Source organism: Cervus canadensis, chromosome 23, assembly GCF_019320065.1.
Source record: "Cervus canadensis isolate Bull #8, Minnesota chromosome 23, ASM1932006v1, whole genome shotgun sequence".
Lineage (NCBI taxonomy): Eukaryota > Metazoa > Chordata > Mammalia > Artiodactyla > Cervidae > Cervus > Cervus canadensis.
Genome location: NC_057408.1, coordinates 17,301,200 through 17,445,378, shown reverse-complemented (window position 1 = coordinate 17,445,378; position 144,179 = coordinate 17,301,200). Strand labels below are relative to the sequence as shown.

Below are 144,179 nucleotides of genomic sequence, written 5' to 3'. Positions count from 1 at the left end.
GAACCACAAGCCAGGAGCCCTCCACTCAACTCACCTTCTGAATTCCTCCAGAGAGACTGCTGGATCTTATGGTGGTTCTGTTTTCAATTTTAGAAAGAATTTCCATATAGGCTGCACCAATTTACATTCTGACCAGCAGTCCATGAGAGTTCCCTGTTCTTCACATCCTCACCAACAGTTGTTACTGTCTTTTTGACAGTAGCCGAAATCTGACAGGTACGGAGGTGACATCTCAGTTTAGTTTGCATTTCTCTCGTGACTAGTGACACTGAGCATCTTCTCAGGTGCCTGTTGGTTACGTGTGTGTCTTCTCTGGAAAAATGTCTGTTGGGGTCCTTTGCTGATTTTTAAGCTGGGTTGCTTGTTATTTTAATGGGGGAGACCAGGGAGGGGCCCTGGTGGGCGTCTGTCTGGGCTTGGAGGGAGGGGCAGGAAAACCAGGGACTGCTGTTGACAGTGGCTATGACTCCTGGGACCACGGAGACCCCTCTGAAAGCTGGAGGTCAGTATTATCAGAACATCAAAACAGGGCTCAGTTGGTAGCTGATCCTCACCTCCTGCAGCTATCATAGGGGGTGCAGCTGTACCCCAGGATGGCCAAGAGTTAGTGCAAACCTAGACCATCCACTGGGCAGACAGTACTGGTTCCCATTTATGATTTCTGAGCATTAGCAGTGTAGCAGGGCAAGGCCAGACAGAAATTTTACTTCTGACTTTACAATTTGAGTTAGATAAAGGACAGTAAAACCCAAAAGAGAAGGACAGGAAGAAACCAATAAGGAAGCAAAAAGAAATGAATAGAGAGCACATGTAAACATACTGCACTGTGCAGACAAGCTTGTGTGTGATGCACTTAATGTTGGAGATAGATATGAGGAAATTGCTTTTATCTTAAAGGCTAAGTTTTAAGCCTCGAGCCTATTAGAAGAATGATGAGCATTCTGCCTTTACAGGAAAAGAGTGAAATTTATTAAGATGACAATTTTGATAAAGGAGAAATTCTGAGTTAGGTATTATACTGTTTTGTTTTCCATATAGAATATATAGTTTGAATTTTTGTAAATGTCTGCTTTCAAAGCTTCCTTAACTGCCTGCTATTTCATTTGCACCCGCAGAGTGCTTGAGAACCTGAGTATGTCCCCTGGAGAGCCATCCGCTTTGTTGGGGTTCAGAGTGAGTTCTCAAAGTGAGCTTCACTGAGGTTTTATTTTATAATGCAAACATAAACTTTTCCTCTAAACAATTTGGAAATCATTTTTTCCCATGGCTCTTTAAAAGAAACTCAGAGCATGTTCTGATATGTAAATGAACAAAAATCACCTCCATTTTCAGCCGTTTGGAACCAGCACTTCATGAAAGAAAAGACAGCGACAAAGGCAGGAGTAGAGAGGCATGTCCAGCCGTAAAAGCTGTTTCAGTCACAGTGGGGAGAACACAGAGAAATGGCTTGGTAGATGAAGTCCCAGTGTCGTCTGTTGATGGCTCTGAACTTGTGCAAAACTCGGAAAGTGAAGCTAAATTAGATATGGAGGAAAAAGATGACCAGAAAAGAGGTTTAGAAGCCTTTAATGCAAATTTGCTGGCTCAGGTGGGAGGTGGGTGAGGCTATGCAGTGCTTTTCTTGCGGGTTCAGATGTTCATGGGTGGTTATCGATACCTGTGGTCACTCGTGCAGAAAAATGGGAAGACCAAGAATGAAGAGTTGGAAGGCCTGTCTCTGTACGCAGTTGGGAGTGTGAGTTCAGATACCTACTTAATCTCTCTGAGTTGCTGTTTCCTCATCTATCTCTATGCTTTTTGAAAATTATATATTAATTCTTCTTCCCCTTCACTACCTTTTATGATGATTTATTTTTCAGTTTGGGAATAAGTATGTGTAAACCAATTTTTAAATGATGACTTTTCCCCCCTAAAAATACTTATATCTCTCTTCTAATAAAAAACTTAAAAATACCACTGGGAGATCAGAAATTCCCAATGTTTTGCTATTTCTCCATTAAGGCAGGATTAATTTGATTAAAACAGCTTGTGAGACATAATTCTGGGGAACCTGAGAAGCAGAAAGAAACGGTTGGAGGACAGACTGGAAGTACAGTGAAGGGAAGGACTTCGCAGGGCTGTTCCCACTGCCTGCAATCATCTCCCCTCACCACCACTTGCTGCCTTGACCCACTTGTGCTGACTTGTCCTTCTGACTTCAGGTTGCCACTCTGTCAAGAATGCACCTCCAGATCAGGTCTCTGGGATGTGGATGCTTGGAGAGTCTACCTTTTTCAGGAGCGTTTGGTCAGGTTATAATTAAACTTTCACTGTGTTCTTATTTCACTAATGATGATCTCCCTCACTGTTCTCTAAGCTCTATGAAAGCAGGGATTGAGTTTCTTCTGTTTTCTGCTCATTACTGTCTCTTTGGTGTCTAGCAGACACAAATAAATGTAGATCAAAGGTGAGAAAGGCAAGATCACATCTAAGGTGTTCACAAAGAATATCTTTCCATACAAATGTCAGTGGATTTGGATGAACCTTAGAGATGTATTTTATTTAGATGGGCATGTGTACAGTTGTCTCTTTGTGCATTGCCAGGTATAGTTGCCTATGTGACTTGGAAATCCAGCCCACTCTGCTTGCAAAGGTGTGTCCCCTGATGTGGGGCTGGGTCTGCCCTGAGGAAAATGCTTATATATATATATATATATATATATATATATATATATATATATATGATGTGTCACTTTTATCTGGAAGCTGGGACCCTCAAGGCAGCACCCTCCCAAAGGGCTCCCCCTGTGGGCTGACATGTCAGGCTCTGGGGCTCTGTGGTCACCCAGATTGCTCTTTTTGTGGTGGACAATTATTTTTACAAAAGCTGATGCTGATTATAGAAGGAACCAGATGAGAGTGTAGAAAAAGTCCAGCACAGGCTATTTTGATCCAACTGAACAACTAAAAGCAAAGCATCTGGTACTTGTACTGACACCAAGTAGATTGAGAAGCAGAACAAACTTGCTTGTGCTGTGACATATCCAGCATATACGCCCTCAGGTCTAACTTCTGATTTTGAATGCTTTGATGACTGATTCCTTCTGGGTCATGTTGCTCATTCCTCTGTCATGGGGAGGGGCAGTCCTTTCAACATCAAAGCTGTTGACTGTAGTTTTAAATGTCATTGGTAACATATCCATGTGTGCTGAAGTGTTTGGGGACACAGTAGACTGATATCTGCAATTTCTTTTGAGTGCATTAAAAAAGATGGTAGAAGAGATGAAAAGTTGATTCACAATAGTATGGAAACAACATAAATGTCCATCACCTGATGAATGGATAAAGATGATGTGGTACATATATGAAATGGAAAACTACTTAGTCATAAAAAAGAATGACATAATGCCACTTGCAGCAACATGGATGCAACTAGAGGTTATATTAAGCGAAGTAAGTCAGAAAGAGACAAATACCATGTGTTATCATGTATATGTAGAATCTAAAATATAGCACAAATGAACTTATCTACAAAACAGAAACAAATTCACAGATAGAGAACAGAATTGTGGCCATCCAGGGGATAGGGGTTGGGGAGGGAGGGACTGGGAGTTTGGAACTAGCAAATATAAACTATTATATACAGGATGGATAAAAAACAAGGTCCTACTGTCTAGCACAGAGAACTATATTCAATACCCTATGATAAATCATAATGGAAAAGTATGTAAAAAAGAATGTCTATATGTGTTTAACACTTTGCTGTAAAGCAGTGATTCCTTGTAATTTTTGTAACATTGTAAATTGTAAATCAACTTTGCTTTACAAACATTGTAAATCAACTATGCTTCAATAAAAAATTGAAAAAGATGAATAGCTGGATAGCTGGGTAATATAGCAAATACAGCAAAATTGTTAATTGTAAGATCTAGGTGATGATGTTCACTGTACATTTATTTCAACTATTCAGTATGTTTAAAAACTAGTATAAGGTGTTGGGAGAAAAATGAATTCATTCAACATTTATTAAAGGTTTATTATGTTTATCAAAATATTATTACAAATTGTATTAAAGTAACCTAGGCATCAGGGATACAGTGATGACCAGGTGACATGGCCCCTGTTGGTACAGCACTCCCTGAGAGAGACAGATACATTGCAAATGAGGATCACACAGTTAGTGCAGTGTTAGATACACACCAACTGTTCTGTGAATATCTAGAGGAACCCATAACATCTTGCCACATGTACGTGTGTGGTGCTGGTGGTCAGGGAGATCTTGGAAGAGAAGCCAGCAGAACTCAGCCTTGAATGGCAATGGGAGAGAAATCAGTTCAGGTTGTAGAAAAGGAAGGAATCCCATGAACAAATACTGTGCAGTGTTTGTGTGAGCCGGAGATGGGCTGGGGATGGTCAGCTCCGGACAGCTTGTGTTCAAGCTGAGCAACTGTCGGAATGGCTGAAGGGAAGAAGGGAAGCAACAGGGTCAGACTTGCTTTCACTAGATCTCTAGGATGGCTGACTGGAAGGTTTCCCAGAGACACCTGAGCTGAAGATCAGGGATGTGCCTGACCTGTGCAGGTGTTCCCACCAGGAGAGGCACACGTGGTAGGAGGGCTACAGGAGAGAAGTGTTAGGACATAAAGTTAGAGAACTGGAGACGGGAAAAATGAAGGCTAGGTAAACACACTGATTACTGTTGGAGGGACTGTGGAGGAGGGGTAATGGCTTGGCCTTGAGCACCTGGACTCTATGGTGTGGGTGGGACACCCAAGTGGAGCTGCCCAGTTGGCAGCCCGAACTCAGGAGAGAGGTGGATACACTGGAATCAAAATAATGAAGTTTGAATCTGCCATTGAGATTAACAAGGGAGAGAATGGAGAGTGATGGCTGAAAGGGATGGGGGTTCCAGTACCTGGAACAACGCCTGCACACAGGACGTGGTGATGAACATGGACGAAAATGGCAGGAATCATGGGGCAAATGTTCAAGGATGTGCTGAGAAGGGGAAGCTAGTAAAGGTGTGAGGACTAATCAGCTAGGTTGGAGAAGATTAGAGGTCATGTTGTGAGGGAAGGGCTTCAGGAAAGGGAAGATGAGGACTAAAGTCTGTTCTTGGCTTTAACAGTTAGGAAGTCATTGGTGACCAAGTAAAGTCTCTCAGTCATGTCTGACTCTTTGTGACCCCATGGACTATACAGTCCATGGAATTCTCCAGACCAGAATACTGGAGTGGGTAGCCTTTCCCTTCTCCAGAGGATGTTCCCAACCCAGGGATTGAACCTAGGTCTCCCACTTTGCAGGCGAATTCTTTACCAGCTAAACCACCAGGGAAGCCCTGGTGGTCAAGGGATACCTGTAATTTCCCGCTCTTAGATGCGGGTGAGGGTGGCGCAGGAGAGCACAAGGTGAGGAGTGAAAGCAGTAAGACATTTGGAGAAATGTGATACAATCCTCCTACTGGAGCCCCGTGGTCTGGGTCAAGGGTAACCGGAAGGCTGTAACTTTTCATCCCACCCATTTCTTCAAGAAAGATGTATAGGGACATCATACCCATTTACTGCTGTGATTTATTATCAAATTAAGTCATAATTCATAAATAACTATAAAGAGCAAATTCTCCTTCAATTATGGCTAGGATTCTTGTAGAGAAAAAAACAAATTGTGGTTGAGTAATATCAACCCAGCACTCAAGAACATTTTAAAATTAATTCATACATTTACTTAGTGCCACTTATGTTTTTAGTCATTGGGTTAAACTGAGCAGAAGTTACCCATAGAAAGAGAGAAGCTGAAATTAGGGGAGAGGAATGCCAACAAAGGTCTGTCTAGTTAAGGCTATGGTTTTTCCAGTAGTCATGCATGGATGTGAGAGTTGGACTATAAAGAAAGCTGAGCGCTGAAGAATTGATGCTTTTGAACTGTGGTGTTGGAGAAGATTCTTGAGAGTCCCTTGGACTGCAAGGAGATCCAACCAGTCAATCCTAAAGGATGCAATCAGTCCTGAATACTCATTGGAAGGACTGTTGAAGCTGAAACTCCAATACTTTGGTCACCTGATGCGAAGAACTGACTCATTTCAAAAGATCCTGATGCTGGGAAAGATTGAAGGTGGGGGGAAAAGGGGACGACAGGAGATGAGATGGTTGGATGGCATCACTGACTCAATGGACATGAGTTTGAGTAGGCTCCAGGAGTTGGTGATGGACAGGAGGCCTGGCATGCTCCAGTCCATGGGGTCGCAAAGAGTCGGACACGACTGAGCGACTGAACTGAACTGAATGGCTGGGCAATGAGGTGCCCAGTAGGGCAAACAAGGCCCAGGAATGAAGGAACCGGCCCTGAGCATGAACAGACACGTACTCTGATCAGGATGGTGCTGAAGAAAAGATGTGCACGTGGGGCCGGAAGAGATAGATGGAGACCATGTCTGATGGTCTTGGTGTTCTGGAAGAAGTAGACTTGGTCTTGTGCTGAAAAGTAAGTTGAGGCGGGGCAGATATTGCCTCGGCAGCTTCAATGAAGGGAGAAAGGGCTGGAGTAGTCACTGAGGAGCTATAAATTAAAATAGTTGTTTGCCTACACAGCAGGCCTCCCCGTTAAACTGCAAGTTCCCTGAGGGCAATGTGGTTCTATTCTTACCCCTTGGGCGCTTTACTCAACAGTTGAAGACCCATAGGCATTTTGAAAGCTCCTTTCACGCGATGGTACATTCATTTTGAGAAATATATTATCCCTTCACATTTTTTTTACAAAGCTGGGCAAAAGTGAACTTATAAGCCATTTAAGAATTTTTATAAATGTATGCAATTAACTTTCTTTCTACACAGCACGTAGTAGCTCTAACTTAAAAATAAAAATTCTCAAGAAAAAGTGTGAAATTAATTTTCTTAGGATATAATTACGAAGTCAGGAGACCCTATCCAGTCAGTTCACCAAGATGCATCAAGGGCATCCTTGTCAAAGTTCTGATAGTTCAATTTCTATCCTCCAATGATAGGGCAGGATTCACCTCACAGCTGGTTTCCCATTGGCTCTGAGATGTGGGCGGGGCCACCTATTCCTGCTACTGCCAATAGCTCCACCCCACCTCATGCAAATGAAGCCAAAGCTCTAGGGACCCACGTGATTGGTCACGTGACGAACGACGTATAGCCCCACCCCTCTAGTGACGTCATCACATCACACTCTCACGAGAGTTTGTGGCTATGGGGAGAGGCTAGCAGGCCAGTTCACTGTGGCAAGAGTGGGGTCAGGGTAGGGGGCTTCAATACAAAACCCCATTCCCACTGCTGACCTTCCAGTTCAGCTTAAGGCAGGGGCCCAAAGGGGCCTGTGGGACAGTGCCCAGAGGCGGGTGGGGGGGGGGTCCCAAGCATGCTCTTCTCCCATTGGTTGACTGCATCGGCATGCAAATAAGGGTTCGCGTCACTTCCGGAGGCCAATCGAGCGCCATTTTCTCTTTCTGGCCGAGCTGGGAGGAGGGGACGGGGTCGCGCGGGGTGGCGCGCGCCGAGCGGGGGTCCCGCCGCGCGGGGCGGAGGCGGGCGGGCGCGGGGCCCCAGCAGGCGCGGCCAGACGTGCGAGGGACGCGGCGGCGCTGCGGGCGCCCAGCGGTAGGTAACCCCGGCCCGGCCCGCGGCGACGCCCCTGGCCCGGCCCGCGAAGTCCCGGCTGCGGCCCCGCCCCACCCCGCCCACACCCGGTGGCCCGTGGCCGCCTCTCTAATCCCGCGACGTTCTGCCAGCGCGGGGCTCGCGGCCCGAAGGGCGCCCGTCGTCCCTCCGCGTCACGTGGGGCCGGGGTCGAGGGGGGCGGTGATGGGGCCTGGGGGCGGGGCGGGGAACGGCATCAGGGCGAGGGGGACGCGGGGACAGGGCGGCGGCCGGGGAGGGCCGGGGAGGCGGGCGGGCTGGAAGCCGGAGGGCCGCCCGGAGCAAGCGCGGACGCGGGCCGGGCAGAGGCGCGCTCAGCCGCCTGCCCTGTGGCGGGTTTTTTCTGGAGGAGCGCACAGCTGAGAGGAGCCCCAGTTCCTTCACCCCGGAGTTCTCGGTGTGAATACTGATGACGTGCAGATGTTGACATTACAGTTGAACTTTTCACATGCCGCCGGTCCCCGCACTGACGTAGAGAGCGCAGAATTTCTCCTGACTCTTGGCTTGGGAACGTCGAAAATAGTAGCCGCCAGTTTTAACTGAACAGTTGTTAAATAATTAAATGTTTAAAGTATTTTCTTTGAATTTGAATGGGAGGCTTGGCGGAATGCTCTTAAAACACTTTATAATTGAATGGAATGGGTAATGGCAGCCTCTTGAGATCTGTAGGACTCTTGTGTGTGGTGATTTATGATGCAGATGGGCAAGTGCCTCAGGGCACGGGCGAACTCCACAGGGCTCGGGAGGAGCCTGGGAGTCGGGAGGAGCGTTCTGGGAGAGTGGACCACGTAAAAATTGCGAGTTGAGGAAAGCGCGTGTTTAGCTTTGGTTGGAAGTCAAGTAATGTATGTTTAACTTGTTTAAACATACATGTTTACAAACATGTAGCTTGTTACTGGGGAGGTAGCCATGTTATGAACGAACTTTGGTATTCTAGTTGTCATTGGGAGTTTGTTGAGGCAGTGGTCTTTAGACATGGAAGTGACCGATCTGTGTGTCGAAAGGGTACTGGTGCTAGGTTGGAGGGGGACTGGAGTTGGGAGGAGATAGGCTCACTCGTCTGACTGAGCAGTGGTAAGGATGTGAGAGCTGGTTTTAGGGTTAGGAATTGAAGATTGGTGTCTGGAGAGGATGGGGAAGGAAATGGCAATTTACTCCCGTGTTGCCGGAAGAATTCCATGGACAGAGAAGCCTGGTGGGCTGTAGTCCATGGGGTCGCAAAGAGTCAGGCACGACTGAGCAACTCACACACACACACAATTCTTGTAAACACTCTACCTTCCTCTCCCGTAGTGAGTGAGAGAAAGTCGTGCCGACTCTGTGACGCCATGGACTGTAGCCTGTCAGGCTCCTCTGTCCCCGGAATTCTCCAGGCAAGAATACTGGAGTGGGTTCCCTTCTCCAGGGGATCTTCCTGACCCGGAGATGGAACCCAGATTATTTACCGTGCGAGCTACCAGGGAGTCTATCTGACGATATCTGGGACACCTTTTTAATTTGATCCAAGTTTGCAATATATTTTGGTGAATTTATGGTTGTAGTCACTTTGAGTGGTCACACCCCAATATTCTGCTGTGGCTGCCACTCTGGTTATCACATGGTTGTCACACATGTTGGCAAGGTGTTACAAGGAGAAGACTGAAAGGTGAGGACTTGCTGAAGGCAACGTGTCTGAGAAGGGATCTTCTTGTATTTGAACCCAGACCTTTGATTCTTGCTTTCATCTATTGTATAAATATCATGTGTTTTTAGTTACTTTAAAACAAAACAACAACCCCTGTATTCCAGTAGTTTCAACATTTCACTTAGATTTTTGGGAGCTTGTTGTTCAGTCATTAAGTCATGTCTGACTCTGCCAACACCAACGTCCGTGTCTGTCCCCCGTGTCCCCCCCCCCCCCACCCATGGACTGCAGGATTCCAGTCTCCTCTGTCCTCCACTATCTCCCAGAGATTACTCAGATTCAGTCCATTGAGTCGTGATGCTATCTATAACCATCTCATTCTCTGCCGCTCTCATCTTTTGCATTCAGTCTTTCTGTAGCATCAGTGTCTTTTCCAGTGAGTCAGCTCTTAACATCAGGTGGCCAAAGTATTGGAGCTTCAGCATCAGTCCTTCTGGTGCATATTCAGGGTTGATTTCCTTTAGAATGGACTGGTTTGATCTCTCAGCCCAAGGGACTCTCAAGAGTCTTCTCCAGCACCACAATTCAAAAGCATCAATTCTTGGGTGTTCGGCTTTCTTTATGGTCCAGCTCTCACATCTGTATATGACTACTGGAAAAACAATAGCTTTGACTATACAGACCTTTGTCGGCAAAGTGATGTCTTTACTTTTTAATGCTGTCTAGGTTTGTCATAGCTTTCCTTCCAAGGAGCAAGCGTCTTTTAATTTCATGGCTGCAGTCACTGTCAGCAGTGATTTTGGAGCTGAAGAAAACAAAATCTGTGACTGCTTCCACTTTTTTTCCTTCTATTTGCCATGAAGTGATGGGACTGGATGCCATGATGCTAGTTTTTTGAATGTTGCATTTTAAGTTTTTGGAGTTAGATAATAGCAAACTCACAGTCTTATGTTCTAAGTGCTTTTCTTGTGTTAAATGAATTTTCTTCCTCAAAACTACTTCTCAGAGTCGGTTGTGCAGTCCCTGTTTTACAGAAGAAACAGGCCCTGGGATTAAGTAACTTGCTAAAGATCACACAACTAGTAGTAAACTGTGGTAAACTTGAACTCAGGCAGTGTAGCTCCAGAGTCTTGCTTGTGAGATCATTGTTCTGGATTGTTTTGCAAGTGAAATCGTTTCAGAACTTAGATTTCACAGGAACTTAGAAGAAAGTTCTGTGCCTTAAAAAAGTACTGTTTATTACCAGAATGACTTTTTTTACAGTGTATTTTTTGATAATGGAGTATTCTTAAATGATCGTGATACTAAAAAGCAGCAAAAACCCTTTAAGTGCCTCTTTGGAAAATAATATTTTCTTTTGCACTTTAATGCAATTTTTGGTAAATTCATGTCTACCACACACTGTGAAATTAAAGGTAATTTACTGTGGGACTTTCCTGATGATAGAGTAGATAAGAATCTGCCTGCCAGTGCAGGGGACACAGGTTCTATCCCTTATCCAGGAAGATTCCAGAAGCTACTGTGCAGCTAATATGCCCGTGAGCCACAACTGCTGAACCTGCATGGTGCAGCTGTTGAGCCCGCATGCTGCAACTACTGAAGCCTGTGCTTTTAGAGCCCATGCTCTCCAACTAGAGAAGCCCCACTCCCTGCAACTAGAGAAAGCATGTGTGCAGCAACGAGCAGCGAGCACAGCTGAAAATAATAATAAAATACAAAAGAAAAGAATAATTTACTGTGAACTGAACTTGGTAGATAGTACAGCTGCATTAGCCTGCTGTTTCCTAATGGTGAAAATACAGATTTAATTGAGTACTAAGAATATATTGAGAATAGCATCAATAAAGGATTTATAGATATGGAAGCATTCAGCAACTTCTTTTCCAGCTAATTAGTCCACTTGGCCTTTTGTGTAGAATCTTGCATCTCTTAGAGAATGGATAAATTATGGTAAAAGTCAGCTTTTTTCCCGCAAAGTGATTGGCAACAGTAGACCAAGGATCTTGACAGAACTTCTGTGATTTACCTGTGTTTTATTTTATTATGTTTACTTGGTTTCCCTAAAACAGTAAGTGCTATAAACAGGAAACTTTTTCTTTAAATTGAATGGACCTGTGTACTTGTTTTGAGGGAGGGAACCACAGTAAACATGATGAGAGAAGGGGAGCGTGTACAGTTGAAAATGAAATGCTCCTATTCTGCAGGTTCAAGAAGACTTCTTTGGCCCTTCTCCCAAGCCTTGAACAAGTACTTGCAGACCCCTTTAAAACTTGCCTGATCACTGGAAGCCTCTTTTCATTGCCTTCCTCCTGAGAGTTGGCCTGTCGGGAACAGCTTGGGAACCATCCTGTACTACTGTTTCTCAACTGTGATAAGATCAGCACTTCCTATGTGAAGCCAGATTTCTTTGCAAGCAATACATTTAACTTCTTTGTTTTAGATATAGGTGGATGATGGTCTTAACCTTGGGCAGTCCTATTTATCAGCCAGCTTTTGGGAAAGAAGTGCTCCAGGAACTCTAAGGAGGACAGACCAGCACGTCTGGTGGAGTGAGTGGAGAACTTGAAGGGAAGTTTCTGTTGAGGCTGCTTTGGCCAGAGAAGCCAGTCTGGGCTTGAAAGTGATGCTGTGCTTAACTTTAAAGAATGCTCCCACAAGGTTCTTGACAACTTGCCTTTTAAATTATGCTTTTGAAGCCTAGACCCAGTTCAATGCAGTTTGTTGTTAATAATTTTATTGTTATAAAACTATTTGCTATGATTTTTGTATCTTCTGGTTCTAAAATGCTAAATGATCTTTCAAACTCACTTTTTACTGAACCTGAAGTATAATTTTTACATAGGTAACTTGTCTGAAAAATGTACCCATTTCAAATTGGCTTCTCGATACTTCACATTTTCTTATTACTCATGAAAAGTTCCTCCCACTGTTAGCTCTAATGCCCCTTTCGTGTCTTGTTTTATTCCGGTTCATGTTTTCAGTTTTACTTACCTTTTGCCAAATACATTCAGATACTCATTTACCTCAGTGATTTTTTGATGCTGATCTATTTACTTAGAATGTCTTTATCTCCAACTCACCAACCCTCTATAGCCATATCCATTTTGAACCTCTGTGATAGGCCCAGATGTGCAGAGAAACATGATTCCTGCCCTGAAGATGTTTAGTTCAAAAGGGAAAATGGGTATATAAGGAAATAATTACAATGTAGTGAGGTGAGTGCAATGAAATAAGTATAAACTGGCCATTTTGGGAGTTCTTAGAAGGGGTTCCAAGCTTATCCTTGAAGGAGGAGGGGTTGTAAAAGGGTTTAGAATGGAATTTCCAACTCAGAGAAACTGTTGTTTAAAAATCTTGGGAGATACTGCCAGTTGACGTGTAAATATGGAGAAATTAACGTTTTTCTACTTACTGTCAGTACCAGTCGGTTCATTTCAGTTCAGTTCAGTCGCTCAGTCATGTCTGACACTTTGTGACCCCATGGACTGTAGCACACCAAGCTTCCCTGTCCATGACCAACTCTTGGAGCTTGCTCAAACTCATGTCCATCGAATCGGTGATGCCACTACCAGTAGATGTTATCAATCTTCAAGTTATTGTTTTGATAATTTGAAATTTGGCATTATTTTATCTGATATTTCTTTAACTCAGATTTAACTGATTTTGTTTGTAGCTTTTATAGTTTGTGCATTAAAACCTTTTTTGAAATAGTTTCAGATTTTTAGAAAGTTGCAGGTGTAGTACAAAGGATTTCCCCTGAATCATTTGAAACTAAGTTACCAGAAAAGATGCCAGATTACCCAATATTGTCCATTTCCTACAATAAGGACATTCTACATACCCAGAACAAAACCATCAAAATCAGAAAATCAATGCATTGTTACTCCTCAGCCCACATTGAAGTTTTGCCAGTTGTTCCAGAAACATCATTTATAGTAAAGAATCTAGTTAGAATTACACATTGTATTTAGTTTTCTTTAGTCTCACAATCTGAAACAGTTCCTTAGTTTTTCCTTGCATGATCTTTTTCTAAGTATTATTGTTGTTCAGTTACTAAGTAGTGTCCGCCTCTTTGCGACCTCATGGTCTGTAGCACACCAGGCTTCCCTGTCCTACACTATGTCCCAGAGTTTGCTCAAACTCCTGTCCATTGAGTCAGTGATGCCATCCAGCCATCTTATCCTCTGTCGTCCCTTTCTCCTCCTGCCTTCAGTCTTTCCCAGCATCAGGGTCGTTTCCAGTGAATCAACTCTTCACATCAGGTGGCCAAAGTAATGGAGTTTCAGCTTCAGCATGAGTCCTTCCAATGAATATTCAGTGTTGATTTCTTTTAAGATTAACTGGTTTGATCTCCTTGCTGTCCAAGGGACTCTCAACAGTCTTTTCCTATAGTTCAAAAGCATCAATTGTTCAGTGCTCAGCTGTTTTTATGGTCCAACTCTCACATCCATATATGACTACTGGAAAAACCATAGCTTTGACTATGGACCTTTGTTGGCAAGTGATGTCTCTGCTTTTTAATGTGCTGTCTAGGTTTGTCATAGCTTTCCTTCCAAGAAGCAAGTGTCTTAATTTCGTGGCTGCAGTCACTGTCCATGGTGATTTTGGAGCCCAAGAAAATAAAATCTGCCGCTGTTTCCACTTTTCCCCCATCTGTCTACTGTGAAGTGATGGGACTGGATGCCATGGTCTTAGTTTTTTGAACGTTGAGTTTTAAGCCAGCTTTTTCACTCTTCCGCTTTCATTCTCATCAAGAGGCTCTTTAGTTGCTCTTACCCTTCTGTCATTAGAGTGGTATCATCTGCATATCTGAAGTTGTGATATTTCTCCCAGAAATCTGGATTCCGGCTTGTGAGTCATCAAGCCTGGCATTTCCCATGATGTACTCTGTTCGTTGGAAGGATTGCTGCTGAAAGTTGAAGCTCCAATACTTTGGTCTCCTGATTGGAAGAGCTGACTCATTGGGACCAACCCTGATCCTGGGTTGTTTGATTGAAATTGAGGGCAAAAGGAGAAGGGGATGACAGAGGATGAGGTAGTTGGATGGCATCACTGACTCAATGGACGTGAGTTTGAATAAACTCTGTGAGATAGTGAAGGACAGGGAAGTATGGTGTGCTGCAAACCATGGGGTCGCAAAGAATCAGACATGACTTAGGGACTGAAAAACAACAACTCTGCATATAAGTTAAATAAGCAGGGTGACAATACACGGCCTTGTTTTACTCCTTTCCCAAGAATCAGTACATTTTTCCATGTCCGGTTCTAACTGTTGCTTCTTGTCCTGCATATAGACTTCTCAGTAGACAAATAAAGTAGTCTGGTATTCCCATCTCTTTAAGAAGCATAATTAGTTGATTTTTAGTAAATTTATAGAATTGTGCAACCAACAACACAGTCTAGTATTAGAACATTTCCTGCACTTTCCCCAAAAACCTATTCATGTGCAGTTATTTCCACCCACTGCTGACCACTAATCTGCCTTCTATCTCTGTAGATTTCTCCTGAATGTTTCATATAAATTGTGTCAGACAATATGAGGACTTTGCATCTGTGTTCTTTCACTTAGCATCATGTTTTTGAGATACTGATTCATGCTGTCATGTGCATCAGTGCCTACTTACATTTACTGTTGTAGTGTTTTGTGGGATGAGTATGATATGTTTTGCTCATCTATTCACCATTTGATGGACACTTGGATTGTTTACACAGTTTGGCTGTTACGAATAGTGGTCTTGTGTCATCTGGATATTTCTGAAGTTTACAGGGAATTTTGTCTCTTAATCGGATGTCTTCCAGACTTCTGTGAATTACTCTTTTCCCCTTGGTTATTAATGAGTATTTTGTGGGGAGGTGCTTGGAAATGATGTAAAATACTCCATTCTTGACTAAACTTTAAATTTAATTATTTTTGTTATCATGAACTTGAGTTTATGTTCTAGTGGGTTATATTTTGATTACTATTTCTGAATACCAAACCACCCTAAAACTTGGTGGAGTGAAACATTTTATATAAAAATTCAGTAATTCAGGTGGGAGCAGGGGGAGATGGCTCGTTTATGCTCCACAATGTTTGGGGCCTCACCTGAGAAAACTCAAAGACTCGGGGTGAGTGGACAGCTGCAGGCTGTAAGAGTATCTTCACTCTCATGTCCAGTGGTTGACGTGGAACCTTTCCATGTGGGCTAGTTGAGCTTCTTGCAATAAGGAGTCTAGATTCCAAGAGTTATGGTACCCAGAGGGCAAGGAAAGTATGTGGCATTTTGTGGTCTAGCCTGGGCATTCCCATGGCCTTGCTTTATTGGTCGAGGGCGCTGCTGAGTTCTGCCCAGGTTCGAGGAGTGGGCGTGTAGATGCCGCTTCTGGTTGGGAGGAGTGTCACGGACATGTTCTGAGGAAAGCATGTGGGATGGGAGATACGGTGACATTATCTTTGGAAACTTCGGGGCCGCAGGTTATAATCTGTTACTGTCATTTGTTTGGTACCCACATTGTCCCATATTTGGCTTGTGGAAACTTCTTCAAGCTGACTTCTTTTGAGTACTTTTGACATGTCTCTCCATTTTCTGAGCAACTCCTTTATTTTCTGGCAGAAGACATTCTAGGATCATTTTGTCTCTTCTGTGCTCCAGCCCTGAAATCAGCCATTTTTCCAAGGAGCCCTGCTTCCTTTTAAGGGAAAGTGATATTTAGAAAGGAAGATTTGAGCCCAAGGCGTGGTCTGCTACTGGTGTGTAACTACTTCCAGGCTCTTGCAGTGGCCTGAGCTGTACAATATACACACACACATTAACAAATATATATATTTTTAAATCTGTATTAATCCGTATTTATTACAGATAATAAGGTCACAGCTGTACCTTTTATCCTAGTCAACTACCACAGGATTTATTTTAATTTTATGCCTTTTCAGATATTTTAAAAGCAGCATTGGTGGTGGTTTAGTTGCTAAGATGTGTCCAACTGTTGTGACCCTATGGATTGTAGCCCGCCAGGCTCCTCTGTCCATGGGATTCTCCAGGCAAGAATACTGGAGTGGGGTGCCATTTCCTTCTCCAGGGGATCTTCCCAACTCAGGAATCAAACCTGGGTCTCCTGCATTGTAGGCAAGTTTTTTATCAACTGATCTACTAGAAAAGCCCAAAAGCAGCGTTACTGAGATGTAATTTACACTCCATACAGTTCACCTGCTTAAAGTGTACAGTCAGTGGTTTTTAGTTCATTCACACAGTTGTGCATAACATCACCATAGTCGATTTTAGAATATTGTCACTGTTCCAGAAAGAAACCTTGTCCCCTTAGCCATCACCTTCCATTCTCCTCAGCCCTAAGCGACCAATGTTCTCCTTTTTGTCTCTGTAAATTTTGTCTATTATGGACATTTCCTGTAAATCGAATCATATAATATGTGGTCCTTTGTGTCTGACACCTTTCACTTAGAATAATATCCCCCAAGGGTTATCATGCATTGATTAACATGCATTGATACTTCACTTTTTATGGCCAAATAATATTCCATTCTTCGGATACACCACATTTTATTTATGTATCTTTTGATGGACATTTGTGCTTTTTTATTTTTTGAGTGTTATGAGTAATGGTGCTGTGAACATTCTTGTGCAGGGTTTTGTTTGGATGCAGGTTTTTAATTTCTCTCAAGTGGTATTGCTGGTTCATATGGTACTTACATGTTTAATCCTTTGAGGACCTGCTGGACTTTCCCAAACCAGCCGCATTATTTTACTGCCATTACTACCAGCAGTGTATGGGGGGGATCCATTTTCTTCACATCTGTGCCAGCACTATTACTGCTACTTCTTTTAAAATTGACAGCCATTCTAGTTGGTGTGAAGAGTTATCTCATGATAGTTTCTATTTGCTTTTCTCCATAGCTAATGTTGTTTAGCACATTCATAAGTGCTTAATGGCCATTTGTATATTGTCTTTGTAGAAGTAACCAGATCCTTTTCCTGTTTTTAAGTTGGCATATTTGTCCTTTAATTATTGTCGTTGGGGTTTTTTTAATATATTCTGGATATAAGTTCCTTATCAGGAATAAGATTTATAAAAGTTTTCTCCCATGTTGTAGATTCTCTTTTCATTTTTTTGATGGTTTCCTTTGAAGCATATAGGTTTTTCATTTTGATGAAGTCCAACTTAACTACTTTTTCTCTTGTTCCTAGCGCTTTATGGTATCATATCTGAGAACCTGTTGCCAAATCCAATGTCATAAAAATTTATGCCTGTGTTTTCTTCTGAGCGTTTTAAAGTTTTCACTTGTGCATGGAGGTATAGGACTAATTTTGAGTTAATTTTTGTGTATACTAATAGGAAAGAATCCAACTTATTCTTTGATTGTGGAAATCTAATTGTTCCAGAATAATTTGTTGAAAATTACTCTGCTTTCTTTACCTACCCTGTTTGTAATATTTTATGCACATACATGTGTATGTGTGTATATATGGATGCATGCTAAGTTGCTTCAGTTGTGTTTGACTCTTTTCGACCCTATTGACAATAGCCTGCCAGGCTCCTCTGTCCATGGGATTCTCTAGGCAAGAATACTGGAGTGGGCTGCCATGCCCTCCTTCAGGGGATCTTCCTGACCCAGGGGACGAACCCATGTCTCTTACGTTTCCTGTCTCTTATGTCTCCTGTATTGGCAGGCGGGTTCTTTACCACTAGCGCCGTGTGTGTGTGTGTGTGTGTGTGTTCTTTACCACTAGCGCCGTGTGTGTGTGTGTGTGTGTGTGTGTGTACACTTATTATAGTTTTGTTTTCTTCCCTTTAAGGAAAATCTCAAAAATGTTTCAAATTCCTGTGGAGAATCTTGACAACATCAGGAAGGTACGGAAAAAGGTGAAAAGCATTCTTGTGGACATTGGGCTTGACAGCTGCAAGGAGCTGCTGAAGGTAAGAGGACACGGGTAATGGATGAAGAGAAGACGGTAACCGTGGAGGCCCTGGGCTGAGGGGTACTCTTTGAACGGGACTCTTTTGGAGAGTGGGTCAGATGCCTCAAGGTGGAAAGTGCTGCCTCTTAAAATGAGGCCTGGGAACAGCATTTGTTCTTATTTATGTCTTTATGGTTTAAAGTGGCTGCTTTAGGCTCCAGTTTTTAGTTACTTTGAGGAGAGACTTTATAGTCATTCGGTTCAGTTGCTCAGTCGTGTCTGACTCTTTGCGACCCCATGAACTGCAGCACGCCAGGCCTCCCTGTCCATCACCAACTCCTGGAGTCCACCCGAACTCATGTCCATCTAGTCAGTGATGCCATCCAACCATCTCATCCTCTGTCGTCCCCTTCTCCTCCTGCCCTCAATCTTTCCCAGCACCAGGGTCTTTTCCAGTGAGTCAGCTCTTCGCATCAGGTGGCCAAAGTATTGGAGTTTCAGCTTCAACATCAGTCCTTCCAATGAACACCCAGGACTGATCTCCTTTACAATGGACTGGTTGGATCTCCTTGCAGTCCAAGGGACTCTCAAGAGTCTTCTCCAACACCACAGTTGAAAAGCATCAATTCTTCTGCGCTCAGCTTTCTTTATAGTCCAACTCTCACATCCGTACGTGACCACTGGAAAAACCATAGCTTGACCAGACCGACCTTTATTGACAAAGTAATGTCTGCTTTTTAATATGCTGTCTAGGTTGGTCATAACTTTCCTTCCAAGGAGTAGTTTTATTTTATGGCTGCTTTCACCATCTGCAGTGATTTTGGAGCCCAAAAAAATAAAGTCAGCCACTGTTTCCACTGTTTCCCCATCTATTTGCCATGGAGTGATGGGATAAGATGCCATGATTTTAGTTTTCTGAATGTTGAGCTTTAAGCCAACTTTTTCACTCTCCTCTTTCACTTTCATCAAGAGGCTCTTTAGTTCTTCTTCACTTTCTGCCATAAGGGTGGTGTCATCTGCATATCTGAGGTTACTGATATTTTCTCCCGGCAATCTTGATTCCATCTTGTGCTTCCTCCAGCCCAGTGTTTCTCATGATGTACTCTGCATATAAGTTAAATAAGCAGGGTGACAATATACAGCCATTAGTTGCAGTGTATATTTGTTTTTGATCTTTGAATTTTTTAACAGAAAAAGACTAAATCGGTTTTCTAGTATTAGAGTAATCCCCAGTGGTGATGCATACTTGTATGGTAGGGTTGTTTGTTTTCTTTTGTCTTTTCCGATTTGTGAATTTAATACATGCAGTCTTATAAAAGTTTAAAAATTAAGGTCACAGTCACATTTTCTATGATCAATTCTGTTCTCATATAATTTTATCTTATAACTTGAGAATATATGGCCAGCATAAAGAAATAAAAATTATTAAATAAAGCTTGCTATGTAGCTTTATAGCCATTCTGTGCATGTTTAGTCCATATTGAAGATACGGACTGCGTCTGCTTTGAATTTTTCAGAGTTGTGAATAATTTGATTCAAGGTATTATTGGCCCAGGAAGAGTTCAGTTTCTTAATTTTTAAATCTCAGACTTTGAACCAGATTGACTTTATTTATAAAAAGGTGCTGAAGGACCAGTAATTACCAGGATTCTCATTAGTGGTCAGAATTGGTTTTTGCTGGAGTTTGTGGTGGACGGAGGCCTGGCGTGCTGCGATTCATGGGGTCGCGAAGAGTCGGACACGACTGAGCGACTGAACTGAACTGAAACTTTCTAAAGAAAAGACCTCTTTTCAAATGTTGCTGCCCAAGAAAAATCTTCCCCCTAAAATTCTGCCCTTTCCACTTCATTATCTTACCTGCTCTGTTTTTCTCCAAACCTCTCGTAATACCTGATGCTGTTTGTTTATCTCTGTCCCTCAAGTCAAGTATTGCCTTTGGTTGTCATCTCTCTTTAGTCTCCTTTAATGTGAATTCACTTTTAAGATGGAATTCTGTTACAAACTGAAGTGTTTTTTTTTTTTTATGATAAAATGTCAGTAGCAACTAAAATTTTTCATCCTGGAGTCCTTCGATTTTGATATTGCATAAAACTGGACATTCCTCACTAACTTCTCCCTTAGTCTGGCTAAGATTATTTACTCATCTCAATTTGTTCAAGACTGTTAACTTTTTCTTTCCAAGACTGTGCTGACACAGATACATGTATACTTCACAAAAGAAAAAGTAAGACATTTGAATGGCATACCAGTATTAATTAACTACTTGGTTAAATTTTACTAATTCTTTTGGGGAGAAATTTTGTTTTTTTTAATTTGTAGTTGGTCTTATATTCCGCAAACTTTCTGAAAATTCAAGCAATATAAAAGTTCATTATAAAAAAAGTTCATTATAGAAAAATTAGAAAATATACATAGAAACATAGAGAAAAAAATGACTGACTTGTATGCTGTTACCCCAGAATCTCCATGGTAAACATTGTTATATTAATATCTTTTCAGATTTTTAGAAAAAAAGGACATGCTCTAACCATATGCTAGCTTTGTGTTTTCTTTTCACTGAATCCCACATTAAGAACTTTTTAATGTCAAATGTACTTACTCTTAATCCATTGTAGTATTTAGGGTTCTTGGTTAAAAGTGATGAAAACCAACACTGACCAAATGAAACGGGAGGGCATTTGTCTGACACCTGTCAGGGTCCTTTCTGTTTCCTTATCCAGCATTTCAGACTTCATAGTGAGAATGCACTTTGCCTTCTTGGCGTTCCAAAGTGTATATGACTCCACTCATCCTAAGAGTTAGGACCTCAAATCGTAGGCTGTATAGTTCTTGTCAGAAGCCTGGCTGAGGAAAGGAAACCTGAGGGAAAATAGGCTCTTCCACGAACCTTGTCTCCTTTTCTAAAAGTAGATCTAAACCTTAGAGTATCTTGAAGAGTTTCTTAAAAAGTTAACAATATTTGATCAGTTATATTAAAGGCTAGCTACATACTTTGAAGGGTACTGTGCAGAATGAAAATGTGGGGCTCTGAGCAGGCCCTACAAGTGTGCTGTCCCAGGCAGATGATGGCTCCCACATGATTTCAGCTTCTGAGTCAGGATGCTTCTGGTACCTGGATCCAGAGTGGGCTCTAGGCACCAAGTTATCTGCCAAACACCATGGTGCTGCCAGCCCAGGTGAGTCTGGTAACCTTGCCTCTTCCTCTCCCCAAGTCTGTACCTGGCTCTTAGCAGGGCAGCTGTGGAATGTGGACCCCCTGGCAGCCCGGCTGTTGCCCCAGGTGGTGGGCGAGAGTCCTAGAGTGGTTGTGGGAGAGGGGAGCTTGGAGGGTATGGGGACGGAGAGCAGGGACAGGCTGTGTCCCAGAAACGGTGGCGGTGGGACCGTGTGTGAGCTGAAGCTTCAGGCCCCTGGCATGCTCTTTGTTGTCCTGTCAGACTTCACGTCATAAAACAAATGCAGAGTTAAAATTATCAACACTTAAAAAATGGTGACAGCAGGGATTCAATCCTGCACTGACCTTTCTGAACACAGGACCCTGTACACCTGCATTGGTTGTAGTGTTGCATTGGTTGGTCTTTTCAAAGACTTTTCCAGTTCTTTAATTTAATAATTTAGTTTATTTAGCCTCATATGTTACAAATATTCAATATGTAATCAGTATAAAATAAGTAATGAACTATTTTAATCTCTTTTTTTCCCTTAAATCTTCTAAGTATACTTAGAAATTTTTTATAAAGGTAAGATATAACATGAAATTGCCTTTGCTGTGTGACTCGTGGGATCTTATTTCTCTGACCAGGGACTGAACCCAGGCTGTAGTGTTGAAATCTCCGAGTCCTAATCACTGGACCACCAGGGAATTGCCCATTTAGCCATTTTTAAGTGTACAATTCAGTACCATTAATTACATTCACACTGTTTTCCAACTAGGTTATCATCATCTCAAACAGAAACTCTTAATACTATTAAGTAATAATTCCCCATGCCCCCACCACAGCCCCTGATAACCTGTAATCTACTATATGTCTCTGTAGATTTGTCTATTAAAGATATTTCATGTGAGTGGAATCATGCAATATTGGATCTTTTGTGACTGGCTTATTTTACTTAATGATTTGAAGTTCGTGTTGTGGTATGTGTCAAAATGTTAGTCCTTTTTATGGCTAACTCACAGTCCATTGTATAACCACATATTGCATTTTATCAGTTCATCTGTTGATAGACACTCGGGTTGATTTTGTCTTTTGGCTATTGTGAATAATGCTGCAGTGAACTTTGGCTCACAGGTGTCTGTTTGAGGCCCTATTTTCATTTTTTTGCTGGATCATGTAATAATTGTTTAGCTTTTATGAGTACCCCCCTAACTTTCCAAAGTGGCTTGTACCCTTTTCAGTTCCCACCAGCCATGCATGAGGGGTCCAGTTTAGCCACAGCCTTGCTGTTTGTTCTTTTCCTCTCATCCTCTTTCTCTCCCTCCTCCCTCGCCACTGCGGCCACTAATGATGTTGAGCATCTTTTCATGTCCTTATTGGCCATTTGAATATCTTTGGAGATTTGCTTTCAAGTCTTGTTCATTTTTAAACCGGATTGTTTGTCTTTTTGTTGTTGAGGTGTGGTTTTTTATATATTTTGGATATTAAACCCTTATTAGGTATGATTTGTAAATGTTTTCTCCCATTCTCTTTTTACTTTCTTGATAATATCTTTTGATGCACAAAGTTTTATATTTTGATGGAGTCCTGTTTGTGTGTTTGCAGTGCTTTCTATGTTGTAACTAAGAAGGCATTGCCAGATTGAAGTTAAGATTTTCTATGTTTTCTTCTAAGAGTATTATGGTTGTAGTTCTTTTTGTTTAGATTGTTGATCCATATTGAATTAATTTTGTATATGGTGTGATGCAAGGGCCCAACTTCATTCTTTTGCATGTGGAAATCCAGTTGTTTCGGAGCCATTTATTTCACTAATTTTCCCCCATTGAATGGAGTTGGTAGCCTTGTAGAAAATGATTTGGCCATAGCTACGTAGATTTATTTCTGAACTCTCAGTTCTCTTTCATTAATCTGAATGTTTGTCCTTTACACTAGTATTACAGTGTTTTGATTACCATAGTTTTAAGTTTTGAATTTGAAAAGTGTGAGTTTTTCAACTTCTTTGTTTTTCTTTCCCCCAATATTGTTTCGGCTGTTAGGGGCCCCTTTCAATTTCGTATGAACTTAAGGATTGGAGTTTCTATTTCTGCCAGACTATTGGAATTTTGATTGGGATTATATTGTAGACCACGCTGGATAGTATTGACATCTTGGCAGTATTCCTACCCATGAATAAAGGATGTGTTTCTATTTTTTTAGGTCTTTAATGTCTTTCAATAATGTTTTGTAGTTTTCAGTCTACAAGACTTTCACCTTCTTGGTTATATTTATACCTAGGCATTTTATTATTTTAGATGGTATTGTAAATGAATTTGTTATCTTAATTTCCTTTTCAGATTTTTCATTACAGGTATATAGAAACACAACTAACTTATGTATGTTCATTTTGTACCCTGCATTTTTATTGAATTTATCATTACCTCTGGTATCTTATTTTGGATTCCTTTTTTTTTTTTTGGCTGTGCTGGGTCTTCACTGTTGCACACAGATTTTCTCTCGTTTCAGAGAGTGGGGACTACTCTGTAGTTGTGGTACGCAGGCTTCATTGTGGTGTCTTGCCTTGGTGCAGAGCATGGGCTCTGGGGTGCTGGGGCTTCAGTAGCTGTAGCACATGGCTCAGTATTTGCTGCTCCCGGGCTCCGGAGCACAGGCTCGGTAGTTGTGGCACATGGGCTTAGTTGCCCCTCGGCATGTGGGATCTTCCTGGATCAGGGATTGAACCCATGTCTCTTACATTTGCAGATGGATTCTTTACTACTCAGCCACAAGGGAAGCCCCACTTTGGATTCTTAATAGAATCATATCACCTGTGAATAGAAATAGTTTTACTTCTTCCCTTTCAATGTGGATGCCTTTTGTTTTTCTTGTCTGAGAGCTCTGGCTAGAACTCCAGGACAATACTGAATAGCAGTGGTGAAAGCAGGCCTCCTTGTCTTGTTTGCAGTGTTGGGAACGCTTTGGGTCTCTCACTGTTGAGTATGATGGTCTTGTTTGCAGTGTTGGGAACGCTTTGGGTCTCTCACTGTTGAGTATCATGGTGTCCCATCAGTGCCTTTTGTCTTGTTGAGAAAGTTCTATTCTAGTTTTCTAAGTGTTTTCTTAATCGTGAAAGGGTGTTGGATTTTGTCAGATGCTTTCTCTGCCACTTCAGGTAGTTGTGTGGGTCTTTCTCCCCTTTGTTCTGTTATCTTTGGTATATTACACTGATAGATTTTCTTATGCTGCCTCTGCTTGCATTCCTGATATAAATCCTACTTGGTCATAGTGTATAATCTGTAATCACTGTTGGGTTTTGTTCATTAGTATCCGTTAAGGAGTTTTCATTTTTATTCATAAAAAATATCTGTAATTTTCTTGTGATGTCTCTGTTTAGCTCTGTTATTAGGATAATGCTAGCCATGTAAAATGAATTAGGAAGTGTTACCTTCACTTCTGTTGTGGGGAGAAGAGTTTGAGAAGAACTGGTGTTAATTCTTCTTTAAATATTTGGTAGAATTAATCAGAAGGAAGCCATCTGGCCCTCGACTTTTCTTTGTTTTGATATTTTTGATTATGGCTTTTGATTCAATCTCTACTTGTTATAGGTTTGTTGAAATTTTCTATTTCTTGAATCACCTTGGATAATTAGTGTGTTTTTAGGAGTTTGTCTATTTCTTCTAGTTTATTTTGTTTGTATACAGTTGTTGCTAGTATTTTTGTCTAATCCTTTTATTTCTGTAAGATCAGTTGTAAAACACCCACTTTCATTTCTGGTTTTACTTAGTTTTATCTTCTCTCTTTTTTCTGTCAGTCTAACTCAACATTTGTGAATTTTGTTGATCTTTTCAAAGAAACAACTTTTGGTTTCTTTGATTATCTCTTTTCTTTATCTTTGTTCAGTTCTCAGGTTGTTTTAATTTTGGTGTGCAGCCAGCAAACTGTTCGGTTGTGAACACTAGGAAGCTGAGACTCATATCATGTGAACTTCCCCAGAATTACATTTTAATGCTGTAAAATAGTCACATCAATTACCTTCATTATTTTACTCACATTTTCCCATATAAAAGCTTAAACTTTTCTTTTCAGAGCTTGTGCTAGGAGAGTATGTGGCATATCTTGAATTTTCTGGACCTACAACAGAGATCAGCCCCAACCATACCTGGTGCTTGGTCACCCTAGTTAGGCAGGGCCAGCCCTTGAACCTCATTAAAATGGAGAGGAAACTAGTACCGGCCTGTTCAGTTTACACACAGACACACACACACACACAGACACACACACACACACAGACACACACACACAGACACACACACACAGACACACACACACACACACACACACGTAATTGGTGGGAGTGGGAAAGTGGAAGAGACATTAGATGTTCTTTCCATGTATACTGTGTGTGCTGCTTAGAATAGAGATTGCTAATATATGATGTGAACCCTTGAGGAGTCATGAAGTTATTTGGGAGTTATTACAGTTTTTCTGGTGGCTAAAAATTCATAGGTAAATGAAGCATTATCTGAGAGTTGAAAGCGATCTCTTCCATTAAATTACTGTTACATATCAAATGTTCATGGATACTGAGGTGATTAATAGTATCCAAATTTATTTTAAAATAGTAATGTTCTGGACTTCTCTGGTGGTCCAGTGGTGGAGAATCCACCTGCCAGTGCAGGGGTCATGGGTTCAGCCCCTGGTCCAGGAGGATTCCACATGCTGTGGGGCAGCTTGGCCTGTGCACCACAGCCACTGAGCCAGCGAGCTGCAAGTGCTGACCTCAGACTGCAGCTGCTGAAGCCCACGGGCCCTGGACCCCATGCTCTGCGTCTGGAGAAGCCAGTGCGCCACAGCTGGAGAAGGCCTGTGTGCAGCCCCAAAGACCCAGTGCAGCCAAAAATAAGTACATTTTAAAAATTAAAAATGTTACTGTTCCTAGCAGCTTTTGTCTTACTGTGTTTTCACAATGAGGATCTATCAGAGATACAAATACTGCCACATGGAGGCCAGAAATCTTTTAAAGAAGTGGTAGGAAAAGGGAATTTAGAAATAGAAGGTCCCTTGGTTAGAGTTTCAAAGTATCTGTCAGATTTATTGAGAGACATGAGCTAGAAGCAGTTAAGGTAGACCATCTAGTAGAAACTTGGATCCACATCATAGTTGCCTTTTTGGGGCTTGTGGGTTGTTACTTTGTAAACCTTTTCTCTCAGTCTTCTGTTGCCCCTTGTCCTCCCTGGAGCTCTTCCATTGTCCCCTGGCCCTTGCATTTAGAAAGCCCTCAGGACAGCCTGCCTTTGGTGTAGAAGTTTGGCTGCTCCTGTTCTTGCTTCACTGGGCCACACCGTGTTCCTTTCTGCTGCTCTAGGCAGAACTGCCATTTCTGAGGCAGCTCCCGCACTTAATTTCTGTGCATCAAGTATTAGATCAAGTTGGAACATTTAAACCAGTGTTTGCAAATTTGAGGTGGTTGCATCTGAATTAGGGAAGCTTAAAAAAAGGGTGCACTAAACCCACCCCTGTGACAATCTTCTGAGACCATTATATGTATAAATAGATTTTTTAATGTGTTACACTATGTTCTGACATCTTAACCTACAAAAAATATTGAAATAGTTAATCTGTTTATTTCCTAATGATTGAGTTTTCTTGTTCTTTAGTCACAAGTTGAGTCTAACTCTTTTCTGACCCCATGGACTGTCGCCCACCAGGCTCCTTTGTCCATGGGATTTCCCAGGCAAGAACACTGGAGTGGGTTGCCATTTCCTCCTCCAGGGGATATTCCCGACCCAGGCATTGAACCTGTGTCTCTTGCTTGGCAGGCAGATTCTTTACCACTGAGTCACCAGGGAAGCCCATACTAGCTCTTTTTTTTCCTGCATCTGACAGTGGAAAGCACTTCTTCCCTTAAATCCTTCTCATCTCCTGCTTACTTCTTCCTTTTCCAGTATTTTCTTATGAAAAATTGAAGCCTACAGAAGTACTGAAAGGATTGTACCATGAAAACCCATGTACCTCCCACCTAAATTGTATAAAATTAACACGCATATGTAATTCACCCATCATTCAACCTTATTAAAAAAAAAAGCTATCTGTTTGGCTGCACTGGGTCTTAGTTGCAACATGTGGGACCTTTAGTTTCAGCATGTGGGATCTAGTTCCCTGACCAGGAATTGAACCCAGACCCCATGCACTGAGAGTGCAGTGTGTTAGCCATTGGACCACCAGGGAAGTCCTTCTGTCTTATACTTTGATGCATTTCTAAGTTTCAGGCATTGATAAATTTGCCCTTAAACTCTTTCAGCATAGGTGTATCATTAACACTAGTATTTCTTACAACTTTTAGTGGGAGGGGAAGTTACATGTTTGTGAGGTGCACCTTAGCCGTCTCCAGTTGATGGGGTCTGGAAATGCACTGACTCATGCAGTACAAGCCCCTGTCAGGGCACAGGACCTCCTGTGGGAGTCAGACCCCGCCCACTCCACTGGTTACCATCATGCTGAAAATTTTCGCTGTGGGTGAGATTTGCCTGTCTGATATGAGTGAAATGATAGTTGCTCCTGGGGAAGATTCTTCTGTGTTGTTGCCCTGTAGCTGATCGTTCTTGTTGCTGAGGAAGATCCCATTCTGTGAGTAGTTTGTTGTTGATTCTTCTAATGTGAACACCTAGGCTGTTTCTGGTTTGGGGTTATTATGAGTAAGGTTCTTATAAATACTCTTATAGAGCTTCCCCGGTGGCTCAGACGGTAAAGAATCTGCCTGCAAAGCAGGTGATGTGGTTTTGATCCCTGGGTTGGGAAGATCACCCAGAGAAGGGAATGGCTACCCACTCCAGTATTGCCTGGAAAATTCCATGGACAGAGGAGCCTGGTGGGGTTGCAAAGAGCCAGACACAGCTAAGCAACTAGCACTTTTTTTTTTCAAATATTCTTATAAAAGTGTTTTTTGTGGGTAGCTGTTTTGGTATTTCTTGGATAAATACCTAGATTTGGTATTATCCAAAGCAGTTGTCTGATTTCACACTTCTGTCAGCAGTGTGGGAGGGTTTCCCTTGCCCCACATTCTTACTAACATTCGATAGTGCTGGTTTTAAAAAAATTTTTGAAATGAAGCCTAAAATAGATGTAAGAATGTTCTTTATGTTACCATATAGCATAGTTGTTAGCTACATGTTTTTGGGAGATCCCCTTTTCAGGTTGAGAAATTTTCTTATTCTTACTTTGCTGAGAGCAGAAATTATGACTGATGGTTGAATTTTGTCAGATGACTTTTCTATATTTATGTAATTTTCTTTTCTTAGTCTAGTGAATTACATGGTTTTTGTGTTTGTTATTTTTTAAGAAAAGAAATTGTTAAACCAACCTCTATCCCTGGGATAAATTCCACTTGGTCCTTTTTAGTATGAGGATTGATTGGCAAACATTTTGTTAAGGATTTTTCATCTGTGTTTTTGAAGGGTAGGTCTGTAGTTTTCATTTTCTGTTAGATCTTTGTCAAGTCTTGGCCAGCCTTGTGAAATGAATTCGGAGCTGTTTCTTCCTTTTTATTTTCTGGAAGAGTCTATGTAGAATTGATAATACCATGTTTAGTAGACTTCCCAGTGAAGCTATCTAGAATTGAAGTTTTCTTTGTGGGAAGGGTTTTAATTATGGAGTCAATGTCTACACTAGATATCAGACTATCAGGTTATCTGATTTTCCTGAGTGAGCTTTTTCTTATGTTCTTTGAAGAGATTTGTCCTTGTCAGTTTAATTTGTCAAATTTATTGGCATTATGGTGGTCATATTATTTTCTCATCTGTAGGAACCATGGTGGTATCTGTGTATTTTTTGGCCGCTCTGGGTTTTCGTTGCTTTGCACAGGCTTTCTCTAGTTGTGGCGAGTGGGGGCTTCTTTGTCGCAGGGCGCTGACTTCTCATCGCCGTGGCTTCCCTTGCTGCAGAGCATGGGCTCTAGGTGCAAGGGCTTCAGCATTTGCAGTTTGCGGGCTTAGTTGCACCCCGGCATGTGGAATCTTCCTGGACCAGGGATTGGACTGGTGTCCCTTGCATTGGCAGGCGGATTCTTATCCACTTGCCACTGGGAAAGTCCTCCCCTCTGTTTTTGACATTGGTGATTTATATCAGCTTTTTTTTGACTACTGGTCACATGACATTGATTTCCTTCTTTTTATCTTTAACCTCTCTATGATTTTGTATTTGAAGTGAAATTTTTGTAGACAGCATATAATTGTTGCTGTTGTTCAGTCTCTTAAGTTGTGTTCCACTCTTTGCGACCTCATGGACTGTAACATGCCAGGCTCCTCTGTCCTCCACTGTCTCCTGGAGTTTGCTCAAATTCTTGCCGGTGATGCTATCTAACCATCTTATCCTCTGCCACCCCCTTCACCTTTTGCCTCAGTCTTTCCTAGCATCAGGGTCTCTTCCAGTGCGTCTGCCCTTTGTATCACTTGGCCAGAGTATTGGAGCTTCAGCAACAATCCTTCCATATTCAGGGTTGATTTCCTTCAGGACTGGTTTGATCTCCTTGCTGTCCAGGGGACTCTCAATAGTCTTCTCCAACACCACAATTTGAAAGCAGTTCTTTGGTGCTCAGCCTTCTTTATGGACCAACTCTCACATCCATACATGACTGCTGGAAAAACCATAGCTTTCACTAAATGGACCTTTGCTGGCAAGATGATGTCTGCTTTTTAATACGTTGTCTAGGCTTGTTGTAGATTTTCTTCCAAGGAGCAGGCGTCTTTTAATTTCATGTTTGTGGTCACCCTCTGCAGGGATTTTGGAGCTGAAGAAAGTAAAATCTGTCACTGCTTGCACTTTTTCACCTTCTAGTTGCCATGAAGCGATGGGACTGGATATCATGATCTTAGTTTTTCGAATGTTTAGTGTTAAGCCAGCTTTTTTACCCTCCTTTTTCACCTTCATCAAAAGGCTCTTTAGTTCCTCTTCACTTGCTGCCATTAGAGTGGTATCATCTACATATCTGAGGTTGATGAATCCCAGCAGTCTTGATTCCAGTTTGTGAATTCAGCTAGCCCGACATTTTGGATGATGTACTCTGCAAAGAAGTTAAATAAGCAGGGTGACAGTATGCAGCCTTGTATTCCTTTCCTGATTTTGAACCAGTCAACATATAATTGGATTGTGGTTTTTAACTCAGTATGACATTCTGTACTTCTTATTTGAGTGTTTAGACCAGAGGTAGGCAAACTGGACCAAATCTGGCTTGCTGTCCATTTTGTAAATAAACTTCTTGGAATACAGCTTTGCTTGTCTGTGTTTACATACTGTCTGTGGCTGCTTTTGTGCACAGTGGTGAGCTTGAGGAGTTGTTTCAGACAGACTGTTTGCTGGCGAAGCCTTACATATTCACCATCTGACTTCTTACCAACACTTGGAGTGCCCATGTCATCCCACCCGACATGCGTCTCCATGGGGCTTACACTGGGAAGACAGTGTTTGTTCATGTGGTTTTTCTCTTTCAGAAATTATTTGTGGGAAATCTCATCTGTTTATTTCTTAAAAGACTGTATTTTTAAAACTATATATATATTTATATATGTTTTTGAATTTATGGAAGACTACAGACATGGAAAGAATCCAGCACCCCAACAAGTATGGCTAGGAAGGAAATCAGCTCTGTAATAGGACAGTTTAATGAAGCGCAAACAAGAAAGTGTGGGAAAGGAAGAAAAAAAAATGTATTGAATTTAAGACACTGTGAAACTGAGATTTACTAAGTATAAACTCTGTAAGGACTTGACATAAATTGAAAGGCAGCTGCTGAAGTACAGAAGCTGTAGTATTAACTTGGATTATTTCAGCATTTTCCCCAGGTCTCCAGCTTGATGGGAACTCTGTCAGAGTTTGCCATGGGGTAGATTTCCCTTTCTCTTTTTCTCCCGCTCCCTCCCTTTCTTCGCACTGTGCAACATAGGGGATCTCATTTCCCTGACAAGGGGTTGAATCTTTGCTCCCTGCATTGGGAGTGCTGGGATTCGTAACCACTGGTCCACCAGAGAGGTCCTTCCCATGTAGATTTCTTAAGTGCCAAAGAATCCCATTGGTTTCTAATTCAATATTTCTTTATCTTCTGAAATTACGTAATAATCTTTGTTTTTCTCCCTTTCTAAAAGGACCTTAAAGGCTTTGACCCAGGAGAGAAGTACTTTTATAACACATCATGGGGAGATATTTCTCTGTGGGAACCTTCTGGAAAGAAACTGGTATGTATTTTTATTTCCAGTTTTCATGTTTCCTCAGAACATGGGGTAAGTGTCGGTTTAGTTCTGAGGAACACCACATGTTTTGGGGTTGCAGATGAATGAAAGGGAGGAGGAGGGGTATAATGTAAACATTTAGGGAAATAGAAAAAGTTAAATGTTTTATAATGCAGTATTGATGCTGTGAGAGTTTTCTGCATGTAAAAAGTTGATGAAGTGATACAGGGAAATTATTATATTACTGTTATATGCCTCTGATATAAGTAGGGCTTCTGAGTTATGTAACTATTCTGAGTAAAAAGAAATGACTTCAAGTATGAGCATACATTCTGGTTTCAAAAATTAAAAATATGGAGTTTGAATCGGGAACACAATTTACAATAAATTTGAAACCTCGTAGTTAAGCAGATTCCAGCTAAACTATGTGACGCACTGCTGAATTCTCCTTTTAAAAGTGTTTCCTCTGGAAAACCTTCCTGCTGCCCAGCTGCTAGGTTAGCACCTCGTCAGCTCCAGGCAGCTCGCCCCAAGGGGACCGGCCTCCGCTCACTGCCTCCCCCGCCCATTTGTCCAAATAGCGTTGTCCTTGAGAATTCTGGCTTAAAAAAACTTTCTGTAACTTATCAGTCGTTTTTCTGTCAGAATTTTATTTGTAAACATTTTTGTTGTCACCTTGTCCTCTTGAGTCCCGCTTTCTGCCTGTTCTGTGTTCTCTTCCCTTCCTTGACCCGACATTCCCCTCTTCACCAACAGACACAAGATTCCTTGAAACCGCTCTGATTTGGCTATTCTGCTCAGAACAGCTCATGGCTTTTCAAATATGCCTTGTTTTGAATACCTCGGCTTCGTGATTATATTCTTAGGCCTCTCTGATTTTTCTCATCTGAATTCCTAAAAGATTATATTATGTAACATGCAATATAATGTATAATTATATGCTCTTCATCAAGAAACATTTTTTGAATTCCTGCTACAACTTTCTGAGTGCTTGATGCAAAGAGGTGAAAGTTAGGATTCTTTTCCTTAGGGAGTTTATGTTTTTGTTTGTGTGAATGGACACAAAAAGTTAAATAACAATATGAAATAGTGGAGATTGAATTTGTTAAATAGGTACCATATTCAGAAAAAATAAACCACTGTTAGCTGGCGTGGTAGAGGCTGTGTCACCTGCTAGTTTTAGTACCTTACTTTGTATTCATAGATAGCCTTCTTTAATTTGTGGCTGGGTAATAGGATTTTTGAACAAAGACAGTTTTTCGGCCACTGTAGCAGGAATGTGCTACTCGGCTGGATTATGTGGCTCATGCTTCAGAGAAATGAGATGTGCTGGATATCTGGATTTGGGATGGAGCTGCTTGTGTTATGTTGGAAATGAAGCCTAGCTGTTACGGGACCTGAAGATGTGGCCTTAGGCAGATGGGGAAACAGGGATAATCTCGGAGACAAGGCATCCTGCAGCGGCCAGGATGCCTGACTCCACTTCTTTCTCCTTCTCTCCTTGGTTATTTTTCTGTTACAGTGAACCAAGGTATCACACTCCAGTTATTTCTGATTGATCACTCTTCTAGAACTTTGACATACAGGTTTTTGTCTAAACATTTGCTTTCACTTCTCTTGGGCAGTTGCCAGGTGTGAGATTGCTGGGTTGTGCAATATATGGTCCATCTCTGTAACAAACTGCCGGACTGTTTTCCAAAGTGGCTGTACCGTGTTGCTTTCCCACCAGTGGTGTGTGTACTGGCTGCTCTGTGTCCTCACTGGACTCTGTCAGGGTTTTTGTGCTTTTGGATTTAACTGCTTATTTTCCATTTTAATAGGCTTGTAGTGGTGTCTTCTCTGGTTTTAATTTGCATCTCCCTACTGACTAACAATGTTGAGCATCTTTTTGTGTGCTTCTTTGGCATCTGGATACCCTCTTTAGTTTAAAGTGTTCGACTCTTAAATGTTTTGCCAATTTTCTAAAAATTGGGTCATATGTGTCCTTACTGAGACTTGAACATGTCCACAGTGTGTTTTATGGACACAAGTCCTGTATTAGGTATGTGGTTTGTAAATAGTCTTCTAGCCTGTGGTTTGTCTTTTTACCTTTTAAAGTATCTTTCAAAGAGAAGATTTCTTACTTTGATGAAATCCTGTTTGTAATTTTTTTCTACTGTTGTTCAGTTACTCAGTCATGTCTGACTCTGCAACCCAATGGACTGCAGCACACCAGGCTTCCCTGTCCTTCCACTATCTCCCAAAGTTTGTTCAAACTCAGGTCCATTGAGTTGATGATGCCATCCAACAATCTCATCCTCTGTCATCCCCTTCTCCTGCCCTCAGTCTTTCCAAGCATTGGGGTCTTTTCCAGTCAGTGGGCTCTTTGCATCAGGTGGCCAAAGTATTGGAGCTTCAGCTTCAGTATCAGTCCTTCTAATGAATATTCAGGGTTGATTGTCTTTTCCAGTGAGTCGGCTCTTTGCATCAGGTGGCCAAAGTATTGGAGCTTCAGCTTCAGTATCCTTGCAGTCCAAAGGGACTCTCAACAGTCTTTTCATGCATTACAGTTGAAAGCATCAATTCTTAGACGCTCAGCCTTCTTTATGGTCCAACTCTCACAGCCATACATGGCTACTGGAAAAACCAGAGCTTTGACTAAATGGACCTTTGTTGGCAAAGTTATGTCTCTGTTTTTTAATACGGTGTCTAGGTTTGTCATAGATTTTCTTCTAAGGAGCAAGCGTTTTTTAATTTCGTGGCTGCAGTCACCGTCAACAGTGATTTTGGAGTCCAAGAAAATAAAAGTCTGTCACTGTTGCCTTTTTCCCCCCATCTATTTGCCATGAAGTGATGGGACCGTATGCCATGATCTTCGTTTTTTGAATGTTAAGTTTTAAGCCAGTTTTTACATTCCTCTTTGACCTTCATCAAGAGGCTGTTTAGTTCCTCTTTGCTTTCTGCCATTAGGGTGGTGTCACCTGCATATCTGAGGTTATTGTTATTTCTCCTGGCAACCTTGATTCCAGCTTGTGCTTTATCCAGCCTGGTATTTTGCATGATGTACTCTGCATTGAAGTTAAAGAAGGAGGGTGACAATATACAACCTTGATGAACTCCTTTCCCAGTTTTGAACCAGTGTGTTGTTTTCATGTCTGGTTCTAACTGTTGCTTTTTGATCAGCATACAGATTTCTCAGGAGGCATGTATTTTCTATTATGGATTGTATTTATGATGTGTTATATAAGAAATCTTCCCTTGATCCAAAGATCTGTTCAATACTAACAGATAGTAGCAAATTGTTAGTTCTGTTGACTCTTTAACTGGGTGTAATTTTCATTAAGTATCTGGTTTTTCAATACAGTATTTGTGGAGTATAAGATGCTCCATTTTAAATGAACCATAAATGAAACTAAAGTAATACTTCACTTAAGTTGTGATGTAACATTAAACTGTCAGCTGTAAGGTGTTTCCAGATTTCTGAGATATTAAAATAGAAAAAAGTGTGTCCGAATTGGTGAAACATATTTTTTAAAATGTGTTGTGTGGTTGGCTGTCCCCTAGGTTTTTTTTTTTTGATTCTGCTGGAAGTGCCAGAACCTGGGATTTCTTAATTGTTGAAAAGGCAGTAGTGACATGTTGAATGTGTTTGTGTGCTTTCTCTGATCAGTGACCCAAGAGGAAGACTGCGTGATTAGCAGAGAGGGTGACAGAACCCACAGGAGGGGAATTTGTGTGTGTGTGTGTGAGAGTGGTCTCCGGGCACATGTCTGGGAAGGACGGGGGTGGCCAGCAGCCACTGCATCAGTGGGAAACAGCTGCAGAGTGGGAAGACCTCTGCCCCGTTGTCTGACCTGTCCACACCCCGGCTTTCCTGCTCTGTGAAACTAGGCCCAGTGTTTTCTGGTGCTCCAGCTCTGGGGTCTGGTGCCTGCCGAGCTACTCTCATGTCAGACCAACAAGGCTTCCTGGATGTTAGAACACACTGTGCTCCTCAGTTGGCCAGCTGTTGTGCGAATGTCTGTTCTTGTGCCCCGGGCTTGTTGAATTCCCCATATTTGCCTTACAGAGAGAGAACACGTTGTCAGAGCGGCAGTCTATGGCTTGAACTTACCTCAGGCTTATTCACAGTGAGTGAGCCACAGCCCCTCTGTCTTCAGTGGTTGTCACTGTCCATTTGTCTCCTGGAATCTGGGAAATGAAAGACGGGTGATCAGTTTAACAATTATCAAGTTTGGTTATGTTAGAACATTCCAGAAGTTTTAGAATTTGGAGTAAAAACAACTTGGAACTAAGAAAAGTGGGATGAGAACGGGAGAAAGTAATTTTTTCTTGCTGAGAATTGAGTTTAATTGATGCAGTTGAATCAGAGTACAGGATTAAATGAGATTTGTGGTTTTAATCGCTGGCTTTGGAAACAGGGTTCAGGTAGCTATGTTTCTGGGGCCAAACGCTGTTTGTATGTATGGCCTAAATGCTGAGAATAGTTACTACATTTTAAAGTGTTTTAGGAAAAAAATGAAAAGGGTTTTATGATGTGAGTGTTATCTGTAGGTGCTTTTCCTTACAGCACAGCCCTAGATCCAGCAAGTTAGAAGGAAAAAATCATTTACTTGTTAACTGTAGATGGTGTAGCATCTGATTTTTATTAAACTATGTAGTTTTATTAAACTATGCTTGACATTTTTTTTTTAACAGAGATACCGAACAAAACCATACTGTTGCAGCCTCTGTAAATACTCCACAAAAGTGCTTACTTCATTCAAAAATCATTTACATCGTTACCATGAAGATGAAATTGACCAGGAGCTGGTGATCCCTTGCCCAAACTGTGTGTTTTCCTCTCAACCCAGAGTTGTGGGAAGGCACTTCAGAATGTTTCATGCACCTGCTCGGAAAGTCCAGAATTACACAGTGAATATTTTAGGTGAAACTAAATCATCTAGGAGTGATGTGATAAGTTTTACATGTTTAAAATGTAACTTTTCAAACACACTGTACTACAGCATGAAGAAGCATGTGCTGGTAGCACATTTTCACTACTTAATTAACTCCTATTTTGGCCTGAGAACTGAGGAGGTGGGTGAGCATCCTGGAGCTGACGACACCCTCTGTGCAGAGAAGTTGCTCGCGTCTGACAGGTATTACTGTAAAAAGTGCAACGCCAATGCCAGCAGCCAGGACGCTTTAATGTATCATATTTTGACATCCGATATACACCGGGATTTGGAGAATAAGCTTAGGTCTGTCATCTCAGAACATATTAAGAAGACTGGCCTTTTGAAGCAGATGCATATTGCTCCCAAACCAGCTACACACGTGGCCGTACCGCCGAATAGCAGTGCTCCGGGCATCCCAGCCTCATCTCCTTGCTACCACCTTGCCTTGCCGCAGAACGGCCAGAGCCAGACTGTGGTGCAGCCGGTTCAGGGTGCAGCCCCTCCGGCGACTGTGGCCGCGGGGGCTGTGGGCAGTGTCACCCACTCTCCGCCAGCCGTTGCCCAGCCTCATGTGACTCTGGTCTCCAGTCCCCTGCCAGTGGGCCAGAGCAGCCTCACTCTGCCGCCCTCGACGCCTCAGCCTGTCTTTCTCTCTCATGGAGTCCCACTTAATCAGGCAGCAAATCCTCCTGTGTTGCCCTTGAGTCAGCCGGTTGGACCTGTAAATAAGTCTGTTGGAACCAGTGTCCTCCCCATAAACCAGACCATCCGCCCGGGGGTTTTGCCGCTCAGCCAGCCTGTGGGGCCCATAAGCAGGCCAGTTGGACCTGGAGTTCTTTCGGTGAATAGACCCGTTGGGTCTGGGGTCCTCCCTGTCAACCCCTCTGTCACCCCTGGAGTGCTTCAGGCAGTCTCGCCAGGGGTGATTTCTGTGAGTCGGACAGTCCCGTCAGGGGTCCTTCCTGCAGGACAGGTGACCCCTGCTGGGGTCATCCCTTCAGGACAGACAGCGACTTCTGGGGTTCTTCCTGCTGGCCAGGTGGTTCAGTCAGGGGTGCTCCCTATCGGGCAGACGGCCCCCTCGGGAGCACTGCCCACAGGGCTGACGGTCCCACTGCGGGTGCTCCCTCCTGGCCAGGTAGTCCCACCTGGGCTCCTTCCCCCCAACCAGACAGTCTCGTCAGCCGTTCTTCCTGTGAACCAGGGCATTAACTCTGGTGTTCTTCAGCTCAGTCCGCAGGTCATGTCAGGAGTTCTTCCTATGGGCCAGCCAGTGAGGCCTGGGGTCCTGCAGCTTAATCAGTCTGTGAATACCAACATTCTGCCTGCAAATCAGACCATTAGACCCGGTGCTTCGCCAAACACCACTTTCCTGACATCAGGCTCTATTCTCAGACAGCTCATACCCACAGGGAAACAAGTGAATGGCATTCCCACGTACACACTTGCCCCGGTGTCTGTCACTCTGCCAGTGCCCCCTGGAAGCGTCGCCACTGTTGCCCCTCCCCAGATGCCCATCCAGCTCCTGCAGTCGGGCACAGCTGCCCAGATGGCCAGTTCCATGGCTGGCATGCCCTCCCCTCCCGTGGTGGTAAATGCCACTCAGAGTATGTTTGTTCAGGCCTCTTCGTCTGTGGCAGAGGCAAATCAGGTGCTCAAACAGGCCAAGCAATGGAAAACCTGTCCTGTTTGCAATGAGCTCTTCCCTTCCAATGTGTACCAGGTCCATATGGAAGTGGCGCATAAGCACAGTGAATCCAAAGCTGCTGACAAACTGGAGCCAGAGAAACTGGCGGCATGTGCGCCATTTTTAAAGTGGATGAGAGAGAAGACAGTTCGATGTCTGTCTTGTAAGTGCTTAGTTTCGGAGGAGGAGCTTATCCATCACTTACTGATGCATGGCCTGGGGTGCTTGTTCTGCCCGTGCACCTTCCACGATATCAGAGGCCTCTCAGAGCACAGTCGGACCATGCACCTGGGGAAGAAGAAGCTGCCCATGGATTACAGTAACAAAGGTTTTCAACTGGATATCGATGCCAACGGCAACCTGCTGTTTCCCCACCTTGACTTTATTACCATATTGCCTAAGGAGGAGCTGGGCGAGCGGGAGGTCTACCTGGCCATCCTGGCGGGGATACACTCCAAGTCGCTGGTGCCCGTGTACATCAAGGTGAGGCCCCAGGCTGAGGGTGCTTCCGGGAGGCCCGGCAAGCAGGTGTTGACCTGCCCCTTTTGCTTTGGCACGTTTGTGACAACGGAGGCATACGAGCTGCATCTGAAGGAGAGGCACCACATCACGCCCACAGTCCACACGATTCTGAAGTCTCCGGCCTTCAAGTGCATCCACTGCTGCGGGGTCTACACTGGCAACATGACGCTGGCAGCCATTGCCATCCACCTGCTGCGCTGCCGCAGCGCCCCCAAGGACAGCAGCCCTGACCTGCAGGGCCAGCCCGGCCTCCTGGAGAACAGCGAGCTGCTTTTAGTCAACGGTGAGGTGATCCATGATACCAGCTTCTCAGTGAAGAGAAAGCTGCCTGATGGTCACTCCGGGGCCGAAGACCAGAGGGATGGCGCGGAGCCGCCCGTCGTCATAGACGCGGACGCAGACCCGGCCCCAGAAAAGGCAGTGAGTGCTGCACCTGTTAAACGGCAGCGGAGTGAGGGCAGGACGGAGGGACCGCCCGTTAGTGACGACGCTCTTCAGATTTTAGCATTAAATCCTAAAAAGTACGAAGACCGTTCTTACGAAGACAAAAAGCAGTTTCTTAGGGATTATTTCCACAAGAGACCATATCCCAGTAAAAAGGAAATAGAGTTGTTATCTTCACTCTTATGGGTGTGGAAAATTGACGTGGCTTCATTTTTTGGAAAAAGAAGGTATATTTGCATGAAAGCAATAAAAAATCACAAGCCTTCTGTACTTTTAGGCTTTGACATGTCTGAACTTAAAAATGTTAAACACAGTTTGAACTTTGAGCATGAACCACAAAACTTGTAAAAAAAAAAAAAAAGGAAATCTAAAGTATTAGATAATTAGTTTTTTCAATTGAGATTTTTAAAAATGTTATTTTCTTCACTGTATGTTGAACTAATCAATTTCAGTGGTCTTTATGCTGCTCTTTAGATTTATTTCAGGTGCTCAGAAAGACTTCTGTATAAAGAAGTGAGTAGTTCTTTCAAATTTGTTTCCTGCAGTTTGATTTTGTAAGAATTACTTTTTGTTTTTTTCTCTGTCATGTAAATTAAATCTTTTGATATTTCATGCACGCCTTGTTTTCCCAGTAGTGTCACTATCGTATGATAAAAACTGAAATCTATATATGTTTATTTTTCATTTAAGGAAATTTCAGCTTGTTTCAGAACACTTGATTAACTGCAAATTAAAACTGCTCTCCCTCAGCTTCCCAAGTAGCAACAGACGATACAGTAAATGTTTAGAGAAGTGAGTAGCAGCCCCTGTGACATGTCTGGTTCATTAAGGATGCACTGCATTAACTTATGCTGATTTCTTCTTGTAAGGTATTTGCTAATTAGATTATAATTTTGATTTACGTTTTTTCAGTTGTTTACGTCCTAACAGTTGTTTCTGATTGTAACTCAGAAAACCAAATGTTTTCATTTGTTAAAAATATACTGAACCTGAAGTCTGGTATTTAAATCAAGAATTATTTTACAAATAAAGTAATTCTGTAGGTACAAAATACTTCTCACTGTAGACTTTTCCCCTCTTTTTGATATGGTGATAAGTCTTCTCCATTCAAAGACAAGACAGTAAATCTTTAGTGCCTTTAGAACAAACACTGAAAACACACACACAAGCTGACCTAACTGTGCATAAACCAGCGAAAGGGAAGGTCAGTGTTACTCAGGAATAAAATGTTGACCCCTGAGTGTGGCTACTAAGATTTAAACACAGGTTTTTAGGGAACAAGGTGAAACACATGGACTGGAGCTAGTCTCCTGGTTGGTGTATTAAATCTGACAGTTTCCTGAAGGTAAATTTATTCATTCTAGGAAAATGGGCTTTCCCATAGCCTGGTGTCCAGGTTACTGGGATGGGCTATTGCTAAGGAATCAAGTGTGTTACTGTCCTTCGGCCAACGAGGCCTCATTTTTTCCACAAAATCTGAAATAACTTAAAGCACCAGAAGCAGTTATGGAGACCAGCCTGTTTGACCTTGAGCCACAGTGCTGGTGATGCACAGCAGAGGTGCCTGTGCTGCGTTCTTGGAAGATGCGACAGTCTCTGGGAAATCAGATACTGTTACCACGTGGAGTTTTAAAGTATAATTCTTGCATGTCATTGCTGTAATGTACATTTTTGAGGCAATCGTGAAACTGGCGTGTGTGTGATTGTTGGTGTGCTCTGTTGTAAATTCAAAGAGCTTGTTCCAGTTTGTTTTTTTTACCTATTGTTTTCAGAGTGTCTATTTTGAATTAAAACTTGTTATACCACTGCAAGTAGAACTGTTTAATTCTTTTAAATGTTGAAACATCACGATGATTCAGAAACAGTTTAAACATGGAAGTAGATACCATATTTGTTGTTGTGAAAATAAGCACACCCCCAAAGGCTGAATAATTACAGGGTCACAAAATAGCTGTGGCTGGAGATCCTTGCTTTGTGTGATGGTGGCCGGGAGTTGCCTTTCTCTAGGCTGAGCTGCTTGCCGTCTGTGTGGCTTGACCTGCACCCCTTCTGTTTGCGTTTGGGGCCTGGTCAGCCTGTCGGGCCGACCATCCTGTCCACTGCAGGATCAGAGCAGCGTCGCCAGCCTCTTCCCTCCCAGTTGTGGCCCCAGCACCCTCCCCCGGCTGTGTCCCTCCAGGCAGAGAGGAGTAGCCCTGAGCAGAAACTCTGTGGTGAAGGAATTCTGGTTGCTAGCTGTAGTCCAGCTTTTGATGTGGAGTCTTTTTATATGCTAGTTACTGGCTATTAAACACTTTTTAGGCTTTTAGATCAAAATTTGATGTAAACTGAGCTTCAAAAGCATATGGGAGTTCTTGTAAAAAAATGAGTAAATTTATTAGGTATGCTGTGCGTATGTGGGATCTTAGTTCCCCAACCAGGGACTGAACCCCTGCCCCCTGCAGTGGAAGTGTTGCCTCTTAAACACTGGGAATTCCCTAAGTTTATTATTTGAAAATGAAAAACTGAACTATAGATTAATAGTTTAGTGGTGGGGGATTTTTATGCTATCATTTAAAAGATTGGAAATTGAGAAGGAAAGAAAATTCTTTTTTATTTTCATGGTTTCAAAAAGGTATATATTTAAATTTTAATCTATGCATGAACTTTAAAAATATTACATATTTGGAGACACTGCTTTGGGAAATATCCCCAGTGTTTTTGCTTCAAGTAATAAATCCTTCCTTCTCCTTCCGTCTTCCCCCAAATTACATATTTGAAGTCTATTCGGTGAAAGACAAATTAGAATGTAGCATTTAATTTCTGAATTCTGTTACCATGGTTTTGGGATATGTTATTTTTTAACAGCCAGGAACCTCATCACTTCATTTGTTACAGTGAATAGTAAATGAGGAGAACTGGGGAGGCCCCAGAAAGCCTTTCATCCACCTGGTAACAGGGCAGGCCCTTCGCCACCGCTCCTGTGGTTGATTTTTCTTTTGGTGACTGCTGTCCCACCCGCCTGTCAGCGTGCTGCTTCCAGAATGGAGCTCTGCGGATCTTTGTCAGATTGCATTGGTAACTCAGCTGAGGAACAGGTCAGCTTTGATGTCACCTCATCCTAAGGCCCTTGAATGTTTTCTTTAAGAAGCTGCAGGCGAGTGAGGTCGGACAGGCAGAGTGTGGCTCCTGTGGCTTTAGTGGGCAGCAGGCCTCACAGGACTGACTGCGCCACAAGCTGCGAGACCCCAGCGAAGCTGCGGGAGTCATGTCTCCAGCTTCTGGGCTGTGGGCCACAGGCCGGTGTGAGGGCGCAGACTGCGGGATGCTGTGCCAAGGACAGCGCTGGTGCCAGGGCCGTGTCGGCATCACAGGATCGCGGAGACGACCTGGCACAGGGTCGCCCACTCCTGCCCCCTCACCCTCATCAATGTGATCAAACAGAACACAGCCAGTCAGTGAAGAAGCCAGGCTGGTCCTGAAAGCCGACAGGACAGGAGACCCTCATCCACATACCACCAGGTAACCACAAAAACAGCTGCTGTATTGCCACTGGATTGGCATCCTGGGCAGAGGCGCTCTTCGGGAAGCCCTGGTGCAGGTATGTCCCAGGGAAGGGCTGTTGCTCACACTAGTCCTGCAGTCGGCCTCCTGGGGCGGGCGGGGTGGACACGTAGTCCTCTCTCTCAGGCTCAGGCCAGGTCCGTCTCCCTGCAGAAGCCACCCGGTTGTGGTTCTTCACTCAGTTTTGCGGTAAGGCCTCTGGGAATGCTGTGCTGTGGCTGATTCTCAGCCACCTTCCTTTGCTCTCAGAGCAGCAGCCGCGCCAGGCCTGCGGGAGCTGGTGGTTCGTCCCCAAGTCCCCAAGGACCACCGCTCCAAGGCGGGTGGTCATCCACCTCTGTTACCCTTTCCAACAGCCTCACATCTGATGCTTACGTGCAGCTCTTTCTTACTAGAGGAAGCAATGGCTCTCACTAAGAAAAGAAAAAAGAGCCCCAAAACACTAACCAAGTTTATACATTGTTTTTAAACCGCCTTGCTCGTGAGTAATAAACATTTACCAACAGTTAACCGTTGCTGGGACGTGGGCTGAGTATTCTAATGGTGACGGTGATGATCTGCTTTCCTTACTTGGTCTGTGTCGGTGCAGCTGTTACATGCATTTTAACTCTCAACAGTCTTACGAGGTGAATGGTAGTATCCATACGTAAGGAAAACGCAAAGTTCTTTTTCCTTTTTCCATATAAAGGCACCTGAGGTTAAGTGAGCTGCCCGAGGCAGGGAGCTAGTTAGGTGGAAGGAGTGGGGGGTGACGGTCGTGCTGCTGTGCTCCACTCTTCTGTTCATGTATTAACAGGTCCCTATTTAAGCCTCAGTGCTCCTGTGAGTAGGTATTATTTTGCCTGTGCTTTCAAGGTGAAGATGAGGATTCCAAGGTGGTGTGTCCAGCTGTCGCAGTCTGCTTACGACTGAGGGATTTCTCTGAACTTTTAGTACCAACACTGGGAATATCCAGGCAGGCGGGGACAAGTTGGTCACCCTACCCAGAGGTCAGTTCACCTCCCCACAGTGACACATCACTTAAGGGATGCGGTACTATTGCTAATAAATACCCGTTCTCCGGGCGTGCACGTCACCCTGTTGGTGTGGAGGCTCAGGGCACCCTGCCCTGGATGGTTACAGCAGCGACAGCAGCAGGGCCCTGTGTGCCGGGTCCTGTGTGAGCGCGCGATGAACTCACTGAGGTGACATGTTTTGAATGAAAAGTGAAAGGAGGGAAGTCTTGATTAGAACAACAAAAAAGAAATACAAATTTGCTATTTCATTCAGTATTTTGGAATGTCTCGCCATGTTACTAAACAGAGCCCCTGCTGAACTATCAACCAAGGAATACAAGTTAGAACTACGAGGTACTGCCAGAAAACTAAGTTTTAAAAACTTAAACGTAATATCATCTTTGTCCTCAAACCAATTTGTTTTTTTGTAGGTGGTGAGTAAACATAGAAACACATTCCTTAATACAAAGCTTTACCTTAGCACTCCTGCTGCTGGACACGTATGAAATTACACTATTACTAATTATTGCCTACTTTTTAAAGTTTAAAAATTTAGAAATCATTTTAGCAATGAAAATTTTATACAGGGAAACTCTATAATGAGTGAGCCCCGAGAACGTGTTTGTTGTAACAGTGCCCAGTAGTTCTAGTTACTTTCAGATTCTAAACCCAGGAGTTTTAAAATTTGTGATCCATGAACCATCTGAGTAAAAAGTGTTAACATTGTTGAAAGTTTAAGTCTAAATTACCAGATTTTTATAATACACAGTTAAGATGACAATTTACCGGCACTGTCAACCTTAATGACCTGTGATACTGACATATGAAAGCAGCCTAAACTGTATGCTTATTTGGGATCAGGTATCTAGGAAGATCACCATGTAAAGTAGATTTAAAGTAGATTAAAATCAAAATAAAAATCTGTTTTATGACTGGGATCTCTAAGGCCGCTATGTTGGCAGGTGGAAAACAAACACTAACACCATTCACGCAGCTGACCTAGCTCAGCTTTCAAAAGGTAAAATGTATATAATAACGCTGCTAAATACTAGGTAACATTCGTTTGCCGCATGCTATTAAAGAAGGTGCTTCCGAAACCACTTTTTAAAAAATCCCACCCATAAAATATGAGCAATGATTGTTTACTCTTAAGCAAACAAAAATTACATAAATTCCTTTTCAGAGATAAAACTTTTAATAAATAATAAAACATTTAAAATTTTATTAATCTTTATTAATGCTACTTCAGCCATATAGATATGTTTGCTATGGATAAACTAAAATCATGGTCATATTATCAAATGCAAATTCAGAATTAGTTGTCATAAATGAGTATATTTTTTCAAAAATTAGTTTCTTATGGTTTACAATGCATGATATGGAAAGTTTAATATGATGTTAGATAATTTACCACTTGCCTAAGCTAGAGGAAATTGAATAATTAATAGCAGTCTATAATGGTTCAATAGTTTTTCTTAAAACAATGTTTCTCTATAAATATATCTTGAGTGTTAAGTTGTAAAATCAATAAAAACAACAGTTTTGCTAGGGTTTTATAGATCAGTTGACTCATTTTGCTTCCCCAGCCCCTATGGAGCAGCTTTCAGAACTGTTTGAAGACCCAGAAAATCCTACATTGTCTATGAAATAAGGACACTGACACACACACGTTAGTATGATATCAAACAGACTACACTCAGATTCTGGAAGGAGTTTCCATGCAGACAGATTTAAGGTCTCATTATAAGGAAAGTATGCTGCTGCTGCTGCTAAGTCGCTTCAGTGGTGTCCGACTCTGTGCGACCCCATAGACGGCAGCCCACCAGGCTCGGCCATCCCTGGGATTCTCCAGGCAAGAACACTGCAGTGGGCTGCCATTTCCTTCTCCAATGCATGAAAGGGAAAAGTGAAAGTGAAGTCGCTCAGTCGTGTCTGACTCTTTGCAACCCCATGGACTGCAGCCCACCAGGCTCCTCTGTCCATGGGATTTTCCAGGCAAGAGTACTGGAGTGGGTTGCCATTGCCTTCTCCAACAAGGAAAGTATCTTTGGTCCTAAAAAGGACAGGAGATTAAGCCTCTGCTGTTGTCTTGTGGAAGATGACTTAAGAAAACACCAGGGAATTCACGAGGTCATTTTAAAGAAATGCATTTTGCAGGAAAGGTAGTTTTTGGTTATTTTTAAAATTTAATTTTGTTTGGATTTTATACATGCTCTCAAATAACGAGTGATTACATCAATAAGACAACTGTAGACAAAGAAGGAAGGCACGGTATCTGTGCAGGAGTTTTTGGAATGCACTGGGGAAGCTCAAGTCACATGACTCCCAAGGATGTTAGCAGAGGCCTTTTTAATTATATTCAGCTCTAAGGTGAGTGCTTTTCTAATAACTTATAGAAAATCAGTAACCTCACACCAGAACTCATTGTTACCACAGTGGTTCCTTATCACTGTGTATTTCATTGCTGACTTTGTTTCTGTTCACAGATGGTGGTGGTGACCATCTTGGTCCAATAAGTTGCTAATTTAGAAGTAAGCAGAATACACGTACATCAACACCCAGTACTAACTGTATTTTCTAACCATATCCTAGCTATTGGCATGGCCAACTTTTTAGCTTCTATATGACGTTCTGTGTTAAATGACTTGATGACTAAAGGGGAAGCTAGGATACTGAAAATAGATGTTACTGACAACACAGGATCAATTCAGAAAAATGAAAATGGAAAACTTGGTAAATTCATTATGAGATTTATTCAGTAATCAATTTAGATTTTCTGGGAACTTTACCATGATTGCAAGTTCTTATATATTTGAGTCCCACTTAGAAATGAATCTTTAAATATACCTTTATAACTGCACACTGGTTTTTCTTTTTTTCTGTTTTGTTTGTTTTGGCTGTGCCACAAAGCTTGCAGGATCTTACTTCCCCAACCAGGGATTGAACCCACGCCCTCTGCAGTGAAAGCATGGAGTTGTAATCACTGGACCGCCAGGGAATTCCCAGAACTGCACAGTGTTGTCCTAAAGAAACATCTTATTTCCAGGATCCACCTGTAATGTCTGAGGATTGACATATAATTAAATGATATCCCCACTCTAACTTCCTAAGAAGTCCAGGGTATGAGCTGTTTAACCTTATTCTGCCATCTGAGAATCTACACCAGGTTCTGACCACATTATGCCTGTTTTTCCATTTGCAAAATGCATGTGTGGAGAGGTGATTACTCTGTATTTCATAAAAAATGGCCTCAGTATAACCATATTTTATTTTCAGTGCACTAGAAAGAGAATAAGTCTTTGCCACTTCCTGAACACCTAATTAGCAAGCTGCTTTCATGCAGTGACCTGTGTAAGGACAGATTCATTGGTATCTATGCTTTCCTCTCCCACAGGGTTGACAGAGTGGCTACAAAGAAACATGAGACACTCAATATCTTGTAATAACCTATAATGGAATATAATCTGCAAAAAACCTAGTCACTCTGCTGTACACCTATAACTAACACATGTAAATCAACTATACTTCAATTTAAACTAGACAGATTCAGAGTTCAGAAAACATTATATACTAGAGGGTAACCCTGGGTCTTTTGCCTTCTAATATAAGGTCCACCTCAGTTCAGATCATTTGGTTGTAACTCAAACTGATCTGTGGTGGCCTCAGCCTGCCACAGGTTAGAGCAGGCCTTGGGTTTCCAGCCGGAAATTGAGGCCGGCTTGCAGTGGTGAGAGCACCAGATCCTATCCACTAGGCCAGTGGTCAGTGACCAGGCTACCGGCCCTTTGGCTTTGCAGAAAAGAGTTTCCACAGACGGAAAGTGGTGAAGCAAATGAAGTTTTTATTAGGAAGAGAATACAGTACATGTGGATAGAGAAGGGGTGGACTCAGAGTCCCTGAGTTGCACCCTGGTGGCAGTCTGAATTACTTCTGTAGGGCACTTCTGGGTTTCCTTTGGCCAATCATTTTGATTTGCCTCGTTCACAGTCCATATTTGGTATATTTCAGGATCAAGGTTGTATATTGTCACCCTGCTTATTTAACTTATATGCAGAGTACATCATGAGAAATGCTGGGCTGGATGAAGCACAAGCTGAAATAAAAATTGCCGGGAGAAATATTAATAACCTCAGATATGCAGATGACACCACCTTTATGGCAGAAAGTGGAGAAGAACTAAAGAGCCTCTTGATGAAAGTGAAAGAGGAGAGTGAAAAAGTTGGCTTAAAACTCAACATTCAGAAAACTAAGATCATGGCATCTGGTCCCATCACTTCATGACAAATAGATGGGGAAACAGAGACTTAATTTTTTTGGGCTCCAAAATCACTGCAGGTGGTGACTGCAGCCAGGAAATTGAAAGATGCTTGCTTCTTGGAAGAAAAGTTATGGCCAACCTAGACAGCATATTAAAAAGCAGAGACATTACTTTGCCAACAAAGGTCTGTCTAGTCAAAGCTATGGTTTTTCCAGTAGTCATGTATGGATGTGACAGTTGGACCATAAAGAAAGCTGAGCACCGAAGAATTGATGCTTTTGAACTGTGGTGTTGGAGAAGACTCTTGAGAGTCCCTTGGACTGCAAGGAGATCAAACCAGTCCATCCTAAAGGATATCAGTCCTGAACATTCATTGGACTGATGCTGAAGCTGCAACTCCAATATTTGGCCACCTGATGCGAAGAACTGACTCACTGGAAAAGACCCGGATGCTGGGAAAGCTTGAAGGCGGGAGGAGAAGGGGACAACAGAGAATGAGATGGTTGGATGGCATCACTGACTCAATGGACATGAATTTGAGTAACCTTCAGGAGTTGGTGATGGACAGGGAGGCCTGGCGTGCTGCAGTCCATGGGGCCGCAAAGAGTCGGACACAACTGAGCAACTGAACTGAGGATCCTCCCATGTGTTCACACGCATCTCTTAGCCAAGACGGATTCTACTGAAGAGGCCTGTGGGTAGCCTGGCATTAGTTAGCATCACTCCCCTTTGACCTCCAGGGGGGGCCTTTTTGCACATAATGTGGTCACGGAGGTCTCCTGACTTTGAGAAGGAGAAATCTGTGGTCTGGGCAGGGACCAGTCTCCTCCCTTAATTGTTCTACTCTTGTCTTGGGAGTTTTGGTCCACAGGGAATGAATCTCCAATTGCTTTACTGTGTCTGTGTGTGTATGTGTGTGCGTGCGTGTGTGTGTGCGCGCGCAACATCATTTTCTTGCCTCACAACTATGTAGAATAGCATAAGAGTCTAGGAAGTTGTCTTTTCTTATATTTCTTCATGCACTCCTTACGGTCAGGATCTTCTGCCCATGAAGATAAGCGATTTGAAGGAAAACAGTGCTGGAATGATTAATTTTCTTTGACTTAAAAGTTAATATTTGTTTTAAAAGTTAAGCTGCTACCTACATTTGGTAATGTTACAATCTTCTAATAGTGGTTTATCATGGCTGAGAGACTATTTGTGTGCACACCCTAAGAGCATCAGTAACATCCTTTTATGAATATTTCGCTGTAGGGGTGATGTTGCAGACCTTTGTCCTTAAAGCAGTAAAGTACCTTTGGTCCAGATTTTCCTGGGTATGTGCTGTGTACATCTGTCTGCTTATCAAAGCTTATCTTGATTGGGAGTGACATGTCCAGGAGTAGAAAGATGGTAATAAAAATGCAAAGGGCAACTTGAGCCCCAGTAAAACAAGGTGAAGTGCTTCAACTATGGAGCTTGTTGAAGCAAGTGCTTCAACTTGGGCCCCTCTGAAGCTTTCAGAAGGCTTTACACGCATCAAGTGTGTGCAGGTCTGTGTCTGCCTCACTTCAGTGGGTTAGGGTGTGAGATGCACTTTCACTAGTCGTGTGGAGTTGTTGCAAACCTAAACTCTAAAAGAAAGGGGTGAGCCTACAAGAAGTTACTCTGATGTTTTGTGTAAATGTGGTCTTCATTACTGTATTATGTATTAAAGGTTTCTAAAAGTTGTCAAAATCAGCCATTAATTAATGTTGGACCCTTTGAGGTCAGTAGCTCAGTCCCTCATCACTGGAGGATTGTGGAGTTTGTACACGTGTGTGATGTGGGTCTGTGTTTACATTGCTTCTGGTCCTTGTATGGTTCACCTGAGCCCACCTGTGAGTTGGCGTTACACTGCCCCAGACTGAAAGCATGAACTGCCCTAGAGATTTAGATCCTAATGTTTATTCTTTGCCAGGTGCTGGTTACAAAATCATAACCTGAAATGAAAAGATGGTAAATAGATCAAATAGCTTTTTTTGTTATTGTTGCAAGTTCAGTTGGCACCTGAACATTTGGATAGATTAGTTAAAAATCCATATATCTTGGTAATTTGAACATATGACCATATCTTAGTGTTTAAATGACAGCAGTGTTTAAGATATAATCCAACATATCCACAGACTCATCAGTTCTTATTAGACGGTCTTCAAGACTTATCTGAAGGTTTGTTCTGTAATAAGGAAACGTTAGTTTCAGTTCAGTCGCTCAGTTTGAGTTAGTTTAGGAATAGCTAAATTTGTGCATTGAATTTATGAACAAAAAGTTTTTTACAACTGTGCAAACAGTAGTGTTATTAACTAGGTAATTTGAATTGCAAAACCATTTTCACGTGGAATGTTTGTTTTTAAGTTGATAGGGTTGCTTAATAGAAGTGTTAATTTAACACCTTGTTTCCATTATCGCAATTTGTAAAACCTGCCAGGAATAGTGGAGCAGGGGCCGAGGTTCTTTCTACTTGTATTAATTTTAAAGGATACATATTCAACTCTTGGTGCAGTGGTGCCTGCTATGTCTGAGACGCAGCACTGGCAATGGCCGTAGACAGCGAGCGTGGCCGCCAGGGACGTCACTCCTTTGTCCATCATCCCCGCTTTGGTGAAGGGGCAGAAAACAGACTCGCCTCTGGGTAACCCGAGCGGGAGCCCAGCATCTGAGCAGCTTTCTTAACACAGGCTTATACTCCTTGTGCCTTCTCATTTGATGAGAAATGAGCCTTTCTTTAAAGGCAAGTTTTGAGAGTCCCAATAAGAAACAGGTGTGAAGTTTTTTATTGTTTTTTCATTTCAATAGAAATGGTTCAGGAGAGTGTGCATTTGCATAATGCCTGCAGGCCGCTCACCTGAGCCTCTTGTAGATCCTGTGGAAGAGAGAGGTTAGGCTTTCCTAGTTGGGGAGGAGCCAGCTCGCCCGGAGGGATGCGTGCCTTTGCTCAGGCAGGTTGACTCGGAGTGCGGGGTGACTGACTGCTGGCCGAGCACGTGCATCGGAGCACTTGCAGCCCCGCCGTGCAGCGCGAGGCCGGACCGCCGCGCCGAGAGCACCGCGAAGCCGCGTGGAGAGCGGGGGCGCCGGGGGGCGGCCCGCGAGCAGGAAAGGGGCCCGCCGCCGCCCCCAGCCCGTGAGCCCCGCGGAGGGAAGGGACTGGCCAACTGACTCAAGGCATATTGGCTTTCATATTCTCCAACTGCGCTTTTCAACCTGGGAAGGGCAGAAACACCCTGCGGAGGCTAAGGAGGGTGAGAAGGAGCCGCTTTCCGAGCTGGACTGTGCTGCCGCCCAAGCGGATCACCGACTGGGCTGGGGTATCTCCGCCCGCGGCCTGCCACCGGGCGGGCCCTGCTACGAACACCGGGAAGAGAGGGCTGCACAGGCTGTGCCTGGAGGGTCGGCGGTCAGGTTTGAGTGTTCGTGAGTGGCCCGCGCCCGCGGCCCGGAGCCGCCTGCTCTCCCGCGTCGGCCTCACCCCCCTCAGGTGCGGGGAGAATCCCAGTCTGCGCCTCCGGCTCCGGGAGACCCCACGGCCCAAGTCCCGCTTGGTCCCGGGTGGCTGGACCACCTCCTCCCAGCTTGCCTCCTCTCCCAAGGTGGGTGTTGCCACTGCCCTGGTCGCCGTGCCGGCTGGCCTTGTGCCAAGCACGTGTGAAACGTCATTTATTTGGTGGCCGCGCTGTGTCTCCTTTGCTGCACTCAGGCTTTTCTCGAGGTGCGGTTGAGGGGGCTGCTCTCCCTTGCGGTTGCTGGCTTCTCTGTCATCCGGAGGCTTGTGGGGAGCCTGGGTTCTGGGGCGCTTGAGCTTCAGCAGTTGTGGTGCGTGGGCTCAGTTGTCCCTCGGCGTGTGGAACCATCCGCGTCCCTTGCACTGGCAGGCGGATTTTTAACCTTTAGCCACCAGGGAAGTCTGAAAAGAACTTTTTTTTTTTTCTTTTTTTAAACAGTTGGAATATGGTGCATGAGTCCCGTCTTTGTTGTAGGGGTCTGGGGTTCATTCCGTGCTTTTCCTTTGGGTACTGAATTCTGCATTCAGTTAGGAAACATCATATTCAAGTTACTTCTCGTCCTCCGACCTCGTTGCCCTTCTGTTTCTGCCTGGAATGCTCCAAACGATGCCTCAATCAGCTACTTCTTTGTTCCTTGATCTGGAAGGACCAGCGTTATCCTTAGATTCGTTGTTGGGAAATAAATGTACTCCAGGAAAGTGTCATGTGATCTTTAAGGCCCATTCAAGCACGGACCCCAGAGTGATTCATGCTCCACATTTTGCTGGTTATCAGACCACAGGTCAACAGGGTAGGGTGTGTGCAAAAGGATGTTTGTACTCAGGCAGCCTCAGAGACGGGGAAGGAGCCGAATGAACGAATCAGCTCAGAGTCCAAAGCATATTCCTAGACGGCTTAGGACCAGAAGTTTGGACTCCTTTCCTTTTCTCCCCCCAGTTTTAAACGTTGTGTTAGAATATACAGACCATAAAATCCACCATCTTAACCACACTTAAGCTTACAGTTTGGTGGCATTAAATACTTCTACATTGTGGGGCCACTGTCACCACCACCATCCACAGAACTTAAAAAGAATATTTATTTTATGGGTTGATGGGACTTCTAAAACATTTTATTTGTTTGACTGAGTTGGGTCTTAGTTGTGGCACACAGGGTCTTTGGTTTTCTTTGCGGCATGTGGGATACCTGACCAGGGACTAAACCTGGGTCCCCTGCACTGGGAGCACAGAGTCTTAGCCACTGGATCTCCAGGCAAGTCGCCAGAACATTTTTATCTTCCTAAATTGAAATGCTGTCTCTATTCAACACTGACTCCCAAATCTCACCTCCCCCAGCCCCTAGAACCCAGCATTCTGGTTTTTGTCTCTCTCTATGATTTTTGCCAACTCTAGGGATCTCCTTTAAATGGAATCATTCAGTACTAGTACTTTTTTTTTTTTTCAGTACTAGTACTTTTATGAGTGGCTTATTTTACTGAGCACAGTGTCCTCCAGATTCATCCATGTTGTGGTGTGTGTCAGAGTGTCCTTCCTCTTAAAGGCTGAATGATATTCCGTTGTATGTATTTCCATTTTCTGTTTACCCGTTCTTCCATGAACAAGGTGGCCGTGAACATGGGTGCCCAAAGGCCTCACGCGTTTGCTTTCACTTAATGCTCAGGGCATACGGGCTCCGGTGAGGGTCAGCTGTGAGGTGCACATGGCCTGAGAGAAGGGCAAGTTGCACCTGGTGCAAGACGAGCCATGACTCCCTTCTTGGTGTTTTTCTGTACTTTACAAATTGATGTGTTCACTCAGTTCTTTAAAAATACAAGGGGTGTGTCATCTAACAGTGTTACCAGTTGGAAAATGTGATTAAATCCAATTGACCCACTCATAAGTGAGATCAGCGTGTCTGTCTTTGACTGACTTCACTTAGCATGGTGCCCTCAGGTCCATCCATGTTGTCGCAAATGGCAAGAGTTTATTCTTTTTTATGGCTGAGTAGTATTCCTTTGTATATATATATGTATTTATGTAAATATATTAATGAAAATTTTATGTATATAATTATACCAGGCCGTTAGTATTTTCTTTATATATGTAGAGGCTCCTATGTTGGGTGCATAAATAGTACTTCTTGTTGTTTAGTTGCTAAGTTGTGTCTTACTCTTTGCAACCCTATGGATTGTAACCCGCCAGGCTCCTCAGTCCATGGGATTTCCCAGGCAAGAATACTGGAGTGGGTTGCCATTTCCTCCTCCAGCATAAATATTTACAAATGTTATATCCTCTTGTGGACTGATGCTTTTATCATTGTGTGATGCCCTTTGTGTCTCTCATCACAGACTTTGTTTTAAAGTCTATTTTGTTTTAAAGTATAGCTGTTGCAGCTTTCTTTTGGTTTCCACTTGCATGGAACGTCTTTTTCCACCCCTTCATTTTCAGCCCATGTTTGTTCTTACATCTGATGTGTAGATAGCATATAGATGGGTCTTGTTTTTTTTTTAATCCATCAGCCACTGTCTTTTTTTTTTTTTTTTAAGTCAATCTGTCTTTTTTTAGTTTAAATTATTTTTATTTTATTTTTTCCCCAATTATTTTTATTAGTTGGAGGCTAATTACTTTACAATAGTGTAGTGGTTTTTGCCATACATTGACATGAATCAGCCATGGATTTACATGTGTTCCCCATCCTGAACCCCCCTCCCACCTCCCTCCCCATCCCATCCCTCTGGGTCATCCCAGTGCACCAGCCCTGAGCAGTCTGTCTTTTGATTAGAAAATTTAACCAATTTAAATTTAAAGTTATTATCGATGGGTATATACACATGCCCATTTTGTTACCTGGTTTCTGACTGTTTAGTAGTTTCTCTGCTTCTTCTTACTCTCTCCCTTGTGGTTTGATGACTTTCTTTAGTGTTTTTCTTAGATTCCTTTCTATTACGTATATGTTGTAGTTAAGAGTTATTTTTACTACTTTAGTTTCTTAACCTTCATATTAACTTTATAATGATAAATCCACGTTTTGCCTTTTTATACAGTTCATGGGGTTCTCACAGCTGGTATACTGGAGTGGTTTGCCATTCCCTCAGAACTCTTCACTATGACCTATCCATCTTGGGTGGCCCTAAATGGCATGGCTCATAATTTCAACTTAGGCATGAACTTGGGCAAACTCTGGGAGATGGTGAGGCACAGAAAAGCCTGGTGTGCTGCAGTCCGTGGGGTCCTGAAGGGCTGGACACGACTTGGTGACTGAACAACAACAATCCACTACCTTTACCTTTTTCAGTGGGAATTAGACTTTCATATATTTTCTTTTTACTAATTAGAGCTAAAAGTCGTTCTTTTCACATTTCTTGTAAGGCTGGTTTACTTGTGTTGAACTCTATTACTTTTTGCTTGTCTGTGACTCTTTATCTCTCTCTCTCAGTTCTGAATGATAACTTTGCCAAGAGAGTGTTATTGGTTGGAAATGTTTTCTTTCAGCACTTTGAATATATTGTGCTACTCCTTACTGGCCTGCAAAGTTTCTGCTGAAAATACTGCTGATGGTATATTGGGGCTTCTCTTGTATATAAGTTGTTTTTATCTTGCTGCTTTTTTTAAAGTATAGATTTACAATATTACATTAGTTTTAAGAGTACAACATAGTGAATACATATTTTTATAGATTATACCCCATTAAAAATTATTACAAAGTAATGGTTATAATTCCCTGTGTTGTACAATATATCCTTGCTGGTTATGAATTTTATACACAGTAGTTTCTATAACTTAGTCCCATACTGCTAACATGCCCCTCGCCATTTCCCTCTCCCCAGAGGTAACCACTAGTTTACTTTTTCTATCTGTGAGTCTGTTTTAGTTTTGATATATATATTCATTAGTTTTATATTCCAGAAATAAATATCATACAGTATTTGTCTTTCTCCATCTGATTTATTTCACTAAGTGTATTTTCTAGGTCCTCCCATGTTGCTGCAAATGGCAGTGACTCCTTTTTTTCTCATGACTGAGTAATATTCCATTGTGTGTGTGTGTAGTAATATCCCATTGTGTGTGTGTAGTAATATTCCATTGTGTGTGTGTGTGTGGTAATATCCCATTGTGTGTGTATGTGTACAGTAATATCCCATTGTGTGTGTGTAGTAATATCCTATTGTGTGTGTGTACAGTAATATCCCATTGTGTATGTGTGTGTACAGTAATATCCCATTGTGTGTGTGTGTAGTAATATCCCATTGTGTGTGTGTGTGTGTGTGTACAGTAATATCCCATTGTATGTGTGTGTACAGTAATATTCCATTGTGTGTGTGTAGTAATAACCCATTGTGTGTGTGTGTAGTAATATCCCATTGTGTGTGTGTAGTAAGATTCCATTGTGTGCGTATGTACAGTAATATTCCATTGTGTGTGTGTGTAGTAAGATTCCATTGTGTGTGTGTAGTAAGATTCGATTTGTGTGTGTAGTAATACCCCATTGTGTGTGTGTAGTAGTATCCCATTGTGTGTCTGTGTGTAGTAATATTCCATTGTGTGCATGTATGTACAGTAATATTCCATTGTGTGTGTGCATAGTAATATTCCATTGTGTGTGTGCGTAGTAATATCTCATTGTGTGTGTGTGTAGTAATATCCCATTGTGTGTGTTTGTGTAGTAATATTCCATTGTGTGTGGGTACAGTAATATTCCATTCTGTGTGGAATTTGCAGTGCTTCCCTGGTAGTTGCTTCAGTTTATATTCAGTTCGTGTGGATAGGCTTGTATGAAGACTGTGATTTGGTTCTGGAGGAATAACACAGACCCTCGGTTTGCCATGAAACACATGTGGGCTTGCTTGACGCAATTGCTGGATCCACTAGAAGCAACACTGTGTGGAGAGAGCTCTTCCCCCGCCATACTAGCTTGGGGTCAAGAGGGTTCAACTCAAGAAATGTTTCCTTATAAAGCTCCCTGGGAGAGGGAATGTGGAAAATGGTGCTTGTTTCCTGGAGGGGGCACCATTCCTTAGGAAACTGTCTGGTAAAGCAAAGTTCTCAATTCCTGACAGTTACCTTTTTATGAAGATCCTGAAGAAAATAAGATAAATGAGGAGACATGGAGAAGGAACTTGTGTGTTGACTTGGGAGGTCTTTGGGGTAAGAAATATGTAGCAAGTTGATGTCAGAGGCAGAAAGGAGTAGGTGTGATGTTGGAAGAAAAAGTTAACCACCGAATAGTATTTCTGCCCGTCAGGAAACACTTCTTGAAGGTTATCTGATATTAAATTAGGATCTCAGCACCGGCATTTTCCAGACATCTTTGTGACTTACCACAAGATGCCACTGCCAGTCTTTGGCTGCTCTGTGTAAAACTGAGACACTACATAGCCACTGATTGGTGGACAGGGTCTCCTTGTCGGCTGCAAGGCTGGTTCTCCTGAAGTGTCGCAGGCTCTGGGGCTGGCAACATGTGTCACTACAAGGTCACGTGACCTGCACTCCCCAGCTGGTCAGCCAGGTACCTGCATCTCTGACTCCACCCCTGAGTCAACTCAGAACATGGATCCAGCCTCAGTACCCGCCTCTCCAGCTGCCCCTCACAAGTGTGGGGTCACTCTAGAAGTGCTGCTGGTGTTCCCTCCCAATGGAAAGGGCTGTCTGTAGCCCAGCGTCAGGGAGGGTGTAGTGCAATGCCTCATGCTGGTAAAGCATATGTGCTATTTCTTCCAGGAATTGTTGGTGCTTGTTGCTGTCACCTTGACATTTGTAATTTACTGCATGAGTGGATCTTGATGTATTTATCATTGACAGTACTAGATGTATAAGTGTTATTGGAAATTTTTCAAACCAGGGTGTATTTCCAAAAAGCTGCATGGTTAGTTTCTCAGTAAAGCTTTTCATATTGACTTCCAAAGAAGGTTCTGGACCTAAGACACAACCACCTCCTGTCAAATACGAGTGCAATTTGTCATTTGAAATGCTCTACTGCCTACTTCAGTCTGATCCCATTTTTCCCTCTGTAAAATGGGACTACTGCTGCTTGCCTGTGAAGAATGTGTGAGCATTAAGGGAACAAACCTGGCACACCAGAGGCACTTGGTAAACATTAGGCGTTTCATCCTGAGGGGTAAGTTTATCTCTGCTGATCGTTAACACACATTCTCTCTGATATTTAGAACCAGCTGGAAAATATTAAAAGCAAAGAAAGAGTTTTTATTCTTTGATATATAAAAACCAAGAAAACTTTCATATGTATACAACATAGTTTTTTTTTTCTTTTTCTTTTTTTTAAGAAGAAAATTTCAGAAATATAGACTTGGGTAGAAAAATACACTCAAGCAGCTGCTCAAGACAATTTGTAACTCCTAAAATTATGAACAATAGCACACAAATCTCAGCATAAGCCTTTTTTTCCTTTAAAAAATTATTCACATTTGTCTAACAACTTAAGATATGGTAAGAAATATAACTTCCTTCTTGGTAACACATCTTGTTTTTTGAGAAGATATTCAGTGACCAGCAATAACTTAGTGATAGAACCTTTACCTTGGAGTTTTGGTTCTATGACACTTGTCATAGTAAAAGAAATACTCCTGGGGCCCCAAAATGCTCATATAGTTTATTGGAGCCCATAAACTTGGGGGGTCCTAGACCTCAGAGGGGGAGCATCTTTGGTCTTCCCTGTATTTTAGTACCAAAACAGACAGTGATCCTGGCATACAAATAACAAAAACAAAGGTGCAGGAGACCATAGATACTCAGTAAAAGCTATTTATGTCCAATAAATAGTTTCCAAAAATAATTTTCTTTTCACTTAATGAATTCAGGAGAAATAAAAACATTGTGATACACTGTTTGACATCTGTTATCAAACTGACATCCATAAAGTCAGTTCTGCCACTGACCAGCAGGGAGTGCTAGACCACAGGAGAAGCAGCTGCATAGTTTCCCAAAGGGCAACCTACAAAAATACCTGTATTTACATGAAAACTTTTTGGGTGAAAAAGTTTAGTTTTCAAAGGATAAATGTAACATTTTCTCCTCAACACTGGGTTCAAGCAAAAAATACACTTCATATAAAATTTGGATGAAACATGAATAAACTTTAAGATGACTAAATATGTAAATATTGGTAGAATATCAAAGGGAAGTGATAATGAATTTACTCTGTGTTAAAAATCTTTACATTTCATGTGACTTGTTATTTAAAAGCAAAGATGCAGAACACACACATCTGAATGGCTGAGACCTCTCAGAAGCCCGAGTGACGTGTGGCTGGCTTGGCCACCATTCCTCATGGAAACACGTCATAACCACCCTCAGAGTCACAGTCCCAGGAACTGACTGGTGTTTATCTCAGAGTAGGTAATGGCTTTTGATCACAGATGGTGAGCTGCACCTCCCACTCTCTTCCAAAGTTAAATTCACCTTCAAAGGCCTCACAAAGTTGCCCACAGGGTGAGTCCGCCACCACAACCACCATGAACACTTCACATGGGTTCTTTCTTCCCTGTGAGGTGGCTATTTGAGACAGGACTACAAACTGTGAAATTCTGAAATTAATCCTCTGCAGTCATGCTTAGTACAGGTTTGTGTGCACTTGCTCTTAAATTCCAGTCTCTGCTTTCTTGCCACATTCTGCCTTCACAGCCTTCTGGCCCATCAGCAGGATCAGTGCAAGTCTGCAGGAAAGCACAGTGAAAACGTGACAACTATTTACTGGTTTGGCCAAAAACTTTCTTCAGGCTTTCCCAGAGAATCTTACAGAAAAACCCGAATGAGATTTTTGGCCAACCCAATACCAAAGTAATTTAAAGGCTTCATTTAAAAAAGTATGTTTTTAAAATTTAAAAATGAAATATTTTCTGCATTTAGGTCATTTCTGCCACTTCACAAAGGTGATGGACCCTATACCTGGGCTAGTATAGACTGTGCATGTGTGTGTATTTTATGTTCTACAGAGAAACTATAAAAATAGTTTTTTTTTTTTCTATTCATGAGTTGAAAGAATAGGGTTATGGATGAAAAAGGAGGGATAAGTAAAAACAACAAATAGGAGGAATGAAGTATACAATTTTTTCTTATTTTAAAATTGGAATAAAATTTTAGAAATATTTCTCCTTGGTAAACTGAGCTGTCTGGTGCCTGGCCCTACAGGGTGACCGCCGGCCCGTGCTCCTCCACCCCTCCCGGGGGCAGGGCCAGGCTGTGGCGGGGGTCAGAGCGGAGCGAGCTGAGAAGCCTCTGGACGCTGCCCTCTCGCCCGGGGCTGTGCAGGCCGGGCGCCAGGCCCGCGCCGTTTACGCGCGTGAGGCTGCCTGGAGGCGGCCTGGGCGCCAGCCGAGGCTCCAGCACGCCCTCGAGGACCACGTCGGCCTCCTCGTCGCTCTCCATCTCGTCCGGGGGCAAGTTCTGCAGGACGTGGGCCATGGGCAGGCTGTGGCGGCTGGCCGTGCTGTCCGAGGAGCGGCCGGAGCTGCCTGAGGCGCGGCTGCCCCGCACCACGTTGTTCCTCTGGTTGGCGGGCTTCACCGTCACGATGAGGTTGTGGCTGTTGGCGATCATCATGTCCGTGACCTGGTCCAGTGTCTTCCCGGCCACCTCGATCCCGTTCACCTCCAGGACCTCGTCATCCACGGCCAGCAGCCCGGTGCTCTCGGCGAGGCCGCCAGGCACCATGCGGGAGATGAAGACGCCGGGCACCTTCTCCAGGCCCTGTGGGGCCACACGCACGCTCGTGCCGTCGCGAATGTAGAAGCCCAGCGGCTTCTGGCAGCCGTGCCGGTACAGCCTCACGCGGCGGTGCGTCTCGGGGACGATGTCCACGTCGATGATGGAGGACACGGGGCGGAAGTCGTGCGGTAGGCCGATGTGCAGGTGTGCGCGCCGGCGGGGGCCGTCCTCCCGCAGGGCCAGCGGGCGCCGCCGCCTGGACAGCGAGCCCGCCCCGAAGCTGCAGTGCTCAGCCTCTTCTGGAAGGGCACAGAGAGGACAGTGAGAGCACGGATCGGGGGCACCAGGAAGCACAGTCAGGCTGCACTGAACACTCGGAGCGTCAGGTAAGTCCTGACTTTCTGCAGCTCTCCTCCCACCACCTCTCTGATGTGTTGTGTGACCCCAGAAAGTCTGAGACGGTGAGGAAATCAAATGGTGTAAAGAACCAACTAAAACACAAAGCTCCCACGCATGCCTTGGAGCTGAATCATCAATTCATTTTGTCACACGTCAGCTTTTGGGAGAGTCTCGGCTTCCTGGATGACATGCAGGCTACTGCAATAACTTCACTAGTGGTTTTGATGAGCCTACAGCAATCCTGTGCATCAGCCAAACTGGCCCAGCAATATTCACCAGGCAAATGTTGGATGCCAAGTTCAAGCACAATCACCTCCCTAAATTCAGCTCTACAGGCAACCAACAGAATGGTTGGAAGGTTAAGACAACTAACAACAGATGCAAGGTTTAAATGTGCCTGACTGGGTTCTGCAGTTACAGGGGAGCAGAGACACCAGGAACGGCCCCCACCTGGACAACAACTGCAGGGGCAGAGTCTGTCTGATGTAACTAATTTGGAACTTGAGAGTCTGTTGAAGGCTCAACTTCCAAGGGAAGAGCTGGATGCTAATAGCAGTCAATTCTGGGTAATTTCAACTCTTAGCACAATAGCAGCTACCTAGTCTACCCCCAGCACCCTGGCAGGGTCAGGGTGTGCACTGATCCTGGGGCAGTTTGTGGGATCTGTCCTCCAAACATCAGGTATCTGCTCCGACTACTGATTGCTCCTCCTCCACACAAAGGTGTGGAGGGGTGGGTGGCTATTGCTGCACCTCCCTGTGTTGTTGCAAGCCCCTCCCCTTCCACCTGAAGGAACATCCCGGAGAGCGAGAGGACTGGCACCCTTTCTCTCCCTTCATTTTTCACCTTTTCCCATTTTGGGAGCCAAAGTTTCAAGTCCAGGACATTAAAAACAGCTGCATATGTAGGGAAAGTCAGAAAGTGACTGTGCATGCTCAAGGAAAGGCTCAGAAAGGACCTTAGAAGGCCTTAAGTTCATACTTTAATGTTGATACTCAGCACAAAGACAGTCTACAGCAATTAAAAAAAAATAAACAACAACTGTAGCAAATCCTGGGGAAGGGGTACAATCTAATTTCCAGAGCTACCACATTTTGAATCCCCATTGTTCAACAACAATAGAGAATCGCAAAGCCTGCAAAGAAACAAGAGTGTGCCCTCACTCAAAGGAAAATCATCATAGAAACTGCCCCTGAAACAGCCTGATGGCAGATTTACTAGACAAAGACTTTAAAACAATGGCCTAAGACATGATCAAAAACAAAAAGATACTGGGCAGGTCAAGAAAACAACGTGTGAACAAAATGGAAATATCAATAGAGAGACAGAAAACCTAAAAGGAAACTAAATAGAAATTCTGGAGATGAAATTACAATAATGGAAAGTAGTGAATGGGGGATTCCAAGGCAGATTTGAGCAGGCAGAAGAAGGAATTAGTGAACTTGAAGACAGGACAGTAGAAGTTATCCTTTCTGAGGAAAAACAACAAAAGGTTACAGGAAAGTGAACAGAGTCTAAGCAATCACCTGGACACCATTAAGCAAACTGACATGGAGTTTGCAAGAGTCTCAGAAGGAGAAGAGAAAAGGGTGGAGGGACTATTTGAAGAAATAATGGCTAAAAACTCCCAAATGTGATGAAATGTGCAAATGTAAATGCCCATGCTCAACAGCCTCTAAGTCAGAAGAAGTCAAAGAGACCCAAGATGACAATATAATCAAGCTTAATTAAGACACAATGTAATTTTACATGCTCCAGAACCCAGAAGCAGTAATATGAAAGGAGGCTGGGGCAGACCCAACTGTTGATCTCAGAGAGTCCTGGGTAGGTAGAAGGTGACTGCAGATCACCCTAGGGACACAGATGCTGGTGGCAGTCATTTAGGGGAACTCATTCTGTCACGTGGACTCTAGCACTAGAAAGTGCCATCTTTGGCTTCTCCCTCTAGCTTATTAGTTTCAGGACCCAGCCCCTCCCCTGCCTAGCAGTCTGTAGGCACCAGCAGTGGGAGCTGGGCAGGGACACAGCACCACCTACCAGCATGCAGGTTGCCTAAAGACCTCCTGAGTCCACAGCCACTCCTGCAAACACCTTCTCTACCATAAGGCCCTGGCATCACACACTGGAGCTACATCCAGTGTTCCCCTAGGCACACTGCAGCTAGAGACTCAGGACCCAGCTCTGCTCACCAATGAGCCTCAGAGCCCCCTGAGTCCTGGCCACCAGCGTACAGACACCAGCCGCAGGAACACTGCAACCAGAGACTCCAGGACCCAGCTTCGCCTGCCAGTGGGTAGACCCTGGCCATAGAATTACTGCAGCTTGCCTTATCGGGTCTCAGGCCATCAGCAAGCTGACAACAGTCTTAGGATATCTCAGGATCCAGTCGTCAACACCACTCCGCTCCCAACCCAACAGTGGGATGAAACCTGCTATGAAACCCCAATGACCTTTCAGTAAGAGGCCTCAGGATCTGGCTTCAACCACCAGTGAGCCAGAACTAGCCCCTGGACCCCCAGTCCCCAGAATCACCCACCTTAAAGCCAACAGCGGCTCTGAGACACCTTAGACTCCTCAGCCAGCTGCCCAAGGAGAAAGTCCCACTCACCAGCAGGCCAGTATCAGCTGTGGGATACTGGAGAACCTACCCACCAACAGGCCAACACTAGATCCAGGAACTCTGGTTCTGCAGCCATCTATCCATCCCGGAACCAGGCTCTGCCCAACAGTGAGCACCAGACCTGTGAGCAGCCAGGGTTTTGCAGCCAGCTGCCCTGTGACCTGGCTCTGCCACCTGGAGGCCAGCGGTCTCCACCCAGAGTAGAGCCTGGCAAACCAGCAGACGGGGCCAGCTGCACCTACCAGACTGCCCATAGAGTCATCCTGCCGCAACAAAAGGGCCCACAAGCCCTCATGCAGCATATAGCTCTGGTGACCAGAGAGGTGTGTGCTGTGAGGAACATATGACATCTCCTAAAAAAGGCTGCTTCTCTAAGATCAGGAAATGTAACCAACATACGAGATACACAGAAATAAAAACAGCAAATGAGGCAGTAGAGGAACAGATTCCAAATGAAAACAAAAAAACAGAAGAACCAAGAGAATAGAGATAAGCAGTTTACCTGGTAAATAGCTCATGGTAATGATCATAAAGGTAATCAAAGAACTTGGGAGAAGAATGGATGAGCAGATTGAAAAGTTAGAAGTTTTAAACAAAGAGCAAGAAAAAGAATGATCAGAGATATACAATAACTAAAATGAAAATACGCTAGAAGGAATCAACAGCAGATTAAATGATGCAGGTATGGATCAGCGAGCTGGAAGACAGAGTAGTGGAAATCAGAGTAGTGGAAGCTGAACAGAAAAAAATGAAATGAGGACAGTTTAAGAGGTCTCTAGGATAATATCAACTGTACTAACAGTTGCATCAAAGGGGTCCCAGAAAGAGAAAAACGGACTGAAAATACACTTAGGATATACTAGCTGAAAACTTCCCTAACCTGGGAAAGGAAGCAGACATCCAGGTCCAGGAAGTAGAAAGCCCACGCAGGATCAATCCAAAGAGGATCACACCAAGATAATTTGTATTTAAAATGGCAGAAATTAAGATAAAGAGAATATTAATGGCAACATTAATATTAAAGGCAAAAGCAAGAGCAACACACAAGGGACTTTTCAGCAGAAACTCTGCAAGCCAGAAGGGAGTGGCACCATATATTTAAATTGATGAAAGGGGAAAACTTACAATCAAGAATATTCTACTTGGCGAGGTTCTCATTCAGATCTGATGGAGATCAAAAGTTTTACAGCTAGGCAAAAGCTAAAAGAGTTCAGCACCATGAAACCAGCCTTACAAGAAATGTTAAAAGGACTTCTTTAAGCAAACAAGAAAAGACTACAACGAGAAACATGAAAACTACTAAAGGAAAAAAGCTCACCAGTAAAACCAAATATATAGGAAAGATAGTAAACCTACCACATACAATGGTAGTAGGAAAGTTAAAAGACAAAAGTAGTACATCATCTGTATCTGCAATAGGTAGTTAAGGGATAGAAAAAAAATATGTAAAATGTGATGTCAAAACAGTAATTGTGGGGGGAGGGGAGTAAAACTGCAGAGTTGTTTAAATGTGTTTGGAATTGTGAGATCAACAATTTATCATCCCTTATGGTAACCACAAACCAAAAACCTATAATACAAACAAAAGAGAAAGTTTTCCAAACATAACACTAAAGATGCTATCAAAAGACAAGGGAACAAAAGAAGAAAGGATAAAAAAAGCTACAAAACAACTCAAAATTAACTAAAATGACAATAAGTATGTACCTATTAATAATTACTTTCAATGTAAATGGACTAAATCCTCCAATCAAAAGATATAGAATGGCTGAATGCCTACAGAAACAAGAGCCATGTGTATGCTGCAGGAGACTCACTTCATATCTAAAAACACACACAGACTGAACGGGGATAGAAAAAATTTATTCCATGCAAACGGAAATGGAAAAAAGCCAAGATAAGAATACTAGACAAAACAGACGTTAAGATAGACTGTAACAAGTAACAAAGAACAACATTAAGTAATGATCAAGGTACCACTCAAGTAAAAAGATGTAATAGTTGTAGATATATATGTACTCAATGCAGTAGCACCTAAATACAGAAAGCAAATATTAACAGACATAAAGGGAGAGACTGACAGTAGCACAGTAATAGTGAGGATCTTTACCATCCCACTAACATCAACAAGGGCTTCCCTGGTGGCTCAGTGGTAAAGAATCCGCCTGCCAATGCTGGAAATGTGGGTTCAGTCCCTGGGTTGGGAAGACCTCCTGGAGAAGGAAATGGCAACCCACACCAGTATTCCTGCCTGGGAAACCCCATGGACAGAGGAGCCTGGCAGACTGCAGTCTATGGGGTTGCAAAGAGTCAGACACAGCTGAGAAACTAAACAACAACAACATAAACAGATGAGACAGAAAATCATTAAGGAAACTGGTCTTAGATGACACATTAGATTACATGGACTTATATAATTCCACCCCAAAGCATCAGAATATGCATTCTTTTCAAGTGCACATGGATAGATCACATGCTGGGCCATAAAATAAGTCTTGGCAAATTTTAAAACATTGAAATCATGTCAAGCATCTTTTCCAACCACTATATTGCTGCTGCTAAGTCGCTTCAGTCATGTCCGACTCTGTGCGACCCCATAGACTGTAGCCCACCAGGTTCCCCCATCCCTGGGATTCTCAAGGCAAGAACACTGGAGTGTGTTGCCATTTCCTTCTCCAATGCGTGAAAGTGAAGTCTCTCAGCCATGTCCGACCCTTAGTGACCCCATGGACAGCAGCCTACCAGGCTCCTCTGTCCATGGGAGTTTCCAGGCAAGAGTACTGGAGTGGGGTGCCATTGCCTTCTCCGAATCACTATGCTATGAGACTACAAAACCAACTACAAGAAAAAAAAAACTGCAGAAGACAAAAACATGTAGAGGCTAAACAATATACTACTAAAGAACCAATGGATCTTTAGTAAGATGAAATAAAAAATGGAGACAAATGAAAATGAAAACACACTGATCCAACATCTATGGGACACGGCAAACATAAGAGAGAAGTTTACAGTAATACAAGCTTACCTAAGGAAACAAGAAACATCTCAGACAACCTAACCTTTCACGCAAGGGAACTAGAAAAAGAACAAACAAAACCCAAAGTTAGGAGAAGGAAATAAACCATAAAGATCAGCAGAAATAAATGAAATAGAGGCTTAAAAAATAGAACAAATGAAACTAGGAGCTGGTCCTTTGAAAAGATAAATAAAATTGATAAATTTTTAGCAAGACTCATCAAGAAAAAGATATCAAAAAAGAAAATTATAGGCCAATATCTCTGATGAGCATAGACACTCATATTCTCAACAAAATGTTAGCAAACTGAATCCAACAATATATTAAAAAGATCATATACCACGATTACACAGGATTCATCCCAGGGAAGCAAGTATGGTTCCACACTCACAGATCAATCAATGTGACATACCATTTTCACAAATTTGAAGGATAAAAATCATAACATCATCTCAATAAATGCAGAAAAAGCTTTTGACAGAATTCAACATTTATGATAAAAACTCTCCACAGTGGGTATAGAGGGAACATACCTAAACATAAGAAAGGTTAGACCTTGCTTTCATCACCAGTCATATCCACAACTGGGTGTTGTTTTTGCTTTGGCTCCATCTCTTCATTCTTTCTGGAGTTATTTCTCCACTGATCTCCAGTAGCATATTGGTTACCTACCGACCTGGGGAGTTCATCTTTCAGTGTCCTATCTTTTTGCCTTTTCATACTGTTCATGGGGTTCTCAAGGCAGGAATACTGCAGTGGTTTGCCATTCCCTTCTCCAGTGGACCACATTTTGTCAGAAATCTCCATCGTGGTGGCCCTCCGTCTTGGGTGGCCCTACATGGCATGGCTCATAGTTTCATTGAGTTAGACAAGGCTGTGGATGTGACTGGAGATGAAGGCAAGGTCCAATGCTATAAAGAGCAATATTGCATAGGAACCTGGAATGTTAGGTCCATGAATCAAGGCAAATTGGAAGTGGTCAAACAGGAGATGGCAAGAGTGAACGTCAGCATTTTAGGAATCGGTGAACTAAAATGGACTGGAATGGGTGAATTGAACTCAGATGACCATTATATCTACTACTGTGGGCAATAATCTCTTAGAAGAAATGGAGGAGTCATCATAGTCAACAAGAGAGTCCGAAATGCAGTACTTGGATGCAGTCTCAAAAATGACAGAATGATCTCTGTTTGTTTACAAGGCAAACCATTCAATATTACCGTAATCCAAGTCTATGCCCTGATCAGTAATGCTGAAGAAGCTGAAGTTGAACGATTCTATGAAGATTGACAAGACCTTCTTGAATTAACAACCAAAAAAGATGTCCTTTTCATTATAGGGGACTGGAATGCAACATAGGAAGTCAAGAAACACCTGCAGTAACAGGCAAATTTGGCCTTGGAGTACAAAACGAAGCAGGTCAAAAGCTAACAGTTTTGCCAAGAGAACGCACTGGTCATAGCAAACACCCTCTTCTAACAACACAAGAGAAGACTCTACACATGGACATCACCAGATGGTCAACACCAAAATCAGATTGATTATATTCTTTGCAGCCACAGATGGAGAAGCTGTATACAGTCAGCAAAAACAAGTCTGGGAGCTGACTTTGGCTCCTTATTGCCAAATTCAGACTTAAATTGAAGAAAGTAGGGAATACCACTGGACCATTCAGGTATGACCTAAATCAAATCCCTAATGATTATACAGTGGAAGTGAGAAATAGATTTAAGGGACCAGATCTGATAGAGTGCCTGGTGAACTATGGACAGAGGTTTGTGACATTGTACAAGAGACAGGAATCAGGAACATCCCCAAGAAAAAGAAATGCAAAAAGGCAAAATGGTTGTCTGAGGAGGCCTTACAAATAGCTGTGAAAAGAAGAGAAGCCAAAAGCAAGGAGAAAAGGAAAGATATACCCATTTGAATGCAGAGTTCCAAAGAATAGCAAGGAGAGATAAGAAAGCTTTCCTCAGCAATCAACGATCAGTGCAAAGACATAGAGGAAAACAATAGAATGGGAAAGACTAGAGATTTCTTCAAGAAAATTAGAGATACCAAGGGAACATTTCATGCAAAGATGGGCTTAATAAAAGATATAAATGGTATGGACCTAACAGAAGCAGAAGATATTAAGAAGAGGTGGCAAGAATACACAGAAGAACTGTACAAAAAAGACCTTCACAACCCAGATAATCACAATGGTGTGATCACTCACCTAGAGCCAGACATTCTGGAATGTGAAGTCAAGTGGGCCTTAGGGAGCATCATTGTTAACAAAGCTAGTGGAGGTGATGGAATTCCAGTTAAGCTATTTCAAATCCTAAAAGATGATGCTGTGAAAGTGCTGCACTCAATTATGTCAGCAAATTTGGAAAACTCAGCAGTGGCCACAGGACTGGAAAAGGTCAGTTTTCATTCCAACCAAAGAAAGGCAATGCCAAAGAATGCTCAAACTACTGCACAATTGCACTCATCTCACATGCTGGCAAAGTAATGCTCAAAATTCTCCAAGCCAGGCTTAAACAATAAGTGAATGGTGAACTTCCAGATGTTCAAGCTGGTTTTAGAAAAGGCAGAGGAACCAGAGATTGAATTGCCAACATCCTCTGGATCATCAAAAAAGCAAGAGAGTTCCAGAAAAACATCTATTTCTGCTTTATTGACTATGCCAAAGCCTTTGACTGTGTGGATCACAACAAACTGTGGGAAATTCTGAAAGAGATGGGAATACCAGACCACCTGACCTGCCTCTTGAGAAACCTGTATGCAGGTCAGGAAGCAACAGTTAGAACTGGACATGGAACAACAGATTGGTTCCAAATAGGAAAAGGAGTATGTCAAGGCTGAATATTGTCACCCTGCTTATTTAACTTATATGTAGAGTACATCATGAGAAATGATGGGCTGGATGAAGTGCAAGCTGGAATCAAGATTGTTGGGAGAAATATCAATAACCTCAGATATGCAGATGACACCACCCTTATGGCAGAAAGTGAAGAAGAACTAAAGAGCATCTTGATGAAAGTGAAAGAGGAGAGTGAAAAAGTTAGCTTAAAGCTCAAAATTCAGAAAACAAAGATCATGGCATCCAGTCCCATCACTTCATGGCAAATAGATGGAGAAACAGTGGAAACAGTGGCAGACTTTATTTTTTCGGGCTCCAAAGTCACTGCAAATGGTGATTGCAGCCATGAAATAAAAAGATGCTTACTCCTTGGAAGAAAAGTTATGATCAACCTAGACAGCATATTAAAAAGCAGAGACATTACTTTGGCAACAAAAGTCAAGGCTATGGTTTTTCTAGTAGTCTTGTATGGATGTGAGAGTTGGACTATAAAGAAGGTTGAGCACTGAAGAATTGATGCTTTTGAACTGTGGTGTTGGAGAAAACTCTTGAGAGTCCTTGGACTGCAAGGAGAAATAACCAGTCCATCCTAAAGGAAATCAGTCCTGAATGTTCATTGGAAGGACTGATGTTGAAGCTGAAACTCCAATACTTTGGCCACCTGATGCGAAGAGCTGACTCATTTGAAAAGACCCTGATGATGGGAAAGATTGAAGGCAGGAGAAGAAGGGGACGACAGAGGATGAGATGGCTGGATGGCATCACTGACTCAATGGACATGAGTTTGGGTAAACTTCAGGAGTTGGTGATGGACAGGGAGGCCTGGCGTGCTGCAGTCCATGGGGTCACAAAGAGTCGGCCGTGACTGAACTGAACTGAAGAAAGGTTATATAGGATAAGCCCACACCTAACATCATACTCAACAGTGAAATGCTCAAAGCACTTTCCCTAAGATGAGGAAGAAAACAAGATTGCCAACTTTCACCAGTTATATTCAATATAGTATTAGATGTCCTAACCAGAGCAATCAGACAAGAAAAAGCAAAAGAGAAATCCAAATTGGAAAAGAAGAAATAAAACTGTCACTATTTAAAGATAACATGATCTTCTACATAGAAAATCCTAAAGATGCCGCCAAAAACCTACTAGAGCTCATCAATTAATTCAGTACAGTTGCAGGATACAAAATTAATGTTCAGAAATCTTTCATTTCTATGTATTAAGAATGAACTGTCAGAAAGAGAAGTTAAGCAAACAGTCTCATTTATAGTCATATCAAAAAAGAAATAGATTACATAGGAATAAATCCAAGGAGGTAAAAGACCTGTGCTTGGAAAACTAGAAGACCCTAGCAAAAGAAGTTGATGATGACACAGATAGAAGGAAACATATGCTGTTGATTAGAAGAGTCATCATAATACTGTGAAAATAACCATACTGCTCAAGGCAGTCTACAGATTTAATGCAATCCCTGTCAAAATACCCATGAGACTTTCCATAGAACTAGAACAAATAATTAAAAAATATGTGTGGAAACACAGAAAACCCGAATAGCCAAAACAGTCTTGAGAAGAACAGAGCTGAAGGTAACATGCTCCCTGAGTCCAGGCTATTATAAAGCTATACTAATCAAAACCAAATGGTACTGGCACAGAACAGACACAGATCAATGAGACAATAAAAAGCCCTCAAATAAAGTGTGGGAGGCAGGTGGCTGTGGCCTTGGCCAAGCCGTGCCGGACCTCAGCACCCAGACACCTCACGCCTACAGGCCACACTTCCACCCACCCACTCCCTGCTGTTCTTGTAACTGCTCAAGCTGGGAACCTCCAGACAGATGTAGCAACCAAGGTGCATTCTGCCCACCTGGCAGAAAGCCCCCACCCCAGCGCTTGGCGGGGTGTCCTCAGCTTTTTCTGCCGATTAGGCTAGGCCTGCGGGGAGGAGAGGGCCTCTCTGGGCGCCCCGCCTGCCGTCCAGTCAGCTGGGTCTGCTGTCCTCCGCCTTGTGCTGCTGACTCAGTTTCTCCAGACACAAGCTGAGGCGGTCTCCTTTCCTCCCAGCAGAGTTAGCCGGCTTTAAAGCGTCATGGAGAGAAGGAAGAGCTCAGGAATGAGTCTGATCACTGTCAGGATCACAAGAGAGCCCCCGTGACTCTGCTGCATGGTCACCGGAGGAGCACCCAGACCCACAGCACAGGAAGTGGTGCGAGCAGACCGCTGGCTTCTGCGTAAAAGAATTCTACAAATGAAGGGATTCCAGACACAGAAATGAGAGGACAGAGGGGAAAGGTGGGGGGGGGGGAGTGGCCTGAGAACATCCTTCTACCTTTCAGTGACGCATGCCACACAGGCTGAGAAGCTCACATGGGGACTTTAATTAGCCATCACCCAGCTGCGTGCAAACACCGCCTCCAGTCTGAGCTTGTCCAGGGTATCTAAGGCCCAGCAGCTCCCCTGCCCATGATTAAGCAGACATGCAAACCTCCCAGAAGAGCTGCACCACTGGATCAAACACAAGTCAGAACGAGTCTATTCTTAGAGACACTGGAAACGTTAACATTTAAATGAAAAAAAAAAAAAGCCTGCCACATAAGCTGAAAAATAAAATGTGCCACATATTGCAAAGGAATCTGAAACTCCTGCAGTTTTCTTTCCTCACACACTTTGTCCTGAAGCCTCAAGACCTGTCTCCTTAGACTGTTTTCCCTCAGTGCCCCTGACAAACTCAGTTCCTGCAGTGACCAGAACTCCCTGTAGGGTCCCCCCCAACCCCATGCACTCAGCTCTCTCTACCCCCAGCTCATTCGATTCGCTGGGCTGCAGGGACTCAGATGCCACCTCCAGATGCTCCGTCTTGGCCCCCCCAGCCCCACCCCCCGTTTTCCTCAAAGGAAGCCGTCCTGTGAGCCCCCATCTCCCGCAGGAGTGCAGTCCCTGGGCTTGCTGAGCCCCCGTGGGAGGAAGCGTGGTGGACGGCTCCAGTGGCACCCAAGGGCCACACACTGGCCGTGCGCCAGGTGTTGCTCTGGCATCATGGCTGCTTTTATCAGGGCTGGTTCCAGAATCAAAGGAAGTTTAAAGAGGATTTTAAAGAAATGACTCAAAATGAATGCAGAGTCAGGTGTAGGGCAGTGAGTCTTAAAGATCTCCTAGCAGTAAACTGCTCTAAGGATCAAGGATGCCTGGCTTGGGAGCCGAGAGTGAGCCCGGCACCTGCCAGTCTGTGTCCATCTGTCCCTTCCTGCTCTGCAATGGTTCAGCTAGTTCTGGAACCAAGATCTTGGGTGGGGCTGGGGTTGGGCTCAGGCCAGTCAGGACCCCTCTTGGAGCTGTGGTCCTAGGACCCCTCCTAGAGGTAAACCTGCATTTCAATTCTTTCTGGGAAGAAGGGGCTGCTTCAGGGTGTGGCACCTCCCGACAGCAGACACAGCTGTTCTAGCAGGGGGTGCATAGGCTCTGGGGGGCTCGCCATGGACACTCAGCATGTGTCTAAGCATCTCTGCTAATCATCCCAGCAGGGAAGCCCTGGTAGCCCTGGGTCACTGGGCCATCTGGGGGACGAAGGAAGATAGGTCCACTGTCTGTGCCATCTGCAGAGACCCCTGCAGACCAGTGTCAGGAACCTGGGAGGAGAGTACCTAGAGGCAGGGCTGAGGGCCGCTCACAGGGCTTCCGGGGTGTGGCCTTCTCAGTGGCTGTGAGCTCCATGTCCCAGGGCAGGCAGGGGCCCTGAACTGTGTCCATGAACTAGAGTTGGCCTTTGGGGCTTGTGCTTCTCAGGTGACAACATCTGTTTTAACCAGCACAGAGGTGTCTTGTATGCTTGTGTTCTGCTCCCAGTTGCTTGATTTTCTTGTTTTTTTTTTTCCCCTCTTCCTTCCACAAGAGATGCCAGTTGCCCGCCTGCCCCCTGCCCCGCCCAGCCCCCTGCAACTTCAGCAGGACAGGCTCTGTCAACCCTGAGACTGGCTCTCGGTTGACCAAACTGTAGGTGGTGGTCAGCAGGTCCCAGGCAGCGGCCTCCACCTACATTGGGGCCAGGGACTAACCAGCTTCCTAGCCTCTCTGTCTCCCACATAGGTTGGGTTGTGGGACAGCCAACAGCCTCCTCCCCCAACCCCAAAAGCTGACTGAGTGACAAAGCTTCCTTATAATCACACCTGTGGATCCACCCTTTTTGGTAAACTCTAAGACTCTTTGGTCCCTTATTATTAGCAGTACTCAATTATAACCAACTTGTGGCAGAGTAGCACCTCGGGTCCTACATCTGCCAAGCAGGTGACAGGTCTGGAAGCTGCCCTGGGGTGCTCAGGTAAGCATCAGCCGCAGGCAGGTGGGCTGAGACACACCCGTCAGCTAGGTGTGCAGACGGCCAAAGAAACCTGAAAACAGGCGGGGCACAGGTGCCTATCGAGGGCTGGGAAGGTGGGAAGGAGCACCTCCAACTCATACGGTGGTGGTGGGGGGTGAGGCTGGAGCACCAGTTGGGAGAAACCCTCCCTAACAAGCTCGCCAGTCTGCCAGCCCTGCTTCCCTCTCAATTTAAAACATGTTCTTTCAAAGTAAACCCCTCTCATGTGAGCTTCAGAAAGGCTGGGCACTTGACAACAAGCTTTCTTTTGACGAAAAGCAAAACAAAACAAAGTAAGTCCTTCCTGGGTGTCTGAGGGCTCAGGCCCCTTAAATGGTCCAGTGCTGTCAGCCCTCCATGTCTGTGGGTTCTGTATCCGCATCCTCTTCAGTCCTCAGTTCAACTGAATCCGTGGACGTGAGACCGCGGATACAGAGGGTCAGCTGTTCTAGTGTTCCCCTGGGTACTGTTTTTGGTAACTTGGACATAGAATTCTTTAGACTGCTCCCCACCCCAAGTCCAGGGCACAGAGTGTGTGTTGCTGGCCCTGATACACAAGGAGACACAAGGGAGGAATCAGCAGGATAGAGTTTAAATGTTCCTTGGGAAAAACCCCAAAGCCATAACCCACTGCTTGGTTACCACTGTCGGTGTATCTTCTTCCCATGAGAACTGTCTCAGGCTGTGCCTGCCTGCTCCCCTGTGAACCCCTCGAGCAGGTGAGCATGGATGCAGCTAGAGGGTATCCCCACCCCAGGAGGATGTTTCCACACCACCCTCCTCCCCTGCAAAATCTCTAAGACAGAGGAGCTTGCAGGCCCCCACACCTGCCCCAGCCCATGGCGGGGCTGTCAGCACGGAGCACCAGGTGGCACCGCCCAGCTGTGTATTTCACCAGCCCATGTTCCTCCCCTGAGCGTTTGCCTTGAAAGTGCTTTCTTGAGATAACATTCACATAACGTAAAATTCACCATTTAAACCACTTAAAAAATGCACAATCCTGAGGTTTTAAGTAAATTCACAATGTTGTGGAAACACCACCACTATCTAATTCCAGAGCATTTTCATTACCCCAGAAAGAAACACCACCCTTCAAAATGCCCTCCTCCCTCCAGCCCCAAGCAAATACTCATCTACTGTCTGTCTCTATAGTCTGGACACTTCATATAAGTGGACTTATACAGTATGTGGCCTTCTGTGCCTGACTTTTTTCAGTGAGCATTATATTTTCAAGTTCATTTCTTACCTACAGCTGAATAATATTCCGCTGTACAGATGGACCACATTTTAAAAATTCATGCATCCTTGATGGACACTTGGCTTGTCTCCACTTTTGGCCTTCGTGAACTGTGCAGTGTGAATGTTCTTGTGTGGACACACGTGCTCATTTCTCTTGGGTAGATAGCTAGGAGTGACATTGCTGGGTCATATGGTAACCATAATTTCAACTTTTTGAGGAATCGCTGAACTATTTTCCGTGGTGGCTATGCTATTTTATATTCCTATCGGCAGGGCCTGAAGGCTCTAGTTTCTCCACATTTGTTTCTTGTTGTCTTCATCTTTTCATGTGCTTATTGGCATCTGAATATCTTCTCTGGAAAAATGTCTGTTCAGATCCTTTGCCTTTTTGTCATTGGTGAGAATTTTCTTTCTATTCTAGATACAAATATAAGATATATGACTTGGGTTTTCATTTTCTTGATAGTGTCCCCTGATACACAGAAGTTTTACATTTTGATGAGTTCCAGTTTATCTAGTTTCCCTTCTGTTGGGTGTGCTTTTGGTATTATATTTAGGAAGCCATCGCCTAACCCAGGCTCATGTCCCTGTGCATTTCTAAGTAAAGCAGCAAACAAAAGTAGCTATGGCCCTGGTTCTGAAAAACAGAAACATAAATAACACCATGTGTGTGGGATCTGGTCTGAGGAGCTGTTTTCTGTCTGCCCTGCAGAAGAGGCCCAACACAAAATACCATGCCTTAATAGAAGTTGCTGGAACCAGCATGATGAGAATATGAGCAATGCAACCACACAATGCACAGAGTCCTAATTTGAAAAGTTAAGCACGACGTTCCCTCCCAGTTTCCCAGCCTTATGTGAGGGTGACGCCTGCCAGGAGGCTGAACAAGTTTACCAGGAAGACAAGACTCTGTGTTTTCTGTTAAAAATTTCCTCAAACAGATCAATCTTGAAAGCACCTCAAAGTGAAAATAAAGTCAACTCTGAAACACTTTTCTTTGCCAAGAGGAAGCCATGCCCAAGTTCTGCGAGATGTTTGATCTGTTCCCCAAAGAGTCAGCTGAGATGCCGTCAAAGCCCACTGTGAGCAGTTCTAGGTCCTGCATGGCCAGTTCTGGGCAGCACCCAAGATTCTCCACCGAGATTCAGGGTCCAGATTGCTGGTGGGACCTCTGAGGTCAATGACCAGTGAAGCTTTATGGCTTCAGGACATGGAAGAAGCCAGGCTGAGGCCCAGCTGGGTCACTGTAGCCCAGGGAGTGGTTTGCTCCTTCTGAGCCACCCTCCACCTCTCCGGGGCTCCAGAGCAAGAAAGCAAAGGCGCATGGAGCCAGGAAGTCTGAACCACCCTCTCCAACCCACTCCAGGTGCTCAGGGCCCAGCTTCAGGCCCACAGACACGGGCAGGTCAGGGGGTCAGGAGCCATGTGGGTGACTTTCCTGAGGCCTGGAGAGGCCACGTCAGCTGGGAACACCCTTTCCTGGAGGCCGAGCTGGCTAAGAGCATCCCACCCCTTCCTCCTCGGTCGTCAGGACTCCCGAGGCCCAGGGAACCTCCCTCTAAGGCTAGATGCAGACACCACTAGGTACGGGACCCTGGTGCTTGCCTGCACATTGCTCCGGAGGTGGCAGGAGTGAAGATAGCGTCAGGAAGACTCACTCCCTCCTGCTGGTTCGTTCATTGAGTCAACGTAGAGAGAAAGTGCTCGGCACCTGTCGGGAGCCGACACTAAACACATTGGATCAAGTGGATTAAATACACAAAACAGAAAGAAAACGCCCCGACAGTCCTGCTGCTCCCTAGTAAATGTCTCGTGCAAACTTTCCCAGGCTGTTTCGTGTACCTAACACGTGTCTGTGTGGCGGGGGTTCTCCAGAGACATGGAGCTGATAGCACATGTGGACGCAGACAGGAGAGGAAATTTGTGGCGGTGTTTATGGAGGCCGTGCGTCCCCCATGTCTGAGGGCAGGAAAGGCAGACCCTCCAGCCCCGGAAGGGAGGACCCCCTGGTTCACCTTTGTCCTCATTTGGTCCTCTGGCCGGTGGGGTGGTGGAGACTGGCCCCAGCCAGTCCTGGGTTCAGATGCCCATCTCTCCTGGAGACATGCGCACAGACACAGCCTCTCTGGGCGTCGCTCACGGCAGTCAAGCTGACACGTACGATTAACCATCGTGACACAAACGCAGAAAATACACTCAGTAACACTTCATGTTTTGTGCAGAATGGGGAGCTGTGCTAGCTTGCCGGCTGGAGCTGCTGTGCAAAGCACCACAGGCAGTTTATTCTCAGTCCGGGGGCTGCAGCTGCACTTGGTGCTGCGTGCTGTGTTCTTGTGAGGCCTCTTCACAGTGGAGGGGGTGCCCTGGTCGCTCCTCTTCTTCCTAGAAGGACACAGGCCCCCTCCTGTGACCTCATTTAACCTAAATTCCCTCCTGAAGACCCTCACGTTGCGGTTAGGGCTTCGATGTGCGGCTCTGGGACAGAGTTCAGTCTGTTGCGTGTGCACAGTTCACGGCTGGCTCTTTTCATTTACTGTATCTTGAGCACCATCCATGTGGGACAGGTCTTTGTCACTCTGCAATGTCTAGTGCACACTGCAGGGATAGGCTTCTGTACCCATGCGACCCCCCTGTATGTGGGGGCCCCCCACGGGCCCCCACTCTGCGTGCTTCTGCGTGGGCTCTTCCTGGAAGTGGGGCTGCTGAGCTTTGGGTCAACACACACGGTGAGCCATCCCAGGCCTGATTCTGTGATGTCACTGCAGGCAGCATCTCTAAATCCAGTGACCCTAACTGCCCACGAGCCCCAGCAACACACTGTGATGTCTTTCTGGTCAGAGGACAGGAAATCCTGAGAGGTTTCCTGGAGGAGGGGCTTTGGGAGGAGAGAAGAGGTTGGGTTTGTGGTGAGGATCAGCCTGCAAGATAGAGGAGGATGGGTCCTCTGGGGTCACTGCTGGCGCTGACTCCAGGGCCTGCAGTGTAGACCAGGTACATGGGAGGGGCTGGGGACCAGTGCTCTGCTGCTCCAAGAGGGCGTGGATCTAAGATGGACGGGGCAGGGAACACAGTTCGGGGTATCCAGCATGGCTTCCTTGAATGTCATTCCCCAAGCCAAGCTGCAGAGGCTGCCAGGAGGGCGTGCTCTCTCCTTCCTCAGCCCCAGCCTCCCCTCCCACCTGGGGGGCCATGTCAACTCCAAAGAGCCTGAAGGCTGCAGGCCATTCACTCCTCCTCGTGGGAAGAAGAGGGAGGAGGACAACCCAGCCTGGGTAGATGGTTAATAAAGAACATGCCGAGTCAAGGGAAACACAGAGCCAACCGCCCGATTTCTTACATTTTTGCAGAAGCCACAAAGGGGGACTGAGCACAAAGCACCAATCGGAACTCGCGTTCCCGCCTCAAGCCCGTGTGGGAGGACTTCTTGCCAAGCCTCCCGGCCTTGTGCCCATGGCCTAGCCCATGGGGAGGGCCTGGTAGGAGGGCTGCAGTCATATTTTTGACTAGAGGGGAACATTTTTACTTGGTTACTCCGGGATCTGAAATCACTCAGGTGTGTCTTGGGGCTGCCGCCTCAGACACACTCGAGGCCAGGGCAGGTGAAGTCATCTTTCTCAGCTGGGCGCGCACACCCCAACCTGCAGCAACATGCCTCCCGCCCTCCGGCCATTGCAGGAGAACAGTCCTTCCTTGCCAGGACTGTGTCCTGCCCGCCGCAGGTCACAGGCCCCAGTGTTACTGCAGAAGGGCTAATGGTGGGGCCCTGATGAGTGCCCCGCTCCCTTTCCCCGGGTCCCCAGGCAGGTCTTTTCCAGAGCCTCCTGCCTCTGGGCCTGAGGTGCTGACCTCAGCCAAGAAGCTCAACTGAAGACTCAGCTCCTACAGTGTGGTTAAGCCACAGCTCCAGCTCAGCAACTGGGGAGCGGGCTGTGAGCGGCCGTCCTGTGGACCCATCGCTTCACAAAGCATCAGGAGATGGAGCTGGTGTCTCTCCCAAGAGGCACACTTTCAGAAGCCTGGAACCAGGGGCCCTGATGCCAGCCCTGCCCTCTGCCCTCACCTCCTCCTCCCTCACCTCCTCCAACTCACCTCCTCTGCCCTCACCTCCTCCTTCCTCACTTCCTCCAACTTCACCTCCTTCTCCCTCACCTCCAGCTGGGGCTGCTGTGCTGGCTTGTGGTCCAGACACCACACCCCAAGACTAACAGTCATGAAAGACCCTGGGTCTTGTCTCACCAGCCCCAGCACACCATGTTGGGGGCTAAGCCTGATTCAGGCCCCCCACTTTGTGGACATCGACCTCAGGAAGAGCTGTGCCCGTCTCCCACCCTCTCACACTTAATCATTTTTATGAAGTAGGCAAGAAGTCAGATGAAATGAAAAATGAACCTTCAATTTCCAAGGAAAACACAGGGCCTCTCAGGAGTCTGTCTGAGGAGTAGGATGGGATTGCCAGGGGCAGAACGGGGATGAACACTTCTGAAAAGTTGGCTCTCTGACCGCATTGGAGCCAGTGGGTTGCCACCAGCTCATGGTGGGCTTCTGGTTCAGCTGCAGAGCAGAGGGTGTGAGAAGAGTATCAGGACTGAATCAGAGAGAAAGGGTCACGTTCGATGGCTCCCTTGCCACGGAGCAGCCACTTAAAGCCTCAGGGGTCGCTGGCCCTACCAGGAGGAGTGGAGCCATCCACGTGTCCACCCTCCCTGCCTGGGGCTGTAATTCAGCCTGTATTTACAGGACGCTACAGTGGTTTCCAGAGGGGACAACTGTAATTCAAACAGCTGAAAATAACTGTTGGCAGAAAAGCCCATACTTAGAGCAGACCTCCTTCAGCAATTCCCACGGCTGGGCCCGACAGCAGAGGAGGGCAAGGACGTGCCACAGCGCGGCTGGGTAGGGGGTACAGGCCCTCACCCCTGCCCTCAGCTGGCCCGGCTCTGTGCCCTCCAGGCACTGTGAGCCTCACAGCACACGCCAGCTGAGCACACAGAAGCAGCCCTTTCTCAGCAGAGGCCTCTGGGCACTGTGTGATGCCAACAGGCAGATGTCTGTTCCGTGAGCAAAGGCTGCCCACGCCATCCGGGTGCCTCACCAGCAGCCCCTGAGGATGAATGCCTGCGAGCAGACCCAGGACCCTGGACACACTCGGGCCAGCCCTCCCCTGGTCCTCTACTCCATACACCTTGAAGACCCTTCAGAAGGCACAGCTTCACAGGGGCCCTCAGTCCAAGAATCCAGAGCAGAGTCAAAGACCAGCTCGTGTTATATATGTGGCAGAGGCTCAAAGTCAAGTGAAACACCTGCTTCAAGAAGACGCTTTCACTGCCGGCTGAGCCACGTTTGACGCGGCCCTCGATGACAGTGCGTTCAGCTGTGCAGCTTTCACCATCGCCTAATTCCAGAGCACGGTCATCACCCAGGAGCAAACCCCACGTCCTCAGCTGCTCCCCACCCCCACCCGAGGCTCATTTATCAATCACCCCAGAGTCAGTCTGTGCAAATATGAGCAGGTATGAACACAGACTCTTACCCCCTGCTCAGTGTAACATCGTGTGCACACAATTCTGCACCCTGTGTTTTCTCCTCAGTACATCTTGAGGACCCAGATTTTAAGAGCTGGATAGGTCATCTTCCTGCTGTTTCCAAAGAGCTGCCTGGTACCCCGGCAACAAGCCAGGTCAGCAGAGGGGCTGGACAGCAGGGGCATCCAAGACGGAAAAACCATGGCAGCCAGGAACCACAGTGTGCGTCCTTCTTGCATTCCAGAGGAATTTATGGTCTGTCCAGGGACACTTTCTGATGCCGCCTTTAGGCCCATGGAAACTGCAGCCTGTGGGCCAGGCTTGTGCAAGTGCCCAGCTCCTCTGCTGACCTCCCCGGAGAGCTGCAGTCTCCTTCACTTGCAGTTCCAGCTGTGGGAGGAGACACAGAGACACCTGAGCCTCTGAGAAGCCACACGACCTCTCTGGGACTCAGGTTTGTCCTTTGTAAAGGAGGGACAGGTCAGCCCCCTCAGAGAGACCATGGACTTGAGGATGCCAGACTTGCCTGTAAGGCTCCGCAGCCCCAGCAGTCTTCCCCGGCCCCTGCAGCCCACACGACAAAACCACCTCCTTTTGGAGGAAACAGGACCTGAACCTGACACCTGACTCCTGGTGAAACACACACAGTCTCTGCAACTCCCTTCGCCCCCATCCTGGGGACGCCAGGACCCCTGCCAGTCAGTCATCATGAGGCCTGGCAGAGAGTGTCTGCAGAGCGACACCAGCAGCTCACAGCACATGAGGTTAACTGGTCTGCGGCACCAGTGGATGAGGACTTAAAAAGTAACAAAGGTGAGGAAGACGTATTTTAGTTTCAGAAGCACCTCACGACAGAGTGTGGTCGGCAGGGATCTCCCAAGGGGCCTGAGGAAGACCCAGGGCCGCGGGATCTGGAAACCTCCTCGTGCAAAGCCCGGGGAGCTGCCGCACCCAGTGTGGGGTCCCCTCACCTTCTGAATTATGGCGAATCCACTGATTCTACCGGCGTAGGACATCTGTCAGTGTGCGCTAGCTAAGTGTGCCCATGCACCTTGACAATGAGGGCCGCCAGAAAGCTGCTGGAGAGATGGTTTCGGGGTTCTCTTCTTCACGCTGACAAACCCTGAATCTAAACCTCAGTCTCAGATTCTGCCCTCTGAGGGTCCTGAGCATCAGAAACATGCATCTGGTGTTTTCAGTGTCAACTGCACAAAGAAATCTCATCCACTGAAAGATGCTTAAAGAGACTGGGGTGGCTCCAAGGTCAAAGGCTTATTACCGCAGGTGGGAGCCATGCGGGCTTGGCTGTCACCTGACTCCCCTCTCCTGAGTCTGGGAGGTGGAAGGAGGAAGGTTTGCAGGGAGGCAGACAGGCAGCACAGCTATTGGCCGAGGGGTCCCTGTGTCTCATGGGCCTCTACTCCCAACACGCAAACACTGTCATGACACAGACTGCACTTGCCAGCTCAGTGGGGTCCCAGCAAGAGGAAGACCAGTCAGGGCGCTCAACCCTCTGAGTCACCGCTGACGCCCTGCCATGTCCGGAGTTGCTGAGACTCCACATGCAGCTGAAGTCCAAGAAGCATAGTCCCAACTGCCGGCCTCCAGGCCAGGGTGGCCAGTGCATGGGGACCAGGGGGAGGGTCGGCCGCAGACATAGCCCCCAGGAGGGCGTGGGATCTCTGCAGAGATGTGACGACTCCACTAGCAAGTGACATTTCCTAAGTGATTTACTGTTTGAAAAAGTGTAATCCCTCACCTTGGATTAGAAATTCTAACAAGACCGTAGACGTTTATCAGCTATCAATGTGCCCTATGGGCATTTTATAGGGATTTATACTTACATGGACAGAGGTACTTTTAGCATTTGATTTAACTCACTAAAACACACTATTTTTAACGGGTGCAGTTCCAGCTGGGAGACGAAAAGGTTCAGGAGGTGGGTGGTGTTTGCACATCAATGTGAATGTGCTGAGTGCCTCTGACCCGCAAGCTCAAAAACGGGTAAAATGGTCAGTGTGATGTCGCCTATGCTTTCTCACAATGAAACAGCCTTCGATGTGGGTGGTGTCAGGACTCTCCTCTGCAGGCCGACAAGGCGCAGCTCTCCGGGGCACCTCCCTCCCTCTGTGGTTCTCGTGAGATGGGGAGTGTGGAGGGTGGGCTGGGGGCATGGCCTGCCCTGGTTTCCCCATGGAAAACAATGCAGGAGTGAGCAGCTCCAGAGCCCACCATCAGTGTCGCCCTAATGTCCGCCTGCACCTGTTAAATGCTACAAGATAGCTCAGGTTTACGAGACCCCGGGTGCAGGTGGAGTCTAACGGAGACAGGGCTCTGGGCTGAATCACTTTCCCACCAGAGAGGGTGGAAAGTACAGAGAAAAGGGCAAAAACAGGAAGACAGATCACTATGCAAGAGGAAATCCAAATCTTGCTTACGTCTCTGGAAAAGAGAAAAGTTCACGATGGAAATGTTAATCTCTGGACTCCAAACCAGCACAGGTAAGCCATTCCCATGATAACCACCTCGCGCTGAGGTCCCACTGAAGTTGACTGTATTCTAAATAAGGGCTCTCCTGGCGACAGGAAGACAACACGGTCATGAGGTGGGGGCCCACCTCGGTTCCAGCTCCTAAGGCTGGGGCTTCCTCTGACTGCCGACAGTCACATGTCACACCCATCACAGTGAAACGCCTGGATGTCACCCCTGTACATCCTTTGTTGAAAGGTGCCAGATAAGCCCTCACCAGGAGCTATTTTAAATAGATTCCAAACAACTTCAGTTGAGAATTATGTTTGGAAGCTTTGACCTTTTCTGAAGCTTCAGTTTCATCATGCACAAAATGAGAACAATCATATAGCCTGGTTTGTTGTGAGAGTCACATGATAGCTGGAAAGTCCTTGGTCAATAACAAACTGTTACACCAGCATTTGTTATGAGAGTAGAAGGGACAGGTGCATTCTGGGGCCATGAACACGAGGTGCTGGAGGAGCAGCTCTGACCTTCCCCCGGGGGTCCTGGCTGCAATTGGGACATGTGTCTCACAAGCCCCTCCCCTCCCTGGGGCGCTGATGCCGGTGGTCTCCAGACCACGTGGGTGCTACTTCTAAGGGCTCCCTGAGCAGGCAGGTAACAGCAATGGATCTTAGGCAGGAATGGATGTTAAAGGGAAACAAGCAGACTGCGATGGAACCAGGCAACAACATAAACATACAGAAGCCACAGTGTGAGATGCCCACATGAGGCGCCCTGATGCACTGTAATATGAATGTGACGAGGATCCCCGAGGTTGCTGCGGGGCCGGGCGGTGCGTCAGGGGCCAGTCCTGCCTCTAAGCTGTGGAACCAGGAGGGAGCGATGGGCAGGGAGCCAGCCCAGCACAGTGCAGCCAAAGAGGAGGGGGCAAGACAGGCAGAAGACTGAGAAACAGTCTGCAACGCTGGGAGCCAGGCCAGAGTCTGGGAAGGAAGGAGAAGGAAAAGGTGAAAAGGAGCACCAAGCATCTCCAGAGCTGTGAGCTCGGGCCAGAGGAAGGCGGCACAGAGCGGCTTCATCCCGGGCTTGGAGCCACTCTTTGAAAGCAGGGCTTCCTTCTCTCGGCCTTCCTTTCATTGCCTGTTCACAAGGGTTCCCTCCTCTCCACTGGTGAGCCCCACTGAGGCTGGATCACCATGGAGACGGGGCTGAAGACACACCCCCTGGATTTCCACCTGCCTCCGGTCTCCACAGCTGACCTCTGCCATGAGAAGCCACACAGAGCTAAAGGAGCCTGTCCCAAGAGCACCCTTGGTGTCTCTGTGTGGGGCGCTTTCACGGGAGCTGCTCCGGGGTGCAGCCTTCTCCCTGGGGGCTCCTACAGAGCCCACACCAAGTGCAGGTTCTCCTCCAGCTGTCTTCATTCTCTCCCTGAAAGATTTCCCTCCAAATGGAATGGCATTTAATTGGATTCAAAGCGGTTACTAACAGGAATGAAAACAGCTTCCTCAGCTCACTGACTGTGAGAACACAGGCAGGTGTAGACTAGATGGGTAAGAAAGAAGACTTAAGTTTCCAGTATCCTGGGGCTTTTTTCCAGCAAAAATGCATCAAATGCAAAATGCTTAAGATCTTTAAACATTTCAGATTAATACTCATCAACTATTTCTCACCTAAACAAAAGATGTTTTAGCTAGCCACTGTTTTTTTTTTTTTTCTGCTCTGGGTCTTTGCTGTTTTGCTTAGCTTTTTTCTTGCTGTGTCAAGCAGAGGCTACACTTTGTTTCGATGCAGGGACTTCTCACGGGGATGGCTTCTTCTGCTTCGGAGCACAGGCTCTAGTGCGTGGGCACAGCAGTCGCAGCATGTGAGTTCCAGGGTGCCTGTGCTTCAGTAGCTGTGACACAAAGCTCGGTAGTTGTGGCTCTCGCCCTTAGTTGCTCCATGGCACGTGGGATCTTCCTGGACCGAGAATCAAGCCCACGTCTCCTGCATTGGCAGGCAGATTCTTATCCACTGCACTACCAGGGAAATCCCTGTTTTAACCAGCCCTTGTATAAACAAGGACACTTCATCAGTTCACAGAGCATCTGCTTAAACCTCTCCATGGTTCTGTATCAGCCTTGGCACAACCTGCACAGCCTGCGGGACCTGGCCCCTCTCTGGAGCTGCAGTGGTCCCACGACCCGCCCCCGCAAAGGACAAATAGGACCAACCTGCTCGCCACAGCGCTGGAGACTCAGCAAGTCCAGAAAGGAACAGCCATATTTGCCGGCCTGAATGCTAGGTGAGCCCTGGGGCTCTGCCTCCGTGGGAGGTGCCCCAGTGCCAGGCACATGGGGGAGGCTGGTGGTGCAGTCGCAGAGTCTACAGGCAGGGCTGTTCCAGAAGGCCAAAGAATCTCTCCCTTCTAAAAATGGGCAATGGCACATAACCCTAACTCACTCTGGAAACAGAAACACGGCCCTGTTATGTTATCAGAGGACTCTGCTGCTTTGTGTTTAGACAGATTTTTACAAAGAGAAATCCTACTCACACTGGCAGCTTGACAACCAGGATTATCAGCTCAAACATGAAAAGAAAGCCTCAACCATGCTTCTGCTTTTGGGCCTTATTTCCCATCAGACTGGAAATCCTTGAGCTCATGCTCACTGAGAACCAGCTTAAATACACGTGTTAATTGTCACAAACCCGCTCGGACCAGACAGAAAGACAACACCATGACCACATTCAGCCCCACGACCCTCTGGCCCCTGTGGAAGCACGCTGCTTCAGTAGGTACAGTGCCCCCTGCACGGTCTCTCCCCAGGAGCCCCGTCCTGAAGGTCCGCCAGGGAGACCTGGCTGGGAGGGGCTCCCTGAACTCAGGGTGGGGTGGTGGGGGCAGGCTAGATTTTTGGAGTCCCCGGCGGCCCCAGGTGGTGCTGTCCTAGCCGAGGGCAGCCCCTCACCCCACAGCACCGCTAGACCCTTGCTGGCCTCACTGCAGCGTTCAGGAGGGTCAATTCAAAGCTCATGAGTTTTCATGCCACATAAGAACAGTCCTCAAAGGTGTGTTTTAAAAGACCCAATTCAAATGTCATTTTAATGCCCTGCTAAAGAGAGGCTCACTGGCATAAATACACTTTAGTTAAAAATATGCCTTTTAATCCAGCAAGAACATTTCTACCAATTAATCCTGAATCTGACATGTATATAAAAGGTACAACACAGTTTACTATAGTGAAAAATTGGAACAGTTTAAATTAATATGGGATTAGTCACAGTTTGTTACATTCATACAATTGCTATGTCTGGTAAAAAGATGGTAAATACTATATAATCTACAAGGAGTAAAAAATGTGATGCGAGACTAAAATAATCAATGTAGTATGTGTATTATGACCCTGTTTATATAAAACTGTATCCAACGAGTTGTATCTACACCAAGGGGTCTGGAGACGCCGCACCAAACTACTAACAGTGGTCACCTCAGGGTGGTGGAGTTATTTCCATGTTGTTTGGATTTTCTTTTACAAATATGTTATAAATAGTAAAAAATTTTTTTTAAATGTTTCTTTTTAAATTAATTAAATTTTTGGTTGATCTGGGTCTTTGTTGCTGTGCAAGGGCTCTCTCTAGTTGTGGCAAGCTGGGGCTACTCTTCGTTGCTGTACACAGACTTATTATGGTGGCGTCTCTTGTTGTGGAGCACAGGCTTTAGGTGCTCGGACTTCAGTAGTTGCAGCACAGGGGCTCAGAAGCTGTGGCTCACAGGCTCAGAAGCTGTGTCACACGGGCTTTAGTTGCCTGTGGCATGTGGGGTCTTCCTGGACCAGGTATTGAACCTGTGTCCCCTACATTGGCAGGTGGATTCTTATACTGGACCACCAGGGACATCCCAGAAAAAAGCAAAACAAAACATGTTTTTAAAACAAATGTTTTACAAAGGATTTAATGACCTAGGATGTGTTTGTGATGTGTAAAGATTTTAAAAAGAATCCAAATTATTCATATACTATGGGCTTGAAAACACTGAAAAGTATATATGACTAGCAAGTAAGTAAGAAAGGAGTGGATTCCAATTCCATCTGTGTAAATGCTCACTGTTTACACACAAGGTGTCTGCAGGGCGGTCAGAGAACAGGATCAGCCAGCTCTGTCTCCCCTCTGTCCCAAAGGCCCAACTGGAGGGGAAAACGCACTGACACGGATGGAGGGAGCATGTCCAGGAGATGGGGTGGCCCTGGCTGTCCGACAGTGCCTGCGGGGTGGCCAGCCTCCCCACGACAAGCCCTGGACTCTTCTGGACGATGTGTGGCTTGGGCTCTGTTTGCTTTTTAATGAGCTGCGTCAGCACATTCTCCCCCACATCCACTCCCACTCCAGGGTGAACGTGGGGTTCAGGCGTTTTGTTTTCTGCATGTTCCCACGGTAGAGCAGTGGGAGAGTTTTTGTCCTTTTTTATAATTAGAAAATAAAAGGAAATTCTCCAAACATGTAAACTTCTAGAAATCAGTGACAAAAAAGCAAACGTGTCTTGTGAAACATCTCCCATAGCAGAGGGTGTTCACCTGCAGGTTCTACGCCTGTTCTGGAAAATGTGGGCACAGAGAGGAAGTGAATTCAGTGAAATTACATCTTTACCCTACCCTCAACACACAGCCTCAAAACCTTAGGCAGTATCTTAGGAAACATATAGAAATTCATTTGTGGCAACTTCAAATGTTACACCCACTGAGTGCTTCCTGCTCAGCAGTAAACCCCTAACTCTAAAACCAAACACACCTCCTACTACTTAATGCAGAATCCAAGAAAAGCATTTATAAAGCAGAAATTATAGATTTTGCCAGTATCTATAACCAAATTGGCAACCAACTTATTTTTAAGAACATCCCTTAATTACTTTTTCTGGCAACTCACTTAAGTGACATCACAAGCAAATACCCTTACCTCCCTACCCTACCCCCCAATCATGCAGTTTCTGAAAACCAAAAAAGTTTTAAAATGTATCTTCTTCATTCTAGGAACCCAAAAGAATGTCAGAATGCCAAGAACAGTTAACAGACACAATCAAATGACCCACATTTATGTTTATTTGAAAAGTAAATAGTTGAAAGTCCTCTAATTATGCTAGAAATCTTTTGTTATACTCAAGTTATTAAGCCTCCCCTGGCACTGTGGGAGGCCCCTTACCACAGGGGCAGAGAGCCACTGAAATTCCATTAGGGTCCCTCTTCTAGTCGTGGTCTGGGGCCTGAGTGGTACAGGCCCATCTCATAGATGATAGGAACACAGGGGTCACTAGTACTGGGAGGGTTTATTTTGTGGGGAAGTGGTGACAAGTGACTGTCTGCACTTCCTGTTTATTCTGCTGAAAATAGAGACACTCCCAGTGCCTTTGCTGGTCTCCTCCTGCATTCCCTCCACCTTGGGCCAGTCTCCCGCTGTTCTCACAGGCCCGGGGAGGACAGGAGTGTGCAGGGGTGGGGGTGTGTGGTTTTTGACCGGATTTGGATTCCTCCACTGTGAGTACTTCATTCTGGGGACTGCTGTTATTCTTAAGTGGACAAAGCATTAAAGTGAAAGGTACAGTGACATCTCTTACCCATCCAAGGGGAAAACCTGCACAGCGTGTAACAGTAGACAGCCCTGGACAGAGGAGGGATACGTCTAGTAAATGCATAAGGAAAGGAACCTGCAGATGTGAGGGCTATGGGCGTGGGGGGCCTGGGTTTGATCCCTGGTCAGTGAGCTAGATCCCAGGAGCCACAACTAAGAGTTCACATGCTGCAACTAAATGTGCTGCATGCCACAACTAAGATGTGGCACAGATAAAGGTACATTTATATCTTAGAAAAGGCACAGTCCACTGAGTAACAGACAACCCTCAGAACAGGAAGGCATGTTTGCAAATAATATATCTGAATGAGGGATTAATATCCAGATAAAGAGAGAACCAAAACTCTACAACTAGAAACAAACCACCTAGTGCAAAATGAGCGAAAGACTTGAATAGATATCTCTCCAAAGAAGGCATATGAATGATGATTAAGCAAGTGAAAAGACGCTCAACATCACTAATAATGGGAAGCACTAATCAAAACTACAGTGAGCTACCAACTCATATCTATCAGGATGGCTATTACCCCCAAACCAGAAAACAGGTGTTGGTGTGCATGTGGAGAAACCGGAACTCCTATTCCCTGTTGGTGGGAATGTAAAATGGAACAGCCACTGTGGAAAACAGTATGGGGCTTCCTCAGAAAAATAAAAAATACAGTTACCATGTGACCTAGCAATTGCACTTCTAATTTCATACTCAGGAATTAGAAGCAGGGTCTCAAAGAGCTGTTTGTCTCTCATGCTCACAGAAGCATTACTCACAATAGCTTAACGTGGAAGAAACCCACATGTTCATCAACTGATGAGTGGAAAAGCAAAATGTGGTAGTCACAGAATGACTTGGTTGTGCTGAGTCTCCATGTCTGTGCTGGCTTTTCTCTAGTTGTGGAGATGGGGGTCTACTCTCTCATTGTGGTGTAAAGACTTCTTATTGTGGTGGCTTCTCTGGTTGCGCCCCTGGTTCTAGGCGCAGGCTCAGTAGTTACGGCACATGGACTTGGGGACTCTGTGGCATGTGGGATCGTCCCGGATCCAGGATCCAACCTGTGTCTCCTGCATTGGCAAGTGGATTCTTTACCACTGAATCAACAGGGAAGCCCCTACACTGCTAAATTTTATATTATATGTGTTTGAATACATTAAAAAAAAAGAAAAATGTGGAAAATGTGGCACTAAATAAACCGTGAAAAGCACACAGTTCACAGTGTGAGCTGAACAGGCAGGCAGAGCAGCGCCTACTCTGCCTCGGCGGGAACATGTGTTGGCAACCTGCGCATGTCTACAGATAGCCGTGAAAACGCTGTTACAGATAAACTGGTCACAAACAGAACCCGCACACGACGCGGTGGATCATGCATGGAGTCCTACAACACAGGCCGCTTTCATACACGAGGCCTTCCTTCCCATCTGTACTGCAGGCTGGACCCCAGAGCGCTTCACTCCTTCTTATGGCTGAATAAAACCTTAGTGGGCAGATACACCGAATTTCGTTTATCTGTTTATCCACCATCAATGTACAGAAAGTTATGAAGTAGATGACAAAGCAGGTGTGGTTACAGTAAAATCATAGAAATAGCACTTCTGGGACCTAAAGCTCAGAGCCCATGCTGTGGGAAAGGACGTGGGGTTGGAGTGTTCCCTCCAGGACTCTCAGGCCTCCAGGAAGGCCGGCCCCATCACAGGGCTGGTGGGCCTTTCCTGAGCACGGCGGGCATCAGGGTGGTGCTGCTTCCCGCCTGCCGTCCGGAGAAGCGCAGCTACCCCTGCCTCTCCCGGCGATAGCGACGGAATCGAGGGACCAGGCTTCCTACACCGTGGGAACATTCTCCTCTTGAAGCCTGACAACAACCTGAGGTGGGCTCACCCACAAAACCGGTGAGAACGGTAGGCTCAGGGGACGCCGGGCCGTGAGAGAGTGCTGGGGGGTGGTGAGCGCCCCCTGCGGTCAGGGTCCCTGAGAGAGACCTGCGAGATGTGAATGCCCCCTTCTGTTAGGGTCCCTGAGAGAGTGCTGGGGGCGGGGATGAGTGTGCCCCCTGAGGTCGCCGAACAGAAAGGCAGCGGCTGGAGGCGAAGCCCCCACGCTCGAAACGCTTACAAGGGGGTTAGAGCCCTGAGGCAGCTGGTTAATCTTTGGGCCACTTCAGTGAGGCCAGGGAAAAAGCAAAAGTACAAAGGACAGGATGAGCCCACACGCCGAGCAGCAGAGCCCTGCGGGCAGCGTCCCGCCTCCCCTGGTGAGCCGACGGCACAGGTGTGTTGCAAGGGCGCCCGTAGTGCCTCCCACCCCACTGCACGTGCCAGCGGCACAGAGACCCGTTCCCCACACACGTGCACGGCTTCACACCCACACCTCACTTTCTGCACCTCGGGAGACTACGCCACGACCTGGGATGGCCGGCAGAGCTGTGGACCTGGGGTCTGGACCACACACCAGCCCTGTGAGCAACTGACGATAGAACATGGAGAAGCCAGAATAAAGCGATGAGAGGATGGCAGGGATGCAGGCTAATCATCAGGCCTGGCTGAGAGGGTCGCAGGAGAACAGGCACGCAGACGTGAGGGGCAGTGGGTGCAAGTGTAGCCACACAGAAGGAGGGGCCGTGGAGGGCCCGAAGCCCCGGCGACTGCACAGGAGCGCCTGCGCCCGCCCCACCCCCGTCACCGTGAGGAAGTGGCAGCTGTGTTGACTTTTCGGGACCAGCAGCAGGACACCCCGGCTCAGCCAGGGCCGCAGATGCAGCGCTTCTGATCTGGTGCCAGAGAACCAGATCAAGGTGAGGTCAGCGGCCCCCCTGTGGGCCCTCCTCCACGTCCCCTCCAACACCGCACACAGGAGACCAGCCCTGGCCGACGCTCAGCGCGCTCTGCATGTGTGGCCCTCTCGCCACAGGACAACTGGTGGCGAGCGATGTAAGAACACTGTCAGTCAAGCAGGGACTCAGGTGGAGGAGAGAGAACCAGGTCCCTGGCCCCACGCCAGCAACTCTGGGCTACGTCCCGGAGGGCCTTCCGCCCGCGCACTGCTGCTGCTTCCGGTCTCCGGGAAGAGCCCACAGCCCCATGGACGAAAGCCAGTCTCCCTCCTCCCCAGACGGTGGAGTCCGCAGAAGCGAACACGGTGAGCAGGTGCCCCCGCCCACCACACTGCTCCCCCAGGGTGGCGCAGAGGCCCCTCAGGGAAGGAGGGACAGTCACCACATGGGAATTGGAAAGCGCCCTTTCCCCACACCAGGCCTCTCCTTCTAGTGTCCTTCTCTTCAGGACGGTATTTAGAGTTGTTAAGGTTCTCCCAAGTCCAGAGACAAGAAAACAAGTCTAATGTGCAGCTCTGAGGAGTAAATCCACTGGAATGCCCCCATCTCAACCATTAACCTGTGTTAGCGATTTATTTTCACATAAATTATACTGCTGTTACAGGCCTGCAGAGCTAAAAACCAACCAAAGTTATAATCTAAAGCTTACATTTTTTTCCCCCAACGCTAAAAAGACAGTGGAAAACATATACTAACAACCTTTACTTTAATTCTTGGGTTACAGGCTAATGACTCCAGTTAAAAACTGAAAATATCAATGTCATTTTTCCTCAGTATTTAAAAATCATGAGTCAACACAATTTCGGGTGGAAAATGCAGCTTAAATATTGTTAAGAATATTTTCTAAGAAATTAATGTTGACCAAATCGATCTTAATTTCTTCAGTCTCTCATCAAAGGCTAGAAAACAGAGTAAGTGGGATGGGCGGAGGGGAGGGAGGCTCAAGACGAGGGGATATATATATATATAATTTGTGTTCTTGTATGGCAGGAACCACACAGCATTGTAAAGCAATTTTCCTCCAATTAAAAAATAAATTATAAAAAGAAATCAGAATAACATGGTTCTGAAATGACAGATAAAATTGGAAAGTGTATTTAATTTTTAAATGAGCGCCAAGCAGGAGCATGGGCTCAGCCTCTTGAATACCTCGTTTCTGGATGAAAACCCTGAGTAGGGGGTTTGCGCTGGAGACGGCCTTGCAGAAGTTGTCATCGTTGTTGATGGGCAGCAGGTCACCATGCACGTCCGCATAGCCTATGGTCACCTCAGTGTTGGTGATGTGGTGGGTGTGCACGACGAGCTTGTAGAAGTCTTCAAACCTCCCAGGCTTCTGGCGGTCCAGAGAGAACCTTCGGAACTCAGCTCCAAACTAGGAGGAAACATAGAGGGCGCGTGAATAGCAGGGATGGGCATCGGAGATGAGGCATCATGACTGGGCCTCCCGGAGGCCTGGACATAGCTGCATCAGCACCCCAGTCCTCGTGGAGCCCATGAGAGAAGGGAGACGGCAGCATGGGGGAACAGTTCATGTGCATGGACCCCTGTCCTGCGGACCCCAGGAGAGGTGCGCAGCTCAGGCTGTAGGGTGGCGGCCCCTGCCTCACTGGGGATCCTGGGGCATCCCCGGGCTGGGGCACAGTATCTGCACAGCCCAGGACAGCCATCAAACACTCAGAGGTGCGAGTGAAGCAAAGGCCAGCTGCAACTTCTGAACTCTCCCCTAAGGGGAATGGGAAGTCCTGGGCAGTTTTAATATTAAGGAAGGAAATGACTGGATATGATTTGCATTTTAAAAACACCAAATGGCTGCACTTCAAAAGGATCAGAAGTGGCAGCAAAATTGAAAGAAGAAAAGAACCTGGTAAAAACCATGCTTCACAAACCTCTGGGGGGCAGGAGCATGGGTTCTGGCTAAAAAGACAAAGCAGGTCCCTTTAAAAAAGATGCAGCTCACTGCCCTGCTCTGGGAAACATGCCGGGCCCACCTCTTTCCTGTCAGCCTCTGGCTCTGGCTCAAATGCTCACAGTGTTGCCTGCAGACCTCCAGCCCACCTGCTAGGCGTACCCTGGGTCACCTCCCGCAGGCTGACCTGTCCAGTGATCTAAGGACACCGCCTATTTGTTTGGCCTGAGGCTGCTGGCTTAGGACACGCTGTTGTTCCTCACTTGGCAAAAGGGAACTTTATTCATCAGGCAGGACAGACTTTGTGTTCTTCTATATAACTGAAAACTAATTACATTGGTTCCAAAACACACAAAAATGAAATGTCTAATGTTTACATAAAACTAATAGTTACATCACCTAGACATTATGTCAACTACAAGGGCAATGCAACTCAAACCATGCAGGTGTGAGTGGCTCTAAAATTTGGGGAGGCATCAGTCATGGAAGACCTCCGAGTTCTGGAACTGGCTAATTTGGAACGCAGCCCAAGAATGTGCATTTTTCACAAGTTCCCAGGAGAAGCTGATGCTGCTGGTCTGGGAATCATGAAGATAAAACCACTGACTTAAAGGGAATATCTCTAGACCTCAACTTACACAGATCTCTGAGAAACAGTGTCAGATCCCATTTCCCTTTTAAAAAGCAAAGGAAAACACCATTCTTCATTGCCCCTGGAATAAAAAATTTCAAGTTTGGGAAAAGCCACCTTCAATGGCTAATTAAACTAAAGACTGCTCCACACGCTGAGGTCCAGGGGCATGCTCTCCTCTATCCCCTTGCCCTCTCCCCATTACATCTCAATATTTTCTCCAAGCATGCACACATGAGCAGGCTGCCAGACTGCCAGGGAGCAAGGCACACCCCCTCTTACACACAGGGAGACATCCTGCGCTGGCAAAACTTTTCAAGACACGAGATCAAGCAGACAACACAAGTTTAATGTGATTTCTTTCATAATCAGTTATCCAGTCACATCATGATGTTTATTTCAATAACAGTCACCCATCATCTTTCCTGTTTGATATCTCACATATGCTAATTTCCAGAGCAATTAGTTTTTATCAGCACTTGCCTCATTTTCACTAAATACACAAGAAGAGTTTAATCATATCTAATGAAACCAGTAAGAATATTTTTGACTTTTACCTATAATTCTCAGTCAAATATTCCCCCAAACTGGACACAACACACTCACTTCCCTCCAAGGGACATCAGACATCTTGTCCCTCTCCCCACTACTAGCCTTAGGCCACATCTTATAATTTAAGTAATGAGAAGCAGCATGTATTAGATAGGTTAGTTCTGCAGTTTTTTATAGTCCTGACTGTACTTGGTATTAATCTCAGATGAAATCCAATTTGTTTCATAGTTCTTTTAGTACTTTTCCTCAAAATATATGTTAATTGGAAATGCAGATAAATTCTGACTTTTTCCTGACAGAAAGCAAGTCTGGTTTGTGTTTGATAAAGAGGCTGGCTTTGTCAATCCAGCTATATGTTGGCTATACTTCACATGCTGAATGAGTTCCAAACTTGGGCAAAAAGAAGTGTGAAATGTGAGATGATAAAAGCATTTTTTTCGAACTTTTTTTACTGTGGCAAAATATACATAAAATTCACCATCTTAACCATTCTTAAGTGTACAGCTCGGTGGCATTAAGTACATTCACACTGCTGTACAACCAACACCGCCATCATCCGCCTTCACTGTTTACCTTATAAAACTAAAACTCTGCTCCCATCAAGCAGTAACTACCATTTCCTGGCTCCCTGACCCTGCAACCACAGCTGTGCTTTCGGTTTTTCTCTCTCTCTACATATGTATAGATTTCTCTCTCTCTCTCTCTATACACACACACACACACACACACACACAATTCATTATCAGATACATGATTTGTAAACCTCTCCTCCCATTTTGTCTTTTACTCTGTGGTGCTGGGTGGGAAAGATAGACTTTTGATACAGTTGTGTAACTTACTTCCTAACCTAGGCCAGGCACAGTAATACAAGTTTTTCTCAAAACTTTCCTTGAAATTGGTAGCTGTTTTACAGGTTTGATTGTGGAATAATGTAACAGATGACAGGGTGAAGCTCAGCGGCTACCCTTTCATGAGTCCTGCTGTGGAGACACAGTCCACAGTGAGATGCTGAACACCTTAGGATGTGAGTCTCCAGTGAATTTCAGTTTTGGTTCAGGTATTCCATAGGGATCCCTCTCCCCTAATGCAGTGGTCTTCATATGTGACATATCCCGTCAAGAATTTTGGAAAACCTACCAGTATAAAAGGGATAATACACCTTTAAGTTGGCATCTAAATTATTCATAATAAAAACAAACAGTTACAAAGGATATAATTTCCAGCTGTGCTGTGCTCAGTCACTCAGTTCTGTCCGACTCTTTGTGACCCCATGGACTGTAGCCTGCCATGCTTCTCTGTCCAAGGGATTCTCCAGGCAAGAATACTGGAGTGGGTTGCCATGCCTTCCTCCAGGGGATCTCCATAACCCAGGGGTAGAACCCAGGTCTCCCGCACTGCAGGTGGATTCTTTACTGTTTGAGCCACCAGGGAAGCCCTAATTTCCAGCATGCTGTAAATATTTTATTTAAAAATAAATATTTTATCATATGATCTTTTAAATATAGTCAATGAAATCTAAATGTCATAGTCATTTGATACTACCATCATGCATTTTAAAATAGAATGAACGAGCTCTTTTATAACAATAAAAAAATCCAACAAGGTTCTTTTTTCTCTTTGATCTCTGGTTTCCATTGCACTGCCCCAAGAGAATTTAATACTAATATTTTATCCTATTAATTTATGCTTGGTTACCCTATCACTCTTCTCTACAACAAAATTAGATAAATTGAAGTTAAACATTACCCCTGAGGCCATAAGTCTCTCTTTGTGAAAATATTTCAAAGTAGTTTCTATTGGGTATAGAGTTTTAGTTTTGAAAAAATGGAAAGTGTTCCTGAGTAGATGCACAACAATGTGAATGTAATTAACACTACTAAACTGTATAGTCAGTTTCCCTGGTGGCTCAGCTGGTAAAGAATCCACCTGCAATGTGGGAGACCTGGGTTCTATCCCTGGGTTGGGAAGATACCCTGGAGAAGAGAACGGCTACCCACTCCAGTATTCTTGCCTGGAGAATTCCATGGACTGAGGGGCCTAGCCGATTACAGTCCATGGGGTTGCAGAGAGTCGACATGATTGAGCGACTTTCACTTCGCTTCACTTCACTTCAAACTATACGCTAAAAAATGGCTGAGATAGTAAATTTTATGCATGTGTATTTTATCACATTTATAAATCAAGTAATGTAAAAACAAGATTTTTACAGTAAAGTTTCTAGATTGAGTCTTTGCAATTCTTAAATCAAATTGGAACATAGTTATAAGATTTGACAAATGATTATTAGTCTTCCAAAGTAAACATTATAAAAATCTTTAGTGAGAAGTATTGATTGCTAAATGTGGCATGGGTACCACTGATTCTTCTGCTGTTTCTCATTGTCATGGTGTTGGTACTGAGAGGACTTTCATGTGACAGGAGGAGACAGCAGTGAGAGCTCTGAAGGCACAAAGATGCTCAGCTTGTGAGTCTCACCAAGTCTTGTGCCAGAAATATCCACAGAGCAGCCTAAGATTAGAATTATTTCAACCGTCTATTAGACGACAGTTCAGTTAGGACCACATTCAAGTTTGCTGAAAACAGATTTGGAAAGTATGTGACTTGGAAGATTTATTGCCCAGTCATTAAAGCCATTCACTTTTTCAATTTCTTGTAATTATACCAAGAATTATATGGCAATGAATTGTGCCAGCTAATTCCTTCAGTGGAAACTTGTGTGATCTGATCTAATGGAAAAGTAAAAATATAAAATTAAAAAATAAAATGGTTTTGTCATATTGAAGATGGACCCTTTCCTAACACCATTATAAAAAATTAACTCAAAATGGATTCATGGCCTAAATATAAGACATAAAACTATAAAATTCTTGGGCAAAAACATAGGGCGAAAGTTTCAGGACACTGAGTTTGGTGATGATTTCTTGATGACACCAAAGGCACAGGTAACAAAATAAAAAAAAAGACAGTAGAATTCTTAAAAACTTAATTTTATTCATCAGAGGACACCATCCACAGGGTAAAAAGGCTTTGAAAAGTGGTGAGCACAGTCCTACCTTTGTTCCAGCAGAATCCTAAGAAGGTCAAGTGCCTTGCATAAAATGCTGCAATATTTGAATGTAACCTACACACACTCCACACCCCCATACTTTAAATCAACTCCAGTTCAGTTCAGTTCAGTCACTTAGTCATGTCTGACTCTTTGCAACCCCATGGACTACAGCATGCCAGGCCTCCCTGACCATCACCAGCTCCCGAGTTTACTCAAACTCATGTCCATTGAGTCAGTGATGCCATTCAACCATCTCATCCTTTGTCGTCCCCTTCTCCTCCCACCTTCAATCTTTCCCAGCATCAGGGTCTTTTCAAGTGAGTCAGCTCTTCACATCAGGTAGCCAAAGTATTGAAGTTTCAGCTTCAGCATCAGTCCTTCCAATGAATATTCCTTTAGGATGGACTGGTTGGATCTCCTTGCAGTCCAAGGGACTCTCAAGAGTCTTCTCCAACACCATAGTTGAAAAGCATCAATTCCTTGATGCTCAGCTTCCATTATAGTCCAGCTCCACATCCATACAAGATTACTGGAAAAACCATAACCTTGACTAGATGGACCTTTGTCTGCAAAGTAATGTCTCTGCTTTTTAATATGCTGTCTAGGTTGGTCATAACTTTTCTTTCAAGGAGTAAGCGTCTTTTAATTTCATGGCTGCAGTCACCATCTGCAGTGATTTTGGAGCCCAAGAAAATAAAGTCTGTCACTGTTTCCACTCTTTCCCCATCTATTTGCCATGAAGTGGTGGGACCAGATGCCATGATCTTAGTTTTCTGAATGTTGAGCTTTAAGCCAACTTTTTCACTCTCCTCTTTCACTCTCATCAAGAGGCTCTTTAGTTCTTCTTCACTTTCTGCCCTAAGGGTGGTGTCATCTGCATATCTGAGGTTATTGATATTGCTCCCGGCAATCTTGATTCCAGCTTGGGCTTCCTCCAGCCCAGCGTTTCTCATGATATACTCTGCATATAAGTTAAATAAGCAGGTGACAATATACAGCCTTGATGTACTCCTTTCCCAATTTGGAACCAGTCTGTTGTTCCATGTCCAGTTCTAACTGTTGCTTCCTGGCCTGCATATAGGTTTCTCAAGAGGCAGGTCAGGTGGTCTGGTATTCCCATCTCTTTAAGAATTTTCCATAGTTTGTTGTGATCCACACAGTCAAAGGCTTTGGCATAGTCAATAAAGCAGAATAGATGTTTTTTTGGAACTCTCTTGCTTTTTTGATGATACAACGGATGTTGGCAATTTGATCTCTGGTTCCTCTGCCTTATCTAAAACCAGATTGAACACCTGAAGTTCATGGTTCACATACTGTTGAAGCCTGGCTTGGAGAATTTTGAGCATTATTTTACTAGTGTGTGAGATGAGTGCAATTGTGCGGTAGTTGGAGCATTATTTGGCATTGTCTTTCTTTGGGATTGGAATGAAAATTGACCTTTTCCAGGGTTGTGGCCACTGCTGAGTTTTCCAAATTTGCTGGCATATTGAGTGCAGCACTTTCACAGCATCATCTTTTAGGATTTGAAATAGCTTAACTGGAATTCCATCACCTCCATTAGCTTTGTGTATTTTGTTCTCTGTATTCTAACACAATTTTTCAAAAAAGATCTAGGGTTCCTTATCAAACTGGCTAATTCTAGATAGTAGTCAAGAAATTTGTATGAGCCTATGAATCTCATCCTTCTAAGAGGCAAGGAATTATCAAAGACTATTAGGGTCATATCAAAAGGACTCAGGAAGTAGTTTGAAAAATCTCCCAACAGTGGATCATTTGTGTGTTTATCATTGATAAGGATGATAACTTCTAGAAGTTTCCTAGGAACCAACCTACTAATTTTTTTTTTTTTTTTAATTATGGCTGTGCTGGGTCTTCATTACTGTGTGGGCTTTCTTTAGTTGCTGTGAGTGGGGGTTATTCTGTGTTGTGGTGTGTGGGCTTCTCATTGCAGTTGTTTCTCTTGTTGAGAGTACGGTAGTCAGTAGTTGAGTAGTTGAGTGTTCAGTAGTCATGGTGTACAGGCTCATTTGCTCTGTGGCATGTGGAGTCTTCCTGGACCAGGGATTGAACCCATGTGCCCTGCACTGGCAGGTGGATTCTTATCCACTGTACCACCAGGGAAGTCCCAAACTACTATTTTGAAAATAAGTAAATAAAAAGAAAGAATCAAGCATTTCCCCCAAACTAACATCATTAATTATTGGGAAATTCACAGATGTTACAACTCCTTATTTGCTTCCAGATAAATAAATTGTTATTCCATTATTATCTTGATAATATTTATTGAATTGTACAGCTGACCATACCTGTTATTCCTACAATAGAATAGTAAAAATGGCAGGGGAGGGTGGAGTTCACTTCTGTAAAATTTTTAGTTATCTCAAATGAAATAAGGAAGTCAGTGAGCAAAAGTGAATCAGTCTTTAAATGAAACTCACTTTTATTTCCTTTAAAATATTAAATAAGTAATAAAATGACCATTATAATTTCAAAACAAAGATTTATCTATCTATATCTATCTTATCTATTTTGACACTCTTTTCCTTCAGGAAGAAGGGATACTTCTGACAAATGCCTGTTGAATGAATAATACCTAGAACTCAGTTGCTACAAACATAATATGCTATTGAGTAAACTATGTTTCCAATAAAATTCTTTGTCACTGAGAAGCTTTTCCTTGGCCAAGAAGCAAGGAGGCAAAAAGAGTGGTAGAAACCCAATAAATCTAAGAACTCGGGAAACACAAGTTATTTGTTGTCCTAAAAGTTAACGTTGAAGTATATCTAAAACAGTGGAGTAATGATCAGCAAAAAGCTGCTCCTCCCTAAAAGCAATGAGAGCACTGGCAAAGAGAGTAAAAAAATCCAACTTTTTAAGAATTCTGGAAATTAATCAAAGGTTTGGAAGCAACAATGCAAGGTGTGTTTATTCCAGAAAAGTAGCTGAATCTCAGAATGGCAAGCTTTATGGTGTTTTAACTCCCTGTCCTCTGTTCCTCAGCTTTGAAAACCAGCAGCCTAATAATTTTACAGGGGCCAGAACTGGGAGCTCACCACAGAGCCCCATATGCATAGAGCTGTCATCATTAAACCTGTTTCACAGGTCCCTAGAAAAGCCCTGTTCACAGGGTTTGTCTTTATTTGACTTGAGTCAGAACTCACTTGTTGGGAAAAGCCCTTTCCTCAGGACATTTGTTAAGAACAATCAGCAGCAATTGTTTAATGAATAACGATTATATGGTACAAGTTTCATTTTTAAATGGAATTTTTACAACGTGATAGAAATTATTATTTTTTTAAAAAAATCTTTATTTATTTGGCTGTGTTGGGTCTTAGTTGTAGCATGCTCAGTCTTTGTTGCTGCATGTGGGGTCTTGTTCCCTGACCAGGGATTGAACCCAGGCCACCTGCATTGGGAGCTCTGAGTCTTATCCCCTGGACCACCAGGAAAATCCCCAGAAATTATCTTTTGTAACTACATTTATTAGGGACTTCCCTGGTGACTCAGATGGTAAAGCATCTGCCTATAATGCAGGAGACCTGGGTTCAATTCTTGGGTCAGGAAGATTTCCTGGAGAAGGAAATGGCAACCCACTCCAGTATTCTTGCCTGGAAAATCCCATGGATGGAGGAGCCTGGAAGTCTACAGCCCCTGGAGTAATAAACTACATTTATTACAAGAAAACTTAGATGTAAACTTCAAAATATATTGGCTTCCCTGGTAGCTCAGTTGGTAAAGAATCTGCCTGGAATGCAGGAAACCCCAGTTCAGTTCCTGGGTTGGGAAGATTCCCTGGAGAAGCAATAGGCTACTTACTCCAGTATTCTTGGGCTTCCCTTGTGGCTCAGCTGGTAAAGAATCTGCCTGCAATGCAGGAGACCTGGGTTCAATCCCTGGGTTGGGAAGACCCCCTGGAGAAGGGAAAGGCTACCCACTCCAGTATTCTGGCCTGGAGAATTCCATGGACTACGGTCCATGGGGTCACAAAGAATCGGACATGACTGAGCAGATTTCACTTCACTTCACTATATAGGTAATTCTCAAAATTCTTTTCACGGGGTTGTAATATATGAAGATTACTGCATAGGGCATAGGAATTGCCACAAAAATACCTGAGTCAAGGTACCAGCTAGGACAAAGACAATAAAAAGGAATGCTGGTGATTCTCACCTGTTAGGATGACTAATATTAGAAAAGCAGAAAACAAGTGTTGGTGAGGATATGGGGAAATTGGAACCCTAGAGCACTGTTGTTAGGGATGTAAACTGATACATCCACTGTAGAAAACAGTAGGGAGGTTCCTCAAAAAATTCCCCAACCAGGGATCAAACCCATGCCTCCTATAGTGGAAGCGTAAAGCCCTAATGGCTACACTGCAGGGAACCCCTGGAAGTTACTGTTTAATGGGTATGCATGCATGCATGCTAAGTCGCTTCAGTCCTGACTGTTTGTGACCCTATGGACTGTAGCCTGCCAGGGATTCTGCAGGCAAGAATACTAGAGTGGGTTGCCATGCCCTTCTCCAGGGGATCTTCTCAACCCAGGGATCTAACCCGTGTCTCCTGAGGCTCCTGCACTGGCAGGCAGATTCTTTACCAGTAGTGCCACCTGGGAAGCCTATAATAACTACAGAGTTTGAATTTAACAAGATGAAAAGTTATGAGTATAATAGTGTGATGACTGCACAACAATGTGAATACATTAATACCATTAAACTGTACCCCTAAAATGGCTAAGATGGTAAATTTTATATTATGTGTATTTTACTACAATAGAAAAATAGAGGAATATTTTTGAAATGCTGGGGAATGAGTTGTCCAAAGAAGGCTTTGATAAGCTCTGATATATTCCTGGAAATATATAAGTGCACATGCATGTGCAGGACTGTGGGCATGGTCAGGAAAGACCTGAGAATGTTGTAATCTCTCATAGCTGGCTGACTGTGAGATTCTGTGCAATCAGGAATTGAAGACTAAAGCAAAGCTGTAAATTGCTGGAGTGCTGAAGATGTACCCCAGTACATACATATAACCCAAAGGACAGGAGACTTATTGGTTCAAATCATTTAAAGAAATCTCTGTCCAATAAACAGATGACCATTAAGCTAAATGAGCAGAGCTTCAGTGGTCACATACAAGGAAGAATACACTTTATAGCATTAACCCAGGAGAGTTATTGAACAAATAGTAGCAACAACCACAAACCTCTGAGGGAACAGTCTGACTTTCAGAGTTATCATATCATATCTGACTTTCAGAGTTATCATATCATATTATTTAAAATATTTAGTTTTCAACAAAATTATGAGATATACAAAGAAATAGGGAAAAAAATCTAAATAGAGTTAAACACTCAATGCAAACTGTCCTTGAGCTGACCCAGAAGTTGCACATACTAGACAAAGATTTTTAGATAAACTATTATAAATACTTATAAATAACTAAAGGAAATAATATACAAAGAACTGAATGAAACCATAAAATGATGTCTCACCAATAGAGAATAATAGAGATGAAAATCTTTTGTTTGAAAAGAACCAACTAGAAATTCTAGAGTTGAAAATTATAACTGAAATGAAAAATTCCCTAATCTCAACAGTAGATTAGACATGGCGAGAAAGAATCAGCAAACTTGAAGATAGGTCAATTGAGAGTATCTAGTCTGAGAAGCAGAAAAGAAAAAGAAATGAAGGAAAATGAACAGTCTTAGAGATGTAGTATCTGTGCCATACTATCAAGCATACCAAGAAACACATCTGGAAGTCCTAGAGGAGACTGAGAGAAATAAAGGCTAAAGGATATTTGAAGAGACACTGGCCAAAAACTTCCCAGATCTGATAAAAGTTTAAGTTTAATTTATATATCCAAAAGTTCAACAAATTATAAGTGGGATCATCTCAGGCCCACATTTAGATGCATTATAGTCAAACTATCAAAACCCAAAGCCAAAGAGAAAATCTTGAAAGCAGCAAGAGAATAACAATTTGTTGTGTACAAATGATTCTCAATAAATTAACAATTGTCTTCTCATCAGAAACCACAGAGGCTAAAATGCTGCAGAATGACATGTTCCAAGTTGTGGGTGGAAAAGAAAATCAACCAAGAATTCTATATCCAACATGGAAGCAACCTAGATGCCCATCAGCAGATGAATGGATAAGGAAGCTGTGGTACATATACACCATGGAATATTACTCAGCCGTTAAAAAGAATTCATTTGAATCAGTCTTAATGAGATGGATGAAACTGGAGCCCCTTATACAGAGTGAAGTAAGCCAGAAAGATAAAGAACATTACAGCATACTAACACATATATATGGAATTTAGAAAGATGGTAACGATAACCCTATATGCAAAACGGAAAAAGAGACACAGAAATACAGAACAGACTTTTGAACTCTGTGGGAGAATGTGAGGGTGGGATATTTCAAAAGAACAGCATGTATACTATCTATGGTGAAACAGATCACCAGCCCAGGTGGGATGCATGAGACAAGTGCTCGGGCCTGGTGCACTGGGAAGACCCAGAGGAATCAGGTGAAGAGGGAGGTGGGAGGGGGGATTGGGATGGGGAATACGTGTAAATCTATGGCTGATTCATATCAATGTATGACAAAACCCACTGAAATGTTGTGAAGTAATTAGCCCCCAACTAATAAAAAAATAAATAAAGAAAAAACAAAACAAAACAAAACAAAAAACACAAAGAATTCTATATCCAGCAAAACTATCCTTCAAAATGAAGGAAAAATGAGACATTCCCAAATAAACAAAAGCTAGGCAAATCTGTCACATGGAACATTCTCCAAGATAGATCATATTTTAGACCCTAAAACAAACCTTAATAAATTTGAAAGGACAGAAATAATACAAAATATGCATAATTCCAACCACAGTGGAATGAAATTAGAAATCAACAATGGAAGGAAATTGGGAAAATTCACAAATATGAGGAAATTAAACAACACACTCAATAGATAACCAATGGGTTAAAGAATAAATCACAATGGAGATTAGCAAACACAGAGAGATTAAAGAAAATGAAAACACACCATACAAAAATTTATGGGACTTGGCTAACACAGTGCTTAGAGGAGATTCACAGCTATAAATAGCCATAGTGAAAGAAAAAGAAAGATCTCAAAACAATAACCTAAACTACCACCACTCAGTTCAGTTGCTCAATCTGTCCAACTCTTTGCAACCCCATGGACTGCAGCATGCCGGGCTTCTCTGTCCATCACCAGCTCCCAGAGCTTGCTCAAACTCATGTCCATCACGTTGGTGAAGCCACCCAACCATCTCATCCTCTGTCGTCCCCTTCTCCTCCTGCATTCAATTTCCCAGCATCAGAGTCTTCAAATGAGTCAGTTCTTTGCATCAGGTGGCCGAAGTATTGAAATTTCAGCTTCAGCATCAGCCCTTCCAAAGAATATTCAGGATTGATTTCTTTGAGGATTGATGGGCATGATCTCCCTATAGTCCAAGGGACTCTCAAGAGTCTTCTCCTACACCATAGTTCAAAAGCATCAATTCATCAGTGCTCAGCTTTCTTTATAGTCCAACTCAAACATCCATACATGACTACTGGAAAACCATAGTTTTGAAAACTACCATCATTATAAACTAAAAAAGCACAAAAGTAATCCAATGCAAGTAGAAAGTAAGAAATTATAAAGATTAGAACAGAATGTGATAGAGAATAGAAAAAATATAGAAAATAACAAAAGCAAAAATAGATTCTTTGAAAAGATCAAAGATAAACAAAATTGACAAATTTTAGGTGGGGGGGGTCAAGAAGAAAAGATTTGGAGTACTAAAATTAGGAATGAAAGAGGAAACATTACTATTGAGCTTAAGGAATTAAGAAGGATCATAAGCATCCCAGTAGTAACAATCATACCTAAAACCCAAGAAACTCCTTGAAGAATGGTATACAGAATACATAAGATGAGCCTGGGAAATTTTATAATACAAGACAGTAAGAAAGTGCTAAAAACAAAACACCTAATCATGGGGGTATGTCAAAGAGAAACAGGAACCAACTGAAAAAGCTCCCAATTGCTGAAGCTGGAATAGTATGAATAACAAAATCAGTAGTGGTACTGGATTAAACTCAATGTACAAAATAAATGTCCACATGTCCATAATGACATAATAAATGGCTGAACAGTAATTGGGAGAGAATAGACAGATCTCTCATGCAGAATAACTCCAAATAATTGATGTAGATACACACCTTCAAGGAGATAGAACATAACCCAGAGCTCATCCCAAATACTGTATGGAAAGTGAGAGAAAGAATAAGTGGAGAAATGGGACAAATATTCCCAGCCATGTCATCAAGGTCAACAGCAATAGTAATGGGCCGTGTTGACAGTGTGCACTCTTGATAAGATGTGATGAAAATGGCACTTTACCTCTGTGGTCTTCCTCCCCAAACCAGTACTCTCTGCATAGTAATGAGAAGCCCAACAGGCAAATCTCACTGAAGGACAATCCACAAAGGATAGCGGATTTTTAAAAAGTGACCAACACTCCTTAAAACTGCTCAGGTCCCTGCTTGAGCTGCTATAACAAAATACCATAGACTGGCTAGTTTAAACAACAGTTTTTTTTTTTTTTCTCACAGTTCTTAAGACTGGAAAGTCCAAGGTCAAGGTGTTGGCAGATTTGGTATCTGGTGAGACCTCTCTTCCTGATTTGCTGATGGCTGCCTTCATACTGTGTGTCCTCACATGCTGGAGCACTCTTGTGTCGTTTCCTCTGGCCATTAATTGCATCACAAGGTCCCCACCCTCATGACCCTAATGTAACCCTAATTAACTCCCAAATGCCATCAAACTGGGGATTAGGGGTTCCACATATGGATTAAATTCAACATTCAACTTATAGAGGTAATAAAAAATAGAGCATAATTCTCATGGTCAAGAGGAACCAAGGAGACAGCGCAACAAATATAATGTATCTTGTACAGGATTTTGAAACATGAAGCTAAAAAGAATATTAGATAAGAACTAACGAAAAATAAAGTATGCATTCCATTGAAATGTATCAATATTTACAGATCTATTATAACACACATAACATTAGATTTTATTAACATTATATGGCAATAACAGAGGAAACTTGGCATGGTATACATACGGAAATTCTCTACTATTTTCGCAACTTTTCTATAAATCTAGAGTTGTTCTAAAATTAAAAGTTTTCTTTTTAAAAGTATGACAAAGGAATGCTACTAATAACTGTATGTCAACAAATTTGATAACCAAGGTGAAAAGGATAAATTCCTAGAAATACACAGATTACCGAAACTGACTCAACAATAGACAACCTGATTAAACTTATTACAAGATATTTAATTAGTAGTTTTGAAACTGCCCACAAAGAAAAGCCCATGTCCATATGGCTTCACTAGTGAATTCTAGTAAACATTTACATAAGTAACACCAATTCTTCACAAATCTTCTAAAATGTAAAAGAGGAAGAAGGAACATTTTCCAACTTAGTCTTTGAAGTATTACCCTGTGAAAGCCAGAAAAAGACATTACAGGAAAACTACAAACTAACATCCATTGTGAATAGATTCAGAGATTCTCAACAAATTACTAGTAGGCCATATCCAGTAAAGAACTATACAAAAAGAACAGTACATTATGACCAGTGAGATTTATCACAGGGATGCAAGATCAGTTTAACACCTGAGCATCATGTAGTATGTAATAGTAATAAAGAACAAAGCCACATGATCATCTCAGTAGATGCAGAGACAGCATTTGACAAAATCTAACACATTCTAATGATCTAAAATACTTTATGAATTAGGAATATAAGGGGACTTCTCCACCCTGATAGAGGGCTTCTATGAAAATCCATGGGTAAAGAAAATGAGAGATACCAAGGAAACATTTCATGCAAAGATGGGCTCAATAAAGGACAGAAATGGTAGGGACCTAACAAAAGCAGAAGATACCAAGAAGAGGTGGCAAGAACACACAGAAGAACAGTACAAAAAAGATCTTCACGACCCAGATAATCACGATGGTGTGATCACTCACCTAGAGCCAGACATCCTGGAATGTGAAGTCAAGTGGGCCTTAGGAAGCGTCACTATGAACAAAGCTAGTGGAGGTGATGGAATTCCAGTTGAGCTATTTCAAATCCTGAAAGATGACGCTATGAAAGTGCTGCACTCAATATGCCAACAAATTTGGAAAACTCAGCAGTGGCCACAGGCCTGGAAAAGGTCAGTTTTCATTCAACCCCAAAGAAAGGCAATGCCAAATGGTCAAACTACCACACAATTGCATTCATCTCACACGCTAGTAAAGTAATGCTTAAAATTCCCCAAGCCAGGCTTCAGCAATACGTGAACCGTGAACTTCCAAATGTTCAAGCTGGTTTTAGAAAAGGCAGAGGAACCAGAGATTGAATTGCCAACATCTGTTGGGTCATCGAAAAAGCAAGAGAGTTCCAGAAAATCATCTATTTCTGCTTTATTGACTATGCCAAAGCCTTTGACTGTGTGGATCACAATAAACTGTGGAAAATTCTTAAAGAGATGGGAATACCAGACCACCTGACCTGCCTCTTGAGAAACCTGTATGCAGGTCAGGAAGCAACAGTTAGAACTGGACATGGAACAACAGACTGGTTCCAAATAGGAAAAGCAGTATGTCAAGGCTGTATATTGTCACCCTGCTTATTTAACTTATATGCAGAGTATATCATGAGAAACGCTGGGCTGGAGGAAGCCCAAGCTGGAATCAGATTGCCGGGAGAAATATCAGTAACCTCAGATATGCAGATGACACCACCCTTATGGCAGAAGTGAAGAAGAACTAAAGAGCCTCTTGATGAGAGTGAAAGAGGAGAGTGAAAAGGTTGGCTTAAAGCTTTGTTGAATTCAGAAAACTAAGATCATGGCATTTGGTCCCATCACCTCATGGGAAATAGATGGGGAAACAGTGGAAACAGTGGCTGACTTTATTTCTTTGGGCTCCAAAATCAATGCAGATGGTGATTGCAGCCATGAAATGAAAAGATGCTTACTCCTTGGAAGGAAAGTTATGACCAACCTAGACAGCATATTAAAAAGCAGAGACATTACTTTGCAGACAAAGGTCCGTCTAGTCAAGGCTATGGTTTTTCCAGTGGTCATGTATGGATGTGAGAGTTGACTATGAAGAAAGTTGAGCGCCGAAGAATTGATGCTTTTGAACTATGGTGTTGGAGAAGACTCTTGAGAGTCCCTTGGACTGCAAGGAGATCCAACCAGTCCATCGTAAAGGAGATTGGTCCTGGGTGTTCATTGGAAGGACTGATGTTGAAGCTGAAACTCCAATACTTTGGCCACCTGATGTGAAGAGCTGACTCATTTGAAAAGACCCTGATGCTGGGAGGGATTGAGGGCAGGAGGAGAAGGGAACGACAGAGGATAAGATGGTTGGATGGCATCACCGACTCGATGGACATGGGTTTGGGTGGACTCTGGGAGTTGGCGATGGACGGGGAGGCCTGGCGTGCTGCGGTTCATGGGGCTGCAAAGAGTTTGACATGACTGAGCGACTGAACTGAACTGAACCTCTGGAAATTAATAAAGGAGACCTCAACTAAAATTAGTGTCAGGAATGACCTGCGGAGGGCGCTCTCATGCATTACCACTCACCATCATTTGCAGGCACTAATCTTCATGTGCACACCCCACAGGAAGAAGCATACCTTGTACTCCCAAACAGGAAGTGACTACATTACTATCCCAAAGGAAGAATTTCTCCTTGCTCAGCAAGTCCTGCCAATGAGAAACATCATAGCTCAATCAATGAGAAGCCATCCAAGTCTGAACTTCTACCTTCCTCCAATGAAGTTTCACTTAGAACATACCCTGCAACTTCCCCATTTTCCCTGTAAAAGCAGATTCCCTTTCTTTGGTCTCTGAACATGCCTGTGGTTTGCCATAGATTGCATGCTCAAATTGCAATTTTTTGCTGTTTCCAAATAAACCCTGAAAGTGTGTTAGTTGCTCAGTTGTGTCTGACCCTTTGCAACCCATGGACTGTAGCCCACCAGGCTCCTTTGTCCATGAAAATCTCCAGGTAAGAATACTGCAGTGCGTAGTCATTCCCTTCTTCAGGGGATCTTCCAGACCCGGGGATCAAACCTGGGTCTTCTGCACTACAGGCAGATTCTTTACTATCTGAGCCGTTAGGAAGGTCCCAACACCTCATGCTTAATGGTTAACGACAGAGATTTTCACCCTGAGTTGTGGAACAAGGAAAGAATTTCCACTTTACAACTGCTGTTTAACATTGTGCTACAGGTTCTACCCAGGGCACCTAGGGAAGAAAATAAAAGACATCTGGATTGAAAAGGGAGAATTAAAAATATGTCTATCCCCAAATGATACATTCTTATATGTAGAAAGCTCTAAGGAATCTGCAATAATTACTTATTAGACCTAATAGATGAGTTCAGTATGATTGCTGGATACAGTATCAACATGTGAAAATAAATTTTGTTACTGTACACTAGCAATGAGCAACTGAAAATGAAATTAAGAAAATTTCATTTATAATAACATCAGAAAAGATTAAAATATTTAGGAATAAATGTAACAAAAGGAGTGAAAGACTCATACACTGAAAACTATAGTGTACAGAGTATTGCTGAAAAATTAAAGAAGACGTGAATAGTGTGAGCACAGATATAGACATGTAACAAGGACAAAATAAACAGTCTTTACTTCATAAAGTCAGACTTTTGGGAACAGCAGCCGTCTTGTTCTTCATTTCTAATATATTACCTATAATTCTCTGATGAGTTCCCATTTTGCCAAGTATTTTTCTCAAAGTTATTGGCAAACATCTTCAGGAAGCAGATGGTTACTTATGGCATGAAAGGAATGAGGGAAAGAAGGAAGGAAGGAAGGGGAAAAAAGATTCAATGTTTATGAACTGGAAGACTGTTAATACTGTTGAGATGGCAAGAATCCCCAAATTCAATACAGATTCATTTCAAGCCCTATCAAAATCATAGCTGCCTTTTTACAATAATTGGCAAGCTGTCCCTAAAATTTATATGGAAATGCAAGGGACCCAGAAAATCCATAAGATTCTTGAAAAAGAAGAATAGCAGGGATTCACGCTTCTGAATTTCAAAACTTACAGTGTACTGCTGGCATAAAAGTAGGCATATAATCAATAGAATAAAACTGGGAGTCCAGGAAAATAACCCTTACATTTGTGATCAACTGATTTTGAGAAGAATTCTAAGACAATTCTATTCTATGGCGGCACAGAATAATCTTTTCAACAAGTGGTGCTGTGGGAATTTGATACTCACAGGTAAAACAATGAAGTTGGACTCCTACTTCATATTATATACAAATAAACTAAAACTGGACCCTAGACATAAATGTGAGAACTAAAATTATAAACCTCTTAGAAGAATACATAGGATTAAATTCATTACTTTGGTTAGGCAGTAATTTCTTCAATATGATACTAAGCATAAGAAACAAAAGAAAAAAATTAGATAAATTGGCCTTCATTAAAATTGAAAACTGTGCATCAGGAAAGTGAAAAGATAATTTACAGAATAGGAGAAAATTCTCAAATTATATATATAATCGACTTGCACCAAAAATATATAAAGAACCCTTAAAACTCAATGAGGACAAACAACCTTATTAAAAATGGGCAAAGGACTTGATAGACATTTCTCCAAAGAAGATATCCACATGGCCAATAAACACATGAAAAGATGCTCAACATCATTAGTCATTAGGAAAATACAAATCAAAACTGTAATAAGCCACCATGTCATCCACTGGCATGACTATGATCAAAGAGATAGGGGACAGGGCCTTCCCAGGCTGTCCAGTGGTTACGATGTTACGCTTCCACTGCAGGGGGCATGGGTTAGATCCCTGGTCAGGGAAGTAAGATCCTATGTGCCATCTGATGTGGAAAAAAAGAGAAATGACAATGTGTTGGTAAGAATGTGGAGGAATCTGGACTCTCTCATACATTTTTGTAGGAATATAAAATATGTCTCTATTTTGGTGATCAGTTTGGCAGTTCCTAAAAATGTTGAACAAAGAATTGCCATATAGCCCAGAAATTTCACCCCGAGGTATGCACCCAAGATAAAGAAACACATGGGTCCACACAAAAACTCGTACATAACAGCATTATTCAGAATAGCCAAAGAGTGAAAACTACTCAGTTGATGAATGGCTAAACCAAAAAGTCATACATACTCTTATTCCTGAATATTATTCATCCATGACAAGGAATTAAGTATGACAAATTTGAACCTTGAAAACATTATGCTTAATGAAAGACATGAGACACATCAATCACATCATATGCTGTATGATCCTATTTATATGAGATACACAGAATAGGCAAATCCATAAAGAGAGTAGAGCAGCAGTTTCTAGGGACTAGAAGTAGTAAGGAACTGAGAATGGCTGCTAATGGGTATGGGGTTTCTTTTTAGGGTGAAGAAAATGTTCTAAAATTAAATAATGGTAATGACTGCACAACTCTGAAAATACTAGACCCTACTGAATTTATACTTCAAAGGTGTGAATTTTATTTCATATGAATTGTAGTTTATAGGGCTTTTTTACCTTTCACTTCAAAGAATAATTTTTAAAAATTATTTATTTATTTTTGGCTGTGCTGGGTCTTCGTTGCTGTTTGGGTTTTTCTCTAGTTGCAGCGAGCAGAGGCTACTCTCTAGTTGTGGTGTATGGGCTTCTCACTGTGGTGGCTTCTCTTGTTAGGGAGTATGGGCTCTTGGTCTCGGGCTTCAGTAGTTGTGGTGCATGGGCTTAGTTGCTCTGCAGCATGTGGGATCTTCCTGGATTAGGGATGGAACCCATAACTCCTGCATTGACAGGCAGATTCTTTACCACTGAGCCAACAGGGAAGCCTAAGAATAATTATTTTTAACAGCCAATTGAAGGCTTTTTGGAAGTTTGTGTTGAGAAATATGGAAACTCCAGAAGGTTGTGGTAGACTGGTTGGTGCTCATGGAGGACCTGCTTTTGCTCCAGGCAGATGGAAAACCCTAAGAGACTAAGGGTCCAGGCATCCCCCATCAGCACACAGTTTAGATGATGAAGATGTATTAAGAACTCAGGGAAGCCCCCACTCCCATTACTGCTGGCCCTTGCAGAGAAGAACAGGATGTGAGACTTCATCCAAGCTGGAAGGGCAAGCTTTTCCAGTTTGAGTTGGTCCAACAGTGTTGAACTGGTAGGGAAGACAGAGGGCAGGCACTCTGAACAGGGTAGGACTTGCCTCCTTCACATGCCCATCTCCACCCTGACCCCAAACTGCAAAAGGCCCTCAGGCCCTCTTGTCCAATGCAGAAGCTAAAACTTTTTATGAATGATGCTTTTGGAGCCACAAGTCTCTGACAATACAAATGTATTTTCATCATCCAAAGTCACATCACTCTATGGTTCATTCATTACCACTACCATAATTATCTCTTACTTTCCAGGTTAAAAATGTAAAATTTTCTTTTTCTTGAGACCTGAGGAGTTCTCTCTACAGTTATCCATGTGTTTAAACAAATCCCTTTTGTATGGAAACATATTTAGTTCAGCACATGCCAGGCTCATTTGGTGTGCACTGCAAGTCTTACTGGCTGTCTTCATGCCCACAACTAAACCATAAGTTCCCCCTAGAAGTGCACTTCAGAACTCCTATGATGAGGGGCTTGGAGAGACATCTGCCCAGAGCCATTGAGCTGCTGGATTCCAGGTTGGAAACAGACCCCATCTCCTGACTCTGGTCCTGTGTTCCATCTGCAGACCTAAGCTACTGCCACTTCAAACCAACCAAAAAGCTCATTCTTTTTACAACTGAAATCATGGTCCCCAGGTTTCATCTTGAAGTCACTTAGCTACTTTCACTTAAAAACTCTAGCATGTTTTTGACGATTAAGATGCACTTCTGGCTTAATACCAGAACACCATTCCCAAAGAAACCTAGTCTGAGTAAAGCACCCTCCTGCTGATCTAACATCAAAGGAGGGGAAGGGAATTATAAATGGTATTGTCCTCTCACCTTGGGCCTTCATGCTGTTGTCTTTCTGTCTGGGGAGGGCTCCTACACCTGACCCCGTGTGGTGGCCCCAGGGCCACTGTTTGCATCCCTGGGCAGAGGTGTGAGAGGTGACGGTGCACATGGGGCTGTGGCTTTGACAGCTCTTTGGGCGCAGGTAGCACACTGCATTCTTGTAGCTTTCAAGCTGCCTCCTTCTCGATCCCCGATACCGGTGACTGATATCCAGAGATGTTTCTGGTCACTCTCTGCCACCACATCTGACTCAACGACCCCCAACCCCCAGCTCACCTCCCCTTTCGGGTTGGTTTTCATAAAAAGGGGGAACTGAACTTTAAGGACAAATGTCTGCAACTCTGAATTTCTATCCTCCTTCATCATTTCCTTAAAATACTCTTAAAAAAACACAACAACATTCTTTTCCCTCCTGCGTACAGCTCACGGTAATCTTCACCTTGGAGGCAGTCCACAGAGCTGATTACATGTGCTGGTGAACACAGTCACTCTGGAGAACACAGCAAGATTCATGATGGACAGAAAAGAAGGAAGGAAATCAAGGTCCAGCGTCTGCTGTGACACTGAGGAGCCCTGGGCACCCAGGGCTCACTGTCCTGCAGCTGTCCCAGCCCCACCTGGGCAGGCCCAGTGACTGAGAGCTCTGCGTGGGGGAGAGGACAGTCCTCAACTTTCTCCAACATGCTTTTTTTTTCTTTTAAAAGAAAAATTACGATCACAGAGCCTGGTATATTTTTCTTTATGGTGTGAATGGAATAGAACCACACAGCTCAAAATTCAAAAGGTATTCAGTGAACAGTCTCCACAGGAACCAATGATTTCAGTCCTCTGTTCCTTCAAAAGGCATCTCGTGCACGTGAGAGGAGTATCTGTGGCCTGTATCCACTTTCCCTCTTCTCTGACAAGCAGCACGCTGTCCACACTGGTCTACTCTGATTTTTTTCACTTATCTGTTATACTTGAAAAACATTCTTTTGCTGGATGCTTACAGCCCTATGAAGTAGGTCGGTGTCTTGAACTTGCAGGTGCTCCTGAACACGAGAAAGGTCGAGTCGTCTGGCTCCTGTCTTGTAAGTGCCCACAGGGACATCTTGTTACTATGACAGCAGTACTTTCCTTGGAAAATCCTTCAGGGCTAGAGGCTTCCAGTGATCCTGAAACTGCCCCAGTCTTGAGGGACCAAGGAGGATCCTAGACATTCCAATACCCACCGACTGCTCCCTGGCAGGGGCCTTGGGCTGTAGCACCCAGGATTCCTCGGCTTGTTCTCCTGTTGTGAAATGCTGTGTTTATCGTGAACATACTCAGGGCATCAAGGGAGCTACTGTGTTCTTTCACAGACCAACGACCCCTTGTAATTAAAAATCTGTCTTACAACGCGGAGTTAAAAGGAAGGCCACACATTACTCATCTTTCCAAGCTCCTCACTGCAGATAGAAGAAACCCAGCCCAGCACTCCGGACCCTGCAGCAGAGGCCCCGCCCCCACACGAGGCCCCGCCCACCGCGGCCCCACCCCGAAGCCCCATCCATACCAAGGCTCCACCCCAGGCCTCTCAGGCGAAAGCAATCACAGAACATCAGAAGCACAGGTAGATTCTGATGGAAAATCATCATCAAAATATGCACAAAGGTGAAAAGTGGAAACTGTAAAAGCTCATCAAACATGAAGCATGCTCCCAGGACGAAGCCAACAGAAGTGCTGTATTAGAAAAGGTTGAAGGACTCAAGGAAGCCTTTACAATATGGAGAGAAAACACAACCCAAGGGTAAGTTTACAATGTGACCCAATCAGATCAAAAAATATTGTATTGGGCTGAACACAGAACAAAGGAGCAAGGCCCAGCCCCAGGCCTGGACTCCTGCCTGCGCCACATTCCAGCTCCTGCTTAAGGTGTGTTCCTTGAACCAGCAATGCCAGCAACACCTGGAACCTGCTGGAGATGCATGACCATAGGCCTCAGGCCTAGGGACTCAGAATCGGCAGTCTAACAAGATCCCCAGGGACTCAGGTGCATACTAAAGTCTAAAAAGTTGTGTCATGAACACCCCAGTAAGCATCTTGCTAGTTACTGTTATGGGCTAGTTTTTAGTACCCATTCATTCATTCATTAAGATTGCACTGAATGCCCAGTATGGCCCTGGGCTAGTGTTGAGTGTCTTCACGAGGCTGACAGTTTGTTTGAGAGCCCAATGTTGAGATGTTGAACAGTAATCGCATGTGCAAATGTGTAAGGACAAACTGAGAAAAGTACACAAAGACGCTGTATGACAGACGTAGGCTCTGGTTTAAACTGAGTGTATGAGGAAAGTAGTAATCAGATGAAGAGAGGGCCAGAGTGCACCCCACACCATGGCCTGGGACCTGGGGGGCAGGACCTCACTGCGCGCCAGAGGCCTCAGGGCAGCCCCGTGGGCTGTGATGCCTCACGTCCTGCTTGCTCTTCATCGGGGTGGTTCCTGGAGTCACAATCGACACCACACATCCAACTGTGAAGGAGCACGAACAAGTCAGGGACACTTCAGGACAGGGCCAAGGAGCATGCGCACACACGCATGCCGTGTAGAAAACCACGGAGAGACGGCCGTTTATGGGACGATCAGGCAGCACAGGCTGCCAACCTCAGGAGGCATCTGTCAGAGCGTGGGACCTGCCGGGGGGTGACCTCTGGGGCGGACACGTCGGGACAGTTTAAAATCAGGCCACAGAGCTGTGAGTCAGATGGGGTGGAGCGGACAGCCAAGCCTGGCCCCTTGCTGTGCCCCGTCCACCCACCTCAATCCAGAGCAGTGATGGCGTAGCCGTCAGCACCTGCGGAACTGCTCAGACAAGCAGCGGCTCCTGCATGAGGCTGCCAAGCAGCCGGGGGCTGTGTGAGCCCTGCGTGTGCTTCACACAGTCACAAGTGTGATCTGCACCTGTGGATCCAGGACTGCTGAATGTAGGAGTGGGGCAGGGCCGAGAAGGGAGCAGAGAGGTCTCGGGACACGGCTGTGGTCCCGACCTGGCAGGGATTTCCATGGTGGGAGAGAAGGTGTGGTCCGGGCCGAGCTCTCCTCACAGCACCCCAGAGGTGTCGCTGTTCCTACTTTACAGACCAGGAAGCTGAGACCCAGAAGGTTCAACAACTGTGCACAAGCACAAGGCTACTAGCACAGAAAGGAACTGAGGCTAATACAGGAGAGGATCTAGACAAGATCTAACAAGCACCAATGGTGGGTGTGAGAATTGCATGGGACAGGGACGCCCCATGTGGGAAGGGACAACACCCAGACCAGCTGACAGCATGGACAAAGAGGGGCGTGGGGGGCAGAAGAAGCCTTTAAAATTTTTATTTATTTCAACTGTTATTTATAAAGTCGTGAATTTTACATTGTGATATCTGATTCATGACTAAGTTTAGAAAATGAAGCTAAGTCTCTCGTGTCTGTCTGGATATATGTATGTCTCAGTATATGTCTTTGGATAATATTACTATGGTTAATTTGTAAATGAGCTCTATTTAATTGGCTTGAAGTAAAGTAAGTACTTACAAATCAAACAATTCTAAATACAAGAGAAGTTAAATGAATTTCAGGTTCACTTGAACTGGGAAATATTCAGTATTAAATTAATACCTGGTATTCTCTTACAAACTTACCAATAAGAAAAGTAACTCAATGTTACTCAAGATCCCCTTGAGGAGGGCATGGCAACCCACTCCAGTATTCCTGCCTGGAGAATTCCATGGACAGAGGAGCCTGGTGGGTTACAGTCTACAGAATTACAAAGAATTGGATACAGCTGAAGTGACTTAACACACATGGTGGGCGGAAGAGCACAGACCAGAACCAGCTGCTCTAGAAGCTGAGGTAAAGGTGCAGGGAGACCCTGCTGTTGAGGTGGAGCTGGTGGGCTGGAGAGTCCACCTGGGCCAGAGTGTGCAGGTCAGTGCCAGGCTGCTCATCTGTCTCTTCTTCATAGCACTTTCCTGGAACAGAAATGCACTCAGGCATTCCTGGAGCCCCAGCCTGAGTAGGGAAGCAAGGCCACATCTGGACCTGAGCTCAGGAAAAGCGCCTGGAAAAGAGGCAGTGTCCAGGGAAGGGATGGGCTGAGGGGGACGCTGCCTGGGTCAGTGGTGCCTTAGCAGACAGAAGGCAGAGGTAGCAAGAGGCAAGGCCCCGGATGGAGACCTAGGTTCAAACTTCTGACTCACCTTGAACTGGCTGGTGACTCTGGATCATTTAAACTTCTCCAAGCATATTTCCTGCTTTGTAAAAGAAGGACACAGTATATTCCCCAGAAGGCTGCTGTGAGTCCTGAGTCAAATCCGTGTCCTGTTCCGAGTGAGAGTCCATCGAACAGCAGCTTGCATTCAGTCACCCTGTCCCAGAGCTTTTGCTCTTCTTGGCCAAGTGCACATGGAGAAGGCGCACAGGGCACGCGAGGCTCCCAGGGCTGCCTGAGCCCTTCGCGAACCCCAGACTTGCAAGCACCCACAGGGAGACCTCTGCCCGTGTGGCTTATAAAAGACAGAGCAGGAAGCGTGCCCCGATAGGAGCACGCCCCTCTTCAATTAAGCCACCTTCCTAATTTCTGAATACGAGTCATGACTTTTTTAGGCCCTGTCCCTTCCATCACTGGCAGTTATTTTTCAGGGTTTTTTTTTCACAAGGAAACCACTTTTTTATTACTCTGTGAGAGAAAAGTGGTGCTCAGGGGCATGACCTTAACCCCAATCTCTGGATGGGGACTCAGAGCTGAGCTGAGCAGAGCAGATGCTGCCCACCCCCCCTTGCAGCCCAAGGGGCCTCTGCTCGGTCATCGCTGATACTCTGAGCACAGCTGCAGAGGGGGGCTCTGCCTACAGCACCCCTTCTGCCCCCAGCAGACTGCACACAGGCCAAAGCGCATGGGGCGGCCTCGGAGAAGGGGATTCCCAGGATGTGGGAGGGATACTCAAGAGGCAGTGCAGCCCTGAGCCGGTGTCCTGGAGGGGCTGGGGAGGGAGGAAGAGCGATACATGCTGTGGCTGCAGATCAGTCCGGACCAGGTAGGTGGTGTCCGTTTTCCACGAGGTGGAATCAGGGGATAACGAGAACTAGGTGAGAAGCAGGATGGCAGAGCAATGGAAGGTTACTGGAGCCTTGTTTGGGGCGAGTTAGCAGCCTGGTCCAGACCCCAGATCATCCTCTCTGCAGCCCACAGGTATGGTGTCACGAGCATCATGGAAGCACCTGAGCTGAGTGCCCAGTAGAAGGGCTGGCACAGAGCTGATGCTCTAAGAAAGGACGTTATAACCATGAGCCAAGAAAAGGACTCAGGTGATGTGACCGGGTGGCAACTGCTCCCACCAGGCTGGACCAAGCTCCTGGGGCAGGGAGGGAGCCCAGAGACTGTGGTCCCCCAGAATTCCCTCCAGGAAGAACCACAGGGCAACCTTAACAGTGCACGTTGGCTTACTCTCCAGGGCCAGTGCTGTCCCTCCTCCGATGAATGGCTGTGGCCGGGTGGGCAGAGCAGAGGCATTGTGAGGAGACAGACAACGTCCACCTGGTGTGGATGCTTGCGTGTCGTTCTCCCTCCCTCCCCAGCCCCTCCTGGACCCTCAGCTCACCACTGGCGAGTAGTGGGTCACATTCCTGGGAAGCTGTTCCCAGTTTGGGGTGGGAGAGTGCAGTGACTCCAGCTCCAGGTGAACAAAGTGCTCCAGGGCAGCTCCCCTCCTGAGGGTGGAGCACAGCTGCCCCAACACACCATTTCTCACAAGAGCATCCCGACCCCTGGAGCCTCGGCATCACCTGCCAGGCAAAAGGAGCGAGCTCCTGTGAAGGCTGGGGGCCCTGCTCATCCCTGCAGCTGCTGCCAGAGCCAGGGGCTCCTCCTCCACGAGAGGGGCCACGCTACAGGCAGAGCATTTGTTTTGTCCCATAGCAACACCCGGGTATTATTCCAGACTGGCGAGGGAAGCAAGGTCACGACGTGTGGGCGGGGAGCCAGTGGCTTAGCCCCCAAGCCACGGAAAACAGGATATGAACAGTGCTTTAGTCTCCCAGTTCCTCTAGCACAGCCGACCGTGTAAAGACGACAGCCTTAGCGGCCCGCGTGGTTCTCTTCCATGGCCCCTACCCAGGGCCCATGCACAACAGCACACCTCCCAGGACAGGCTGTCTGAGGGGGCTTTCTGGGCCTGTGGATCAGTCCCCTGTGTCCTGTCTCAGAAGCAAAGGCACAGGGAGATACGCTCTGCAGACCGATGGACATACAGTCCAGCTTTCGACAGACACACTGACGTGATGAAGCGGAAAATAAACATACCCGATCACTAGGCAGGACTTTTAGGAGGAGCAAACAAATTCCCAAAGGCAAAGGATGTGACTCACCAACACCCTCAGGTGTGCGAGTGGGAAGCTGCAGGACGACACAGGCAAACCCCAAGTGAAGGCCACCTGAAACGCGTGGCCCCACAGCCCACCACCATCAAGGCTGCTGTGGGGTCTTCATTCCATACGTGAAACTCAGACAACTTTCAAAAGGCCCATGCTGCCCTCGTCCCTGCTCACCTGGTGTCTCAGCCCCTCGCATGACACCTGGCCCCCAGGAAGGCTGCAGAGGGTGACAGAATGCACAGGATGACATGAAAGCTGTGAGTCAAAGTGCAGAATTAAAGGAAGGGCTAGGAAAGCCTTTCAATTCTGTAAACAAATCCTTGATTTGTTTTGATTTATTAATCGACAAGTAATTAATAAGCTGTGGTTTGAGGCCTTCAGGAACTCCTGAACCCTCAAACCTCCGACAGCAGCTGCTCCACCCCGGTCCACTCAAGTCCAGGGCTGGGGTCTGTACAGGGCTCCGGGGCAGCACACTGGGCTGGGAGGAGGCTGACCAGGGCTACGCCCAGCTAGCTCACAGCAGCATCGAGAACCGCTAGTGGAATCCACAAGTGTGTTGAAGAGGAGCTCACAGGAGGCTTTGGGTCCCTGAATCTCCATCCATACAGACAGATGCATAAGGAATACTCTGAATCCATTAAAAAAAACTGATCTCTGGATGCACACACATGGGTGGACCCTCTGGACACAGAGTGCACTGTGACATTGAGTCTAAGCACGCTCACTGGTTGCAGAGCCCTGATGGTGGTTACACTGGGGGTGGGTGCTGACATGGAGGGACCTTCTCAAACACTGGAATGTTGCACACTTACTGTGATGTGCACAGTGTTCACCAGGTGTGCAAACGTAAAATTTCATCAGGTTGCCCACCTGAGATTAGTGTGTTTTACTGTCATGCATAGCTTCCCTGGTGGCTCAGATGGTAAATAATACATCTGCAATGTAGAAGACCAGGGTTTGATCCTTGGGTTAGGAAGACCCCCTGGTGAAGGAAATGGCTACCCGCTCCAGTATCTTGCCTGGAGAATCCCATGGACAGAGGAGCCTGGTGAGTGAGCTACAGCCCATAGGGTTGCAAAGAGTTGGACACGACTGACACACACACACACACACACGCTGCCATGCACACTGAACTCCACACAGGAATGACTCCGGTTTCACATGTGAGCAGGTCCCTGAAAGGCAGCAGTTTCAGCCTCGAGGCACAGCAGAGCTTTCTGGGCAAGTGCAGGAGAGGATCTTTTTCTTGGGGATGGTCTTAATCCCTGTCTCCTGTACAATGTCACAAACCTCCGTCCATAGTTCATCAGGCATTCTATCAGATCTAGTCCCTTAAATCTATTTCTCACTTCCACTGTATAGTCATAAGGGATTTGATTTAGGTCATACCTGAATGGTCGAGTGGTTTTCCCTACTTTCTTCAATTTAAGTCTGAATTTGGCAATAAGGAGTTCATGATCTGAGCCACAGTCAGCTCCCGGTCTTGTTTTTGCTGACTGTATAGAGCTTCTCCATCTTTGGCTGCAAAGAATATAATCAATCTGATTTCGGTGTTGACCATCTGGTGATGTCCATGTGTAGAGTCTTCTCTTGTGTTGTTGAAAGAGGATGTTTGATATGACCAGTGTGTTCTCTTGGCAAAACTCTATTAGCCATCACTTCATGGCAAATAGATGGAGAAACAGTGGAAACAGTGGCTGACTTTATTTCTTTGGGCTCCAAAATCACTGCAGATGGTGACTGCAGCCATGAAATTAAAAGACGCTTACTCCTTGGAAGGAAAGTTACGACCAACCTAGACAGCATATTAAAAAGCAGAGACATTACTTTGCCAACAAAGGTCCATCTAGTCAAGGCTATGGTTTTTCCAGTAGTCTTGTATGCATGTGAGAGTTGGACTATAAAGAAAGCTGAGCGCCAAAGAATTGATGCTTTTGAACCGTGGTGTTGGAGAAGACTCTTGAGAGTTCCTTGGACTGCAAGGAGATCCAACCAGTCTATCCTAAAGGAGATCAGTCCTGGGTGTTCATTGGAAGGACTGATGTTGAAGCTGAAACTCCAATACTTTGGCCACCTGATGTGAAGAGCTACTCATTTGAAAAGACCCTGATGCTGGGAAAGATTGAAGGCAGGAGGAGAAGGGGATGACAGAGGATGAGATGGTTGGATGGCATCACTGACTCAATGGACATGAGTTTGGGTAAACTCTGGGAGTTGGCGATGGACAGGGAGGTCTGGCGTGCTGCAGTCCATGGGGTCGCAAAGAGTCAGACACAACTGAGCAACTGAATGAACTGAACTGAAATGCAGGAGAGGATCAGGTGCAGAAGGGTGGCCTGTGGACCTGGGGAGGCCGACAAATGAAGAATTAACAGGGATGGGCAGTGCAGAAGGGTCCAGGTGGTTTTCAAACTCTTTAAGCAGCAACATTTTTTTTTTTTTTTTTACTTTCCTCAAGTAAAATGCTACACACTTTCCCCAAAATATAGAGTAGATGCTCTGGCTGGGGATGGTGAAAGGAGCCATTCCCTTGTCTTCTCTGCCAACAAGCACCTTCACAGAGCCCCAGAGGAGCACAGCCTTTGGAAGTCAGAGAGCTGGATGGTGGGGTGTGGGACACACCTCCCAGAGCCCAGGAACCAGAGGAGCACTGAACGAGGGGATGGGGAGAGGAGGTTTCAAAGGTCACTGATGCCCCGGCTGTAACAGTGAGTGCCCAGTCCTGCCCCACCCCATCCTGTGGGTAACAGGGCAGCTTGGCGGCTCTGGAGGAGCCAGGGGAGGCTGGTGCTGTCTCCAGGGAAGGGGTGTGAGCACCGCGCAGGGAGATGTGTGGGGCTGGCTCTGAGGAGGTGCCCTGAGCCCCTGAAGCTGTCAGCCTAGAGTCTAGAACTAAGGAAATAAGGCAACACTATCAACGTGGGCTTTAAAAAAAAATAATTTTATCTATTTAATTGGCTGTGCTGGGTCTTCATTTCTGCGTGAGCTCTCTCTAGTTGCGGTGAGCAGGGGCTACTCCAGTTGTGGGGCGCGGGCTGCTCACTGCAGGGGCTTCTCTGGTTGCGGCTCCCAGGCTCTAGAGCGCAGGCTCGGTAGTTGTGGCACATGGGCTTAGTTTCTCTGGCCTGTGGGATCTCCCTGGACCAGGGATCGAACTTGTGTCTCCTGCATTGGCAGGCAGATTCTTTTCTGCCTGAGTCACCAAGGAAGCCCGCAACGTGGACTTTTAAATCAGCTTCCTTTGGACTTCCAAAGCTCCTCTTTTTTGTTTAGCTCATCTTGTACCACTTCTTTTCCTTCCCTCCATGGCACTAGTGGGGAGGGGACAAGGCCCCTGAGCCCTCTCAGAGATGCCCTGGGGCTAAGTCAGTTAGTGAATCCCGCTTTGGTCACCTTCTTCAAAAAGCAGTTCCTTTCTAAAGTACCGTAAAAGACCACTGCTGAACTAGCCATTGCTGTTCAGTCTCTAAGTCATGTCCAACTCTTTGAGGCCCCATGGGCTGCAGCACACCAGAGTTCCCTGTTCTTCATTATCTCCTGCACTAGTAGCTATCTGGAAAACCCATTGTTCCTCATCTGAATTTAACTCGAGTGACATTTACTGGGCACTTACTGCATGCAAAGCCCTGCTGGTCACTTTAGATGCTGAATCTTTCCTTGGAGCATACTACTGAGAAATGCAGGGCTGGGAGAGAACTCGAGTCCCCGGGTGAGGAAAACTGGAGACCGGAGCCCAGCTGCTCCTGGAAGCAAGGAGGGGAGAGGGCGCTCTGCCTCAGCTCCAGGTGTCCCACGCAGGCACCGCTGCCGCTGGTTCCAAAGAAGCTGAGAGCAGCTCCTGGAGGCCTGAGCACCACGCCTGCTCCTGCTGTGCAGGCGGGCGGCAGGCGGACCGGAGACCTCAGCCTCCAGCTGCAACCCTGTGGCTCTGGCGATACTTTGGGCATCAGGATAAAGGACACCCACACCCACCCACTCCAGTCTGCCCACACACGGCTGGACCTTCGTTGGGCCATTCACTTTTAAGCTGAGAATAGTGGCTACCTTGGTTACCTTTGTATCCCAGCATGAACCCCATGGCTCGCACACAGTAGGTGCTCAGTAAAATGAATACACGAATGGATGGTAGACTTTTAAGAATAACTACTGAAGAGTGTACTTCCCTTGAGGTCACACAGCTAAAACCTGCTGCAGGGATGGAAGCAAAATAGAACTTCCTTCCTCAGAGCACTAGTCCAAACCCTTTCAAACTTTGGATCCAGAGAGCCCGAGGGGTCTGTCTCATTCTATGTAGGAATACCTGTGTCAGTATCTGGACCGGACTTGAGGGCTTGTCAGAGGAGGCGGGGCAGGAATTCTCCTTCACTAGGGCCACAGACAGCGCATGGTAGAGACTGGAGTCTAGAGCCCAACTGCCTGAGTTCTCTGACCTGGGCCAGCTGAGTGGAACCCCCCGGACTTTTCAGGGTATAATGGGGGTGATAACAGAACCTATCTGGCAAGGTTGTGATGGAGGGTAATGAATTATTATTTGCAACTAAAATGTATTTATGAATATATATATATGTGGTTAAACTTATTTTAATGCTTCTGGGACTTCTCTCATGGTCCAGTGGCTAAGACTCCATGCTTCCAATGGAGGGGGCCCGGGTTCAATCCTTGATTAGGGAACTAGATCCCACATGTTACAACTAAAAGATCTTTCACAGTGCAACTAACACCTGGTGCAGGAAAATTAAAAAACATATATATGTATGTTTATATATATAAACAGTATCTAAACCAAGCAGTCATGTCCAACTCTTTGCGACCCTATGGACTATATAGCCTGCCAGGCTTCTCTGTCTATGGGATTCTCCAGGCAAGAATACTGGGGTGCGTTGCCATGCCCTCCATCAGAAGATCTTCCCAGCCCAGGGATCGAACCCATGTCTCTGATGTATCAGGCACTGGCAGGTGGTTCTTTACCACTAGTGCCAACTGGGAAGCCTGTATATATATATATATAAAGAAATACGTCTGGAGGCAATCTGTTCACAGAGGGCAGTGTCCAACCTGGACCCTGTGTTCAGGGGCGCCTCAGAGGGGGGTTGCAGGGTATGTACTGGGGCTTGGAAGGTGTACAGCACCTCTCGTTGCTCCTCAGGATCACAGTAGGAGAAACCTGAGAGAGGAGGTGGGGAGCAGTAAGCAGGTAAGCAGCCCACTGGACTCTACCCGTGCTGCAGCTCCCTGGCCCCCGAGGTCTGTTTCAGCAATGCTCTGATGTCACTCTGGGCTCCCTCCTTGCTTGCCTCTAAAAGTCCAGGAGGCCCCTCTGTGGGAAAGGGGCAAGATGCCGCTCTTTCTGCTGATTCACAAACAGTAGCCCTAACCCTAACCCTGAACCTAACCTTCTGACTCCTCAAAGCAACTTGAATGGTTGCATCTCCAAATCCCTGACATGCCTTCCCTGCCCTAAAATTGGAAGACCCCTCTATTTGAAATGTCATGAGTCCCAGGAAAGGGCTGGAACCTCTGCTAACTGGGTGCCCCCAGGAAGGTCCACAGGGGCTTTCTGCTGCTCACAGGGTGTGGGCAGCACCACCGTCCATGCCCACCAGATGACACTCCCCACCTGGGTCTCTGATGACAGTCTCCTCTGGACTCAACTTCCCAAATCAAGTCACCGAACCTGTTTAAACACAGACGTGCACGATACAACAAAACCAGAATCTTAAAAGGGTGTAGCCACACACAGAGGTGAGTCAAACCATGTCAGGCGGTTCTCAACTGGCCCACGGGAGGCAAGTGCCCAACCATCGAGTGGGGAGGGAATGGCCCCCGCTCCAGCCCCCAGATGGAAAGGCATGGCCAGGCAGAGACAAGATCTGGGACCACTGGGGACACTGACACCTAGCAGCATCTGCACTGACTGGAAAATCTCCCGTGGATGAGCAGGTCCATAACTCAATGAAGAATAAGATGACTGACAAAAGAATGCAGGAAAGAATATGTCAGCTAAAAACAGACACAGAGATATCTAACACACATAAGAATTTTCTATTCACCAATAACCCAAGACTACAAATTAAAACAGTGGGGTAGTGTTTCACTTATCTAATTTGGAAAGAATAAGAAAATACCCAGTACTGGAGGCTATACCAGAGGGAGGGAGGGAGGGGATAGACATGAAGCAGGGTGTATACGTTTATAGAAGAGACTTTTTGGAAGAAAATTCAGCAATATGTATTCAAAGTCTTAAAAATTTGCATATTTTTCACTTAGTAATTTCATTTCTAAGAATCTATCCTAAAGAAACAACAAAAGTCCTGCAGTGAAGTAAGAGAATCAATATCTTTATAAACTCAGTGTGCTCAGTCGCGTCCGACTCTTTGTGACCCCATGGACTGTAACCCACCAGACTCCTCTGTCCGTGGGATTTTCCAGGCAAGAGTACTGGAGTGGGTTGCCATTTCCTTCTTCAATCCCTGAGATGCTTTATATACTTTATATGATATATATTCTATATGTACTGTTTATACAAACATTCAAATGCAAAGTTGTTATTCAATACATTGTTTACTCTAAAAAAATGGAAAATAACCCAAATAGGATATTGGTTAGGTTAATTATTGTTCACATATAAGATGGAATACTATGTAGTCATTTCAAAAATATGTCTTCTGAAAATATTAATGACATAAAACAAAACACTTCACTGTTAAGTTGAAAGTGGAAAGTTGAAGGCTACAGAAAAATATACCTATAAAACATGACCCTGATTCTGTCAAACGAAGACATCTGCATGTACAGATGCACATAAAGGGTCAGAAGGACATGCGACCACACTTGGAATGTGAGAATTACCTCCGCTTTGTGCCTGTTGTCGTTTCTACATTTTCTACAGTGATAGTGTATTTGTTTAGAATCCAGAAAAGCCTCCAGCAGTTGGGCTTCCCTGATAGTTTGGTTGGTTAAAGAATCTGCCTGCAATGCAGGAGACTCCAGTACAATTCCTGGGTTGGGAAGATATGCTGGAAAAGGGATAGGCTATCCACTCCAGTATTCTTGGGCTTCCCTTGTGGTTCAGCTGGTAAAGAATCTGCTTGCAATGCAGGAGATCTGGGTTCAATCCCTGGGTTGGGAAGATCCCCTGGAGAAGGGAAAGGCTACCCACTCCAGTATTCTGGCCTGGAGAATTCCATGGACTGTATAGTCCATGGGGTCTCAAAGAGTCAGACTGAGCGACTTTCACTTTTCAGTATCTAAACCAAGCAGCCAAAACTGGATTAAAACCTTTAGTGGTGTTAGTCTCGCCCCACACAATGGACACCAGAGGCCACGGGTGTGTCACATAGCCCTGGGCCCCCGTCATCAGTACCAAGGCCACAAAATGAGAGAAACATGGGGAAGGGGCGCGGGATGGAGAATGCTTGGCCTGCAAAGACATCAGATGGCTTGGCAGGAGGAATGTCAGGATAGCGCCTATTCTTCGAGAAAACACTTCAGGTGCAGGAAGCCACATAACCAGGGCCCCAGAGGCCAAAGAGAAGATGGAAGAGACCTGCCGGCTAAGGAAGCTGGGACACCATGGACCTCACTTAAGGCGGCGGGGGGGGTGGTGCGCAGTGTAGAGTGCACTGTGGAGATGGGGAAGCTGCGTTCCTTTAGACTTTTCAGGTGTATGCAGATACTGGTGGGGCTGATGAGACAGTCATATAGTGAAAGCCACTACAGAGTTCACAATGGCCCTGTGTGGCCTTCTGTCTTCCCCTCACACAGCCAGTCAACTACAACTACTTGGCCCCTGTAGACGCCTCCCCAGCACTGGACTTCCTGCTATCCCTCTGAAGGGCCAAGACTGTTCCCCTTGGTCTGAGACATTCTCCCCAGACATCTGCATAGCCCCTTCCCACTGCAGGTCTTCTGGGAAGAGAGGAAAAAGTCAGATTGAGTGTGAAATGGCAGCCCCGTTACCAGAACTGGGGAGTCAGAAGTGCATGCAGCTGGCTGGGAGAGGAACAGACAAATCACAAGTATTTGACAGAAATGCTGGGTAGAGTTAGGGGCTACCTGATGGGGGAGAGCCACCAGGTCCAGACAGTTTCTTTGTCTCAAGGCTTTGGGAATTGACCAGCTGTGGCAGAGGGCTAACACCAACAATTCTGAGAGGATCAGAGACAATTTTCAGACCCGATATCCTAAAATGCCACAGAGTCCTGATCTGCAGTGCCTAGCTCTTACAACTGTGGGTGCTCTGCAGTTTAGAGGTGCTTTCCCATTCATTGCCTCATTTGATCCTGTCGGGCTACCAGAATAGGTTCAATGACCATTGTACAGATGAAATAGCTAAGGCTCAGAAAAGTTAAATGACTTGCCTGAAAGCTCACAAGGTTGGTGGTAGAACTGGCTGGATTTTGGCACGATTTTCTCCATATGCAAACCCAGGTGTTACGGTGAACCATTTAGATTGGATAAAGACTTCACTGTCATAATGGTTTGCCTCCCATATTTTGACAAGAGCAGCTGGAATAAGGCTCCCTGCAGAGATGGACCCTGTGAGTGGGTGAAAGAGTGGTACAGAACGGGGAGCCATGTGGCCCCACTGGACAAACAGTAAGACAAGCCACCTTATCCTAAAGGGTCTGGGGCGGTGGTGGTGTGTGTATAACCAGCCAGCCCAGCAGGGCCCAGCCTGGTGTGGGCCTCCAGGACTGTCCCCAAATTCAACCAAAACTTCCCCCCTCTGCCACTCACCCCTGGCGGAGCAGTTACTGCATCTGAACTTGAACCCAGGCTCAGGCCATGGGGCAGCCCTCCTTCTTCACTGGGGGTCAAGGAGGAGGGGCAGCCTGAGGTAACCCACTGGGCCACCAGAACACCCATGGCTTCCAGTTCCCCAGGAGACGCAAAGGCAGACTCATACTCTACAGGCCTCAGGGGTCCACAGTGTCCAGAGTGCAGGACTACAGGATAGAGGCCGGTGAGGGCATTTCCTCCAGGGCTAGCCCTCCAGAGTTGCATCTGATCAGGCAGATGCCGGCCACCATGGCTGCGGAGCCCAGGGAATTCGGCCAGTGAGATTCGTGAACAGCCTGTGCTGTTCATCACTTACAACCAAACAGCCACCTTGCAAGGGTGAAAGGCCGCCAGGAGGTCCCCTCACGATGGAAGTGGTCCTCCTGGAGACTGCTGGGCCTCAGGAATGCATGCATGACAAACTGTGACCTGAAAACACCGCAGGTCCTGGGTGTGACACTGTGATAGAAGACGGTACCTGTGGGGAAGTCTCTGTGTTCTTCTCACAACTGCCTGTTAATCTAGGATGACCTCAAAACAAATAGTTAAAGCGAAACACCATGGGTGCTCAGTGGCTATTGTCAAGGGACAATGAGTTCTAAGAAGACACATTCCCACTGAGTTGAAGAAACGTCAGTTATTTGGTGCTCCCACTCAGGCTTGTCGGTTCCTCCCCCCACACAACTCACAGCAGTCACTTTTGATTTGGGGGTGTGGGGCGTTCTGGGGCTAAAAAGGGATGAGTGCTGGGCCAGGGTCACAGAATTAGCATTGGAGCTAATTAGATACGAGGCTTCATAAATAGACTGCCCAACAATATGTTCCCGCAGAGAACCCCCATCCTCGGAGGAAGCCCTGGAAATCCTACGCCAAAGGACCCCACCTTGACCGGTACGGGCAGCCCAGACAGAGGCCACCGGGTTAGTCTTCCCAGAGACTAACCAGACAGCACACACGCCGGCGACCAAGTGTGTGCACAGAGGTGGAGGTCAGAGCCCACCCTCGGGTCTGGCCCCTCTGCCACCACTCAGGTTCTCCTCCTTGCCTGACCAAGCCAGGCTGGGGGAGCGCAGAGAAAGGGCGAAAGCCGCATCTCAGGCAGCAGTAAGCCCGAGGGCCCCTCCTCCAGGACCCTGAACAACTGCTGCTCTTCCTCTGCGGCAAGGTCCACCCCTGAGACCCTAGCAGACAAAAGCTTCTGCCGCGAAGGTGCCGCCCCCGCAACGGGCAGAAGCGCCAGATCCTATCAGCCAATTATCCAAACGCGCACAGCCACCCGCAAGTTTGGGCACGCTTGGGCCGGGGCGCGGGCAGCGGGAGGGGCCGCCGGTCCGGCGCGCCCGGGGAATCTGGGCCTGGGCGCGTCGGGAGGCTGAGGGGGCTGGTACGCAGGGCCGTGCTGGGGACCGGGGGTCCGGTCCGGGGATCGAGGACCCGCTGCCTGTCTCCCCCTCGCCGGTTCCGAGGCTCCTCCGCTGCGTAGGAGGCGGCGCAGCCAGGGCCCTCCCCCGGCCCGGGCCCCCAAGGCCCCTCCAGGGCCCTGAATCCGTTCAGCCCCCGGGTCGCCCCGGAAACATCGCCCCTCCACCGCGCGGTGCGCCGGATCGCCGCCGGCTTGTGGAACAAAAGAGCCACTCTCGCGAAGGGTCCGGCGGCCGCGCGGCCCTCCGAACGCCGAGGCTCCAGCCGAACCTTACCGGGCTGCCGGGCTTTGTGCGCGCGCAGGGGCGGGAAGGACTGCGGGACCCCGGCGCATCTCACGGACGCGCCGCGCTCCAAAGTTGTGGCCGGCGCCGGCCCCTCTCGCGCCGCCCAGTCCCCTTCGGGGTGCCCATTCATTCGTGGGGCGGGGGGGTGGTGTGCGCAGACTGCCGGCCCCCATCTCACCTTGCTCTTGACTTCCACCGCGCTGCAGTCGTAGAAGCGCAGGGTCTGAGACTTGTGGAAACTCCGGTTCATGGTTCCGGCCCCGCTTAGCCTCGGCTTCGCCCTCGCTCTTCGCTATGGGGACTGCAGAAGGACCCTGGGTGCGCCACCCGCCGCCGCGGCCCCGGCCCCGGCCCCGGCCCCGGCCCGCGCTCGCTCGGCCGCGGGGCAGCTCGAGTGCAGCGGCCCGAGCAGGGCTGGCCGCGCGCCTTGGGCACTCCAGGGGCCGCGCGCGGGAGGAGCGGGGTACGGCGGCGCGCGCCGCCCCAAGGACCCGCCCCCCGATACCCTAGAACCCACGTCCCGCCCCGAGCCCGGAGGATCCACCACCAATCCCTGCCCAGCGCCCAGAATACCCGCCGCCAGTCCCCGCCCCGGGCCCAGAGCACCGGTCCCCCGAGGACCCGCCCGGAGCCCGGAGGACCCGCCCCACGAGCCCCAAGGGCCCACGTCCCGCTCGGCGCCCCGTAGACCAGCCGCCAATCCGGTTCCCCGAGGACCGGCCCGGCGCCGAGAAAACCCGGCTCGCATCCCGGGGACCAGCCCCACGAGCCTCAAGGCCCAGCCTCCCGCCCTGAGGACCCACCCTCCGAGTCCAGAGGACCCGCCCCCCGTCCCAAGGACTCACCAGACGCCCCACCCAGGGCTCGTCGGCCCGCCCCCGGAGAAGTCGCCGCTAGTCCCCTCCCCGAGCCCCGCCCACGGGCCCGCCCCCGAGGACGCCTCTCCCCGGTGGGTGCTCACTCCCGTCCGCAAAATCAAGAGCCTGGGAGAGAAGCCCGGTTGACCCGCCCGGGACGCCCCATTCCCACCTCGGCGCCCACACTTTTTCTCCCTTGCTCGCTTCCGCCAAGATTTTGTTAGCATTCTCCTGTCGTCCAGGAAAGGGGTCTGTTTTGGCTGATTTTTAACGTTGTCTTGGGTGATACCGGACTCATGGAGGCCTGACCCCCTTGGGTCCACTTGTCCGTTAGAGCTGCCAGGTGGTAGACGGTTTGGGCAGAGGTTCTGCAAGGAGGCAAAATCCTAAGGCGTAGTCTAGCACAGGCCAAAGGAAAAGGGTTCGGAAGGGTCAGAAGCACCTATAGGCCTGTCTGATGAGAAGGAAGACTTCTGCCAGGGCTGGTAGAAGCAAGAAACTGTTAGAAGAAAGACGTTGTCAGTTGTGAGCAATGTCATGGGTGCTTCCTATCTAGAGCGCTCTGGAAGCGGGGCTGCAGAAACCGAAATCCTCGCTCTTGAGGAATCTCTGATGAATCCAAGAACACAGGACAAGTAGGTGCTTCAACACTGCTGTGAAGCATGCCACACAAATTTACAATCCAATTTAGTAGATTATATCACTTTTTCGTAGTTGCATTCATAGGAGAAAAAGGAAGAAGAAATACAAACGTGTTAATTATACATACAGAGGGGTGTATTAGTTAAATTTATGGTTTTAAATGTAATAAAAAAACAGAATTAGAACAAAAATATAGCCTTTCCAAAATTTCAGAACATTCTATGTATATATAAAGTGTGAAACTAATGCAAACATATTGTGAAATACTTATAAAATTCTCTAGATAGGGATTTACCTGGTGGCCCAGTGGTTAAGAATTTACCTTCCAATGCAGGGGACGGGGTTTCTATCCTTGGCCAGGCAGCGGAGGTTCCACATGCTGCTGGGCAACTAAAGGCGCATGTGCAGCAGGAGGAGCGGCAGACTGTAGTGCAGAGCCCTGCAGCCAGAAAGCAGCTCCACAGACAGAAAACACAACGTAAAATAAATAGGAACTGAGACTATATATCTGCATGCCTATAAACGTGGATGGGATAGAACACACCTAGTTTAAGACTTTCAGGTTTGTTCATTAAGTAATACCCAGTCAAAAATGGTAAAGGAGATACAACTACAACAAAGTGACATAGAAAGGATGAAATTTAAAAGATCAGTGAGAGAGAGAAAATGGGGCTTTTAATGTAAGATTATGTGGCTTTAGGGACAAAGGCATTACCCTATTTAATGGAAATGAGATACCACAGATGAGAGGATTTAAAAAAAAATAAATCATGTGGACAAAAGTTTTTTTTTTAATGATAATGTTATTCCTTATTCCTGTTAAGTTTACTCAGTTGGTATAAACTCTTTTCACCAGACTTTGGAATCTCTTACATGATATTTAAGTGAAAGGCTCTATTTTTTGGGACGCACACACATGATGAGCCTTTATAATGAAAATGGTGGTATGCCAACATGAAGATCTAATACATGTGAATACTGCATTGATTAGCATTCAGAAAATAAAATGACAGGAAATAGAATGTGAAGCTAACTACCGTACCTTTGTTAAAGAGCACTGTGCTGTGCTAAGTTGCTCAGTGGTGTCCGACTCTTTGCGACCCCGTGGACTGTAGCCCGCCAGGCTTCTCTGTCCGTGAGATTCTCCAGGTGAGAATACTGGAGTGGGTTGCCATGCTCTCCTCCAGAGGATCTTCCCACTCCAGGGATCTAACTGTGTCTCCATTGTCTCCTGCATTGCAGGCGGATTCTTTACCCACTGGGGCTTCTCTGGTAGCTCAGATAGTAAACTGTCTGCCTGCAATGCAGGAGAACTGGGTTTGAACCCTGGGTCGGAAGATCCCCTGGTGAAGGAAATGGCAACCCACTCCAGTACTCTTGCCTGGAAAATTCCATGGATGGAGTAGCCTGGTAGGCTACAGTCCTTGGGGTTGCAAAGAGTCGGACACCACTGAGCAACTTCACTTTCTTTCTTTACCTGCAGAGCCATCAGGGAAGCCCATAAATTCATTGTGAAATAAATCTGGAGAATTCAAACACCAAATAGAAAAAGTTAAAATCACTCATAGTCATACTACTTAGCAATCAATTCTATTACCTTTTGGTATATTTTATCTTTATTTCTTTCTCTGTATATATATTGATATATCTTACAAAATTTTGATCTACTTTTTACCTCATGTTATATAAAAAGCATTTTCATTAAATGTTCTTAGAAAATATTGTTTTTAATATTTGAATATAGATATAATTTTAATCATTCCATTACTGGATATTTAGAATGTTTCCAATGTTTAGATTTTATATAATGCTGTTTCTTGAATTTACTTATTTCTGATTTCTTTAGAATCAACTCCTAAAAATGAAAATACTAGGCCATAAAGCACACATATCTCTAACCTCTTCAATACAGATTGCAAAATTGCAGTACTTAAATTTAATTTTTATTTCCTTTTAATAAATATGCTGTTGCACGCCAGGGACTCTGATCAGAGAGGCAGCGATTTACAGTCCCTGCTCTTAAGAGAAACAGCAGGCTGGCCAGAACTTGAGTTCCAGAACAAGCGAAGTAAGCAGACAGACAGAAGAAATGCTGAGAGATTTCCGCAGAGTCAAGAGGAGACTATTCCAGACAGCACACTGAGCATGAGCGTTGTTCTGTCAGCTAGAAAGGACTGGGATCAACCTGTCATCTACAAGAAGTCTCATACATTCCAGGTAGAACCAAAAAATGTCAAAGATACACACTGGGCAAGTAGCAGAGCAAACTGTGTACAGAAGTGATGGCTTTCTCTCAGAGGGAAATTTCCTAAGCTGAATGCAGGTTTTTGGCCCCACAGACAGTCGCAGGTTGCTGCTGCCGCTCGTCCCCTGGGGGTAGGAGCAGCTCCGGGCGTGCTCATGGGGTGCTCCCGCCCAAAAGTTCTAAGGAGGGAAAGAGGCTGAGCGCAGATGCCAGCTCCCCGGGTGGGGGAGAGAGGAGGCTGAGGCCACAGGACTTGGTGGAGCAGCGGTCACCTCTGCCACGCTGGTGGCCCGTGGTCAGAGCCCCGCCATGTCTGCCTGGCACTGTCAGTGACCCCCAGGCCCGCTGTGGCCTTTCCTACCCACCTCTCCTCTCCTCTGTTGTAGTCTCTCGTTGGTTGGTGCGATCAGCAGGAGGAAAGGCTGGGAACGCTGGCTGGTTGCGCATGGAGGCTGAGCGTTCAGCTGAGACTTAAACAAGGTCATTGAGGGCTTCAAGCCTGTGGGTGGGTTCAGTGTGGACAATCAACTTGCCTAGCAGAGTCTTCCAGTGGGAAAATCTCTTCAAAGTCCAGAAGCTTGATTGAAAACCTCCCTGTGCATCCTGACCTGACTGGCACCGTGGGGTCACGGAGCCTTGGGAGGCCTCACTGGGAGGGTGTCTGCGGCTGGCAGGTACACACTTGCCCCACAAGTCTGACATAAGATGCAGCTCTGTTAGTTATCACTGAGCTGGCTGCCTCAGTGAGGTGTCCAGAGCTGTGAGTGCAGTTAAATGAGGAGGCCCTCAGCAGAGGGCTGGGAGCGTGGGGAGGCCTTTTACTTCAGTTGTGCATCCTGCAGGCAACTGTGAGGGGCCTGGGTCTAGGTGAGCTTGGACTGTCCTCTCGGCTGAGCCTTGGCCTTCTTTTTTTGTGAGGTGGGCTCCGTGGCTCTTCCCTCACCCACTTCATGGCCGTATCCTGGCAGCAAAAGGACACCATGTGGCCCCACTTTGAAGTCTTTAAAGAGGCCTGTCAGTCAGAGTGGCTGCACCTTCCCTGGGCCACAGCTGCATCGTGTGGAGAGGGTTTTGGGAGTGTGCACAGCCCAGCAGAGGTGTGTCTACACGGAAGGCCCAGCTGCAGAGATGCACACTCCCCATGTGTACATGGTTACAGACTAGTTGCAGACAGAGACCAAGAAGGAAAATGGGCAGGTGTAGGGGTGCAGTCCTCCTCGTGTCTATAGCTTCAAATAACTCATCCGAAACTGGTACCCCATCCCCTCAGTATCAAAGGAAAAATGCCACAGACCCAGGGAAATATGTTTCCCCAAAGTCCTGGGTATGCCCTCACAGTCGTCAGTATCCAAAATGGAAGTAGCAATAGACTTAAAATCTTAACCTCTAGGGACTGCTCTGGTGGTCCTGTGGCTAAGACTCCACACTCCCAATGCAGGGGGCCCAGGTTCGATCCCTAGTCAGGGAACTAGATCCCACAGGCTGCAACCCAGAGAGCATATCCTGCAACTAAATGTCCTGCATGCTGCATCTAAGAACCGGTGCAGCCAAATAAATAAATGGGAAAAAAGGATATCTTAAAAAAAAACTTCTATGTATTTGAAGACCAAAGGTGTTTCATCAGAATGAAAAGGGATTTAATAATGAAAACACAGAGATAAATTGTTTTTAAGACCCTGATAACAGAGAGGAGAAATGTCAACCTCACATGAGTTACTGAATCAGAGGTTAGGATTTTTGGATGCCAACTGCAGTGGAGAAGAGACTCCAGTCCCACCCCCAACTCCAGAGTGCCTGGTGAGTCCTGCCTGAGGGCGCCCTGGGCTGACCAGAGCAGGGGGGCAAGTGCGGGGCTCCAGAGCAGAACCATGTGGCCCTCCCTGCCGGGACACTCTGACCCAGGACAGCCCTACACAGAGCAGTTCAGTCCAGAATGTCAGCAACTCCGAGGGGGAGACGCCTAGGCATGCGCTAGTGCCGGCCTGCAGAGAAGGAGGACAGCCCATTCCTCTCCCTGCCCACGAATCAGGGACAAGCCTCTCCTGTAGCTTGGTGAGACTTAAGGACCTTTTGTTGTCCAGTGTTTGTGATTGACCTGGTGGCCTGGCCTCAGGAGTTGGAAATCGGGGTCCTGGTTAGCCCCCCGATTCCTTGCCCTCCCCTCTGCTGTGGAGCAGGGTCTGAAAAGTCAGGGGCTGCTGCTGGGCTTGGTGCTAGCAGGCTTGGTCTTGGTCTCACTGGTAGTACACAGTGTAGAATTTGGGGTAGAAAGAGACAGACTGGGCCAGTTAGTAGTGAGGTCGTGGCTGCTGTGTGGAGCACCCTTCAGTCACTTGGATTTGGGGTCAGCTGATAAACAGAGGTCTGACGAGGACACAGACTCACACTCTGCAGCCCAGGTCCTTCAGAGTATGCCCCTTCAGACGGCTCTCCCAGCCAGACACCCCCACCCCGACCCTCAATGTGTTGCCAGCTCTGCCCTGGACATCTAGGGGTAGTGTGGGATGTGATGTCCATCCCAGACTAAAGTCCAGGTCAGAGGGGTCAGTCAGCCTGAGGCGGAGAGGACATGGATCCCTAGGTTAGTGGCGAGTATCTCTCGGGATGGAGTCATAGGGAGTTTTGACTTCCTCTCCATTATTTTCTGCATTGTAAAAACATCTGCATGAGTATACATTTCTGTAATCAAGACCATGTTAGAGTGGAAGCTTAGTGGGGCAGCTTTGCAAAGGGATCCTGCCCGACACGATCCCCTGTGTGAAGTTGGGGCCTAGCCTGCAGTGCTGACCTTCTGAAACAACTTACAACCTGTGGACAGGGCACGCTCCTTTCTGGGAGACTTGAGTTCTGTGGTTCTCAGCTTCTTCAAATAATGGCGGACAGTGACTGCAGCCATGAAATCAGATGATTTCTTCTTGGCAGGAAAGCGATGACAAACCTAGACAGTGTGTTGAAAAGCAGAGGCATTACTCTGCTGCCAAAGGTTCATATAGTCAAGGCTATGGTCTTCCCAGTGGTGATGTATGGGTGTGAGAGCTGGACCATAAAGAAGGCAGAACACCAAAGAATTGATGCCTTTGAACCGTGGTTCAAAGAAGGCTAGAGAAGATTCCTGACAGTCCCCTGGATAGCAGGAAGACCAAACAAGTCAATCTTGAGATCAGCACTGAATAGTCACTGGAAGGACTGATGATGAAGGCGAAGCTCTAGGATTTTGAACCTCTGATGGGAACAGACGACTCACTAGAGAAGCTGCTGATGCTGGGAAAGATTGAGGGCAGGAGAAGAGGACAGCAGAGGATGAGATGGCTGGACAGTATCGCGGATGCAATGAGCATGAACTTGGACAAATTCCGGGAGGTGGTGAGGGACAGGGAGGCCTGGTGTGCCGCAGTCTATGGGGTCACAAAGAGTCGGACACGACTGAGCAACTGAACAAGAACAGCAACAATGTTCCACAAATGCCCACAACTGCACTTGGAGAATGCTACTCTGGGCACAGACATGTGCTAGGGAGCGGTGATGCTGGTGTTGCCCATCACAGTTCAGTCTCAAAAACTCAGAGCACAGCTCTTTGTTTTATATTTTTCTTCGCTTCTGTGGACGTTGGCTTGCACTTGGCCTTGGCCCACAGGGCATGTCATCTTCAGCGTGTTGACTGCGGAGCCAGCACACTGCTGTGGACTTGTGCTCAAGTGGAGAACGGGGCTGTGGGGGGGTATCGCTGCCCCTCCTTCCCAGGCCCACTTCCTCTTGTCCAGTCCCAAGGCCTGCCTCTGCTTTTCCAGCGAAAGCAGCTGCTTCCTGTCTGCTGGAAGCTGGGCTCTCCCATCTGTCTTCAGTTTTCTGTGTGCTCATAGCTGGGTAGAAACCTGCCTGGGGTTGTTTTTCAGGCAAACTTGAAGTAACTTGCCCGCATAGATTAGTTAAGAGCCTGTAAGTCTTGAGGGGATTTGTGGAAAGGACCCAGCAGAGTCTCCAAGAACCCGAGGAGGCAGTGGCTGAGGCCAGGTGAGCCACAGGTGAAGGATGTCTGGGTCTCACTGTGTGCGAGGTTGGCTACGTTCCCGCACTGCCCTGCCTCAGGCCCTCATCTGTGACGTGGACGTAATGATGAGAACTCCCCTCACGAGGTTGTCGTGAAGATAAATGTGTGACCCCACAGGGCACACAGAGCAGCCCCTCATGCTGGGAAACACCCACGTGTGAGCTGTTGTCGTGGCCTGCTGGCTTCACTTTTCTCCACCTGCTCCTTCTCCGGTGGGGAGCAAGGAGGGGCATGTTAGGGGGAGAGAAGACCAGGAAACAGGAGCAGAGAGGCCCAGGGAGCAAGGCTTCTGTTGCTTGTGCATGGGTGGGCGTGGGGTCCACACTCGGGGCACTATACCAGAGTGTGCGAGCAAGAGGCTGGGGCTGGGAGCAGGGCATTTACCGACCTCAAGTAGGTCTGGACAGAGCAAGAAGACACCAAGTCTCTGCTGCTACAATCCCAGCTATAAATGCCCAAGGCAATACTTCACCCTTCCTGAGTCCCTGAGAAGTTGGGAGGTGCTGGTGCAAGGGCACAAATTTCAGTGATGCCAGATGAATAAGTTCTGGAGATTGGCTGTTAAATATGGGTCTTGTCCTTCACAATACTGTACTGTGTACTTAAAATTTACAGATAGGATGGATCCTATCTTAAGTATTCTTACCGTACACATAAATGATGATGATACTGGTAATTATCAATACATTTTTATGGTGTAGACTGTGATCATGGCTTCATGGATGTAACCTATCTCCAAACTCAGCTTTCTGTATGTCAATCATACCTTCTTAAAGTGGGTTTATAGAAAATAGATAGAATAGGGGAGAATACAGTCACCCAGAGTACTGAGCACATTGCTGGTCACAGTAAATATACAAGTAAATATAGTTATGGTCTAACCTTAGCTCGGAGCTAACAGTTGGTCCCACAGGCACTTAGCTGGTGGTTTCTGGGGTCAGCTGCTCCCCCCATCTCAGCACAAGGGCTAGACCCTGCAGAGACCAGCTCCAGGTGGTGCTCCTCACAGAAGGCGGGCTGGTCACAGACACCTGGATTCGGTGACTTGCTGTTCCCTCCCACACACACCCTTTTGCTGTCCTGGTTCCTAACCTTGAACTCCTGGAAGAAGCTGGGTTTGAAGATTCCTGAAGGCATTTTGCAGCATGCAGACCTGTTTTGTCATCTCCGTTATGTCTGGAGATGAAGGTGGGAAGACAGTACTCTAAGAAAACAATCCTAAACACCAGGCAAGCTCACCCTCAGGTGCCTCAGACTTCAAAGAAATGGTAAACTAAGCAGCTCATTTTATACATGGCCCTCTTTAATTACATATCTATCCACATAAAATGAAACTATATTGAAATAAATGTTATAGCTGAACATTTGCTTTGCAAAAGACACTTTGGTGTAAAAGTCCCTAAGAAAATGTGTTTTGTAAAGGACCAGAGATGCGTGAAAGTACAAATGCAAAGTACGATTCATGGGTAAAGAGCTGTTTCCTACTAACTCAAGGTGAAATGAGTGGACTGTGAGATTTGGACTCCAGCTGCATCTTGTGACCACCCATATGAGTGTGTTGGCAGAACCCCGGAGGGCTGGCTGGTGGGCTTCAACTGGGAGGATGGTGGGCATCCCTGGTGCTCTGGGCTCAGCAAGACCTGAGGTGGGTGAGGAGGGAGTTGGGTGGAGGTGGGTGAGGACACAGTTTTCCCCACAGCTGTCTCGGTGGCCTATGTCCGGGGAAACAGAAGGCCAGAGCAGGCCTGGGTGACCCAAGGTGCTGGCTGATTGTCTTGAGCTGGGCCAGCTGTCGTCTCCTCCTGGTGCCTGGTCAGCCCCTCAGCGTCCCCCCTGCTGGTCGTTTCTTGGTCACACCGACCCCTGTAGCTGTTCAAGGAAGCCTTTGTGTCCACCTCCTCGAGCCTCTACAGCTCCACCCAGGTCTGGCCGGCTCTGCACACCCCGTTGGCCCTCCTGTTGTCTGAGTGGTTCCCCTGAATGTCTCCTCTCATAGCACGTGCCACACCACAGTGTCATTTTCTGTTTCTCTGTCCGTCCTTTCCACTGGATGTAAATTTCCCTTGGGTGTGCTGGCTGACTGACGGGCAGCTGCCTGGATCCTGGGCTGGCGGTCCTAGAGCAGGATGTGCAGGGCAAACCTTTCTCTCCACATGCCCCCAGCCTCGGTGGGTGCAGGGCCTGGGACAAGGTGAGGCCTGGGACTTCTGGGTCCTTCCAGGTGCAAGTTGTTGTATGCAAGTGGATTCTGCCTGACAACATCGTCTAACCACGTAACATGGCATTTAGTCTTGCATAAATAACTGTTTGCAAATAGGAATACCCACCAATGTTTAAATTCCCAAGGGATTTGCAAAATAACTGGCTAATTCCCAGTGAAAAATCATCCTTTTGTCTTCAACTACAAACTTGTTCTAATGGTTATTATGTAAAATTAAAGGGTGAAAGACACAGCAGTACCACCCCAAGAACAGCAGTTCCGGGGAGTTCCCTTGTGGTTTTTCCCCCTGCTTCCCCTGCAGGGGGCACCAGTGTGGTCAGGGAACTAAGATCCCGAAAACCATACGGTGACACCAATAAATAAACAAATATAAATAAAACCAGAAAAATAGCTTTCTAAAAGAAGAAGAAGAAAAGAAAAGCAGTTCAGGACACAAATCAGAGTTGGTAAATTGAACTGATGTGGAGTGTAGGCCTGAACCGCCTCTGTTCCCACAGTAACTCCTCATGAGACCATGTGGGGGCTGCAGCGAGATCTCCTAGCTCCACCTTTTGTGGACTCTTAGGGGAGCATGAGTCTGAATCCCCCTCGACAGAAGAGGCTCAAGACGCCTTGGGCCAGCCCTGTAGCTGAGCTCCAGCGGGTGACCAAAGGTTAGGCCTGCCCAGGGTGATGCGTGAGGGGAGACTGCACCCCACTGTAGCCATCCCTGCAGCCGAGGGAAACAGAAGCAATCTTTCCTGATACTTAAAGTGTTTTTTGTAGGCAAATTATTTTCTGAGATATAACTACAAGTTATTGTTTAAAAGAGCCATCTCTGCCAACAGTTTCTTAAATGTATTTATTAAATAGTCACTGGTCACCAAGGCTTTAATCTATAAAGGTAGGGGTTAGGAAAAAATCAAGTGGGTGACTCTTTTATGATTGAATGTCTATTACAGATATATATATATATATATCTGTAATATATATCAGACATATATATATATATATATACACAGATCTGTATATATATCAGACATATATATATATATGTTTCCTAAGAAAACATCTCTAAGATATGTTTTGTCTGGATAATAGGAAAGCATTACTATAATATTTGACTCAGTTTGTGGTTACATTTATAGTGCATCCTAAATTATCTTCTGGAGAAGAAGAAATGAATTTATTTTAGGATTTCCTTTGCTGTGCAAATGCTGTTAAGATTAATTAGGTACAATTTGTTTATTCTTGTTTTGTTTTTGATTATTGTAAGAAGTAGATCCCAAAAGAACTTGCTGTGATTTACATCAAAGGGTGTTCTCCCTATATTTTCCTCAGGAGTTTTATAGTACCCATCCTTAGGTTTTGATCTTTAAACTGTTGGGAGTTTAATTTTGTGTGTGGTGTTAGGGAGCATTCTAATTTCACTGGCCTTTTCATTGTTTAAGAAAGCTTCACTCTGTCCTCCAGAGTGGCTATTCACAATTTGCATTGCCAGCATCAGTGTGGGAAGGTTCCTTTTTCTCCATATTGTCTCCAGTATTTATCCTTTGTAGGGTTTCTGCCAATGGCCATTCTGACCACTCTATGGTGATACCTTGGTATAGTTTGGTTTGCATTTCTCTAATATTTAGCAATGCTGACATCTTTCTTTTCATGTGATTTTTTTTTTTAAATTTTTTTATTAGTTGGAGGCTAATTACTTCACAACATTTCAGTGGGTTTTGTCATACATTGATATGAATCAGCCATAGATTTACACTTATTCCCCATCCCGATCCCCCCTCCCACCTCCCTCTCCACCCGATTCCTCTGGGTCTTCCCAGTGCACCAGGCCCGAGCACTTGTCTCATGCATCCCACCTGGGCTGGTGATCTGTTTCACCATAGATAGTATACATGCTGTTCTTTTGAAACATCCCACCCTCACCTTCTCCCACAGAGTTCAAAAGTCTGTTCTGTACATCTGTGTCTCTTTTTCTGTTTTGCATATAGGGTTATCATTACCATCTTTCTAAATTCCATATATATGTGTTAGTATGCTGTAATGTTCTTTATCTTTCTGGCTTACTTCACTCTGTATAATGGGCTCCAGTTTCATCCATCTCATTAGAACTGATTCAAATGAATTCTTTTTAATGGCTGAGTAATATTCCATGGTGTATATGTACCACAGCTTCCTTATCCATTCGTCTGCTGATGGGCATCTAGGTTGCTTCCATGTCCTGGCTATTATAAACAGTGCTGCGATGAACATTGGGGTGCACGTTCTCTTTCAGATCTGGTTTCCTCAGTGTGTATGCCCAGAAGTGGGATTGCTGGGTCATATGGCAGTTCTATTTCCAGTTTTTTAAGAAATCTCCACACTGTTCTCCATAGCGGCTGTACTAGTTTGCATTCCCACCAACAGTGTAAGAGGGTTCCCTTTTCTCCACACCCTCTCCAGCATTTTATTGCTTGTAGACTTTTGGATAGCAGCCATCCTGACTGGCGTGTAATCGGTACCCTCATTGTGGTTTTGATTTTGCTTTCTCTAATCAATGATGAGTTGACATCTTTTCATGTGTTTGTTAGCCATCTGTATGTCTTCTTGGAGAATGTTTCTGTTAGTTCTTTGGCCCCCATTTTTTTGCAAATTCCTATATACTAACATAAAAAAACAGAAAGAAAAGAAATTAAGGAAAACAATACCATTCACCATTGCAGAACAAAAAGAATAAAATAACTATAGGAGTATCAGTCTACCTAAAGAAACAAAAGACCTATACATAGAAAACTATAAAACACTGAATGAAGAAATCAAAGAGGACACAAACAGATGGAGAAACATACCGTGTTCATGGATTGGAAGAATCAATATTGTCAAAATGGCTATTCTACCCAAAGCAATCTATAGATTCAATGCAATCCCTATCAAGCTACCAACGGTATTTTTCACAGAACTAGAACAAATAATTTCACAATTTGTATGGAAATACAAAAAACCTCGAATAGCCAAAGTAATCTTGAGAAAGAAGAATGGAACTGGAGGAATCAACCTGCCTGACTTCAGACTCTACTACAAAGCCACAGTCATCAAGACAGTATGGTACTGGCACAAAGACAGAAATATAGACAATGGAACAGAATAGAAAGCCCAGAGATAAATCCACGAACCTATGGACACCTTATCTTTGACAAAGGAGGCAAGGATATACAATGGAAAAAAGACAACCTCTCTAACAAGTGGTGCTGGGAAAACTGGTCAACCACTTGTAAAAGAATGAAACTAGAACACTTTCTAACACCATACACAAAAATAAACTCAAAATGGATTAAAGATCTAAATGTTAGACCAGAAACTATAAAACTCCTAGAGGAGAACATAGGCAAAACACTCTCCGACATAATCACAGCAAGATCCTCTATGACCCACCCCAGAATATTGGAAATAAAAGCAAAACTAAACAAATGGGATCTAATGAAACTTAAAAGCTTTTGCACTACAAAGGAAACTATAAGTAAGGTGAAAAGACAGCCGTCAGATTGGGAGAAAATAATAGCAAATGAAGAAACAGACAAAGGATTAATCTCAAAAATATACAAGCAACTCCTGAAGCTCAATTCCAGAAAAATAAATGACCCAATCATGTGATTTTTTAAAAGGGTGTGAGTGAAACATGTCTTTTGAAATTGGCTTCTTGAACTTCTGCTGTATATTGGATTTTTTAAAATTGATGACCATGCCTAGGACATTTCTTGAGGGCAGGTGAGTTTTACTTACAGCCCCACAGGCCTTGTGAACATTAAATGCCCATCAGCACACCTTTTAAATGCTTCCCTGGTGGTTCAGATGGCAAAGAATCTGCCCGCAATGCAGGAGACCTGGGTTCGATCCCCAGGTTGGGAAGATCCCCTGGAGAAGGGAATGTATACCCACTCCAGTATTCTTGCCTGAGAAATTCCATGGACACAGGAGCCTGGTAGTCTACAATCAATGGGGTCGCAAAGAATCAGACACTACTGAGCCACAAACACACTTTAAAAGTTGCTGTTACAGTAAATGGCTACAAGGTGGCAGCATTTCTTCTTGCTCCAATTTTTTTTCTTTGGTAATTTCATTTTTATTGTCGTTTAGTTGCAAAGTTGTGTCTATTCTTTGCAACCCCAGGGACTGCAGCA

General features: G+C 45.3%; 2 protein-coding genes across 2 annotated transcripts; one reads left to right on the top strand and one right to left on the bottom strand.

The window, feature by feature from the left end:
- Positions 1–7,441: 7,441 nt before the first annotated feature.
- ADNP2 (ADNP homeobox 2) lies at positions 7,442–40,882 on the top strand. Its single transcript, XM_043443975.1, has 4 exons — positions 7,442–7,595; positions 18,051–18,171; positions 31,420–31,509; positions 36,181–40,882. Exons 2-4 carry the CDS (start codon positions 18,064–18,066, stop codon positions 39,421–39,423), a joined length of 3,441 nt encoding a protein of 1,146 aa, XP_043299910.1. The 5' UTR covers positions 7,442–7,595; positions 18,051–18,063; the 3' UTR covers positions 39,424–40,882.
- A 16,668-nt stretch (positions 40,883–57,550) lies between these two features.
- On the bottom strand, positions 57,551–130,435 carry PARD6G (par-6 family cell polarity regulator gamma). Its single transcript, XM_043444008.1, has 3 exons — positions 130,203–130,435; positions 92,073–92,295; positions 57,551–60,330 (listed from the first exon to the last, which is right to left on the bottom strand). The coding sequence occupies exons 1-3, from the start codon at positions 130,272–130,274 to the stop codon at positions 59,510–59,512; spliced, it is 1,116 nt and encodes a 371-aa protein (XP_043299943.1). The 5' UTR covers positions 130,275–130,435; the 3' UTR covers positions 57,551–59,509.
- Between the last annotated feature and the right edge of the window lie 13,744 nt (positions 130,436–144,179).

Bases quoted from the DNA above. Each gene is read 5' to 3' on its own strand.
- ADNP2 (XM_043443975.1), top strand. From the start codon at position 18,064: ATGTTTCAAATTCCTGTGGAGAATCTTGACAACATCAGGAAGGTACGG. The intron at 18,172-31,419 runs GTAAGAGGACAC...CCTTTCTAAAAG, and splicing joins GCTGCAAGGAGCTGCTGAAG to GACCTTAAAGGCTTTGACCC. The intron at 31,510-36,180 runs GTATGTATTTTT...TTTTTTTAACAG, and splicing joins AACCTTCTGGAAAGAAACTG to AGATACCGAACAAAACCATA.
- PARD6G (XM_043444008.1), bottom strand. From the start codon at position 130,274: ATGAACCGGAGTTTCCACAAGTCTCAGACCCTGCGCTTCTACGACTGC. The intron at 92,296-130,202 runs GTGAGATGGGGG...GTTTCCTCCTAG, and splicing joins CGGTGGAAGTCAAGAGCAAG to TTTGGAGCTGAGTTCCGAAG. The intron at 60,331-92,072 runs GTATTCAAGAGG...GTGCCCTTCCAG, and splicing joins GGTTTTCATCCAGAAACGAG to AAGAGGCTGAGCACTGCAGC.